The following is a 144,179-nucleotide window of genomic DNA, read 5'->3' as shown; positions in this document are numbered from 1 at the left end:
GGCCGGAATTATTTCCGGGATATCCTCATTGTTATTGTTGCTAGTGCTAGCATCATTTGTGTTGGAACCTGTAACTAACCCAGACCTAAGACCAGCCATCTTTTTGAATACTGAGATTGCAACTGAGAGAATGATCTCCCACTGTGGTCGCCAATCTGTAGATGGGGAAAAACGATTTGCTGGTTTTTACGGAATTGAGGAGATGACCGTGCGGAGGAGACTCCTTGAACCGAGCAAATGCTCAACCTCACACAGATGCACTGCAATAAGGAAGTGCTTTAAGTTCGAGAGATCAATCTGTATGACTCCGGCCTAAACCAAGACAATGGCCGTTCCAGAGTCAATTCGGTCACAAGAGAGGATAGGTTGATTTGTGATTAAAGATTTTTCGTGGGTTGTAGTAATGAGGTTCAAACTCTCGGACTTGTGAAGATTAAATTTCAAGATTTGATAAAATTATATATACAAAAATATTAACAATGGGTGCGAGAGGTAACCAAGACACTAGATTCCACTATTATGCAAAATTAAATGATAAATATTTCAAAACTCCATTCAATTTTTAAGTCCTCTTTTATCTTTAATTCACTATCAATCATACAGATTCTCAAACATTATTTGCAAACCTTAAGCATAGATTATCAAGAGATTAAACCAAGCATAACCTATCAAACTGAATAACAAATAATTAAGACAATCATTCAAACAATTTAAAACTCTGCAAAAGCAGCGATTAGGTGAATTATATAATTAAATGAAATAGTTACTCATTTATGTTGCATGAATAGCTTCCTCCATTGCCTTGGTTACGAGGGAATTAGCTCATCATAGTATAAATGCTCTCAAAATAATTTATTATGGCTCAAAAATGGTTTACAAATGATGAGAAGAAGAGAAAATGGTGTAAATTGTAATCTGCGACGCACAAAAAGCGTCACAGAATGAACGATAAATGACAAGTGCTGCTGCTGTTTAGACTGCGCTGCGACCCACGGCTGTGCGTCTTAGACACTGTTCATAAACGACTGTTCTTGCGAGTCCGTTCTTCGTGTTCTTGGTGTTCTTTATCAGCAGCAACAGAGTTTCATCAACTCTTGATTTCTGCTTCTCTGGACCTCCTCTCGACCCCAAACTCTCGACAACCCTTCCAGGACTCATGTAGATACTATTTATACATTTTAGGCGCATCAAATCTCTCCATTAATTCCTCAAAATCTTCACAGTAAAGGAAAATTATTCTTGGGAATAATTTCCTATTTTCTTTCTATGCATGCGTTAATTGTCTTGAAAATTTCCACAATATGTTGATACGCAACCTAGGAGAATATCTGCACTTAATTTCCACAACCCATGCAGCATCTTCATGTAATTTTCTTTCCAAGTTTAACCGATATCTCTTCTTTCCTGTTTTAATCGAGAATCGATTATCTGGCCAAATTTGATCGATCCCAACCACCAAAATATCTTCTTATATACATATCACATATACCCATTAAGTTTCAGCGATTTAATCACCTTAAAACACCTTCAAAAATCGATTGGCAAATCTGCCAGTACATGAAAAAATTTTCCCGCCAAATATTATTTTCAAATTTTGGGAAGAAAGTGACCTCCCCCTAATCCATCCCTGGGGTCCCTTTAGCAATTGGGGTGGAAATAATAATTTTTCTGGATTCCTCGGGCACATTTCTGGGACGCTTCCGGTGCATTTCTGGGGTGCCTTTAGTACTCTATCCTGGGGTATAAAACACTACTTTTTGAGCCAATATCGCCGCAAGAGCTTATTTCTCTAAAAACATCTACAAGAACACAAAATAACACAATAAGTACTTAATCGAGTCTAACAATACAGAAAATTGAGAACAAAATAGACACATAAATGCGTCTATCAAATACCCCCAAACTTATTATTTGCTAGTCCTCGAGCAAATTTATTCTAGAAAGGAAAATCATTTGAACCCCTAGGTGGCCCTAGTGGCGGAGTGTTGGCTCCGGAGGGTTTACCAGAGGTGTACCCACAAAACCAATACTCCAGACCCTAACTATCTACGTAGAACCTTGGAAAGCACTAAAGAACCTCCTTGGTTGGCATACAATTATTGACTCTAAGAGGAAGAACCCTGATGCGAAATTCCAATTGATGTACACGAGTTTGCACTCAAGCATACTAAAATTCATATAAGTGACAGAGCTCTACTAAGATAGTTTCACGATGGACATCATACTCGGAGTCAGACTAATCACATGAAAAGATTAAGAAGATGGAAAAAGAAAAATGTAGATGGTTGAAAAGCGAACGGTGTTTCCCATATCTGTCTGAAGGCCTCTGCCAAGATGAACCTAACCTAAATGACTGAGATACCGGTATGACTAATATTAACACACTGGCATATACAAGGGAACCAGTGGTCAATAACTTAAATCTAGATCAACAAACTGGCAAATACAAGGGAACCAGCAGTTGACTACACATAACAATAACCATTTTTTTTAACTTAACGACATGAATAGATATTTTTGATCCAAGTGCATGCTTCTTGTCAGCAGATTACACGATAGTTCCCACGGGTCCTGCATTCCACGCTTGCTTAGGCGACGGAAACAGGAAGAACACACGCATATTGCTATCCAAGTGTTAATACTTATTCCGATTGGTCTAACTGGTCCGGTCTTTTATTTTATTTTATTTTATTTTTGGTAACTCAGTCACTCTAATTCACCCTAGCAGTGGTAACAACTTGAATCGTGTGCCCCACCAAATCACCTGAAATAAAAGAAAGCTTAAAATAGAAAGTGAAAAGGACTCGACGAGATATGGCGAAACTATCATGTTATTTCTAACACCTGAGCTCTGTGCTTTTATGAATAGAATCTATAGATGTTTCCATCTAGTCAGATTGGTTCCTCAACTCCTACAACCAAAATGCTTCCATCCACTTAGATTGGTTAGTTCCATCCTAAATACGCATAAATTTCTAGGCTCTGGAGTTTATTTATTCATACTGCAACTAAAAAGTTTCTCCCATACCCCCAAACTTAAATCTAACATTGTCCTCAATGTTCTAAAGATGAAATTAAAAGCATGAACAAGGAGAAACTATTACCATTTGAAGCAAAATAGATAAGGAAAGATATTACCGTGTTGCATGACATTGGGTTACCTCCCAAGAAGTGCTAAGTTTAAAGTATTCAGCCAGACATCGGAAATGATTAGTCTACTCGAACCATAAAGTAACAGTCGAAATAACTGTGGGTCTTCAAAACGAAATAGAGTTGACCAAAGGAAACTACAATAACCCAAGAAAGTGAACAAGGATAACATGCCCTTATCTAGTTTCCTGATTAAGATATTTATATCTAATTGTGGTTCAGGTTCAGGTTCTATGAAAGGGTATAAATAAAATATTTTCCTCGGATGCATTTCCTCATAGGTTGGATCCAAATTATTAGGTCCTAGAGTCTGGAAAAACTCAAATAAGAACTTAGAATCACAAAATAATAATAACCTAAATAACTGAGGATCCTCTAAGTCAATCAGGTTTGACTTACATAATTGACCACAGTGAGAGTAGTGGTCATTCTTAAGCAAATGTGTCGATTCTAATTTCCTAAAGCATTTAGGTCTAGTCTCACAACTTAATATTCGACACATTTGGAATATAAACTTTCCCACAGTTGGAAGAAAACTATTTGGTGGGAAAACAAAGTCAATCTTGGGATCATAGCCTGGGCAAACCACATCAACCAGAGGATGGGTTTCTAACGACTGAACTCCTTCATGGACATCATTAGGCTCGGGAAAACGAGTATGAATGTAATCATGTAAAATGGTCGAGGCACAGATATCAAGTCCTAAGTGTAGGGACTTTCTGAGAGTTAAAGGTAAGGAACTAGGGAAATGATAATCACCCCCAAACTTAGAGTTTTCAGTCTCTCTAGATAGACCTCTAATTATTTCTTGAATTTCCGTATCTTCAGAGTCCTTAGAATACTCAAGAGATTCTTCTAAGTTATTACCAGGTAGTGCATCTTTACTCATCTCTACGGGTCTATCTTCTTCTTCCAAGACTATTGTTTCTAAGTCGCTAGACTCTAAAACAGTATTTTCGAAATGAACCCGTTCCTCTAAACCACTATCGGCTTCGTAATCAAAAGGAAAAACTACATAGTCTAAAACGGTGGTATCCCTAATCAAATCCTCGTCCTTTTGAATAGGTGAATAATCATATAAATTATTTGGATTTGAACTAGAAATAATATAATCACTATACAGCTCAATTGGATTCCTAGACTCTTGATCACTATGCCTACATATTTCAGATTCTTCATTACTGCTATCCTCATCATCATAATACGAAGATGATTGAACCTTATCTAAATAAGTAGTGTCTTTTATTCTAACCTCGTCCTCTAAATTAGGCAAATATTCACTATTTACATCAAGGGTAAAATTGGAAACACTATTTTGGAAATTTAGATCTTTTAGAGAAGTTCTATTCTGGGTCTCTAACAAAAGCTTTTGGGCCGACTCACATGAATTCCTGACGTAATCGTGTATAGAAGGTTCACTCATGGGTGCATTTTGTTTATTCATTTCTAACACAAACCTATTTGTATTCTCAGTTAATTGTTTGAGAGACTCTTCTAGAGGAAGAACGGGTACAGAAGGATCATAATAGGGACTAGTTTTCAATAGTTTGATTGTATCCTCTAGAGACGAAGAACTAGTACTATAATCTTCTTGCTCGTAAGACTGATGCATGTGTGGATAGTAATTGGGCTCACCAGGGTATGACCCATATCCTTCCAAAGGATGGCGTTCCCAACCACTATTCCCAACATGGTCATAAAAAGGATGATATCCATATTCAAATTCAGGTCGATACTCATTGTATTGGCTTCTATCATACCAGTTCGACATTCTTAATTGCAAAGGAATTCTACACAATCACAAACAAGGATGACTCGACCAAATCAAACTTATAGAATCTAGCAAACAAAAAGCATGATGGCTCCACTTAGATTGTTTTCTAGACCAGCTTTTATTCCTTCGAAAAGGAATTCGTTACAATTTGAGCACACCCCTATGGAATCAATCCGAGCTAATGTAAGTTGAATCGAGGCGAGGGAAGCTCAGTGGAGCTTTGATACCCAAGGCCTCACCGCTATCACAAGGCGGCGCAGTCACGCATTCAACTCACATAAACCATCATGAACTTTGAGGTGTGCTTAAAGAGCAACCAATATTTTTCGAACGAGTTTCCTATTAAGCTCGTTACCCTATCGGTCTCGTTCTATTCCAAATTTTAAAGCTTAGGTTCGCGTTTGGTTTCGTTTGCCTAAGGCGGGAAAGAAGGGAGCGGTGATGAAATCTGAAACCTTATCTTATATTGGCCAGGCCTTGCCCTTTACTAGGAATTTAAAACAGTCCAAATTCGTCCTCAATCAATGAATCACCTTAAGGAACACAGTAACTCGCTTACAGGAGATTCGCGAGTGTTTCGATGGACTTACCTCCCGTACCAGACGGGGGATGAACCGTTGAAGTCCCTCGAGCCACGACTCCTATGTCATGTACGAACCCGAGGGGCCGAGACGATATAGTAATCGTCGTCCTTCCCTGCACACAGTTTATATAAATTTTTTTTTTTTTTTTAATAATACCCTTCCGTAGGGTTAAAAAAACAATAAAGTCCAATTGTCCAGAATAAAGTCCAAATAAAATGTCCAAAAAAATAAAAAAATTATGAAAAATAAAGCCTATTTATAAATTCTAAAAAAATAAATAAAAGCTATATACAAAAAAAAATAATAATAAAAATTAAATCCTAAAAAAAAAGATTATGTCTTTTTTTTTTCTTCTCCTTTAGCTTTTAGCTTTTAGCTTTAAGCTTTTTGTTCCCAAGTCCTTAGTATTCCACTTCGAACCTGTAAATCAAAGACAAAAAAAGAAACGTAAAAAGGAACAAATAAAATAATAAAAAATAATAAAAACCTAAAAATTCTACCTAAGCACAAATCCGCGTCGGCGGCGCCAAAATGATTAAAGATTTTTCGTGGGTTGTAGTAATGAGGTTCAAACTCTCGGACTTGTGAAGATTAAATTTCAAGATTTGATAAAATTATATATACAAAAATATTAACAATGGGTGCGAGAGGTAACCAAGACACTAGATTCCACTATTATGCAAAATTAAATGATAAATATTTCAAAACTCCATTCAATTCTTAAGTCCTCTTTTATCTTTAATTCACTATCAATAATACAGATTCTCAAACATTATTTGCAAACCTTAAGCATAGATTATCAAGAGATTAAACCAAGCATAACCTATCAAACTGAATAACAAATAATTAAGACAATCATTCAAACAATTTAAAACTCTGCAAAAGCAGCGATTAGGTGAATTATATAATTAAATGAAATAGTTACCCATTTATGTTGCATGAATAGCTTCCTCCATTGCCTTGGTTACGAGGGAATCAGCTCATCATAGTATAAATGCTCTCAAAATAATTTATTATTGCTCAAAAATGGTTTACAAATGATGAGAAGAAGAGAAAATGGTGTAAACTGTAATCTGCGACGCACAGAAAGCGTCACAGAATGAACGACAAATGACAAGTGCTGCTGCTGTTTAGACTGCGCTGCAACCCACGGCTGTGCGTCTTAGACACTGTTCATAAACGACTGTTCTTGCGAGTCCGTTCTTCGTGTTCTTGGTGTTCTTCATCAGCAGCAGCAGCAACAGAGTTTCATCAACTCTTGATTTCTGCTTCTCTGGACCTCCTCTCGACCCCAAACTCTCGACAACCCTTCCAGGACTCATGTAGCTACTATTTATACATTTTAGGCGCATCAAATCTCTCCATTAATTCCTCAAAATCTTCACAGTAAAGGAAAATTATTCTTGGGAATAATTTCCTATTTTCTTTCTATGCATGCGTTAATTGTCTTGAAAATTTCCACAATATGTTGATACGCAACCTAGGAGAATATCTGCACTTAATTTCCACAACCCATGCAGCATCTTCACGTAATTTTCTTTCCAAGTTTAACCGATATCTCTTCTTTCCTGTTTTAATCGAGAATCGATTATCTGGCCAAATTTGATCGATCCCAACCACCAAAATATCTTCTTATATACATATCACATATACCCATTAAGTTTCAGCGATTTAATCACCTTAAAACACCTTCAAAAATTGATTGGAAGATCTGCCAGTACATGAAGAAATTTTCCCGCCAAATATTATTTTCAAATTCTGGGAAGAAAGTGACCTCCCCCTAATCCATCCCTGGGGTCCCTTTAGCAATTGGGGTGGAAATAGTAATTTTTCTGGATTCCTCGGGCACATTTCTGGGACGCTTCCGGTGCATTTCTGGGGTGCCTTTAGTACTCTATCCTGGGGTATAAAACACCACTTTTTGAGCCAATATCGCCGCAAGAGCTTATTTCTCTAAAAACATCTACAAGAACACAAAATAACACAATAAGTACTTAATCGAGTCTAACAATACAGAAAATTGAGAACAAAATAGACACATAAATTCGTCTATCAATTTGTAGGTGGGAAGCTGAGAAATATGTGAGATCAATGGTGATCGAGATTGTAGGGGTGTTGTGTATTCTGAGTAAGAAATTTCTGGATGATTGAATTTTACTCATTTGAGAGTGATTGCTCAGACGATGAGTTCGTGTAGACGAAAGATTGTATGTATGAACTTGTCGAGAAATTTTTGTCTAGACCAATGTCCTCCTTTTCAATCATGATTCAGAGGTATTTTATATTGCTGGAATTGTAAACACCATGATCCCATGAAGTGTGACAGTTGCTGGAGTCAGAGAATGGGGAAGTGGGAAATCGTGTCAAAACCAGTTACTCATTGTGCGGATACTTGGTTGATTTTCCATCCACTATTTTGATAACTCCTCCAACTGATTGCACGACTTGCTCACATTCTCATTGTATGTATGAACACACGTGTCGTAGACCGCCAGACCAAAACCCTAATTAATATCCCCCCATGTGACATTATTGATTGATCTCTCGTGTGAGTCAGTTGCTGACTTTATGGGACGATGAGTCCTTGTATTTCTGAGTTGAACATAATTTGTAAATGTTCTGAGGATCATGATTGAACATGTCTGTTGAGACGAAGATATAATTACGTTGATTGTTAAGGTGAGCAAATATTGCTCGTACGAGCAAATGTTGCTCGTTTGATAAACTGTTGAACATTAATAGTCAGTATTCATGGACTGAGCAAGTATTGCTCATATGATGACTTATTGAATATTGATAGTCGAACCAATATTCATGGACTGGGCAAATGTTGCTCATCTGAGCAAATATTGATAGTTGAACCAATATTCATGGACTGAGCAAATGTTGCTCATCTGAGCAAATATTGATAGTTGAACCAATATTCATGGGCTGAGCAAATATTGATAGTTGAACCAATATTCTTTTAATTGAGCAAATATTGCTCGTCTGAGCAAACGTCAATTTAAGATGCTGATATTTGAGCAGAGCATAGTTATTAAAGTGTTGATCACGGGATCAACGTAAAATTATTAGTGTTTGAATCTTCTCAAAATTATGTTTTGCAGAGCTCTGGATTCGAGACCCTAATTTTGATCAATTGCCGAATTAATTTTAAATTGATGATTTATTGAAAATCATTCATGAAAATGAAGTAGGGACCGGCTACAGGGGATGATGCACCGACCATATAGCGCCCAGATGCTCAAGTGAGAAAAATACCAAAGTCTCTTGAAGATCGGTTGGTGAAAGGATGATGAAATGCCGGTGTTGATGGTGGTTTTTAGCTTAGGGTTAAAATCGTAAAACCTTACATATGACATGATGTCACTAGGACCACTAGCGCATTTATTGAATCATTCAACCCGCCTACGTAAGAATTACCAGGGTACCTTTTTTCTTTTACATATATATGTGTCATGTTCCACGGTAGAACCCTTAGTATTGACCGACATCACCTTCGTATACCAAACCCTAAATTCTTACACCACCGTGCCAATGGAAAACCATGCCATCCACGTCTCCGCGCCAAAGCATGCCAACCATGCCAGCCGCATGTGCCAATGGCATGCCGATCCAGCCACATCTCCGCACCAAGGCATGCCAACCATGTCAGCCACACCACCATGCCAATGGCAAACCATGCCAGCCACGTCTCCGCGCCAAGGCATGCCAACCATGCAGCCACGTCTCCACGTCACCTACCCGTACATGCCTACTTTGTATAATAATGATTACCCGTCACTATTCATGAGGTAGCCGACGTTACCACGGTGATATTCGAAGAGGAAATGTTTATGAAGAAATGTTTCTACAAGTTTATGAAAGGCATACCCATGGCTAGGGTTTACACCAGTTCAGAAGAACAATATTTCTACAGATTTATGGAAGGCAAACCTATGGCTAGGGTTTGCACCAACACAAGAAAACAAATTGAAAGAGAAACGCTGGAGTACATAGCTGGAATATGCTTGCCCACTTTATTGTTACCGCTAACACCAGGACATGAGAATAAAGATACGAGATAAAAATGAGAGCCAACCCCTTTCATACGCATGACACTTTTGGAATTTGAATAAGGAAATGATTTCCTATTTGAGATACGTATGGAAAGAGGCAACTGGGCCCGCAAGAGCAAGTTTGTGCCACGCCAAGCCAGAGCCGTGCCAAGCCAACAGTCCGCGCCATTCCCAGCCGACAGTCCGCACCATACCAAATCCAAGCCAGCGTCCATGCAAAGCCAGCGTCCACGCCAAGCCAGCGCCTATTCCAAGCCGATCCAGCACTAACAACTTGCATCTTTCCAGCGCCAGCAGCTTGAATCCTTCCAGCGCTAATAACTTGCATTTTTACAGCAACTTGCATCTTTCCAGCGCCAGCAGATTGCATCCTTTCCCGCGCTTACAGCTTCTATCTTTACAGCAGCTTGCATCTTCCCTGCGCCAGCAGCTTGCATCCTTCCAGCGTTGCTCTTGAACGCCCAGTAGAAGGGAATCAGCAATTTAATTTCATTACACTAAAAGATCATGAACGACTTCTCCAAAATCGAAGCAAAGAAAAATCAGCAACCCCCCTGAGTTCACAAAGACTCTTTTCCCTGTCAGAAGATGCGTGATTTCTGAGGACTTTGCCCGCAAAATCGTGCAGTCTATGATGAAACATTTATGTGAGATTCTATATTTCCCCAAGGCACAACGTCAAGGCATATTTGCATCCCTCAACCGCATTGCATCAGGGAAGCAGCTGTTTCCAACCATAGAAGTCGTTCCCAAACCCCAACCTCTCCTAGAAAGCACGATTGATAGATGGAACTGGGGACTCCTAACCATTGTTCGCTTGAAGGGTGTCCAGTTTTACAGCATATTGATTAACGCAGCCGCTCCGCTTCAACATCCTCCAGCAGCGACTCCGCTTTAATGATCACTCCGACAGCCGCTCCGCTTGAACGCTCGCTCCAGCAGTCACTGCGTTTCAGCGTTCTCTCCATAATCTTCTCCAGGATCCGAAGACGAGGCTTCAGCGTTCGGCTTCTTAAGTTTCAACATATTCTCCAAGAGCCGAACCTGCTTCAACGATGCTTATTCCTGCAAAGGGTCGTACCACCATGCTCCCCATGTCAAGGATCATGATCACAGCTAACCAATCTTCGTAGTCATGGACAGTTTGCTCGCTTACGCATCCATCCAATCCTTTTACTTCCACGGATGCCCGAACAACTCCAGCCAATCCTTTTACTTCCACGGATTCCCATACAATTCCAGCCAACCTACTTTGTTACCACGACAATGTAGTCTCTTCTGATTACATCTGCTACCAAGAATTGTTGCCGCTCATTTCTTCATACCAGCCAGAGCTTCACCACAGCAGCAATCATTACAAAGATGGAAACATGTAAACCATACTTGAGGACTGAGGATATTACACGGAATCCCTCCATTGTCAAAGCTAAGAAGACATAGTCAACCAAAAGGCCATAACCGAAACAAGGTCATCTACTCTTCAAGGGTGCAGCGCAAGAATATCATCACCTTTCTGTCTAGAAGACGCCTTCAACACTTTACGAGGCCGTGGAGGATCCCAAGCCTGCTCAGAGGAAAACAACTTCAGAAACTGAAGAAAAATGCGACTGGGAACTTCTCTTCGCAGTCCATCGACGACCATCAAAGACTCATGAGATAACTCCATAGACGCGGCTGAAACATTTTCTTGAAGAAACAGAGGGAGACATGATAAACAACATAACTCTCTCATTCCTACATCTTCGCTATCCAGAATATTTCGTCCATGCGATATCCTGAGCATCCCAGCGTCACATCCAGAAGAGTACGATAAGCTTATATCAAATCACGTGGACTCGGATTCAAGGCGATGCAATGAAAATAAGATACACATGGGGACTACCAGCATGAGACGCTTTCACTCCCCTCAACCAGGTTATTTCTGATTTCAACATCATCACTGTTGAAGTTTCACGAGCCACAAGAATTTCTCAACACGAAGCCGTACATGTACACCGAAGACTTCAAGAGCACGCCACAAAGATACATTCACATATTCATCCATGCCATCGGATCAAACCGAAGTATAACTGGGGACTTCTTACCACATCTCATTCCATACGATAGCCCAAGATTCAGAAGATGGTTCGAAGGATGTCGCTTGGAACAAAGTCCTGGAAGACTTGATAGCGGCAACGGAACGTTTCCCTATTTCATCCGGGGGCGCCAGAAGTTTTCGACCATACAAGCATTCACAGCACATCATCATCACGATCAGAAGGTCCAGGCACTGAACAACCTAGATCCGAGGATGGACCGACACCACAACCACAATCTCCAAGATCAACCCTGACATGATCGTTGTCGAGCATATATTCCATCCATCCGTTCCAAGAATGCAATGGAGTTTGGTAAATTTTGGAATCCACTGGAGAGACACTGCAGAAGAAAGCGCGGATACAAACGAGCAACAGAAAACAGAAGAATGCCAATACCTCTTTTCTTACAGACGGAGTTCTAGAGTTTTGCACAGAATAAAGTTCCCTTCTTGCTCCATTAACGGGAACAGATAACTCGGCGCGACTATGCTACCTCGGGCCCGCAATATCCCTCCTGAATTCTTCCTGAGTTTCATTGTCGTGCCGTTTTCACCTTCTAAACAAGCTCAAAACCTAAATATTCCTTCGTAAGGAGATAGGAAATTCTTTTCCGGTCAGATGGAGGGGCGGAACGTCAAAATACGAGTTCGTACGAGAATTATACAACGATTTTAGTAAGGAGCGCTAATTAGGGTTTCGGCATCCCAAACCCTGATTTCGACAAAATTTCCAGGCGCCATCACTACCATTTGATAACCGAAGTTCCAGCGTCATCACCATCGTTTGGTAGCCGAAGTTCTGAAACCAGTCTACACCATTCTGCGGACTGAAGACAGTTTCCACCATTCCGCCGACTGAAGCCAGTTTCCTCCATTCCAAACCGACCAACGCCTGCGGCTCCCATTCCAAGCTGACAATCTACATCTCACCACTTCATGGTCTAGCCAGCAACACCACAAGTAGAATCTATGCAAATCCGCCAACACGAGAATCACGAACTCTCCTTACCTCTCGAAAAAGGTTAGTCGGGTCTTCTTGACCATCTTTTCACGAATTGTCATTTCGGTTTTGTCCTCTCCTGACACCATCTTATGCTTACCTCGCAACAATGCTCCTGTTCCGAGCTAAGCAGGGGACTTAATGTTGATGGTGGCTTTTAGCTTAGGGTTAAAATCATAAAACCTTACATCTGACATGTAAAAATAGAAAACTTATTGGAAAATTGATTTCAAGATATTAAAAGTAACCAAGACACTAGATTCCATTATTACACATGAATGAATGATACCAAATATGTTTCAAAACTCTAACTATCCTTTAAGTCCTTTATTTCTTAATTCACACATAATCAAACATATTCCCAAATATTAATTGTATTCCCTAAGAATAGACTATCAATCAATTAAACAAAGTATAATCTATCAAATTGAATCACAAGTAATTAAGAAAATTATGTAAACATTTAGAACTCCACAAAAGCGGTAATTGAATGAATTATAAATTGTAAATTAGAGAAAATAAAATTGTTACCAATCATTCATGCATAGATAGCTTCATCCATTGCCTTGGTTGCGCGAGAATTAGCTCATCATCATGGAAACACGCTCAAAATTCATTTTTATTGCTCAAAGGGTGTTTACAAAGATGAAATGGGAGAAACAATGATAAAACAGTGATTTTCTTTTCTCTCCCAAAAACTCCCCCCAAATGTGCTCTCTATCTCTCTATTTATACACACAGATATACATCACTCAAATATATTCTTCCATAACTCCAAAATCTTCTTATTTTTAATCAAAAATATCTTCAAGAATTTTTCCTTCTCTTTATTCTATATATGTCTTTACTAGACCCATATCTTCTTTAATTCGCAGAATAAAATCCAAGATAAAATCTTTTAAGGATATCTTTCTTGTTTTATACAAGATAACTTCCTTTTTCTTCAAAACTTCATGTCTGTAAGGCAAGAAGATATTCTTAGCCTTAAAGATAATAAATCATTTACCGTTGAAACCAAATTTCCTGCCAATTTTTCTTTTCAAATCAAGGAAGAAGATGGAGCCCCCTTAACCAGTAATGGGGTGCGATTAGCAATTGGCTCCCTGGGGTGCCCCTTATCCAAAACTGAGAGTCCGAATAACATGTGTCCTCCGGGTGCCTATACCAAGTTTTTCGAGACGGATTTTCCAAAAATACCTACAAACACATAAAACACTATAATAAGTAGAAAATCGAGTACCAACAATACTGAAAATTGAGGACAATTCGGTCACAAAAATGTATCTATCAAATACCCCCAAACTTATTATTTGCTAGTCCTCGAGAAAATTTAATCTAGAAAAATAAAAATGACTACACTTAGCACGTGCAGCAAGCCGTTAAACCGCTAGGTGGGCCTAGCGGCGGAGTGTTGTCTCCGGAGGGTTTACCAGAGGTGTACCCACAAAACCATTACTCCAGACCCTAGCTATCTACGCAGAACCTTGGAAGGCACTAAAGAATCTCCCTGGTTGGCATACAAACATTGACTATAGGAGGAAGTACCCTGATACGAATTTCCAATTGTTGTACACGAGTTTGCACTCAGCATATTATAATTCATATATAAGTGACATAGCTCTACTCAGATAGTTTCTAGACATCATAACCGGAGTCAACCAATCATATGGAAAGATTAAGAAGATGGTTAAAGTGAACGGTATTTCCCATATCTGTCCGAAGGCCTCTGCCAAGATGATCCTATCCTAATGAACTGAGATACCGGTCTGACTAATATCAACACAACTGGCATATACAAGGGGACCAGCGGTCGATAAACCTAACTCTAGGTCAACACAACTGACATATACAAGGGCACCAGTGGTCGACTTTATTGAATTTATTCCGGTTGGTCTGATGGTCTGGTCTCAAACTTTTTCTTTTTTTTGGTATCTCAATCATCCTATTTCACCCTAGCAATGGTAACAACTTGAGTCGTGTGCCCCATCAAATCACTTAAGAAATAAAAACAGAAGGGATTAGGATTCAACGAGTTATGGCGAAACTACCATGTTTTTTTTAATTCTAACACCTGAGCTCTGTTCTTTTATGAATAGACTCTTTAGATGTTTCCATCTAATCAGATTGGTTCCTCAACTTCTACAACCAAGATGTTCCCATCCACTTAGATTGGTTAGGGCCAACCTTAATAAGCATAAATTTCTAGGTTCTGGAGTTTATTTATTGCAACTAAAAAGTTTCTCCCTTACCCCCAAACTTAAATCTAACATTGTGCTTAATGTTCTAAAGATAAAATTAAAAACATGAACAAGGATAAATTGTTACCACTTGAAGCAAAAGAGTTGAGGAAAGATATTACCGTGTTACATGAGATTGGGTTACCTCCCAAGAAGTGCTAAGTTTAGAGTCTTCAGCCAAACATTGGAAGACTTAGTCACCTCATAGGATCATATAACAGTAGACGGAATAATTGTGGGTCATCTGGATCAAAAAGTGCTAATCGCAAGAAGAGGAAACTATAACAAACCAAGAAGACATCGAACATACCCTTGTTTAAGACAACTACATCTAGTTGTGGTTCAGGTTCAGGCTCTATAAAAGGGTCTAAATAAAAAGATTTCATCGGTTGGATTTCCTCAAAGGCATTCTGAAGATCAGGCTGAAGAGTCTGGAAATACTCAACTAAGAACTTAGAAGCGCATAACAAAAGCCTGAATAATTGGGGATCCTCTAAGTCAATCAGATTTGACTCACACAGCTGACCACAATGAAAGAGGTGGTCTTCCTTAAGAAAATGTGTCGACCCTATTTTCCTAAAGTAATTAGGTTTAGTCTCAAAACTTAATAACCGACACATATGAAAGTCATAAGTTCCCACAATTGGAAGAAAAGTTTTTGGCGAGAAAAAAAAATTAATCTTGGTATCATAGCCTGGGTTAACCACATCAACCAAAGGATGGGTTTCTAACAGCTGAGCTCTCTTATGGACACAACTAGGTTCAGGAAAAAGTGTATGAAGATAATCTTGTAAGATGGTTGAGGCACAAATGTCAAGTCCTACACGAGGGAACTTTCTAAGAGTTAAAGGGTAAGGCACCATGAAAGTGATAATCACCCTCAAACTTAGAGTTTTCAGTGTCTCTAGGTAGACTAGTCATAATTTCCCTAATTTCTAAATCATTAGATTCCTGAAAATGGTCAATTGATTCTTCTAAGTTGTAATCAGGTGCATCCTCACTCATTTTTACGAGTTCACTTTCTTTGTCTAAGACTGTTGTTTCTAAATCGCTAGACTCAAAATAAACTCGTTCCTCTAAACCATCATTGGCTTCGTAATCAAAAGGAAGTACAACTTCGTTTAAAACGGTATTATCTCTAGTCAAACCCCCGTCCTTTTGAATAGGTGTATAATAATTAAAATTATCGGGATTTGAACCAGAAATATCATTATCATTATCAAGCTCAATAGGAGTAACAAATTCCTGATCACCATGCCTAAATACTTCATATTCTTCATCAACATTGTCCACATCATACTCATCATTATCACAACATGGAAATGGCTGAACCTCATCTACACAAGGAGTATCGCCAATTCTAACCTCGATATCTTGATTATGCAAATAACTATCCTCATTTTCAAGAGTATTATTGGATACACTATATTGGAAATTCAAGTCATTTCGAGCAATACTTTCGTTCGTCTCTAACTCAAGTCTACGTGTCGACTCAACTATCTTCTCAAGGGTCTCTTCTAAAGAAAGCTCCCTAAGTGTTGGATCTAAGTTTTCACTTAACCTACTGAGGATATTTTCCAAAGAAGATTCAGTCGTTGTTGCAGTTCTTTCGTCCATAACTACATTGTTCACCTCATCTAATTTGTATGTCGATTCAGATAACTTACGTGATGACTCAGCTAAATTCCTGAGAAACTCTTCTAGAGAAGGAATATGAACTGAAGGATCATAAAAAGGACTACTTTTCAATAGTTTGATTGTATCATCTAAAGACGAAGAACTAGTATCATAATCTTCTTTCCCGTATGACCGATGCGCGTGTGGATAGTAATTGGGCTCACCATGGTATGACCCAAAACCTTGAAAAGGTTTGCGTGCCCAACCACTATTCACACTATGATCATAAAAAGAGTAATGTCCATGTTGTTCAGTTGGATAATCATTGTATTGGCTATACCAGTTCGACATCCTAACTGCAAGGGAATTCTAAACAAGCACAAACAAGGCTGACTCGACCACAACAAGCCTATTTTATCTAGCGAACAAAAAGCATGATGGCTTCACTTAGATTGTTTCTAGACTAGTTTCTATTCTTTCGAAAAGGAATTCGTTACAATCTGATCAAACCTCTCTGGAATCAATCCGAGTTAAAGTAAGTTGAATAGAGACGAGGGAATCTCAGTGGAGCTTTGATACCCAAGGCCTCACCGGCGTTACAAGGAAGCGTATTCAACTCACAGTAACCATCATGAACTTCAAAGTATGCTCAAAAGAGTAACCAATATTTTTCGAACGACTTTCCTAATAAGCTCGTTACCCTATTGGTCTCGTTCTAGTCCAAATTTTAAGGCTTATGTTCGCGTAGGTTACGTGTTCCTAAGGAGGGAAAGAAGGAAACGGTGATGAAATCCGAGTCCTTATCTTGATTTGGCCAGACCTTGCCCATTACTAGAAAATTAAATCCGATTTCAGGTCCTCAACTTATATGCATACGAAATCATCCAGTAAACCCGCTGACAGGGGATTCGCGGGTGTTTAGAATTCTTACCTCTTGTTCCAGACGGGGGATGAACCGTTGAAATCTACTCGGGCCACGACTCCTATGTCATGTACGAACTCGAGGGGCCGAGGCGATATCGTAATCGTCGTCCTTCTCTGCAAACAGTTTATTTAAAACTACCCTTCCGTAGGGTTTTTCCAATGTTCAATGTCCAAAAGAAAAGAAGAAAAAAAAATGTCCAAAAATAAAATATTACAAAAATAAAAACCTTAATTACAGTTTTTAAAAAAATAAAAATCAAATTATTTACAAAATCTTCTTCTTCACTCCTTTTGGATTTCTGTTTTCTTTCCTTTTTGTGCTTTTCCTTTCTTTTCAGCACTTTCTCTTTTCCTTTAGCTTAGCTCCAAATCTGAAAGCAAACAAAACTACCAAAACGCGTAAAAAAACAAATAAAATAAAACCTAAAAACAAATCTATAAACAAATCCGCGTCGGCGGCGCCAAAAATTTGATCGAATTTTAGATAGTGGTAAATAGAGTTGTCGTTCACTCGGACTAGATGAGATTGATTTTAAGTTTTAATAAAAGAAAATACTAAAAATAAGGAAAATATATACAAAAATGGTGATAAGATGAAGAGATGACCGGGACTCGGGATTCCACTGCTTTTCATGTTCATGGGTTCATAAATTAATCCTAGACATTTATACCTCAAAACAAAAGAAACAATAACTCTATCCTTTGCCAAAGTAGATTTCGTAAAACATTAGTTGTAAGTTGTGAGCATGACGCATCAAAAGTAATTAAAACCAAGCATGCGACATCAAACAAAATAACAAATAATTAATAGAAATCATAAAACCATTAAATTCTATGCAAATAGTTATAAAAGAATTATTTTAATTACCACATGAACAAAAAACAGCCTCCTCCGTCGTCCCAGTGATGGATTTAGCACCTCATGTTGTAGACACTCTCAAAAAATTATTTTATGGCTCGAAAAGTGCTTACAATGGTGAAAATGAAGAGAAATAACAAAAACAGCGAGTTTCCATCAAAGTCCTAGAATCAATTCAGGACAAACCTACAGCACCAACTTCGTCTATCAAAGTCCAACTTCCGGCTGCATTCGCAGCTGACTACTGACCAAACCCACAACACCACTGCAGTAACCTCTTTACTGCCAACTCCAATCGCGTCTGCTCTCAAGCCTTCTGTTCCTTGACCATTATTCTTCCCTGCCATCATCGAAACAATCAACAACATCTTCCTTATCCGAGTAACCATTGCCACTGCCACTGCCTGACCACAAAACCCAGACCACCAACAGTCACCACCGGAAAGCAATCTTACAACTTTAGTTTCAGTGTTTCCGTGTTCATTTCGACCAAGAACTCACTTAAATGTTGATGGTTTTAATCACTGCAATTATCTCTACGTCTTCACGACCTGATGCTTCTAATTTTGCATGGGAAAGTAGCTTGAACTCCACTTTTGTTTTGTTAAGAAATAAGGTGGTGTTTGATACCCTTTTAGCATGACACAGACGAGATGTGGTGGGAGAATAAACCACGTCCCACTATATGCTTCCCTTGAAATGCCACGAATCATCCACTGTCACTATTCATGTAACAAATTGGACCCCTTTAGTTGCTCGTATATATACCAAAGGCAAACTCCCTTGTTTTACTGTTTCAATGAACTGGCTTCGGTGGTTCCAGTACATAAAAGAGCATGGCAGACCACATCTTAAGCCCGGTCTCTTTGGTGCAAGGAGATAACGTTGGTCATTTTGGTCGCAAACACCATTTTTACTTTCATTTAGCTGTTTTTTGAAAAGGTGATTGAATTCGCTTGTATATTATGCAAAGGTACTAAAATAGAGTTATTAGCCAAAACATCGAGTCCTAATTAATATAAATATGGGTACGAAATGTCGCACTTACGTGCTTATCAACACCCCCGCACTTATATTTTGCTAGTCCTCGAGCAAAACAAAGAATGACCCGCTACACAGCTGGTCATATCATAAGAGAGAATTAGACCCGCTACACAGCTGGTCATAAAATGAAAATTTGAAATATCATATCAAGACCCGCTACACAGCTGGTCATAGAAAATACCATACAAAAGACCCGCTACACAGCTGGTCATAGTCCTAAAAATTCTAATGATAATAACTTTTTTTAAAGACCCGCTACACAGCTGATCATCTTTTTTTTTTGACCCGCTATACAGCTGGTCATAATATTCAATTTTCTTTCTTAGACCCGCTACACAGCTAGTCATAATATTCAAATTTTCTTTTTTTCAAGATTCCTAACGAGAGTGCCACTCCCCCACACTTAAATATTACATTGTCCTCAATGTAATTGAGTCATCCAACGTAGTAATTAAAGTGGAAAACTATAAAATGCAAAAAGTAAACAAATAAAAATAAAAGATAGAGAAAAGGGAACAAATCTGATGGGTTGACTCCCATGAAGCGAAAGGTATTTGTTTCCCTGCTTTTAGTAGCACGTAATCTCAAACATGGTGAGGTTGGTACCCCAAAGTACGCTGCCAATCATATATATAAAGTCTGAAAAGTTGGGGATCAACCCAGCTAATCCGGCCAGTTGAAAATATGAACCTGCAGTAAGAATGATTAATACCCAGAGAGCAAAAACTGAATTCAATCTTATTCAATACATTATTTGAACCTGCCCAACCATATGTGGTAATGTGAAGTAAATCAGATTCACAGTTAACATATCGTTTAAGGAGTTGAACAGTTGTTGCACTCCCTAAATCCGGCTCTAAGTCCGAAGAAATAACTTGTGCAGATGATATTGGTCTGAATTCACCATTATCAATATGTTTCACATTCACAAAAGCTTTTAGAAAATCATTAGATGGATTCGAGGAGCAAGGGCTCAACGGAATAATAATATGATGACTAATTGACCCATTATCATCTACAACGATTTCATTATTAAGGTTCAAGGTCGGAGCTTTCTCAACAAATGGAATTAGTCGAGACTTGGTAAGAACTAGAGGTTCTAGTTTGGGCTTCCATTTACTAGTGTCTAGCAGCGGTGTGGAGTCTAACAAAGCATTGACTTCACAAATAACACTATCATCATCAAAACCATTCCCAAAATGAGCTAAGCGAACCTCTAATGGATCTTCCAAGTCGCTTTTGCAAAAGCTTTGCGAGTGCATACTTTATTTTTGCCCGCTCCTCTTCAGACTAAGATACCTAAAAAAAAATCAAACAAACTGCGTAAAAAGAAACTGAGGAAAATCTAAAAGAAAAATAAAAATAAATTATGTACAAAAAATAAAAATAAACTATACACAATGATATCAACTAGAAAGTATTTTGCAACCACTCCCCAGCAGCGGCGCCAAAAACTTGATGATACCTAAGGTACCTTAAGCTATCTAATCTTTTAACCGGGCTGGACTTCGGTGGTCAGTTGTAGTGGTCCATCCGAAGAGGCGTTGTTTTGTAAAGAGAGAGATGTCTTGAGGTTTGGAGGGGACATATAAGTATCGAAGAGAAACAGAGAGAAAGGGGAGGACGCCGCGGCCGCATAGCCGTTTAGAGAGAATAGGGTTTTGGTGTTTTGATTTCCCTTTCTCCATGGTTTGCTAAGTTGTTTGTTAGGGTTAATATTGAAACTAATTTATTTTATATAAAATCTATGATGATATTTCTAATAATGATTCATTGATTAGTGATTTCTCTTCATACTAGCTTGGTGTTTAAACGACTATGTGATTTTCTTGATTACTTGTGCTTTTCAATTGATATTCCGTGCTTTGGTTTAATCCCTTGACGTAATATGCTTTAGGATTGATGCGTAATGCTTTAGAATCACTACCCATGAAGCCAAGGACATTACAGTGGAGAAACAACATTTTAGAGTCTAATATACCATCTTCCGAGACATGAGATTGAGTTCGATATTTGTCTTGAGTGATAAATAGAAATTAGTAAAGTTTTATATGATTGAATTGGTGGAAATCGAAAACCCTAATAACCCATCCTCATTTACTTAGAATTATTATTAATTCATTTTGTCTCGAAATTCTGAAAATCGTCAAAACATTATCTATCTGATTATTTTATTTTTGTATTAATTGGTAGAGTATTTCACACTCCCTGTGGGAACGACCTGTACTTGTCATTGTCTACTATTTAGACACTATGCACTTTCAGTATTTTATTGTAGGTTTCCGAGCCTATCAAGTTTTTGGCGACGTTGCCGGGGATTTGTTGTAGTAATAAGTTCGTTGAGACTTGTGAAAGCAAAAGATTTTAGACTTATAAAACTTAAAAATAGAAAACTTATTGCAAAATTGATTTCAAGATATTAAAAGTAACCAAGACACTAGATTCCACTATTACACATGAATGAACGATACCAAATATGTTTCAAAACTCTAACTATCCTTTAAGTCCTTTATTTCTTAATTCACACATAATCAAACATATTCCCAAATATGAATTGTATTCCCTAAGAATAAACTATCAATCAATTAAACAAAGTATAATCTATCAAATTCAATCACAAGTAATTAAGAAAATTATGTGAACATTTAGAACTCCGCAAAAGCGGTGATTGAATGAATTATAAATTGTAAATTAGAGAAAATAAAATTGTTACCAATCATTCATGCATAGATAGCTTCATCCATTGCCTTGGTTGCGCGAGAATTAGCTCATCATCATGGAAACACCCTCAAAATTCATTTTTATTGCTCAAAGGGTGTTTGCAAAGATGAAATGGGAGAAACAATGATAAAACAATGATTTTATTTTCTCTCCCAAAAACTCCCCTGAAATGTGCTCTCTAGCTCTCTATTTATACACACAAATATACATCACTCAAATATATTCTTCCATAACTCCAAAATCTTCTTCTTTTTAATTAAAAATATCTTCAAGAATTTTTCCTTCTCTTCAAGAGTTTTATGTGTCTTTATTAAACTCATATCTTCTTTAATTCGCAGAATAAAATCCAAGATAAAATCTTCTAAGGATATCTTTCTTGTTTAATACAAGATAACTTTCTTTTTCTTGAAAACTTCATGTTTGTAAGGCAAGAAGATATTCTTATCTTAAAGATAATAAATCATTTACTGTTGAAACCAAATTTCCCGCAAATTTTTCTTTTCAAGTCAAGGAAGAAGATGGATCCCCCTTAACCAGTAATGGGGTGCGATTAGCAGTTGGCTCCCTGGGATGCCCCTTATCCAAAACTGAGAATCCGAATAACATGTGTCCTCCGGGTGCCTATACCAACTTTTCGAGCCGAATTTTCCAAAAATACTTACAAACACATAAAACACCATAATAAGTAGAAAATCGAGTACCAACAATACTGAAAATTGAGGACAATTCGGTCACAAAAATGTATCTATCAACATGACGTCACTAGGACCACTAGCGCATTTATTGAATCATTCAACACGCCTACGTAAGAATTACCAGGGTACCTTTTTTTTTACATATATATGTGTCATGTTCCCCATTAGAACGTCTAGTATTGACCGACATCACCTTCGTACACCAGACCCTAAATTCTTACACCACCGTGCCAATCGAAAATCATGCCAGCCACGTCTCCGCGCCAAGGCATGCCAACCATGCCAGCCGCACCACCGTGCCAATGGAAAACCATGCCATCCACGTCTCCGCGCCAAGGCATGCCAACCATGTCAGCCGCATGTACCAATGGCATGTCGTGCCAGCCACATTTCCGCGCCAAGGCATGCCAACCATGCCAGCCACACCACCATGCCAACCACGTCTCCGCGCCAAGGCATGCCAACCATGCCATCTGCACCACCATGCCATCAACAATTCCATGCCAAAGCCATGCCAGCCCTGTTACATGTCACTGGCTGCCAAAACGAAAGGTTGCAACAATCAACGGCCACCCTTCCATCTGAGATGCAGATCTTAGCCGTCCAAGGTCGCCAGCCAACGCATGGTAACCTTTGGCCCAACGCCAAAATCCTAGTTTTGGCCACGCTTAAACCTCGCCAAGGCATGTCGACCATGCCACATGTGCCAACGGCATGCCGTGCTATCCACCTTGTCGCGCCTAAACCATACCATGGCCTTCCCTTTACGGCTGCCAAAACGAAGGCGTGCGACAACCAACGGCCACCCTTCCATATGAGATGCAGATCTTAGCCGTCCAAGGTCTCCAGCCAACGCATGGTAACCTTTGGCCCAATGCCAAAACCCTAGTTTTGGCCACGCCTAAACCTCGCCAAGGCATGCCGACCATGCCACATGTGCCAATGGCATGCCGTGCCAGCCACCTTGCCGCGCCAAAACCATACCATGTCGGCCTTCCCCTCACGGCTTCCAAAACGAACGTGTGCGACAATCAACGACCACCCTTCCATCTTGGATGCAAATCTTAGCCATCCAAGGTCACCAACCAACGCATGGTAACCTTTGGCCCAACACCAAAACCCTAGTTTTGGCCACGCCTAAACTGCGCCAAGGCATGCCGATCATGCCACATGTGTCAATGGCATGCCGTTCCAGCCACCTTGCCACGCCTAAACCATACCATGCGGGCCTTCCCCTCACGGCTGCCAAAACTTAGGCGTGCGACAATCAATGGCCACCCTTCCATCTTAGATGCAAATCTTAACCGTTCAAGGTCACCGACCAACGCATGGTAACCTTTGTCCCAACGCCAAAACCCTAGTTTTGGCCACGCCTAAACCACGCAAAGGCTTTCCGACCATGCCACATGTGCCAATGGCATGCCGTGTCAGCCACCTTTCCGCGCCTAAACCATATTATGCCGGCCCTCCCCTCACGGCTTCCAAAACGAAGGCGTGCGACAATCAACCCTTTCATCTTAGATGTAAATCTTATCCGTCCAAGATCACCAACCAACGCATGGTAACCTTTGGCCCAATGCCAAAACCCTAGTTTTTTCCACCCTTAAACCGCGCCAAGGCATGCCGACCATGCCACATGTGCCAATGGCATGCCGTGCCAACCACCTTGCTGCGCCTAAACCATACCATGTCGGCCTTCCCTTCACGGCTTCCAAAACTAAGGCTTGCAACAATCGACGGCCACATTTCCATTTAAGACGCAGATCTTAGCCATCCTAGGTTACCATCTAAAGCAGGGAAACCTTTTGGCTCAAATCCAAGCCCTAATTTTGGTCGCGCCCAAACAATGCCAAAACCCTAGATTTTGGCCACGCCTAAACTAGGCCATATTAAAGCCATGTCGGCCATGATTTCATGCCACTGGCTATCAAACGAAGGGTTGCAATAATCAACGGCTACCCTTCCTCTCAAGATGCAAAATCTCGACCGTCGAAGGTCACCACCGAGTCGGCAAGTCTCCCAAGCTCAACTTGCCAAACAACAGCAACATGCTACATGTTTTACACGAAAACACTCGAGACATCAACACATGTCACAAACTGGGGGATGCTCATTGGGTATTGGTTTGGCGGTTTACAGCGTGCGGCGTACACTACGCCCATTACAAGACAGTGTCATAAGGATGAGGCGGTTAGTAAATACAGGGAGTAACGGTAAAACGCTTTCTTTTATGGAACATCAATTCCAGGCGTTACCAGTTACCACCTCCTCCCATTTACTCATCCGTGTTCCATTTCTTACGAGACCAGAGTACGTTTCACTTCGACTTGTATAAATAGGTCTTACCTATTTCCACCGAACAACAAGTTCTTGTCGGGAGCATACAACACTCAGAAAACATTTGCTAGCTTTCCCATCAGTTAGCTTCGCACTTTCTGATGCAAGTCACAAAACAACTACTCTTCTAGGATCAACTATTCTGGTCTCAACACTCTCTTCGCTTCCCTTCCCAAAACCAACCCTTCTCCTCCTCTTTGTGACCGAAGCAAGTCTGGAACGACCATTTCTTGGTTTAGGCCCGATTTGTACAGATTGATCTCTTGAATCTAAAGTACTCCCTTGAAGTACATTGTTTAGGGTTTAGACTCTTTTCTCACCCACACACCCGAAATTACCAAAATCAGCAGAAACCGTTTTCACCCTCAAACAACTGGTTTAATCATTTTTCAAATAGTGCTCGTGTGAGCGTCAGGTAGTAGAACCTGATTATGGAGAGATGAGGGACCGACCAAGGGATCATGAGATCGGCCCTTGGTGTTCATGGGACCAGCTGATGGTCGTTTTAACAAACTCCCAGCTGTTTGGGAAGAGTTTGGACCCAGTACGAGCAATTGAGCAAATTGGGTCAAAATTATTAAAACACGTGGGACCGGCTATTTGCAAGCCTCAGGGTCGGCCTTGGTCGGTCAAGGAGACATGCCCGTGTCACTATAATGTCCGTGTCCCAGTCCTGAGAGTTTCGATATTTTCCGGTGTGTGTTTGAGCAACATTTTGAGAAAATATGAAGAAATCAAGGATTTTGCTGAAACCGTGAAACTTCATGAGAGGAAGGAATAAAATTATAAAATAATGAAGGAATCATGAGGTGTGGGACCGGCTAGGCCAAGGCATGGCCGGCCGGCCAAGGAGCCGATCCCAAGGCATTTTTTCCTAATTTATAATATTTTCATGATTTTAGGGAAATATCATAAAAATCAAGAAGTTTGTTGAAACCAAGGAATTTGTTGAAATTAAGGAGTTTCATGAGATGAGGGAATCATAAAAAATAATAATGATAAAATAAGGGGCGTGTGGGACCGGCTAGGGCGTGACCGGCCGGCTATGGCCCGGTCCCACGGGTTTTCCTAATTTTATATTATTTTTCATGAACTTGAGTGAAATTTCATGAACCCAAGGAGTTTCCTAAAACTAGGGAATTTCCTTGAAGTGAAAGAGTTTCCATGGGATGAGGAAATAAATAATATTAAAATAATAAGACATGGGCGTGTGGGACCGGCCATGGATAGAGCATGGTCGGTCGAGAGCCCGGGTCCCGTGCGTTCTCTCCCTAATTTATAATATTACATGAATTGAGGGAAATATCATGAAATTAGGGAATTTTCATGTGATGAGGGAAATAATAAAATAATAAGGAGCCATGAGGTGTGGGACCGGCCACGGCTAGGGCATGGCCGGCCGGCTAGTGGACCTGGTCCCGCGACACCTTTCGTAGATTTTATTATTTCTTTGATACGAGGAAACACCATGAGACTGGGTAGTTTCCTTGAGACGAAGGATATTTGGTCAAATGAAGGGATTTTTATGAGGTCAGGGAAGATAATAAAAATATGATAAAATATAAAATTAGACATAGGACTGGCTACAGCACGGCCGGCCGGCCGGTGGGCCTAGTCCCCAGCGCTTTGATTACTATTTTATTATTTATTATTTTCTTCCTACTTTGTATAGGTTCATCGTTCCTTCATGTTTTGGAATGCTCGTTTGCGCATTCAGGTGCTCGTTCGTGCATTATTGCTGAGTACACTAACACCATTTTGGTCAGGGCTTACTCGATAGCTGCTCAGATGCCTGCACGTTGAATATTTATCACTAACCCGTGGAATTCTGCTGGGAAGAACCACAAATTGAAGTGACGAAATATTACTAAGAATCGTAGAATATTGTTGAATATTCAGTTAACGATTATAGATAATTAACTGACGGCTTTATACTAGCAGGCATGCTGTCTAGGAGCATTAATTATCTGAGAGTTGAGAGATATGAGCTTGTTGAAACGTCATATCTCTTTCATATAGTCAGGGAAAACCTTGTTGCATCCTGAAGGCGTTATTGCTCTATACTAGCAGGCAAGCTGTCTAGGAGTCGTCCAATCATTAAGATTTTATACACATATCTTTCATATAGTCAGGGAAAACATTGTTACATCCTGAAGACGTTATCGCTCTATACTAGCAGGCAAGTTGTCTAGGAGATATCCAATCGTTCGATTCTATATAAAAGTGATTACTGATATTGATCAGTATTTATGAGATGTGTCGTTGCCTCAGCTGAGAGACTACACATCTACATATACTCTGAGAGACAGCCTTCTCAATCAGATATTTCATGGCATGAGCTTTCATGCTTCAATGAGAGACATGAGCCTCAATACTCATCTGATTTCCTGATCAGGAGCATGTATAATTATGGTTTTACGATTTTAACCCTTGTCGAAAATCCACCATCTACAATACCTAAAACGCCGTGCTACCTTCACCTCCAGCGTTCCCCTTTCAGCATTTTCTTCGGCATTTTCCCTTTTCATGCAATATTTGTAACTTCTCTAAAATGATTGCGTTGCTTGCATTCATGAGTAGAGTTTTCGATTTCAATTAAAGGACGTCTTTCCTTAAAAGGTTTTCCCAAACCATCTTATAGGAAAAATACCAATTAAACCCAAACTCTCACAGAGTCATTACCCGTCTATTGAAAGCCAGAGAAACCAAACCACCACATAAAAAAAATATCTATTCAAAAATACTGAAAAAGGGAATATGCAAGGAAGATGATCATCAGGCGGCAGAACAGATATCTTCTTCAAAAATATCCGGCTTCAAATCTCACCTAACGCTCCTCTGGTTTTCAGGATGCGTGACAACGATGCTGCTACAAGGGAGAGCCAAGAAACAGTATGAGGGTCTTATTGATTCATTTAGAGATGTGAAACCATAAGATATGAACAATGGAATGTTACTTGGTGAAGCCCTAACTCCGCCATGAAAACAAGATAGCGAAAGTAAATCTTTGAAATATCAGAAGCGGCTACACGCCGAGAAGAAATAGCAAAGGTGAAAAAAAATTAGTCGTCAATGGCAGACGCTTGGATCAATAATGCCTCCATCAGAGGTTTTTCAAGCACTTTCCCCAGCATCCTCTCTGTAAGTAAACGTTCCATCCAGACGCCGCCTCGGCAGCAGCAATTTCAGCATCCCATCCGGAAGCCGCCTCAGCATCTCAGCATCCCTTCCAGAAATCGTTCCGGCAGCAATAGCTTCCACATCATGTCCGGCATTTGTTTCAACATCAGTCCCAGCGTACGTTTCCATGACTTCTCCAATGGATCCAACATATGTTGCCTCTGCATCCTCATTCGCCTCGACAACATCCTCAGCAGTCGCTTCAATGTCCCTGACAGCAGTTTCGGCGTCCACTCCAGAAGCTGCTCCAGTTTCGCAAACCGTGTCGACATCTTCCTCAGGAGCTTTTCCAGCAGCTTCTTGAGGATGTCCCGGTTCGTCCGCATCAAAGTCAAGGATTACGATGCCATCATAGACAGGGTAATTAAACTGGCTCTCACCTAAAAGTTTCATGAACTCAGTCTTCCGCCGTTTCAACCGAGAGGCTAATCGTCCAGCCCTAACACTGGGTTGTAGAGAAACTTCATTATTCTGAGATCCCCCGACACGCTGAAATGCTTCATCATGTCTCCACTTTTCCTCCATATCCATCGAAGCCATGAGAGTCTGAACACACTTCCGCACTCTGCATAGAAGGGAGAGAGACATGCCTTGTATAATCTCGTCAGCCTCACGGAACAGAGAATCAATTATGTCTAATGCCTCCTCATGAGAAGAAAACTGGTTTTTTTCGACTTCAAAATTTCTCTCCGAAGGGTCAGATGTATGATCGTCACTGGAAGATCCCATTATATGCTACAAAAAAGAAGAGGGTTTTACCATGTCTGCACCGGCAACCTACAAGATGAAGAAGACAAAATGGGAACTAGGAGAACAAACACAATATAGTACATGCGAATAGGGTGGACGCGATTTTGCGATGATCTGTATGGACGAAGGGTTCAAGATCACCTCTTATATTCAGCGGATCGATGAAGCCTGAGAAGGAAAACCCTTTTACCAGCCGTGAATTAAGGCTTCAAACGCGTGATACCAGCTGGATTAGATATTTTCTTATACGGGATAATTAGGGTTTGGCATCCAAGTCAGCAGCCGTCCCTACCGTTCTATGACTTATCCCATGCCATCCTTCCATCCCAAGCGCGCGTCCTGAGCAATGCCAATGGATCCACGTCCTAGCCAGCGCCATCTTCTCTGCATCCCAGCCAACACTAAACCAGCGCCAGCTTCTCCGCTCCACAGCCAGAGCCATTAGTCCACGTCCCAACCAATGCTAAACCAGCACCATCTTCTCTGCTCCACAGCCAGCGCCATCAGTCTGCGTCCAAGCCAACGCTAAACTAGCGCTATCTTCTCCGCTCCACATCCAGCGCCATCAGTCTGCGTCCCAGCCAACGCTAAACTAACGCCATCGTCTCCGCTCCTAGCCAGCCAAAGCAGCGTCATTCACCTTTCCATGGCCAGCAGCGCCATTGACCTAGTCAGCCAAAGCAACGCCATCCACCTTTCTGTAGCCGACCAACGCCCGTCCCGCGGACCAAGTCGCAGTGCCACCTCTGCCAATCAGTAGCCAAAGTTGCAGCACTGACGCCAACACCCTATGGCCAAGCCGAATTTATGCAAATCCGCCTATGCAAGGAGCACAGATTCCTCATGCCTTCCGCCAAAGGTTAGTTGAATTTCCGTGGCAATTTCTTCACGTCTTGCTCTTTCGATTTTACTCTCGTCTGTCACCATCTCATGCTTACCCCGCAACAATGCCACTGTTACGTGTTAAGCATGGGACTTAATGTTGATGGTGTTTTTTAGATTAGGGTTAAAATCGTAAAACCTTGCACCTGACGTCACTCTGCAAGGAAACGCTGACGTGAGTGCTAACCTCTCCACCAACATATATATTGATTCATTCGATATATTTACATGAAATTTATCCAGACTGGCGAATGTAGCAACCATCCCAAACACTGTGTAAATTTCGGCACCTCGCCAATACAAGACTCACTGAGTACTTTCATGTGTTATGTTCCCCGGCAGAACCCTTAATATCGGTATGACATGACGGATTTGTGTTCACTCACAGCGGAGTAGCATGAACCTCCAAGTACCAAAGTTAAGGCCATTGCACGAAATGCTCAGACGGAAAGCACACTGCATTCTGTAGATAAGGATTTTTATGGCAGCAAACAAAATCCAACCAATTATTGTGATAACTCACAAAAAACTCATAAACCCGACTAATTTGCAAAATTAGGGTTTCGCGCCCCGCGCAGTACACTTGACCCCGTTGGTCGAAAAACTATGCTTAGACGAACTAGGAGATTAAATATGCCACAACACACTGGAAGTGTGGCCACGTCCTAGCTTTCCGACCCCACTTCCCATCGAATAATTAGGTCGTTTTAAATCCTCCACACTCACATAGAAGTGTAGACACGCCCATGCTTGGCCGACCCTCTTACATTAACCAATCAGGTTGCTTCAAACTCTCCACAACGTTGAAAAGGAAGAAACCACGCCAGATGGTCGCAAAGCCAGTTGGATTCCCTAAACCCGCGTCAAACACGCATTCCAGACGCACATGCCAAGCAGCATGCCAAATCCACCAAACGCGCGTGCCAGACGCACATGCCAATCGGCATGCCAAACCTTCCAAGCAGCATGCAAAACCCGCCAAACGCGCATGACAGACGCACATGCCAATCGGCATGCCAAACATGCCAAGAAGCATGCCAAACTCGCCAAACGCGCATGCCTAACTTGCCAAAAACGCGCATGCCAGGCGCACATGCCAAACAGCATGCCATATACGCTAATTAGGGTTTCGGCATACTAAACCCTAATTTAGACAAAGTTGTCAGGCGCCGACAGAAGGTAGCCATAATCAACGGCTATCCTTCCTCACGAGATGCAATCTCAGCCATCCAAGTTCGTCACCGAGCTGACAGACTTGTGGCAACTTTCAGGCGACCAGCCACCTAAAATTAATAGATATGGCTACGCCAAGCGCTACTTGCACCACCGTTCCACTGGCATGCACGAGCCATGCATCCATGGCGCATTGCTACTGGCGTGCACCAAAAACGCCATTGCGCCATCTTCAGGCGCCAACACAAGGTAGCCATAATCAACGGCTACCTCTATTTCATAAGATGCGATCTCAGCCATCGAAGTTCGCCACCAACCGGCGAGCTTGTGGCAAGTTTTAGGGGACCAGCCAAGACGATCCTAATAGCATCACAGGCTAATTACCTACGGCAAGCCTCTCAATTTCAACTTGCCACACGTAGCTGTTGATGGTGGTTTTTAGCTTAGGGTTAAAATCGTAAAACCTTAGTCAGACTGTGACGTCACACTTGAGTAATAATGTCGCCACTAGCACATTTATTGAACCATTCAACATGTCTGCCTAAATTAACCGGGGTACCTTTTTTATATGCCATGTGATAGACACATTTATGTGTCTATTTTCATCTCTTTTGTGTATTTTGTTAGTACCCATTTGTTCTTATTACGGTGTTTTTATGTTTGTTTAGGTGTTTTTGGAGAAAATACCCTTCTGTGGAAAGAGTTGCTCAAAAAGTGATGATTTACACCCCGGAGAAAAGTACTAAAGGCACCCCAGAAATGCACCGGAAACGTCCCAGAAATGTCCCGGAGGAACCCAGAAAAATTACTATTTCAGCCCAAATTGCTAAAGGGACACCCAACAGTGGTTAGGGGGACACCCTTCTTCACGGTTTGAAATAAAAATTGCCGGGAATATCTTTTTCACGTCTGCATGAATTTGCAGAATTGAATTCTATCGATTTTCTCGGATTTGATCAGCTTATTTAGATTGGGAATGATCCAGCACATCGAAACAGGGAAGGAAATAGATTCATGCACGCGAAAGATGGAAGATTTTGTGGATATCATCGAAACAGGGGAAGAAAATATTTCGAATATCCTGTTTGATTATCTAGCGTCTTTTCTGGGATTTTACGAGTGTTGGGAAGATATCTTTCCTGATATTTAATTATATCTAATATGGAAAAGCTTTACAGCTCATCAAACGCGTGAAACAGAGAATAAAGAAGAAAATTTCGGAGATGAATATGTGAACAGCGAGAATATTTGGGAGTTATTGCAAAGGATTTCGTCCACCTGTTGAGTATAAAAAGACTTCTGGGGTAGAGTAGAAGGGAGGTCGAGAGTTGGGAGGAGAGAAGGAACGCTGCAGAGACGAGAACCATGATTTCTCTCTGCTGCTGCTGCTGCCATTGATGAAGACCAAGAACACGAAGAACGGACTCTCGAGGGCAGTCGTTTATCACCAGTGTCTAAGACGCAAACTGTGGGTCGCAGCGCTGTCTAAATATCAGCACCACCTGTCTCTTATCGTTCTTTTTGTGACGCCTCCTGTGGGTCGTACATTCACTGTTTTACTCATTTTTATCATTTTAATCAACTTTTGAGCAACATACATGTATTTTGAGATTATGATTAATATGAGAAGCTAAATCCCAACACTGGGGCAATGGAGGAATCCTTATTTCACACTTGGGTAATTATATTTAATTCTTTTCATGACTTTTGCATTAATTTTAATTGAAATTATGATTTAAATTAATTAGTTGTGATTTGATTTGATGGGTCATGCTTAGCTTAGATGATTTGATGTCCCATGCTTAACATTTACACCTAATATTTTGAGAATCAATCTTGGCAATAAATTAGAGTCGATATATTTAATATATTTTTTGAGCTATTATTGATAAAAGAATTATTATTTGAACCTTAAGAAATGAAATTGGCGGAATCCTAGTCCCAGTACCTCTCGCCCATTGTGACAAATATTGTGTATATTTTTTTATTTTTAAATCTTTACAAGTCCGAGCAACGAACTTTTACTACCACTTTCAAAACTAAAACAAAATGGCGCCGCCGATGCGGACTTGTATATAGATTGATTTTTTTTTTTAGGTTTATTATTTTTTTTTTTAGAATTGTTTGTTCCTTTTTACGTTTCTTTTTGTCTTTATTTTGCAGGTTCAAAGTGAAAACTAAGGACTTGGAGAGGAAAAAGCTTAAAGCGAAAAGAGATGAAATAAAGGACAATTTTAGGATTTAATTTTTAATTTTTAATTTTTTTTTTGAGTGTGTGAGGAAAACTGTAAAAAAAAAATTATTTATTTTGGACTTTGGACTTTAAACAATTGGACTTTATTTTTTTTTAACCCTACGGAAGGGTATTATTATTAAAAAAAAAATTATTATATAAACGGTGTGCAGGGAAGGACGACGATTACTATATCGTCTCGGCCCCTCGGGTTCGCACACGGCATAGGAGTCGTGGCCCGAGTCGACGACAACGGTTCATCCCCCGTCTGGTACGGGAGGTAAGTCCATCGAAACACTCGCGAATCTCCTGTAAGCGAGTTACTGTATTCCTTAAGGTGATTCATTGATTGAGGACGAATTTGGACTGTTTTTAAATTCCTAGTAAAGGGCAAGGCCTGGCCAATACAAGATAAGGGTTCGGATTTCATCACCGCTCCCTTCTTGCCCGCCTTAGGAAAACGAAACCTAACGCGAACCCAAGCTTAAAATTTGGAATAGAACGAGACCGATAGGGTAACGAGCTTAATAGGAAACTCGTTCGAAAAATATTGGTTGCTCTTTAAGCACACTCCAAAGTTCATGATGGTTTCTGTGAGTTGAATGCGTGACTGCGCCGCCTTGTGATAGCGGTGAGGCCTTGGGTATCAAAGATCCACTGAGCTTCCCTCGCCTCAATTCAACTTACTTTGACTCGGATTGATTCCAGAGGGGTTTTCTCAAATTGCAACGAATTCCCTTTCGAAAGATAGAAGCTGGTCTAGAAACAATCTAAGTGGAGCCATCATGCTTTTTGTTTGCTAGAAATCTTTAGGTTTGCTTTGGTGGAGTCGAGTCGTCCTTGTTTGTGATTGTATATAATCCCTCTGTAGTTTATATTTCTTCGGTGATGAATCCTTTTGAGGAGACGCCACCTGCGATGACGTTGCGAGAATATATGTCTAGAAATTCTCGTTATCAAGAGACGTCTTCGGAAATGACTCTTGGTGAATATATGCGTGGGCAGCGATATATGGATACTCCAACTTTTATTGAGGAATCACCTCTAACGATCTATGAGAAATATTATAAACATAGACCATGTAGTTTGGAACAAAGATTGAGAATTCTTGAATTTCAAAAATTGTATCATGATGATGAGGATAGTGATGATCAAGAATCTGAAATATGTGGGAATAGTGATCAGGAATTTGTTACCCCAATTGAGCCTTATAATGATAATGTTATTTCTAGTTCAAATCCAAATAATTTTAATAATTATTCACATATTCAAAAGGACGAGGATTTGACTAGAGATACCACAGTTTTAGACGAGGATTACGAAGCCGATAATGGTCTAGAGGAACGAGTTTATTCTGAGAATATTGTTTTAGAGTCTAGCGATTTAGAAACATTAGTCTTAGACGAAGAACATGAACTCGTAGAGATTTTAAATATGAGTAAAGATGCACCACCTAATAATAACTTAGAAGAATCAATTGACCATTTTCAAGAATCTAATGATCTAGAAATTAGGGAGATTGTGACTAGTCTAGCTAGAGACACTGAAAACTCTAAGTTTGGGGGTGATTATCACCTTCCTAGTGCCTTACCTTTAACTCTTAGAAAGGTCCCTCACTTGGGACTTGACATATGTGCCTCAACCATTTTACAAGATTACCTTCATACTCGTTTTCCCGAACCTAATGATGTCCAGGAAGAAGTTCAGTCGTTAGAAACCCATCCTCTGGTTGATGTGGTTTGCCCAGGCTATGATCCCCAGATTGACTTTGTTTTCCCACCAAATAGTTTTCTTCCAACTGTGGGAACGTTTATATTCCAAATGTGTCGAATATTAAGTTGTGAGACTAAACCTAAATGCCTTAGGAAATTAGAATCGATACATTTGCTTAAGAATGACCACTATTCTCACTGTGGTCAATTTTGTAAGTCATATCTGATTGACTTAGAGGATCCGCAATTATTTAGGTTATTACTTTGTGATTAAGTTCTTATTTGAGTTTTTCCAGACTCTAGGACCTAATAATTTGGATCCAACCTATGAAGAAACGCAACCAATGAAAATATTCTATTTAGACCCTTTCATAGAACCTGAACCTGAACCACAATTAGCGATAGTTATCAGGAAACTAGGTAAGGGCATGCTATGTTGTTCATTTCGTTGGTTCACTGTAGTTTCCTTTTGTCAGCTCTTTTTGGTTTTAAAGACCCACAGTTATTCCGCTACTGTTATACGGTTCGAGTTGACTAAACCTTTTCTAAGTCTGGTTGAAGACTTTAAACTTAGCACTTTTTGGGAGGTAACCCAATCTCATGCAACACGGTAATATCCTTCCTTAACTCTTTTGCTTCAAATAGTAACCGTTTCTCCTTGTTCATGCTTTTAGTTTCATCTTTAGAACATTGAGGACAATGTTAGATTTAAGTTTGGGGGTATGGGAGAAACTTTTTAGTTGCAATAAATAAACTCCAGAGCCTAGAAATTTACGCCTATTAAGGATAGCACTAACCAATCTAAGTGGATGGAAACATTTTTGTTTTAGGAGCTGAGGAACCAATCTGACTAGATGGAAACATCTATAGAGTCTATTCATAAAAGCACAGAGCTCAGGTGTTAGAATTAACATGATAGTTTCGCCATATCTCGTCGAGTCCTTTTCACTTTCTATTTTTAGTTTTCTTTTATTTCAAGTGATTTGGTGGGGGCACACGATTCAAGTTGTTACCTTTGCTAGGGTGAAATAGAGTGACTGAGTTACCTTTTCAAAAAAAAAAAAAAAAAAATTAGACCGGACCAGTTAGACCAATCGGAATAAGTATTAACACTTGGATAGCAATATGCGTGTGTTCTCCCTGTTTCTGTCACCTAAGCAAGCGTGGAATGCAGGACCCGTGGGAACTATCATGTAATCTGCTGACAAGAAGCATGCGCTTGGATCAAAAAGATCTATTCATGCCGTTAAGTTAAAAAAAAAAATGGTTGTTGTTATGTGTAGTCAACTGCTGGTTCCCTTGTATTTCCAGTTTGTTGATCTAGATTTAAGTTATTGACCACTGGTTCCCTTGTATATGCCAGTGTGTTAATATTAGTCAGACCGGTATCTCAGTCATTTAGGTTAGGTTCATCTTGGCAGAGGCCTTCAGACAGATATGGGAAACATCGTTCGTTTTTCAACCATCTACATTTTTCTTTTTCCAACTTCTTAATCTTTTCATGTGATTAGTCTGACTCCGAGTATGATGTCCATCGTGAAACTATCTTAGTAGAGCTCTGTCACTTATATGAATTTTAGTATGCTTGAGTACAAACTCGTATACAGCAATTGGAATTTCGCGTCAGGGTACTTCCTCCTGTAATTAATAAGTATGCCAACCAAGGAGGTTCTTTAGTGCTTTCCAAGATTTTTCGTAGATAGCTAGGGTCTGGAGTATTGGTTTTTGTGGGTACACCTCTGATAAACCCACCCGAGATTAACTCGGTCACTTTTCAAGATTAAAATTTGCTCGAGGACTAGCAAATAATAAGTTTGGGGGTATTTGATAGACACATTTATGTGTCTATTTTCATCTCTTTTGTGTATTTTGTTAGTACCCATTTGTTCTTATTACGGTGTTTTTATGTTTGTTTAGGTGTTTTTGGAGAAAATACCCTTCTGTGGAAAGAGTTGCTCAAAAAGTGATGATTTACACCCCGGAGAAAAGTACTAAAGGCACCCCAGAAATGCACCGGAAACGTCCCAGAAATGTCCCGGAGGAACCCAGAAAAATTACTATTTCAGCCCAAATTGCTAAAGGGACACCCAACAGTGGTTAGGGGGACACCCTTCTTCACGGTTTGAAATAAAAATTGCCGGGAATATCTTTTTCACGTCTGCATGAATTTGCAGAATTGAATTCTATCGATTTTCTCGGATTTGATCAGCTTATTTAGATTGGGAATGATCCAGCACATCGAAACAGGGAAGGAAATAGATTCATGCACGCGAAAGATGGAAGATTTTGTGGATATCATCGAAACAGGGGAAGAAAATATTTCGAATATCCTGTTTGATTATCTAGCGTCTTTTCTGGGATTTTACGAGTGTTGGGAAGATATCTTTCCTGATATTTGATTATATCTAATATGGAAAAGCTTTACAGCTCATCAAACGCGTGAAACAGAGAATAAAGAAGAAAATTTCGGAGATGAATATGTGAACAGCGAGAATATTTGGGAGTTATTGCAAAGGATTTCGTCCACCTGTTGAGTATAAAAAGACTTCTGGGGTAGAGTAGAAGGGAGGTCGAGAGTTGGGAGGAGAGAAGGAACGCTGCAGAGACGAGAACCATGATTTCTCTCTGCTGCTGCTGCTGCCATTGATGAAGACCAAGAACACGAAGAACGGACTCTCGAGGGCAGTCGTTTATCACCAGTGTCTAAGACGCAAACTGTGGGTCGCAGCGCTGTCTAAATATCAGCACCACCTGTCTCTTATCGTTCTTTTTGTGACGCCTCCTGTGGGTCGTACATTCACTGTTTTACTCATTTTTATCATTTTAATCAACTTTTGAGCAACATACATGTATGTTGAGATTATGATTAATATGAGAAGCTAAATCCCAACACTGGGGCAATGGAGGAATCCTTATTTCACACTTGGGTAATTATATTTAATTCTTTTCATGACTTTTGCATTAATTTTAATTGAAATTATGATTTAAATTAATTAGTTGTGATTTGATTTGATGGGTCATGCTTAGCTTAGATGATTTGATGTCCCATGCTTAACATTTACACCTAATATTTTGAGAATCAATCTTGGCAATAAATTAGAGTCGATATATTTAATATATTTTTTGAGCTATTATTGATAAAAGAATTATTATTTGAACCTTAAGAAATGAAATTGGCGGAATCCTAGTCCCAGTACCTCTCGCCCATTGTGACAAATATTGTGTATATTTTTTTATTTTTAAATTTTTGCAAGTCCGAGCAACGAACTTTTACTACCACTTTCAAAACTATAACACCATGCTCCACGGCAGAGCCCTCGGTACTGACTGGCATCATCTCTGCACATGCCAGTCGAGCATGCTAGCCAACCGTTCCAATGGCATGCCATGCCAGACACATCTCCGCACCAAAGGCATGCCAACCATGCCAGCCGCACCACCGTGCCAATGGCATGCCATGCCAGCCACATCTCCGCGCCAAAGGCATGCCAACCGTGCCAGCCGCACCACCGTGCCAATGGCATGCCATTCCAACCACATCTCCGTGCCAAAGGCACACCAACCATGCCAGCCACACCTCCGCACCAAATCCATGTTGTCCATGCCTCCATGCCGCTGGCTGCCAAACGAAGGGTTGCAACAATCAACAACCACCCTTCCTTCTGAGAGGCAAATCTCAGTCGTCCAAGTTCGCCACCAAATGTACGGAAACTTTTGGCCCAATGCCAAGCCCTAATTTTGGTCGCGCCTAAACTATGCCATAACCCTAATTTTGGCCGCGCCTAAAACTAAACCAAAATCCTAGCTTGGCCGCGCCTAATCCACGCCAAAGCCATGCCGTCCATGCCTCCATGTCGTTGGCTGCCAAACGAAGGGTTGCAACAATCAACGTCCACCCTTCCTTCTGAGATGCAAATTTCAGCCGTCGAAGTTCGCCACCAAACGCGTGGCAACTTTTGGCCCAATTCCAAGCCATAATTTTGGCCGCGCCTAAACTATGCCAAAACCTTATTTTTGGCCGAGCCTAAAACTATGCCAAAATCCTAGCTTGGTCGCGCCTAAACCATGTCAAATCCACGCCGGCCATGCCTCCATGTTGTTGGCTTCCAAACGGAGGGTTGCAACAATCAAAGGCTACCCTTCCCTCTGAGATGCAGATCTCAGCCGTACAAACTTGCCACCAAACGACTTGTGGCAATCTCTTGGCTACGGTTCCAATCCTTGGCCACGGTACCAAATCCCTAATTTGGCCACGCAAAAGCCATGCCGGCCATGCCTCCATGCCGCTGGTTGCCAAACGGAAGGTTGCAACAATCAACGACTATCCTTCCTTCTGAGATGCAAATCTCATCCGTACAAGCTCGCCACTAAACCAAACGACTTGTGGAAACCTTTGGCTACGCTGCCAACTCTTTGGCCAAGACGCACACTTAGCTATGTCAATTTTATGGTCACGGCACCAAACCCTAATTAGCCACGCCAAGAGCATGCGCAAGCCATGCCAGCACCGTGGCCACACCACTGGCTACCAACGGAAGGTAACCACAATAAACGGCTAACCTTCCTCTCAAGATGCAAAATCTCGACCGTCGAAGGTCACCACCGAGCCGGCAAGCCTCCCAAGCTCAACTTTCCAAACAATAGCAACATGCTACATAAAACACTCGAGACATCAAAACATGTCACAAACTGGGGGACGCTCATCAGGGTATTGTTCTGGCGGTTTACAGCGTGCGGCGTACACTACGCCCATTACAAGAAAGTGTCATAAGAGTGAGGAGGTTAGTAAATACAAGAAGTAATGGTGAAACGTTTCCTTCATTATGGAAACATCAATTCCAGATGTTTACCCGTTACCGCTTTCTTCCATTTACTCAACCGTTTCCACTTCTTACGAGACCAGGGTACGTTTCGTTGCGACTTGTATAAATAGGTCTCACCTATTTCCACCAAAGGACAAGTTTTGGTCAGGAGAATACAACACTCAGAAATCACTTGTTAGCTTTACCATCCGTTAGATTTCCACTTTCTGATACAAGTCGTCAAACAACTACTCTTCCCGAATCAACTATTCTGGTCTCAACACTCTCTTCGTTTCCCTCCCTAGACCAACCCTTCTCCTTCACTTTGTGACCGAAGCAAGTCTGGAACGGCCATTTCTTGGTTTAGGCCGTATTTTTACAGATTGATCTCTCGAATCAAAGTACTCCATTGCAGTACATTGTTTAGGGTTTAGACTCGTTTCTCACCCATACACTCGAAATTACCGAAATCAGCAGAAACTGTTTTCACCCTCAAATAGTAGCAAAAGGCTACATGTTTTCCACGAAAACACTCAAGACATCAACCATGTCTCAATGGTGAAGCATTCACCTAACGCACACAATGTGTTGGGTTTGAATCACACCACCCTCAACAGGGAACAACAAGTTTTTGGTCAGGAGAACAATACAACATTCAGAAATCACCTGATAGCTTTTTCATTCAACTAGGCAGCCCAATTTTCTGATACAAGTCGCAAAACACCCACACTTCCAGAACGGCGATTCTGGTCTCAGCACTTTCTTCGCTTCCCTCCCTAAGACCAACCCTTCTCCTTCACTTTGTGACCGAAGCAAGTCTGGAACGACCATTCTCGGTTTAGGCCAGATTTGTACAGATTGATCTCTTGAATCAAAAGTACTCCCGTGCAGTACATTGTTTAAGGTTTAGACTCGTTTCTCATTCACACACACGAATTTACCAATATCAGCAGAAACCGTTTTCACCCACAAACAGTTGCGTTCACTATTAATCCTACGCCCTTCATTCTTCTTGATCTCGCCCTTTTATTCGTTACGCTATTCGGGGGTGTAGGTCGGAATCCGGTTCGAGAAAGAGATCTTCTTAAATACAAGTCATTGCCAACAATATGTTATTATCCTTGGTGTAAAAGGCGAGTTCCTTTCTGGTCTTGCCCAAAGTCTTGATTCTCATTTGAGATCTCCCGCGACAAAAGTGAAAGCGGCTGCTTTTTTTATCTCGCTTGTCGTTAGTCCGTCTAGCGCCTTGTGGTTGGGGTCCGTTAGACCGCTTGGATAATATTTGATAGTTTCGAAGGAAGCCAAGGTGTCCGCATTCTTTTCCCATTAGACTTATTTGTAAATCCCTTGCTCTTTTTCCTTCTCTCTTCCAGTTCTCTCCATCTACTTTAATTGAAAGGGGCGGAGAAGACTACTATATCAATAATAATAAATAGCAATTAAGTTTCAAAGGGTTTGAGCTCAGAAGCAACCTTCTATCTATCAATAGGCGAGAAAAGACTGTTATTGGCTGTTTCGCCTATATATTTTATTATAGCCAGCTTGGAGACATCAGAGGTCCATAGCTTCATTCATTCGTTGAACCTTGGGGGATAACCATTAGCATTAAGATCAATTACCACACCACCTCTATCATACATACGACATTACACGACGCGAGAGTGGATGGACAACACATCGCCTACGTTCCGCTTGCATCCAATACAACCACTTGCATGAGATTCAACAACCGAAGCTACTGGTAGTCCCGAGGGGACGGCATCCTCCTAACAAAGTTAGCAGTACTGTACAACTGAGTCATCGATTGTTCAGAACTCGGAGATGACCTTATAGACTTTTTTATGAGAGGAGTATTATATTGCTAGCCATGACACCAACATCAAAATAATAAATTTCCTTTTCTATAGAATAGGGTTATTCATTCAAAAGGCGGTCGGTGCCCAGCTAGTGGACAGACTCCCGGTAAACTTCTTGTAAATTTTTATTTTTTTTGTTAACTAAAAATAAAAATATTAATTTCTAAAAATAAAAATTCAAGACTTACATGCGTCTAAAAAAAATATCAAATCCATCAATATCTCTAGTCAATGCTTTGTTTTGAAACCAAATGAATCAAAGGAGAAAAAACCGAAGTAAATTGATTAAACCAGCGGATATTCACATGGATGCATATGGAGGAGTTTTACTTAATTAAATCAATGAAAACAAACCAAGATTAGTATTTTTCTTATCAATTAAACGAAGATAACTCACTTTAGAAATGATAAAACAATCCACGAAAATATAACAAGTAATAATGTATGTTATGAAAATCAATCAGTAGATATAAAATCAGTTTTTAATAAGAGAAGAAAAAACCCCTACCTTAATCGCAACTAGTATTCCAAGAATGGATCAGCAAAAGCAAAAAGGGGCGTATGAAATTGTTGTTCTTTTCTTGCGATAGTCTTGATAATCATTAGTATAAGTTGGATGGAAAAAGAAGGAATGTCGGAAACAACAAGGAAAAGAGTAGGTCTATCTGTTAAACTTTGTTTAGAATGAAAAAGGACTAAAAGACCCTTGGCTGCTCTCATGTTAGACTCGTGGCAACCATGCTCAAAATCTCTAGATTTTTCCATAGATCATACTAACCAAGCACCCTAATTTTACTAAGGGACATTTTATTTATTTAAAACATTCAAGTTAGATTAAAGGCACTCATCAAGGCTATATGCATCGAATACTCGTACACTACAAAATTCTAGCTTTTCGACCCATAGGAGTCGGGCTAAAAAACGAACAAAAATTTAGTGGTGTTTTCAACCCCTAAAAAAACTAATTTCTTCCAAAATTCCAATACAAACAAAAGAGCAATGAAGATTACCATCGATCATAGCGTCCTTCATTTCTTTTTTAGCCTCGATGAAGTGGTTCAACTTCCCTTGCACAATCCCTTGTGTATTATATTGACGTTGTCCTGGCACGAATGGTATAACATTTCCTCGTGGATGATGTTGCTGCTTCCCATCGAGGTTCTTCCTTTGAGCATGTTGGTTGTGAAATTGGTTCACATTTTGCGGCTTTGAATCTGTTGATAGAGGGAAATCTCTAACATAATGACCACATGCTCTGCAAAGATAACATTAAGTCCTTGTGCCTCTCCTAGAAGCGTAGTAACTTCATAGGCATTTCCTTTATCATGACGAATTTATATCTTGCTCCTTCATCTTCTACGGATCAAGCTAGCCTCAACCTCTAACGCATAATCAAGAACCTACGCACATATCCTGTGTCGAAGTACGACAACTCTATCAAAAATCATAGCCTTCAAAGCACCCCTCGGGTTTTCGAGCCTTTAACTCTTCCTTTTCGAATAAATTCCTCGTACCATTCTAACTGACAACTCTAATCGTCACATTACCTTTCTCCAACATTGCAGCCTTGGCAGACTTCAGGGATCTTGTTATAGGCGGAAAATACTTATTAAGAAACAACGTTTCAGATTATTTCAATGACATACCGGCCACGTTTCCCATTCATTTGACTGAATTCCACTAATAGCTCACATTATCAGACATTTCGTTATAGCAGTAAGATTCTTCGGTCGTTTTCACAAACAGGTGATAGGGTAGTTTAATAGAAATCAATTCAAGACTTACATGCGTTTTCTAAAAAAAAAATGCAAATCCATCAGTATCTCTAATCAATGCTTTGTTTTGAAACCAAATGAATCGAAGGAAAAAAAAGACGAAGTAAAACTTATTAAACCAGCGGATATTCACATGGATGCATATGGAGGAATTTTACTTAATCAAATCAATGAAAAGAAACCAAAAGTAGTATTTTTATTAGCAATTAAACAAAGATAACTCACTGAAGAAATAATAAAACAATCCACAGAAATTTAACAAGTAACAACGTATTATATGAAAATCAATCAGGAAACACAAAATCAGTTTTTAATAAGAGAAGAAAAAGCCCCTACCTCAATCGCAGCTAGTATTCCAATAATGGATCAGCAAAAGCAAAAATGGGCGTATGAAATTGTTCTTCTTTTCTTTCGATGGTCTTGATAATAATAGTATAAGTTGGATGGGAAAATAAGGAATGCCAGAAACAACAAGGAAAAGAGTTGGTCTCTCTGTTAAATTTGGCTTAGAATGAAAGCGGACTAAAACATCCTTGGCTGCTTTCATGTTAGACTCGTGGAAACCATGCTCAAAGTCTCTAGACTTTACCATAGATCATACTAACCAAGCACCCTAATTCTACTAAGGGATATTTTATTTATTTAAAAACACCCACATTGGATTAAAGATACTCATCATGGCTATACGCATCGAATACTCGTATACTACAAAATTCTAGCTTTTCAACCCATATGAGTCGAATTCGGGCTAAAAACCGAATATAAATTTAGTGGTGTTTTCAACCCCTAAAAAAAAATCTTCTGAAATTTCAATACAAACAAAAGAGAAATGAATATTACCATCGATCACAGCGTCCTTAGTTTCTTATTTAGTTTCGATGAAATGGTTCAACTTCCCTTGCACAATCCATTGTGTATTAGATTGACGTTGTCCTGGTTGGAATGGTGTAGCATTTCCTCGTGGATGATGTTGCTGCTTCCCATCGAGGTTCTGCCTTTGAGCATATTGGTTGTGAAATTGGTTCACATTTTGCGGCTTTGAATCTGCTGACAAAGGGCAATCTCTAACAATATGACCATGTACTCTGCAACGATAACTTTCAGTCCCCTTGTCTCTCCTGGAAACGTTGTAATTTCATAGGGATTTCCTTTATCGTGACGAATTCATATCTTGCTTCTTCGTCTTCTACATATCAATCTAGCCTCAACCTCTAACGCAGAATCAAGAACCTATGCACATGTCCTATGTCGAAGTGCGACAACTCTATAAAAAATCATAGCCTTTAACGAACCCCTTTGGTTTTCGAGCCTTTAACTCTTCCGTTTCGAATTAATGCCTCGTAACGTTCTAACTGACAACTCAAATTGTCACATTACCTTTCTCCAATGTTGCAACCTCGACACACTTCATGGGTCTTGATGCAGGCGGAAAATACTTATTAAGAAACAACGTTTCAAACTGTCAATGATATACCGGCCACGTTTCCCATCCACTTGACTAAATTCCACCAATACCTCACAACTGGATTCCCAGACGTTTCGTTATAGCAGTAAGATTCTCGGCTTTATAGTTTCTCACTAAAGTAACATTTTTTAGTTTCTTAATCATCAGAGGTATCTTCACAATAAAAAAACACTTACAAAAGTTAGAAATTACTAGTGACGCTCATTACTAACAAATACATTAATATGTATATCACGATTTCTGGCTAGTTTTCCCCAATCCACAAAACAAAATAACTCGCACAAACAACAAATGTGAAAAACTCTTCATAAAATTGCCTTGGGAAAAATCATTATGGTACATAAATTAAATAAAAGTTTCATAACAAGGGTATGCTTACACAAACAAAAAGAAATATTTATCGAAATCAAACACTCAAATACAAAATCAAGTGCGACATATCAGAAATGTAATTAAATCATTGGGAACACCGATAATTTAAGAAAATAAGAAAACCACACAGTCCCGGTAAGTCGGAACATGTGCTCTGATACCCATTGTAACCGACTAGAAAATTTCCCTTCTAATAGGTTAGATTCCAACCCAAATAGCAAGGCGAAACCTGAAAATGCCGGGGTACTAAAATACACCACCAACTTTTTCTTAGGCAATTTGTATGGACAAACTCAACACAGAGTAAAAACTCAATCAAGGAAAGTGCCTAGAGTTATATCTCTCACTCTCTTGTTGTTAGAATGTTTACAGAATTGAATCCGTGAACCTAACTACAAAGAGAGTTCTTGGACGGTACCAAAGACCAATATACAAGGATCAATCAAGTCTTATCCAACTAACAAGGTTGGACCTAGATACTGTGATTGATCAACGCACAATACGTGATATTTCAATTATAAAGATAAACAATATAATGCGGAAAAAGAAATAACACATACACCAGAAATTTTGTTAACGAGGAAACCGCGAATGCAGAAAACCCCGGGACCTAGTCCAGATTAAACACAAAGCTGTATTAAGACGCTACAGACACTAGTTTACTATTAGTTAACTTCGGTCTGGAATGTGGTTATCCCGGACTCAGTCTCCCACTGATTCGGGTACAGTCACGCTCCTTACGCCTCTTGAATCCCAACAGAACTCCGCGCAATTGATTCCATTAAACGGTCTCACACCAAGTAAGAGTTGCTTCAACTCAATTAAAGACTTTAAACCAAATCTTCCTCCCGCAGATTAAGCATATTATTGGTTTCCTGATTTACGATCTAAACGGATGATCTGATCAAACGATAGATCCAGGTGATGGAAATCGATAGCAACTAAGACAAAAATCTGGCTATCCTCATAATCCGAACTTATGCAATCCGAAGTGCAACCTAGATTATTATTCACCTCACAAGTATAAAACTTGCGGGATCAACAAAGTATGAGACGAATAGACTTTGTTGATTGACGGAGCAAAGATCTACAAACAATCAAGATCAGGATACTCAAGTTATAAATATAAAAGATAACTGGACCTGGCTTCATGAATTCCAATGAAGTCTTTGTAGTCGTTGAACCCTAAAAGAGTTTCTAGAGAGGACGCCTCTAGATACAACTAGGACACACAAAAAGTAGTGTCGGGATTTAAAGATCCCAGTTGCCAAGAGTTCCCCTTATATATACTTCAAAGCCTAGGTTGCTTTAGGTTAAAGATAATATAACTTTGGAACCAAGCAATCAATATTCACCGTTAGATGAAAGCTTTGAATCTTATTCACATATAAACTATGGTTAGGTAAACCTTAACTGTACCGTGTATAATTAAAGACTATGTTCAATATGGTTAGCCGAAACTAGATGATTTGAACTTAAAAGCTTAACACTCATTTTCATGTTCACTAAGACATTAATATTGATTCACAATCATGTGATGGAATGAGTCTAGTGTTAATTATAGAATTGATCGAATGCAAATTACTTCAAGAAAATAAGTTAATCGCAACTGAATCATAGTAGACGTAGTTTGTAAATGTACAAAGTACAATTACTTGAACCGTTAGTTAATCGATTGAGTCATAGTACGCAGACCGGTTTGCAAACTTATATGCAACAACCGAGTTCCGGAGTCTACAGAACTTCTCAGTTCATAAACCGGTTTGGAAACTTATGCAATTACCGAGTTCCGGACTCTACACAACTTTTCAGTTCATGTACCGGTTTGCAAACTTTGAACCAACTCAAAGTTCCGGAGTATACAGAACTTTTTAGTTCACGTACCATTTTGCGAACTCAAGACCTTTGCCGGTTCCAGAGTTCACAAAACATTCAGCTCACATACTGGTTTGGGTACTGTTATAGAACATGGAACTGTTTTTGCTCACATACCAGTGTGATTATTTTAACCCGATTCCCTTAGAACAGTTCCACAATGGTTTGTATACGAATATACATACCTATCTGGATCACGAAACAAATAGATTTTCCCATGATGTACATACGAGTATGCAAGTCACACGAATCTGAAAGTCGATATATAACTACTCTGCTACGTGTACGAATACATGTATTACGGCTTCAGACATATAAAAGTTTTCTCAGTTTGTAAGATTGATAACACTGTCTTGCATTCCGAATATAGTAGTTCTATATTTCTCTAAATTGATTCGAAACATTCCTGAATAACATCAATGACACATATCACTATTTCATGCTATTTTCGAATGATAAATTTGTATCATGATTTGGTTCCGAACAATAAATTGTTCTCCACCGAATTTGATCAAGTATGAACATATGTACATTAATCTTAGTCATTATATTTCGAAAAAATCGTCAACTTAATAATTAGTTCTCGACTCGAAATTATTGTCTATGCAAGCTAGTCTAATTAGTTATGCGACAATCGTCTCAAGGATAGAAAAGTGAATACAACTTGAGAAATAGGTGGTTCAGTCTTCACTTATCTTTTGTTGATGAAGTTCTCCAAAATCTTCGATTGATATTCGCCTTCAAACTGTAGAACGCAAATGATGAATGGTTCGTTTCTCAACTCCACTATCCTAGACCGAGACTTAACTAATTGTAGACTAGAAATCAAAATATAGTTTTGACAACAAGCTTGATATAACAACACTTGTGAGTTCGACCGAGCAATGCTCTAACAATCCCCCCCCCCCCCTTTGTCAATTTTAGTGACAAAACTATTTAATACATATGAATAACAAAAATAAAGTTTTGAAATAACTCCTCGATCCACCATGTCTTCTTGATTTCCTTGGTTTCTCCAACTCTCTTTCACCTCTTCGTTATTTCAAGTTGCAATGACTCTAAACTTGTTCAACTCAGCATCGTCGTTGTTGAAGAACCAATTCCATAGGATAACAACATTTTGGAAATAAATATTCTCAATAAACATAGTATTATTATATTCTCTCCAAAGTTCAATTGTATCTCATAGGAATATTTGAAGGCAAAGAAGAAGATAAAGCAAAGGAAACTCCGTTCATGAGGCATTGGTTGGAAGTTACACTACAAGAAAAGTCGTTTTTAGTGGCAAAATATTGTGTCACGAAAACCAATTTCTTCGCTGCAAAAAGAGTTCAGCGGCACAAAAAATTTCATCACCTATAGCGAGTCGTTGAAAGTGTTTCGTGATGTCCTTAAGAAATCGTCACCGAATTTTTTAAATTAGCGACGTAAGTCTTTTTCCCACCAAAACTATCTTTTCGTGAGCAAATAAAATTGACACTGTTCACTAATTGGTGATGAAGGATTTTGTCACTCTAGGTATTTTTGGTGAGGAAAATGTTTTATCACTTAAAACAGTTTTAGCCGCGAAATTTGTTCGTCTCGAAATATACTTATAGTAAGGAAACAAATTCGTCACATAAAATAGTTTTAGCCTCGAAATTTATTCGTCTCAAAATACACTTATAATGAAGAAACAAATTCGTCACCTAAATAGTTTTAGCCGCGAAATTTGTTTATCTCAGAAAAAATAATAGTTTAGCAGCGAACCAACTTTCATCTCAAAATAAAAAATCAATAACAAAATTAAGACGTCTCTAAAAGTATTTATTACACAAAAAATAAATATATACAAATAAATATTTAAATAAACAATATTTGTTGAATGAAAAATAATTAGTCATTAGAATAAATTATTGAACACTGTCCAAACTGAAAAACAAGTTTGCTTTCATGCGCGGGATTTATATCATCTTGGGATTTACATCATCTTGAAATTGAATTATGTATAGCAATATGTGCTTCATCATAAGAATCATCAATAGTTGTAGGGTCTTCGCTTATGCTTCAAATCTACAACACATATTTCAGCGTTACTGGGTGGTGTAGCTCCCTCTTCGAAGCTTTTCTGCAACAGCTCATTGTCTTTATCCTATACAGTTAATGTAATAGAATTAGTATAAGCAAGGAGTGAAACTAGTGATTACAATAGTATTGAAGGTACTGAGTAAAAAAAATTCATGTATGGTAAGCAAGAGTGAAAACTAGTGATCACAGCATCACATGAAGGTGCAACAGTCATGGTTGTTGCAACACTACATAACTCACATGAGAAACCACATAAATAACAGGAGAAAATAGCTCCCTAATAAGTTAAAGAATGGGTTCTGATTAGTGATTAGCAAAACTAGCATAACCTTAGAATTGTTCGTACAGAGTGAGAGACAAAATAGTTCGAATAGGTTACCAAATACTGTCCTCTATGAATACACTAGAAATAAAAATATCCCACGGATAATTGATTAATAAAGTAGAACCTGGAAACACCAAAGATTAGTCATACAAAACAGGTTAGTGGAGAGAAAACTCAAACCCCCTTTAACCCAGAATCAAATAAGCATTTGACAAACCAAAGAGTACACCAGAATTATGTATATTTGAATATGTTGGTAAAGCTCTTCTTCCTACATAACATTTTGTATCTATACTTCTTCGATGGTTGGACTTTACTTTACTTGTTCCCTTGTTGGGAGATGAATTCTAATCTATAAAAAAATAAATTAATAATAAAAAAAAACTCAGAAATGTATAGATTTTCTTAACAAACTAAGTAAATGAACCTTCATTTTCTTTACAAGAATCTCTTTCTCCGCAATTTACCATTTAAACGAAAGTGGGTTCTTGTTGGAGGGAGCCTAGACACCAAACAAGAATAAACACCCAAAAGAAATCAATTTCCAAACATTATACAGACAAAATCTTTATCTTAAGGTGGGTTTAAGAAATTTACCTCATACTATTTCGGGATTTCCAGGAAAGAATTCCCCCTTCCATTCACCATCACTGGAAAATTCATTTCCAGATCAGCAAGACAAGTAGGGGGACTACTGTCAATCTAGAATAACCCATTAAAACAAGCATCAAAAATGCAAGCTGGCTAGCTATGACCTACAACTGCAAGTGTGATTAATCGCAACAACATGGAAACAAAGAGAGGGTAGATACCTATTAATTGGAGAAATGGAGAACAAAAGGAGTCCTGTTTCATGAATCTGGACAAACAACAAAGGATTAAATCGATTTTATCCTTAGGTAAAGAACGACCAATGAGATATGATTGAATGGGGTAGAGAAGGAATATGGGAGTAATCGAGTATTGTTGTTAAAGAGAAGACAGTGAAGCTCTTGATTGTCAGAAAAGTAGGGTTAAGAGTATTAGATATTTGGTTTTAGACAGGGATCGAAGCATTATAGAGGTGGTGGTGTAAGAAATCTTTGATGAGAAATTTCAGAGAGTCATAGATGAATCCCTTTGGAAAGGAACAAATTAAAAGGATTTAACTCAATCACTCAAAATTTTGTCCCCGAGAAATATTGTTTGAAAATCCAAAAAAAATGGAGAATTGAATTGGTTTGTGATTATGTTTTAGTTTTGATTACCATGGAAATTGAAAAAAAAATTATGTTTTGGTTAAAGATTGTTAGTAGAAATGATTTAGCATATCGAATGAGAATAAGCTCGGAAGACGAATGATATGAGAATAAGTTCGCAAGACGAATCATTTTGTCATAGAGGAATGATATCGATCTTCGACATGACAAAAATCCAAAAAATTAATATATAAGAATGTGACTGAATCCGAAAATGATACTGAATCAAAAGAACGAGAAATGAAATTTAAAATTTGATCGACCTCCATCATAAAATTGAATAAAAATGCACGAAAGATAATCAACCAGAATTTGCCCATAATGTACAATATTCTTTCATCGTGAAAAGTAGTGTAGTAACCTAAATGAATCCAAAGAAAGAAGATGAAATCGACAAATGTTACCCACTTTAGGTAGGTAAAAGGGGATCCACAAAACATGTTATTGAATGATTACGTAATTTTCGAATTGAGTTCAAGATATTTTCAGTAAAAATCAATTTTTCTAAATCGAAAGAGTAATCTTTTCAAGAAATTAGTTGATTAAATATGAGATTTGAATAAAGATATAATTTTCGTGTAAATCTCGCTCGAATTTTGAGACTGAACGCGCAACTGATAAGTTTTCCGGTAACAATTTCATCGATATCATTCGAACTAGTTTCTCATCGACATTATTCGTTAAAAAATTAATATAATAGAGTTGGGTTGCAAATCGCAACATGTTAGTACTCGCAACTCACACTACTTGATCGAGATAATTGTTAATTCCTTACCGAGGGTGCAGAACTGCAGATCAACAAATAAATTAAAACTGAATAATTTGAAGGGCAGTTTTATTCAAAAAAATAAATAAAATTGAAGGGCAATAATTTTAATTTTTACAGGGTTTTGTTAACTTGTGCACTACAAGGGTATAAATGGTGTTTTTTTTTTTTTTTTTTTTACCAATTTTCATTAATATACGAAATATCTCGTAAAATCTGTTTAGCTTTGGAAATAAAAATCAATTTTCCATAAACACATAAAGGCATACGTCTTATCCAACGGTGGAACAGAATTGCCGGCAAAACATTTTGGGGGCAATTTAGTGGAGGGAATTTTCGCGCCTTGGTTTATTGTGCCGCCCAAATATTTTCGGGCAATCTAAAATTCATAAACCCTGAAACTCACGCCTACTCTCTCGTTTGAAAACCTAAAGTCTGTGTCGATTTCCACAGCTTCTATCTCGCCTCTCTCTCTCTCTCTCTCGGTCTCAATTCTTCTGAAAAAAACTCTCATCCCTCACCTCTCTCTCTTACAAACTTCATCAATAACCAAAACTTATTCGGACTGCTTAACCAACACTGATCCAAACCCATATCTGAAATCAATGCTAAAGGGAAAGGGAATCAATCTCAAACCTATTAATGTTTTCTTTATGAGTTCGTTGAAACGATTTAATTTTGATACTTGGTGTTGCTTTCAAATCTCTGTTAAAATTAGAGATTTCTGTAATCTTCTTCTTCTTTTTTTACATATATTTGTGGGTTTGTACAAATACATTAATTTGTTATGAAATTTGGGTGTTTGTACCAAAGTTAGCATTTGTTAGGGTCCATGTTTTTTCTTCTTGTTCATTCTATCTCTATAATTTCACCTGTGATGATGATTATGAGTTCAAAACTCATTCAACCTGAGCTGAATATTTTTTGGATAACACTTTTATTTGTGAAAAGCTCTCATCTCCGACTTCTGATTTCTTTCTTTTGGAAATCGAAGATCCAAAAGAGAGAGATTAGGGATTTTGAATTTCTCTCAGGTTGATAAAGTGGGTTTTCAATTTGTTTGAATTAGGGCTTTCAGTTTCGCTGTGGATTTTGATTTAATAGGGGAAATCGAAGCCACTGAGGATTCATTGTAATGGGTTCTCTTTGATTTGGTAGTTAACTTTTGGGCGTTTTTAAAATCAGTTTTATGGTTCTGGTAGTTTGGATAATGACAAAGCCATTGAGACGTTGAAGGCAAACATGATCGAGGTTGTCATCTGTGTGCGGAGGTAGCAAAAAACACTGTAGTGAAGATGGCTAAAACTAGATTTTCATTTTCCTATTTAAACCAATTTTTTCATCGTTTTTTAATGAAGGGGTTTCTTGTTTGAGTGGCTAGTGTTAATTACTTACAGTGACCTAGAGAACAAATTTACTCCTAGGCTTGCCTTATGCTCTTAGCCAGGTACGTAAAGAAAATAATTCATAGTGAAGGAAAGAGAAAAGAAATAGTGAGGATGGTTGCCTAGCTCATTTTATGACTGATGTTGCAGCAGGTGGTGTCAGTGGTGGTGCTGTAGCTTTCGTTCATGGAACCTATAAGGTTGAACGATATAAGGTGCCTGGAATATTGAAGTTGGCACATTTGCAAACAATGTTGGGGAATGCAACTATTTTTTCAGCTTCTTCGTAGGAGTCTTTTCATGTCCTACCCTGTGGAGACTTACTTCTTACTGGAGGGGATCTTGGTAAGCTGGACCTTTCTCAATGTTTTTCAAATATATTATTTCAGATACTGCGTGCATGTCTGTAATTTCTTGGTTTAGTATACATATGTCACTCGTCTTTGTAAGTATTTTTCTTATGTCTATCCTGTAGTTTACCTTGAAATGAAAACTCACGCTGTTGCACTCCACCATTCCCTCTATGTATATATACTAGATGTGTGCATAGAAATTGTAGGTTTCTTAGCATCTACAGTAATTAAAAGAGTGAAGAATTTTAAATCCAGGATTGGTTTGATCTGAGACTTTTTTAGTGTCTTGACTGGATAACACGTAATTTAATCGTGGATGGTAGTCTAAACTTGGGATTAGGATGAGAAGGTACTAACTTGGAGTCTGATTAACCTGTCCAGGATAAAACTCTGTTACCGTTGACATTTTAGGTGCTTCCTGTTGGCTATATACACCTTTTCACAAGTTTGTGAGAACTAGAACTTTCTAGTGGTGATACTATAGTATGTTACCTTCCACGGAAAGTAATCACTCTATTTGTTACAGAGTTATTTTCTGTTCGACTTACCTTGTGGGAGAAATCACTATCAAAGACCTCACTCATTGTTGAGTCTATCTAGACAAAGCAAAAATATCCTTAGCAGCTGAAATCTAAAAGATTTTGTAAAATTTACGTAAAGAACCTACAAAAAAACGAACAGAGATCCCTAGAAATGTAACTGCTGGTATGCTTCCATTACAAAACTGTACAAGATTACCTAAAAAAGTTGTTGAACGGGCGTATAACATGTGGTGTTTGCTTCTCTTGTTCCTAACAGCGCAGATAAGCTATTACAAGAGCTGGTTGAAGAGGTTATCGGGGACCATGAAATGATGGTAAGCTACTAAGCTCTTACTTCATTCTCCAATCTCCATAATGCTATTGCTGCCTGTCAAAGTGTCCTATCTCCATAATGATATTCCTGCCTGTCAAAGTGTTAATTACCTCTGTAACAAACTTCTTTGTTTCCTTCAATGCAGATTGCACAACAATCACACTCAACATAGGCACATTCAGTTAGAAGGGGTAAAGATAGCCAATGCATACCTTCGAATTTTGTATTCCTACAGGTGAATCGAGTTGACCAATTAGGCCCATGCCAGTTCACATCACTTCTCTGTTGGTCGAGGTCCCAAATGTGACTAGTGTTATCTATAGAAGCATCTACTGTTACATGAGGAGACACTTGCATGTTGTGGCTTGAGAAATTAAATCTGCTTGACCTGGGATTTCTCAGTCGGCACCTATACATTTTACGATCTTTCTTTTGATATTTGCTCTCTCTTTGCTGAAATCATCTTATGTAGTACGAGAACTAGTACCTCTAAGGAACTTACTGTCCTCGCGAATAATAAATATGTCCTTTTAAACGTATATGGATTACAACTGTGTGTTATTGTGAATGAGCTTGGTAAATCAAGCATATATATATATATCATAAACGTGTAGTGGGATAAAGGAAGCTTCGGTCGAGATTTCTTGTTCTACCACTTGATAGATTTTCTCTTCTGTAAATTAATCCGTGCGTGTTTCACAAAGAAGTTAAAAGCTATTGTACAAGTAGATGCTCGCAATAGAGTATTTTTTGCTGGTGCCGCAAAATTCTCATATTGTAATTTGTAGATTGTAAAGAAAAGTACATGCTGTATGCTTTCTGTTAGTGCAATGTCTTCCAATGATTAAAAAATATATCATTTTGCGTTGTTGCTGTCCACGATTGAGATAACATACTTGGCAAAGGAAATTTTTTTACCATTCCACAACATCTTGAAGAAAGTTTTATTGAATTTTATAGCAAAATTGTGTTTTTCAGTTGTTTGTTTTTCCTTTTTGAATTTAATATCATCTCTCGTTTGTGTTTCATTTATGAAAAATTACTTCGATGAATAATTTGATTTCTGCAAAGTTATTAAATACATTATGTATCCTTTTCGTCGCTGCAAAGAATTCTTTGTTACGACATTTCAGTAATCACTGAAATCACGAACTTCGGTGAAGTTATAGTGTCACTGAAAGTGAATAAAGCGACAAAATTTAGTTCGTTGCAGATGTTCTTTCTTGTGATGATTGAAAGTTATTACTACATAAATATTTGCAACCAAACAAGTTGATGGTCACTAAAAATATATATAGTGTCAAACTTTTAGTTTCCTAGCTATAAAATTAGTTAGTGACGAATTAATTTTGTCAATATAAACTTTTCTTTTGTAACGAAATTTATAGATTATTACCAAAAAGATTTTATGTCAATTTTTTAGCATCATCATAATAGACTTAAATGGTGACAAATACATATAATCACAAAAAAATTATTAGCGACTAAACATTATTTCGTCTCTAAATGAAGTCACTAAAAACTTATAAGTGACAAAACCCGCGTCCCATCGCGGAAAACCTAACAACAATGACAAAAGTTATTTTGGTCGCAATAACTAAGCTTCAACAATGAAATATTCTTCGCCGCAAAAACTATCGTCACTAAAGCCATGTTTTCTTGTAGTGTTAGGTAAAATGAAGAAGATAAACAAGATGAAGAGCATTGTCCTTGATTTTTATTTTTAAAGTCTTTATTGTAAGTTATGAATGTCTAGTTTATATATTATTATCTAGATTTATGAAAGAGGCACTAATGTAGATTAATTCGAAAATTAGATTATGAAACTTAATGAAAGATGCACTAGTTTATATCTTAATAATTTTTTTAAATTAAACTTAACTTAATTAAGATTCTATAATAACTTTAAATCTTGATTAAATGCATCATACAAATATTAATCTAAATGCATCATACTTGGGCAACACTCTCAAGGTTTAATATCAACTATCGAATTGAAAATATTTTCCCGCTCTGTTGCGCCATTCAGCCTGACACATTCGCTCCACATCAAATTCGTTTGGACTATTTACTCGGTTTCGATTGCCTTGAATAAACGCAACAACAAATAAGTTCACATCCTTGTTGATTACTTGGAAGCGACAACACAAAGAATGTGCATCTCGATTATTAAGGTTCAACGTTTCTTCTTGAATTGAGGTTCAATGTTTCTTCTTGAAATCTCTAAAATATGTTTTTCCATACAATAAGTTGTTGTTGTGCACCATTGATTTGATCTTGTGTAACAAGAACATAATTCCTGCAAATGCATTCATCTTCAGCTAAGCTAAATTTGCAACCGTGAACTGCCATATTGAATTCGTAGAGCAAAAGAATGAAAAATTGAAGCGATATTAGAATTGGGTACTTATAGGGTGATGGATTTATGGCTGTTAGATCAGAGATACTGGTCGATGTAGTCTTCACCGATAACGTAAACTTGACTGTTTGGCCTAATGTCAACCAAGCGTCGAGACTCCACTACTCGGCAAAGACTACACCTCGCATGGCTAAGCCCGGTCAGTTTGCTGGATTTCCAACTCCACCATGGCAATGGTGAGCATGGGCCGGTATGGACCGGTTTCTACCTCATCCGCATCCAATCCAATTCACTATGGATTTCAAGTTTGGCATCTGCGTCCAATCCAACATCCAATGGATGCACGGATGAACGGATTGGGTGCGGATAATCCAATGGATTTGTGTTAGTCAAAATTTATAATGAAAAGATAAAACCAATATAGATAACTTCTTATAGAACCTACACATTTTATATATGTATATTTATATTATAAGGGACGATGGTGTTTTCCTACATCGACGGTTATCTACAGTTTAGACATATAAAAGACGGTCTGGATGGACTCGACAAAAACAGACAAGTGCTTTTTACCCAATGGATTGAGGTCTACAATTTAAGTGCATAAAGGACGGTCAGATTGAGCTACCCATCTTACCATTCCAACAGATCGGGTAATAAATCTTAGTCAACCAATTTCGTCTTTACTCTTTTGACTCATACGCTTCTTCAAGCGTTTTTCTTCTCCATAGAAATTAATGTAAATCAAGAGTCAAGACATGATTCAGGGACACGCGTTTCTCTTCTCCTTCCTCTTTAGACCATCTCATAGACTTTCTTCTCCAATTTCATATAATATTCCTACTGTACCACTAGGATTTCACTAAAGCTCAGGTTGTTCAGACCTGCCAATTGCGATTCTATTCTCAAGGTTGTTTTTGCAGGAGGGCAAGCCATATGTCCTCGAGGTGAAGAATTTCCTTTCCTTTTTTTTTCTTTTTTTTTTTTGCTCAAGTTCAATTTATTGATTGATCATTAGATGAATGAATTTTGATTGTATAGAAGAAGGTCTGGCGTTCGTCGATTTGAGATCTATTTTCATCTCCAGGATTGTCAATTGTTATGAGGGTTTCAGATAAGGTATTCAATACATAATTTTTGTTATCTCTTTATGGAGATTTATATAAAATGGTTGGTTTTTATTTGTTCGTTCTTCATTATGTGTTTTCCATTACGTGTTTACGTTAGTTTGGATCTCATTTTGATATTTAACCATAAATTTGACAAACAGTGGTAATAAAATCTTAAGAGTGTATTAAGATATTGTATTTTGTCAAAATAAAATCGCAGTTTTGTGTATAATTCTTTTATCCCGTGGATGAATAATAACTAATCATTATATGGCAATTCACTTCTTTCAACCTTTTTGCAGGTAAACGGGACGAACCGAACCTTTTGCCTCTGGAACACTAGATTCTTTTTAGGTTGACCTGTATGAACCGGCCAACTATCTTGATCCATGATTTAGATTGGTGATATAACATTGAGAATTTCTTTATGTGGATTATGAAATTTTTGGGTTAGATTCGAAATTTGTTGAATTTTCAAAAATGCTTGCTGATTCTTCATGACCATGTTTTCCAGTTTTTTCTTATTTAATTCCCAATGAAGTGTTCTTTTGTTTCGTTTGAAAGTGAAGTAGGATTCTTTAGTTCCTTGCTGTTCATAATAGTGATTATGGTGTGTTTTGAAGGTTCAAAACAACTCAATAGATCACTAAAAAGAGAGCATCTTATACATAAGAATAAAAATGCTTTACGGAACCATCTCACGGTATGTCCTGGTGAAAATTGATTTGCATATTTTTTCCCAAATTTTTTTCCTTCAAATTACTATTTGTAGTGATCTTTAGCAGAAACAGTCACATGCCTTTTGGTTTATCTACGGGCATTGTTTTATTCTAACTGACTTGGTAGCTTCTTTCTCGAGTAAAGTAAGTTTTTGTGGGTTCTGTGCGGGTTTTAGGATATCTAATTACTTTTGTGAACGTTCTTGAGCTTTGACCTTTTACCCTCGATGAGTTTATCCAAGATTTTCATGATTATGTAAGGTTTAGTGGGATAGTTTCATTGCTTGGTTGTGTTTTGCATTCATGATTATGAGTCTTTTATGTGCTTTCGTGTATCATTTATTACTCTATGTTGTCTAACTCCCTTCCCTTGCAATTTGTGGATCTTAAGTTAGGGTGAGAAACACGTTTTTGTATATCACTGAAGATATTGAAGATGTTGCCAAAACTCCCTCTATGGGATTGGCCACAAATCCAAATGATAATACGAATCCTGGTGGTGGACACCTACAAATTGTCAACTGTAAGTTATTATCCATGTCAATGTTCTGACATGTATACTTTTTGTGACAGGATGATGCTTGGCGATTTGATACACTGAGGTGAGGATACGAATGCAAAGACTGAAAATATGGACCAAGATCCTGTTGAAATGAAACCCAAGAAAAAAGCAGTCAGACGACAAGTGAGACCCGATCTGTTCAAATTAAGATTTTAAATTTACTTTTACGTCATCATTAACATGTCCTGACACGTTTTTGTCTTCAGCGATATTTTTGTAATCTCTTTGTTGTTGCATATGGTAGTACTCCTATTTTTGAACTCTTTGTACCTACTGAAAATACTTAGGCTGACGGAGTATTTATGTGCAGGGTTACCCTGTTGATCGAGATAATGGTGAGGTGAAGCAAAAGACAGGAAAGAAAAGAGGCCAAAAGAGTGCTGAGAGTGAAAATTATGAGGAAGAAAATGGCTGACAAACTGTGGTAAAAGAAGAAAAAGAGAACGCAAACAAGTAAGTGACACTCAGTAAATGGTTTATCACAATAGTAATAGATTTTATTGTACCTGCAATTTTGCTAGAAATGTCCTCCTATAGTAGTTTTTCGTATACGCCCATTGGGGAATAAATACTCGACCTCCACTTTAAAATTTCGAATAATATATCAGTCTCTCACTAAGATGACTGTTATTATTCACTGTAAATGGTCTCTTTGAAATTTTATCACGCAATTATGGTTTTTATTGCTTCCCTTCCATTTTGCATTGTCTTCTGGGTTTGAACCACAATTGAGGCAAATGAGTCTAGAACAGTTTTTTTTTGTTTTATTGGTTTTTATGATTCAATTCGTCTTCATCTTCAAAGAGACAAGTGATAGTTCTGCCATGGATTGATATGTGACTGGCATGGTTAAATTACTTTCTGGTGATTATCCATAGCTTCTTTTTGTTTCTCTATTCATTTACTGCGTGGAAACAGAATAGAAATGGATCTTCTCATATAAAATATTGCTTAAGCTATATTTTCACATTTCCTTATCTCTATCACAACCACCACAACCCCCAAAATATTGACGTGAAATGAATATAAATTTCAAGCCCAAACCTAAACCTCTTTCTCTTATTGTATTCAAGATTAGAAGAATTGAACTAATTCAATATCTCTCTTGATTCTTTCTAGGCAATCTCGCAGATGTTGTACTCAGATTCTATTCCTTTGAACGGGTGAGCCATACTTGGTGAGTTATGGATCTACTTCTAGGTTGTTGATCTAGCTGGAACTTCAAAGTACTTTATGACATTATCCAGTATGCATTCAGGCTTTCTTCAAGCTGACTTTAACTACATAAAATGGGTATGTCCTCTTATAGAAAACTGATAAGCATTCATGATTTGACAGGTGATGTTGTAAGAACAAACATCATATTCCAATAACAAGAAAATACGGGGTTATTGCATGTGCATTGGAAAAAATGGAAATTTTCGAGTATGTAATGGAGATTTTGGATTCACACAATATCAGCCTCCGTGACTTGGATATTTAGGATATGAGATGAGGATTATGATGAGACTCCTGCTCTTATTATGGACGGGCCCTAAGGAAAGCGGTACATGACTACATATATACATGGATGTATACCCTTTCAAAAAAAGGTACAATTCTCGAGGGTGTACAAAGTATGTTGAACTCCTATATATTGTAAACAATTGCTCAGACATGTATCTTAGCTTTGGGAATAATCTCTTAGACGTATAGCGTAGCTTTGAAATTTGTTTTCTTAATCACATGTAAGCCATGATGTGCATGTAAAGAGAATTATGTTGATGCGAATATATTATGTTCTCTCTTAACGTATGTTTTCTCTAAAAGAGGCCTCAACAAGAATTATTTGCAAAATTTTGTTGACACATCAGCTATGTCTTTTAGTACGTTGACAAGCTTATCATTTTCAAGGGAATTGGGTATAGAATGGTGAAACCCTTAGCGGTTACATCTTACATTATGTTGCACAAAGTTCTGATATAGTATCGAGCATAATTGAAGATGATAAGTTTACTCCATGGAATTGAGTGAGCCAGTGAGGTTTAGGTGTTTCTATTGTTCGTAACAACACGTCACATTTGAAAACTCACGTATTCGGTGTTTCAAATTTTACAATCTTAAGAAGGCCCTTTTTATTGGGGAATGACATAAATTGTGCAATTAAAACCAAGGAAAAAAGAGAGATGACAGACTACTTTGGTGGCTGATATGAGCTAGGATTAGTTAGGATAATTCTTTTTGTTTAGCCAAGTTTTTACACTTCCAGGTAGATGTCACAAAGACGCCATAACAAATAAATGAGTGATGCATTTTTGTGTTGCACTTTTTTTTCTCGACACCATTGCGATTTGCAGGTCTTCCAAAAGATCGAATAATCCTCTATCTTCCACGCTAAAATCAACGTAATGACTGATAGTCTAACGCCACTTCCTCCTATTCTATTAACTATGTCCAGATACCAATTTTGACGCCAGAGAGGAGGTAACTGAAGAAAAGACGGGGACGATAACAGTTTGGCGATCAAGAATTTAACGACCTCTTTTACAAACAAACAAAAAAAAAGTTCAGTAGTTGGATATGTTATCTTCACTAAAAATTGTCAACCACCCCTACAAAAAATCTAAAAACAAATACATTTCACATGAAATATCGTAGGAGAAAACATCAAATGAGTTAATAACATCACATTAACCGGTAATAATCATGACGACAATTAACCAATGCCCGTGCAGTTACGGCACGGGTTATATCCTAGTAAATATAGAAGTGCCATGTACAACACTCTAAGCAAACACCTTAAAAATTCCAAACTATCTATATATTTTCTATAAACTATATAAATGCCCTTAATCTAACAGATATGGATGTCCAACGGATTTTCAAGGTTGCATCCGGATCCAATCTTTAATCCGCTAGATTTCAAAAATCTCATTCGTGTCCAACCCATTAGCGGACGGTCCGGACATCCACCCGCAAAAATACGGTTGGTCCCGGTTAAGTACACAAATTACGGGTAAAATGCTCATCCCTAAGCCCATGAAGGCTGTTTTTAGGCATACGTAAAACTTTCAGGGCATACTGAATAAAGACAAAAAAGGGTTGTGAATAGCAAAATCAGAAGCCCCTTAACCAAATTTTTTTTTTAATAGCAAATCTGCCCTTTTAGGATTAGTGTTAATACTAATGATTAGTTAAAATAATTCTGATTAGTGATTAGTGATTAGTTTTAAGATTATTTAGTTATAAATTTGTGTTGATGAAAATTTTTGAGTAAGAAAAAAAAGTTAGATTTTTTTGGAGAAGGAATGAGAAAAAAGCTTGTATTTGATTCAATGGATGAGGAGGGTACACTTCTATTTTATGTTTAATCTCACTTTTATAGCTTAAAATCATAAAAAGTTTGTGTTTTTTCACTAAGGTTCGGCGAGTCTGGAATATGTTCCGCTTAATATATCAGTCGAACCCACCTGGATATTGACAACTAATGAAGAGTTCGGCAAACTGAAAGTGTTATTATTATGAGACGAACCCACTTGGTAGCCCATAGTTCGGCTTGTTTAAAAATGTCATAATGAGCTGAACCTAATCCTATATGATCTGGAAGAAAAATTATGTGAGGTTCGACTTATATTGAGAAAATCGTAAGCGCCGAACCTTTTGGTAGTACATGGTTCGGCTATTTACATAAGTATTATATAAGCCGAACCTGATCATTTATATTCCTGATAATTGTTGGGGTAAGAATTTTATATTGGTTCGGCACATAATGCGAATATCGTAATAGCCGAACCTCGTAAATGTGCTAGGTTCGACACATATTATGATTATCGAATACGCCGAACCCCTATGCATCTCTATCTGTGACTAGGTTCGTCTTGAAATTTCATGCCGAACTGTTCATATACACTTACAAGAAGCTTTTGTGAAGAACAGTTCAGCTAAAAACGCAACTCAATTTTGAGTCGAACCCAACACCGTAACAGTCATTTAATCGATGAAAAACAACAAATAGGAAATTGGGTTTGTAAAACTTACTTTCTTATCCTCATTTCCGGAGTTGGAGATGCAGTTGGTTCAATTTCTGGTTCAATTGGTGGTTGATTTTCAGTTTCTAACCTTCATTTTCAATTGGTTCTTCTTCTTCTTCTTCTTCAATTAATGGATTAGAAGATGATTTGGTTTGCCTAGTCCCTGCTTTTCTTTGTACGAATCATTATGTAGTTGAGTTTAATCGACGATCAAATTTTTACGAATCGACAATTAATCACGGTGATGAATATTTTTTTTTCGCGGGAGGGGAAGAGTTCGGCTAGAGGAGGAAGAAGAAAAGATGTTAAGGGAAACTGATTTTGAATTTTTAGAAAATTGATTTTAGATTTTTGTATTAAGAGTATATAGGTAATTGAACTACCCATATGGTACCCCTTATAAGATCACCCAAGACGAGACTATTGATTTGTATGCCTAGAAAGATTTACCTATGCGGATATGCCTAAAAACAGCCTTCAAGTCCATGGGTGCAAAACTGGCAAACTAACCAGTTTGCTATCTTCACAGGGACCGGCCCAATAACGATAGTTTCCTTTATTTTCAGCATTTTAGGTTTAAAGACTGTGATGATGAATTAATCAGTGCTGGAACGAAAATGGATGATAATGAAGAAGTTAGTTCAGCATCGACATCATCAAATATGAAGAGATGCGGCGAAGAAGAAACTACTTCCTTTCCAGAGCTTCTAAACTTCACTTGTACAGTTGAAACCCTCATTTCACAATTCTTACTCTTATCTACTCGCATTCCTCCTCATTTCCTCGATGCTCGATATGATCCGATACTGTTTGATCTCAGGTTAATCACTAAGTTTCTAGGGTTTCGCCTATTTATTTCGTTTTTCTTTCTTGAAATTTTACTTACTATTTTTCTGATAATCAGGTACTTTGATTCACCTAGTGAATTTGAAGCAAAAATTGATGGGAATAAGAAATTGGAAGAACTCGAAGACGAGCTTCGAGAATCTTGTTCCGAGTACATGCAAAGATTCTTTCTATTGGTGAATGGAATTGTAGTTTACCATCAACAACTCTTTGAATACTTACAAGAAGGTAATGATACTTTACTAAATGTTGCATTGGAGGATGAGTTAGGACGACAGTTGATTACAGAATCATTAGCATTGTTTGGATGTTTGTTATTACTTATGGAACATCATATGAGTGGATATTTAAGAGAGAAATTGCTTGTTGCTTATCTGCGCCATAAACGTTCTTTCAGTGTTGGTAATTTAGAAGTCATTTGTTCACTTTGTCGTGTTCATACGGTGACTGCATTTCGTCCAGTTGAATCTTCTGTGATGGTGTCAGTTCAGAAGCCTGAAGAGTTTTTTATCAGATTTGCTTTTCCGAAACAAGTTGTGGGTCGTGTTATTAGTTGCTTAAAGTACTGTGATTTGTACAACCGTGTAAGGTACTACCCTGATAGCGAACACCGCTCTGTGGCATTGGCATCTCAGGCTGGATATATGTATGTTATGTTGTTTTATTCGGTAGAGACGCTTCATGATGGGGTTGCAATGCGAGAAATTGTAGATCGATTCTTTAAAGATTCACTGGTAGTTCCAATATTTATGCATTTTACTGTGGATTTGTCATTGTCTTGGGATGTGTATGAAGGAGCAAAATCATCACTTTCATCGTTTCTTCTGCCGTCGTATATTGGGGATCAGAGCCAGCTTCATTATGTGAAGGTTTGTTTTATTACTGGAGGATAGTTCTCGTTTGTTTCTATTTAGTCTGCCTTACATAGCTGTATATCGCCATTCATTTTAGGCTTAAACAATTCCAAAATTGCCAAATAACCACTAAACAACAATATGGAACATGATTAGACATTTTTGTAAAATAACTGAGTTACAGGAACAACCCTATAGAGTTTTGAGGAAGTAACTAAGCATAATTATTAAATGCCAACATATACCAAACTTCCCAAAATCTTATGAAAATGAAATGTGCATTTAAAAGTTTCTGCGCTAGATAATAAACAAGTTCAAAATCAGATTCTGTTCCCAAATAACTTCACCAAGCTTAATATTTTTTATTCTTCATTTAGAATTCTTCATTTAGAAAAATCTTATTCATGATGGTGATGTATCGTGGATATACGTTAGTATTGCAGGTTAAAGACCTCATGTCCGAGCTATGTTCAGTTCACTTAAGTGGTATGAAAAGCTCAGATGCCTTGTTAAGTGACTCCCAGTTGCTTTTCTCTTTGCTTAGAAACTGCAACGTTTCCCTGAGGTGGCTTTTGCTCCATAGATCTGTAAGCTTCCTGAAACTAAATAATTGTCATCTTCTTTTGATCCACTCATTTAATTTGCTTTTCTTACCTCTTTAGTTTGCTGAGAGAAATTGAAATATTAGGCGTTGAATTTATCCACTTCTCCTGAATGTGCTGTATATGGTTATCAGTAAGTGTTTCCTATTTCTACTACTTGTAGTCGGCTGACAAGAAAACAAAGGAGATAGCAGTGTCTGCTGGAACTTCTCATCAGATCGAGGAAGACGCTCTTTTATCATTTCTACTGAAGACGTCCCAAGTAATTGTTGTCACTTGTAAGTATAGCACCTTGTATTTTTGTTTGTCCAATGTATTCATATCACAGAAATGCATGTTTCAGGTTGAATTTGAGTTAAAACAACTGTATACCGAGCTTATTGAGAGCAGAAGAACTCTGTGGGAAGAGAACAAAGGACGCACTTCCGATTCTATCCGACAGTTATCTGAGTATCTCTTTGGAACTCAAGTACGTATGAGCTTACATTCGTTATCTTATTCGCCAGTCTCATTTTCTTCCCTCCTGTGAATCATATTTTACCTGTGAGCATACTTGAGTTTCTTTCTTAATTTTGACCATTTCTAGGCTTTTTTTTTTTTCAAAGTTATTAGTCTCGATGATTTTCTTGGCAGCACATATGCCGATAGAGGTTGAGTTGTAAATACATGTATTTTCATTGTTGAAGCGACAACCATATCTTTGTGGGATTTTGTCTGTTTATTAATTCACTATCTGACCTTCTTATCAACTATCTTGCAGACTTTGTCGCGAAAGATAGAAGATGGAAAGTTGATGGATGTGTTTAAGAATCTCTCAAAACAAGTAAGTGGTCTGGCATGTACCTACTAAGTATTCACCAGGTAGAGATATACAGTTCTGTTTACGTGAATTGTTGTTTTCGTTTTCTCCCTTTTCTGGTCATTTCCTCGTCACCAGATTGCACATATATTAGTTTTCTTTTCTGCCTGACGACTGTCTAAATTTCGTACTAGATTGATTTTCTGATGATGGGAACTTTGTATTACAAAAAATGAAAATAAAAATTATGGGTTCAAAAGAGAAAATTTCACTTTGGCATGTGATTATGTTAATTGCTTATTTGCTTCATCCAGATTAGCAGATGTCATCCAGTGCCGCACATATTGTAGTATCTATCTAACTTGGGATATTACGACTTCTGTGATCTCTGACTAAGTTTTTTCGATCTGGGCAGGTTTATTCATTGGACTATAAGGACATTGTTAATTCTGGCAAGAAATTGTATCACATGATATCTTCTGTAAGAGAAATCGAACAACTTGACGAGGTATTTTTTTTATAGTGGAGGTTTCTAATAGCAGATCCTTGTAATTTTATAAATTAAACTCTGCTAAAAACATACCCTGTTTTCCTTTTCTCTTTTTGTATGTGTGTACGTGCCTATTCTAACCATTCAGTTTTTTTTTTCCTTCAAATTCTTCAGCTTAAAGAATGTTTGCAAATCAAGGAGCGGATATCTGTCGTACAGAAGTACTTGCAGAATATGCTCCAAGCTCTCAATTTACAAGATGAAACAGTCACGACCTTATCCGTGGTATTGTAAAGCTTTTAAATAATTATTTTTCATATACGACTTCAAAACTGTGTGGAAACTTGTCACCAGAACTTCAATCCTGTAGTTGTCCAAGTTTGTAACCATAGGAGGATGTTGCTCTAGGCAGAATTGAATGGTGAAATAGGATTATCTGTCAAATGAACTTGGTAAAAACTAAAAAGTTATTTATTATATGGATGATGGTGATCAAGTTTTAGAACATCTTCTATTTATGCAGTTTGCAATTCTTTTAATTCTCGGCTGTTAATTACGTCTTTCAAATTATACTCGACATATCTCTTTTAAGAAATGATTTAACTATGCATGCAGATTACAGATGCTGTCTACTTGTGGGGGTTTCTGGACAAATTTACTCGTAGATTGCACAAGAAAATCAAACAAGATTCATCCTTGGTTCTCAATTTGCGTTGTTTATTTCTCAAATTTCGACCAATGGTGGATGCACCCATTATCCGACTTTCACAAAACCAAAGGTTGAGTTTGCTGGTTCTAACACTCATTGTTACTATTTTGTAGTTATTTAGTGTATTGTTTCCTTTCGCTCTTTCTAAATATTAAGGTTTGGGTTACGCGAAGTGGATAGTGGGGTGTGCTAAGAGTTTAAAATGAAACTCAGTTCTGTTAGATTAAAATTCATCTGTAGTTACTTCGTAGTCGGCTCTCTTGTAGCCTGTTGTGAACTTCAGAGAATGGTGAATTGTGTAGAACAAAGCTTGTAACCGTTTTTTAACTTTTCATTTGTGCTAGTACTGTGATAAAAAGTTTTCTCTAATTTTCTATTTCTATTTTTTTGTACTTGTTACCTAATTTGCATGGTGCACGTCCTATCTTCCTGACTGTTTAATCTTTTCATGCTTATATGCAGTCCTGACCTTCCATTTGTCTCTGCTTACTACTCCTCTGAGTATGTGGCGCATATAACTGCTATATTAGAGATCATACCGGTGAGTAATCTACTAATCTTTAACGCCAAGCACTAACAAGTATAATGTTTTTTTTTTCTTTTTTCTCCCAATCGGTGTTATTTTCTTGTTGTTTCATTTAGTATAATTTCGGTAAATGGTTTTGTGGAAAACTTCCACAGTGGTTTCGGAATAAAAGGATTATTTTTTTCAAGTATTAGGAAAGAATTTTTAAAGGATTACATGTGTAAAATAATGTTACTGAATTCAACTATGAATACTTTGTATTTTCTATTCAGTTTCTCCTGTGGCATGAGCATCTTGTTGTCTTACTGTTTTTCTCCTTGTAGGTAATGCTGTTTACAATACTTAGTGATGATGTAGTTTCTACGCTACGTCCGAACTGCCTAGAAAGACGAATAGGAACAGATAATGTTCAGAATTTTCAAAAGGTAAGAAGTAAGAACTTGTAAAAAATGTGAGATGTGCTTTTATCCCAACAGATTACTACTGTCAAATTGGTTACAAATGTAGAATTGTAGTTCCAATGAGATTGTGATGCTTGTACCCAGAATATGCTGGTTAATGGCAATAGAGAATGTTAGATCTAATGGATAGTCCATTTTGTTGATTTTGTGGCAAGTCTTTATCATTATGATTTTTTATATCCTATTAATTACCCTCAGAAAGCTTATATATATTTCTGGTGCTGTAGCCAGGTTCGCAGTATCATTTAACAAAGGCACTTGCTCAAATATCCATAATCTCTCAGGTCTGGGTTGACATATGGTTTATGTGGAAAATTCTATCGACAAAAAACGACACAAACACACATATTCCATTGATTCTTCTTTATCTGAACTCTGCTAATGTCGATGCAGGGAATAAAAAGAATCTCTGGAGCTCCCTTTGGGCTCATGGACCTGGTATATTCCTCTGAGGCGTCTTCGTTCTGCTTTTGTCCTCTGACCACTGTTTCTTAATCTATATCCTAGTTTCTTCCTTATTACTTTTCTCTGTAATTCATTTTGTTCCTCTTACATGTCTTCCCGTTATTATTTTGCAATCCAGAGTGTGAAAAACTGGATAGAGGACAAACTCCGGAAGGAGCTTTTCAAAAGATTTAAGGAGGCGTCAAAGTCCTTCCTTGTGTATCGTAATGGTATTGCATTTCTTCTTCAGCTAGATAGAGTACTTACTTGGACTCATGCTTATATTTGGTACCTCTACAGGATTGTGATATCATGATTCTTTCCCATATTCCAATTGATTTTGTTAACTTGAAAGCCAAGCATTTAAAAAAATTGGTTATAAATTGTTATTCTTATAATCTATCTGATATTTGTTGAAGTGAAGAGATTTTGGCGTCCTTATCCTTACTTAAGCTTTAAGTGTTGCCATGACTTTCTACAGGTGGACTGGAAGAATTGGAAAAGAACTTGCAGAAATTAACAACATATTTTCTTTCACAATTGCATGTCATGGAGTGCCTTCAGGTCATAATTTTTCTTAAACTGTGTTTCTAATGTTCCTCAACTCTTGATATAATGTTTGAATTTTTCTATCTGTACATTCTGTTAGTAGGAACCACTTCCCTTTTATGGTTATCACGCTTCATGAGTCTCAAGTGCTAATCGGATTAAGTATTGTGTTCTATTATCTTTAGGATCTAATGGATATACAAGGAACTCGTCTTTGGGAGGAAGAGTTTTCCTGCTTTTTGAAGCACTCTGCTCAGAAAGTGAGTTGGGACTTATTATAAATTTGTAGTTTATTCCTTGGTTTGACGTTTCTAATTGAAAAATGACTACTTATTGAAGTTTATTTTCGCTTTTTATTACTCAAGGAATATGATGATTTTGTAAGTCGACGAGAGAAAAATTCAGCTGTCATTGTGCCTGTAGAAATGAACGAGTTCTCAAATGCACAGACATTTTTAGGTAAAAATTCTGTTTGATGCAGCCGTTTAAAGCTTAAATGTTGGACTGAATTCAAATGATCTGAGTCTGCAACATTAAAAGTGGGCATATTTTTGTTGTCCATGTAAAAAGTCTAACTAACTTTGTCTTGTCGACTTGGAACCCTTCTTAATGTTTGCAGGCGATCTACTGAGCCAAATCCTGAAGCTAACAAAGCCTTCTCTATCGATGTATATAGAGCCTATGAGTGGTTGGTGAGTTTCCATCTCTATTTTTGGAGACAGCATACCTTCAATAAACTTTTTTTTTTTTTTTGGTGAATTTCCCTAACAGCTTATTTGTTAGAAAGTCTGAGTATGCTCCTGTCAATAAAAAATTGAAAAATGCCAGTGTGCTGTAATACCTCTGTTACATTCGGGTCCAGCTAACTTTCCAGAGAGTTCTTGGATTTCCCTGTAGGCTTGTTAAATTTGTAGCTACAGGGTTGCTGGATGCCTGAAAAGAATTGTACCTTGTTACCATACTAAAGAAATTTTGGCCAGTTGATTCACTTTGTTGTGGATATTTGAAGAAATTTTTGCTTGTTGATTCACTTTATTATGGATCTTTGACTTCAGGTTTGATGCAGAAGGATGTGAATTACTGGGCTTGCGTTTCTTTGAGCTATTGGAATCATGGTATAACTGCAATTTTTCTCTAGCTTTCAACTTTGATGTTTGATATATAAGGTCAAAATCTGGGAATCTTAGATCACCATAGTTTAGTAGCCATCACGACTAGTGATCATGGTATGCTGAGCTGACATGAGTTCCATTTGAACTAATTTGATTTGTTGTTTCACTTGTATTATATCAACACCAAAGACGAAAAGGTTCAACCCTTCTGACAAAGTGCAATCTTGTTAGGACTTCTTTTTATGGTCGAGGAGATTTCCCTTCTTGGTCTTCTCTAGTTTGTGGTCAGTGTTGACACTTAGGCTTAAATATACTTCTGTTCAGAAGATAAATTAGCACTCATTTATTTTAACAAATCCAGAAAAATATGTTTCTCTTTGAGAAAAGATTGTGTTTCTTCAGTGTAGGACCTGTTGGAATGGCCAGCTTGGATTCTTTATTAGTTAAAATTATCACGGAGAACTTGAAGCTTGCATTCAAGGGTTTGAAAATTCTGGTGAGAATTATAAGAATTAACTTGAAATGTCCTCAAATCTTATGTGAATAAAGTGAGAGTCAATTTATCTGGAACCGCTAGTAATAGTGATGAGAATGTGGAAGATAATTGTTTCAATATTTTGAAGAGATTGAAACATATTATTGTTCTGCACATTGCCAACTAAACATAAACAAGAAGATCAGCACAATTATGATACCGTATAGAACTCTTCTCTTCTGAGTCCTCAAGTTAGTGAATGATTGCATGCAGATGGATGCAAGATGCTTGGAACAGATAGAAATGTTGAATACTGCTTTAGGTCCTCCATCATCTCTACCTTTATTGAGATGGTCTTCTTATCAGTTAATGGTATGAAATTGCTGATTTTTGATTCCTGCATAAAGTTATTCATTGTATTTTTTTCTTTTAATTTGATATATCTACTATTAGTGAAAATCCTCTGATTTTGTAACAATGCTTTAATGAAATTTTTATAGCTGATATAGGAAGTCTTTCTGTGGTTTAGGCTAAGTTGCCGGGCATGTCATGGGAGCCATGGGTTGAATCTTTGGCTTGTATTGGCCAACTGCAAATACTGCGATGTCTGATCAACTTAAAGCTTAACTCTGCATGTAAGGTAATTAAGTAGAAACATATGCTAATATTCAGTGGACTGTGTGTTAGATTAGTTTGTAGGCAGTAATTATTGTAGGAAGTACCAGAGTTTGTGACGAAGACCTCTGAGTTCCCTCTTCTGCAATATCCATTTTTGCTGATAATCCAATTTTCTTTTAAAAGGTTAAAGCACGGGCTGTGTGTCCAGCTCTTGATGGTATATTTACTGTAGTTTCCTCTCAAAGGGACAAGATGTTGATGGTAAGTTGGTGAAAAAGCTAGAGTGGACAAATCTACGTATATGAGCATTTCCAGTTCATTGACTTTAATTGCAAGTAAAACAGGGCAATGACAAGGAGAATTGTGCAACAACAGAACATTTTCTTCACGAGTTGAGCAAGCAGGGAGCCCTTTGTGGCTTTTGCGTCCCTCTTCGGACAACGTACCTTATCGAAGACCCCCCTCATTTTCTGGGTAGATGTGCGTCCATGGTAACAATCTCACAGGTAACCTCATTATCTTCCCTTCTGGCATGAATTCAGTTATCTGAATATGGTAGACACATAGTAGTACAACATAGTCATTCGCAATTTGGACCTTACTAGTATTGGAATCTGGGTAAACCAGTCTGGCATTTATGATAGTAGTATTGTGAACGTGTGCTGGTGGACCACCTCTTGGAAGCAAATTGATGGTTATTCTTTATAAATCCGTAATGGAATACTGTCAACTTAAGATATCTGCTTGAAATGTACTTTTGAAGCTGAAATTTTCAACATGTGTGATGTCAGTTTTTTTAAAATTTTTATTTATGACCTGGTTACTGGTCCTAGATAATATTTTCTATATGCATTATCTTTCAACTTCTCACCATCAATTCCACTTATTTTCTCTGTTTGCAGTTGCCGCGGTACGTGCTGAATACTCACTTGGGTACTCTAACAAGTCATTTGAAGACGGTCTCACTCGATTTTTCTCCTGTAGTAAGTTTAATATTATATTGATGATTCTCTTTTCTGGTTGTTCAACCTATAAACTTTATCGACTAAAGTGTACATGGCAGTGTTGCTAACACATTCAAGTCACCGTGCAATATTTGAATTTTTCTTATATCGAGTGTGTGATGGATTCTGCATTTTGGTTTGTCGTCAACATTGGAAATGTGGTCCTTGGCTTAGATAAAAATGCTCACTTGACTAAATTACCCTGATTCAATTTACACAAGCCACTTTTAGGTTGTTACGTTTGCCCCTTCGATAGGTAGGAACTAGTTCATCAAGGTCCTGTGCGCGATGTCAGGTTCTCATATTTATTCTTAAATTGCCTTCTTATTAGTTGTTTTGCTCAGGCAAAGTTAATGATACTCGTGATTAAGAGTTTTTTGTGGATTCTATTGCTTATGAGTACTTGCTTCGCTTTTAGGTCATCGGTCTCGGAACGTTCCTCAGGCAGTTTCATCCCTCCTATCTGATGGAGTATGTTCAGGTATGTTTCTTCTTCTGCTAGACAAGTCACCTTCCTCAATATTTTATCACAGGTATAGGTTCAGCTAATAAAAAATATTATCTTTGAGACTAGAAAGTAATGGTTCATATTATGTGCAGTACATGGGTCAATATGTGCGGATAACCACGGAAACATGTGGGGAGAATCATGAACATCTGAAAGGAGCTCCTGACCCGACATCAGAGGTTCGTATATTTAGAATCACATGAACCCAATTTCAGGGCAAATTATATGAATCATGGAAGTACCTCTTGGTTTCCTGGGTTTTATTACTTTGGTCAGAATGGCCCAGTCACATGTCCTTTACTAGAAAACGACTTAGAAAAAAGAGCAATCTCTTAAGATTTTTTCCGTTTGTTCATGGTGATATATCCTCATAGCCATATTTGAGTTCTTTGGATGCACTTCATTTCCATGATTATTGATTAATAATGTTAGCACCGATTTTTTCAGGCCTTGAAATCAATATTATGGATGATGTTTTTCTGTAAGCATATGGAGATACCCAAGGACGTGGTAGATTCATGTATACCTCCATCGCTGATTGCCGTTCTTCAAGTTTAAGCATACCTGTGAGTAGTTACATCCTTTTCTTGATTAAATTGTTCTATTTTATTGTGTACAGAATTGGAAAAAAGAAAACCAGGTCTAATGAACCATAGTTTGTGGTCTAACCACTGTTTCAAAGGAGTGTTCTATAGTTAGACCATAAATATTCAAACAGCAGAACGGTAGTAAACATTGTTTATTATTGGTTTTAACTTTACATGAAAAGGGAATCATTTTAACTGTAAGTCACAAATATCTATCGTACAACAGGAGAAGCATCAAATCAAAGAAACAAATGCTTTGTGACTTCGGCGGGTACACCTTATGTACCTGGTATTCATTAATATTACAGAAGTTATGTATAATTTCTATAAATAAACAAAACATAGGAGTACACACTATCATTTAAGAGTTGGGACCAGCTCATCTGGTGCTGTTATTTCTGGTGCTTTGTTATCAAATGAACCTTTATCTTCTGCGTGTATCATTTAGTATACCTGCAAAAAGAAGAAACAATATTTGGTAGAATGTAAATATGATGATCTATCAACCAAATAAACAACTAAAACTCTAAAAAAAATAGTGTATGCATGAATTTCTTATAAGGAGTGAACGATATTTACCTTGAATAGGGGTTGTAGGCGAGCCTTCAAACTTTTATCGTTATCTTCGTCCCATTGGAGCTCTTCATCAAACCATCCTTGACTATCTCCAAGAATCACTTTCAGTTTAGGTGGGATATTGTTGTGATTACTCAATGGGAGTCTTTTAAGATTCTTACACCTGTCAACTTTCAGAACTTCTAAAGTTGGCCAAACCAAAATCCTTGACTTCTCCTCTGGCTGCTGAAAAGTTGAAAGCTTTGGTAGCCGAACTAGATGAAGCTGCGTTAAGTGAGATAGTGGCACATCTGCATTTGTTATGCCACCTGTCTTCTTATAGCCATCTTCATAAAATATAACCTCCATTTGGTTGCAATAGCTCACACAAAAAAAAATTAGTTTTGGTAGACCTCCATGAACCAGTAACAGTCTGATAGTTAAGAGATGCTCCATGCTGTGGCACCTATCCACAATGAGTTCCCTGAGGTTAGGGAAGACTGTTTCATCAGGTGTCTGACAAGTATCACGGAGGTAGTGAGGAGGGATCTGACTTGAATCTTTGTCTATATCCAGTAACGCCAAGTCTTGTTCATCATGCTTTAATGATTCTACAATTGTCACCATGCCACTGCATCTAGAAATCTTGAGCTTCTCCAACTTTCGAAGTGAAAGTAACATTGCTGCAGAGAAGAGATGTTTCAGCTCATAACATGCCTCCACTTCCAATACTTTTAGCATTTGGAGGCTTTCAGCTGGACATACCCCTTTCCATATAGTCGTGAGCTCTGGAAGTTCTATCAAATACATTTCTTCTAACCTAGGATAAGTGACAACATGTGCATCCTCGTCAAGGCTTCTTCTATCAACAACTTCCAAGCAGAATACTTCTTTCAACTTGCGACATTCTTCCACTCGGAGTACTCTTAGATTCTTTAGCTTCACAAATACATCAGAGTGAAAGATGCTATCCAACTCTTTGCATTTCTGCAGTTGCAATAGGTTTAACTTGTTGAAGAATCCTGATGGCGTTGAGCCATGAAGAATCGATTTCAAATTACTCAGCGAATGCAAATATAGTTTTTCTAGTGCACTGAACATAATTACTGGGTTCTTCTCCATGCTCACTAGGTATTCCATTTGATGACATTCTCCCACAAAAAGAGACGCCATATGAGGAAAGCCAACATCTGTAACAAGTTGCCCCATACTACTTGGGCCAGTACAACTTACCAGCATTAGATTATCTAATCTTGCCAACAGTACTTTGATTGAGTTGTAAAACAGTTTTGATGTCGAAAGATAACAATCGAAGTGCAATGAAATATTGCAATAATATGGTACATAGTCCCTGTTGCTAGGCCAGCTACATCCCATGGATATGGACAAGCTTACCATTTTGTTGTTACGTGCATCCAGGTGGAGAGTGTTCAAGCAAGTCAAGGATGTGATCTCATCTAGACTAGCATTACTTCCATTTCGTGTTTGCCCAACTTCCCACTGACACGAGCTTCCTTTCATGTACAGTTCCTCCAAGTGAGATAATCTTGGTATCACATTTGGTGGAATGGTAAGCTCGTGATTCTCTGATAGATTTAATGACTTCAGATTTGACAAGCCCCCTATTTCTTCAGGCAATCTTATTATATAGCAGTTTACGGAACTTAGTATTTCAAGTTTCTTCAGTTTTCCAATTACAGATAAACTTGTGTGATTATTGTAAAAGTTGCAACAATCTAAATGAAGCGACAGGAGGTTCACAAGGAAAGAAAGTGATGAAGGTAACGAAGAAATACCGGTATGGCTTAAGTCAAGAGCGACGAGAGCTATCATGCTTTGGAAAAAATTATCTGGGATCTTCTGCAATGAGCGATTCTTTTCCAGTGACAAGCTTAAGAGATGAGGGAGGTCAGGGTTGTCTGGTAGGGCACTGATTTTATTCTCCATAAGTGACAGTCGCAAGCATTTAGCAGCAGACAACAGTCTCCTTTCTGGCCAGTCTTTCAAACCCACATCTGCCAGTACGAAAAATCCATTGTCCTCTTCTGATGCAATTTTTATGGTCACACTTCGAACAATGTCATGCATCTTCACAGTATATATAGTACCATCATGTTTCTTTGCATCTAATAGCAACAAACATGAAGCTATAAGTTTGTCCAGCACTGTTTGCAGTCTACCCCTCACCTGCTTTATAGTCTCAAGATCTTCCATTATAGTCTGATCGCTCATAACATATATCATCAATTTATCAACGTTTATTTGGCAGTCTTCATGAAATAAGCTACAAAATAGGAAGCATCTTTTTATTATTTCGTTTCCCAGGTGATCATAACTCAGCCTTATCGAGGAAAAAACTTTGGAATTCATTCCATTTATATAAGTGAAGTTCGAACTTCTTAGTTGAAGAACGGTATCATCCCACACAAGCTTGTCCTTGTTCCTCAATGCCCTACCAAGTGTAACAAGTGCTAAAGGCAAACCACCACATTCTTTAACAATCTCTTCAGCCACTCTTTGTAGAGCGGAAGAATCGTCCATGTTACCAGCGCTTTTCTTGAACAGAAGCCATGAGTCTTCTTCTGTTAAGACTCCGACTTCGATATTTTTTGGACTTAACAGCGAATTACATACTTCAAGGCTTCTTGTGGTGATTACAACTTTGCATACTTTGTGGTGGTTTTTCCCATAAGGGATACCCACATCAGCCAATATATCTAGATCGTTAGTCCAGACATCATCAAAAATCACGAGAATCCTTTTCTCTTGCTTCAGTCGCTCTGATAGTAGTGCGGCTCTGGTGGATGTATCATCCAATTGTCGAAGTCGTAGCAAACCCAGTTTCTGTGCAATTTCATCTTGAATCCTTTTCAAGTCAGGGTTGTGTGTAACGGTTGTCATTATAACTATATTAAAAAGTTTCTGTTTCTTCACTTCTTTGCGTATGTGATTCACTAGCGTCGTCTTGCCCACTCCGCCCATTCCGTATATCCCGACTGAGTAGGTTCCTTCATCCTTCAGTGCTGTCATGACTTGGTTCATGGTAGACTCTCTTGATGCGAGATCAGCAATATCTTCAGTACCTTTTGGCGTAAATGGCTTAACATCTGGAGGAGAATGATGTGAAACATCATAGGAGAAGCTTTTTGCTTCATTTAAGAACTCATCAATTGTTTCTATCTTCTTTTCGGCTGCTCTGCCAATTTTACGGCGACTGTGACTAGAACAGCAACACTGATTGTGATTGAAAATTTCTGCATCCTCACCATTAAGTAATTTCATTAATCCTATTGTTGTCTCATCCTGGATAATTTCCTTGTCCACCCTTCTCAGCCAGGCTTTAATGACTTTTCTGATTGATTCTAGATTCTTCTCAGCTGCAATGACTCTAGTTTGTATATCTGTTTTCATGTTGTTCAGGTCTTCCATTTTTATCTTAAACTTTTCCATGTTCTTCTTGTGATGAATGCAGTAGCCAATTTGACGTATGCTTGGAGTAATCGCCAGTGACGTAAAAACTTCCACCACAGGTCCAATCAGACTCTCCATTTGCAGTTTTAGATTAGATGAAATAATAAATGAATATACTGTAGTTCTGTAAATAATCTCTAGATATTTTGTTCTTTGAGTGCTTGGATGGTCTTAAAAGGCGGATGAATTTAAGAAATAACGCTTTTGATCTACTGCTGTGTGCTTTCTCAGATTCGAAAAAGATCAAGAACTAGCAAAAGACTGGGTGATGTGCAATTTAGTCTGTGCTGCATCAAGGACGAGCAGAAGACTGAGGCTGTTTTGGTTAGCTAGATGGTTTAAATGAATATATGAATACACCCTTGATCAATTTTGGATAATGGTTCAGTTGCTTGCTGTTTGTACTTTGTTTGGTTTTCTTCGCGGTGTTGTTTTGATTTTTCTTCCAAAGTTTACTCGATTAGGTTAACAATCTTCAGGTTTTTTTGATAGTTTGACAAGTGGTGCTACTTCAGAATTTCCTGCTACTATCATGCAGTTAGTATTTCGAATTAAGAATTCGGTGTTGACAATTTTGACATCTTTTGAAGTTTCATACAAAAAAACACTACCTTGTGGGATCTACCAACATAGAGATGGCCCTACTGCTGATTTATTTTTCATTCAGTCAGATCACTATCCTTGTCGTCATCACCGTTCTACGGTTGCAAATGGATTCTACTGCTATACTTGCACTATTCTTATTTGCTTGGGAAGTTCCTAGCGCTGCAGATAAAAATAATCTCACTGATCAACAATCAAATTCTGATTCCTTTGACTTAATCAAAGCCTCAGAGCTGAAGAAGGGGAAATGAATCAATAATCTTGCCGGTTAAGCAAATGATTTGAGAAAAGTCTTTAGGTACATGACATTGAGAGGATGATGGTGGTACGAAAATGATGTGTAGTCTGACATCAAGGAAAAATTATATGGCAGAAAATACTAGGAAGAGTCCAAGAAATGTCCGATTGAGGAAAAACTAGGACCCTTTTTACGTTTTTCTACACTATATGGCTAGGGGTGTAAATAATACCCGAAAATACTCAGCCACCCGCTTGAGCATGCCTGTACCCGAAGTAGCCCAAAGCCTGTTATGTCCCGTCACGAGCCGCCTGGCCTGGTTTGGATTAATTTATTGGGCGGGCTTTGCAATTAATTATGATGCCCGACCTGATACCCGGCCTGAAAGCCTTCTTTATGTCATCAATCATTTACTATCCTCTTAAAAAGACTTAAAAGTTACCATTTTATAATTGTCAATTGTGTATCTAGAAAAATAAAATATATAGTTGTTTTTATTTATAATTAACCTTTTGAAAACATTAATGGTAATATATTTTCTTATTTAAAAAGTTTATTGTACTCTAGTTAATTATTTATTATAGGCTAAAATAAGAATTTGTCATTGTAATTTAAATATAAGATAATACTATCACTTATGATATGCAATGTTAGAAAGAAAAGAATATTGTATTAAAAATAAATAAATTTAATACCATCCATTTGAAAATTTAAACTTTTTTAACAAAAATATATTTTCAAAATAATGGCTTGTCCGGTCCAATCTGGCCTGCCCGTATAAAAAGCGGGTTTTGGACAAACTTTGGATAACAAGTTATCTACTTTTACCCGATCTGTCCGGCCTAAATTTTTTTACGGGCTCACAAATATTAAGCCTGACCTGCCCGACCTGTCTTAGTTTTTGGACCGGGCGGCATGGCCTGCCCGAATTTACACCCCTAACTATGGCATCGGTTTGATCAGAAACACCTAATCGATACATACAACGGATGTGATCAATTATAGATTGGTTAATAAGCCGGTCGCCGGCCAGATAAATATAATCGACAGATATATCTACGATTAATCCTAGCCGTTGATGCAGGATTAATCCTCCTCCGTTGGTAATATGAAAACATCCTCTTTTCTTTCAGGGGAACACCAGCAGCCACCACCACCCTTCTCTTCTTCTTCTTTCTTACCCCACGCCACTGACGCGGCCATCCCCACTACCAGCAGTATCTTCTTCATCTTCTTCTGGAAAGTCACAATCACAACAACCACAGGAGACTTATGATGGAAGGATCTTCATCAAATTTGGGCAAAATCAGGGAACTTTTCGCTCCAATTAGGTATATTTTATGTCCCTCCCCATCTTCTTCTTCAATTTTTGGTCTGTTTTATTAGAATATATATAAAGCTTTCATAAATTGGGGAAATTTTTTGGGGGTTTTCATGATTGGGTGCGAGTTTTGTTAGTTTCAATTGTTTAATTTTGGTTAACTAGGCTTAATTGTGAAATTTGTTTTTTTTTGTTTTTAGTTTTCACGGAACTTGTCTGAACATTGAATGTCTCCTGTTTTCACCAACATTAGAAACATAAATAAATTGACATTTAGATACTCTGTGCGTTTTTTGCGTCTGTAATTTTCTGGGTATGATTCAAGTGTGGTGGGTTAATACAAATTTTGAACCAAACTACTTGATTTCTGTATTTTGCAGGTAGTACAAGAGATAAGGTCCAAAGCTCAATACCAGAGTGATTGATTTGTCAACCGGTAATCTTCTTCGTTTCTATCATTTGTTTCTTTCAGAATTTGAGTTACTGGAATCTCAGCTTAGAATGTTGATGATGATTCAGAATTTCAACCACTGGAATGCCCAGCAGAGTTTTAAGTTTCTTCTTTCAATTTTATGGGTTTGTGTGTAAGAGTTTTATGAGTAGGTTTAATTTTTATCAAGTATTGTGCTAACATAATTGCTTCGTGGGTTGAGGGTAGTATGGAATTGCTTAGTGTGCAGAGGGTAGTATGGAAGTCATATCAGTGTTAAATATATAAAGATTTGATCGTTTGACCTACTTGATCAGTGTCAAAATACTGCTAGTTCTATCTGGACGTAGATTAGTATATAGTGTACTTTGATGTAAGATAACTTGGAGGATTGAGAGTATTCTTGATAGTTGAATTTTCTTTTGAAAATAACACGACTGCGGTGAAACTCTTTTACCTTCTTGACACTTAATGGTACTTTAAAAGTAAAATCTATATGCTTTGTTTATTTGAATTGAGTTCTGTTATGTACTCATGTATGTATCAAGTCAATTTAGTTGTTTCATGATTTGATATGGATATCATCATCATCATCATCATCTATTTTGTGCTTTGTTTATTTGAAATGCATTTATCAATTCCTCATGTTTCGTATTTGTTGGCATATGATTCTTTTATCGATAAAAGAATTCAGATCTTGGATGAGTCAGCTCGTATTTCGGTAAGCATAATATGATGAGTATTTGTTGGCATTAGAGACATTAGTTTCCCCCTTATAAATCAAATTCGCTAAGGCAGCTAGCTGTGTCAATCTCATTCTTTATCCCAATTATGTTTTTGCCCTAGTGCATTTTGTTTAATTTCTTTCTTTCAATCCTTGCATTTTGTTAGTGTTTGTCTATTGGGTTTCTGCCTACTCTATACTAGTAGACTACCTTACAAGAGAAACATGGATATCTAGCATTGTGATCTCCGTTCTTTTCATTTTGATCCGATTACCAAATATTGGTGTTTTCATTACAAGAGAAAAATGGATATCTAGCATTGTGATCTCCGTTCTTTTCATTTTGATCCGGTTACCAAATATTGGTGTTTTTAATACGAGGGAATTGAAAAAATACCCTTCATTTTTCAGGATTATCAAATTTCAAGGGAGTTCTCAAACTCTTGGTAGAGACAGAGAGACGCACATTCAATTGTCATAACCCATGATCGTGAGGAGCACCCGGTGTACTGTAGATACACATGATTGCATTATTCTGTAGAAGGAGTATGTCGATGCAGACGGATTGTTTCGCGAGGAAGCTCTTTTGTTCGTCATCATCACCTTTGGTTTCGGTACCACTTCCTTCTCGAAGGGAAACCCATCTTTGGTACGTTATACCTGATGAAGTAAAGGATGCATCCCTCCAAAATCAGTATATGAAGCTATTATCACCATGTGAAAAGAAAACTGTTTTACAGATGCAAGGAGACAGACTTCAGAAAGGATCCTTGCTAGCTCGTGCTCTGGTGCGCACTACTCTTGCAAGATATACAGATACACAAGTCAGTCCGAATTTATTGAAGTTCCAGAAGAACAATTTTGGGAAGCCAGAGGTAGAATGGGAGCATGATGAACAGTGGAACCCACCATCCTTGCATTTTAACATCTCACATTCATCATCTTTGATAGCCTGTGGTGTAACTGTAGATATGCCTATAGGAATTGATGTCGAAGAGAAGCAAAGGAAGACAAAAAATAGTACCATGTCTTTTGCTCGACGTTATTTCTCACCTCATGAAGTGGAACGCTTGCATGCAATTGTGGATCCCGAGGTTCAACGGCATGAGTTTATCAAATTGTGGACACTTAAGGAAGCATATGTCAAAGCACTGGGCAGGGGTTTCTCGGCTTCACCTTTCAAGACTTTTGCCATCCAATTCAGACAGAAACCTAAATCCGGCTTACATGTTACCCTGGATTCTCACTCCGAGGATTTTAAAATAGTTGTTGAACCTCTCAACGCTTCGGAGGACGTCAAAACTAATTGGCAGTTTGGACTATTTGAACTGGCAAGATCACACTATGCAGCCATTTGCGTAGGAAACAACAAGACGACTGAAGGCGAAGAGAATCACCCACTGAAATTGAAGGTCTGGAGGACCATCCCGTTCGTAGAAGATGAATGTGTTTCTGGATCTGATTCGGTTGTAGCTCTCAGTGGACTGACCTAGAGCTGGAGGTTTAGAAACATCGAAAAACATTTACCCAGCTTCATATGGCCCTAGATCCCCACTGTCTGACAAGATCGTGCAGCTTGTTAAACCTATGGCTGTCTTACCTCCTGAAGAACTCGACAGGTTGATCCAGCTCTACTGAGAGACGAGCTACAATGTCCTAAGATGCAACAAATTGAGTCGGAAGGTACAGTGCCCTGGTTGTTTGGGCGGGGCTTCTGCTGGTTCGTCTAAAGCAGAGAACAACATTTGATGTGAAGCTTGAGAAATTTGATGCGGCCTCCAAGATCAAGGTTTTGGATGAGGCTAAAGCATTTACTGGTCTAGGATCGAAGGAGGTTGAGGAACTAGGGGAAAAGTCGCTGGTTATAATGAAGCAAGGAGCAGGCAGGCGTAATTCTAGGGAAACTGAAAGCAATTGGTGGTGGAACTCAGTGATGGAGTGAAGTGATTGATTGTTGCGACTTACGTGAGTTTTTTTATGGGTTTTGTGCAGGCATGACTTACGTGAGTTCTTTATGGGTTTTGTGCAGGCATGATGCACAAATTTTAGGAAATTTTAGGGAATTGAGAAATTCCATAATGCACAGACAGACGTGGAAGAAGAACTTGGTGCAGCTGATTCAGGCATACAGTTTATACACTTTTAGTTTTTTTAATGTTCTCTTGATTATGATGTCAAATAATAGCTTGGGGAGTTCAGCTTGATATCTAGTTATTCTTTCTCTGTGCCAGATCGTTTTACAGTTCGTTTTTGATTTCTCTGGTTGACAACAAAAACCTTTAGATCACAGGATCAAATCAAAGCAACAGATATATATAGATATATATATATATATAATTATATAACTTGAAATTCAGATACATAATCAAGCTCATTGATCTAAAGACTCCAAAGCATCTCGGTCGAAACAGTTCTTGGTTTCATACAAGCTGATGACCAACTAACACCTTGTTGGGGATAGTGCATATGTTTGTGCCTTTGGAACCATTAACATTTGGTTGGTTAGAAACTTGAAAAGATTTTATCTTGAGCACCAAATTCCATTCGAGGAGAAGAAAAAGAAAACATTTTACTGCACATGAAGTCGAACTTTTGACCTGCTCAACCGCAGTATATTAACTAGTGTCCTTATTTCCCTCCCGCCAAATCATGTTCTTACTTTCAAATTCCGCGCTACTCAGAAACTCACCGCCCCCACCATGTATTTCCCAAGCAGAAATAAAATCATGCAAAACCATGAGAGAGATGATTCAAATCCACGCCAAAAAGATCAAAACTGGTCGTATAAGAGACCCCTTCGCTGCTGCTGAGATCTTACAGTTTTGTGCTTTAACAAATCATGGAGATTTACAGTATGCTCGTTTAGTTTTTGATCGTATGGAGGAACCTAATTGTTTCTCTTTTAACACTATTATCAGAGCTTTTTCTGAAACAAACAATCAATCCATAGAGTCTCTTATCATTTTCGGTCAAATGCTGTATAATGAATTCGTCGAACCAAATCGATTTACGTTTCCATCAGTTTTAAAAGCATGTGCGAAGATGAGAAGAATTGAAGAAGGAAAACAAGTTCATTGTCAGATTATTAAACGGGGGTTGGGTTTAGACATAGATGAGTTTATTGTTAGTAATCTTGTTCGAATGTATGCGATTTGTGGGCTCATGAAGGATGCAAGGAAACTGTTTGATAAAAGTGGTGTAACAACAAAGGAGTCCATTAGTGATGGAAATGTAGTTCTTTGGAATGTAATGATTGATGGGTACATAAGAATTGGGGATTTTGATTCAGCGAGGCAGTTATTTGATTTAATGCCTCAAAGAAGCGTGGTTTCGTGGAATGGAATGATTGCAGGTTATGCACAAAATGGTTACTTCAAAGAGGCTTTGGAGATATTCCAAAAGATGCAGTTGGAAAATGGTTGTCCGAATTATGTGACGCTGGTTAGTGTTCTCCCTGCAATTTCTCGTCTTGGTGCACTTGAGTTGGGGAAATGGGTTCATTTGTATTGCGGGAGGAACAAGATTGAGGTAGATGATGTACTCGGGTCTGCTTTGATTGATATGTACTCGAAATGTGGGAGCATAGAAAAGGCTATTCAGGTATTTGAGAGACTTCCACGAAGAAATCCTGTTACTTGGAATGCCATCATTGGAGGGTTATCTGTGCATGGCCGAGCAGTTGATGCGCTTGATTATTTCGATAAGATGGAAATGGAAGGAGTGAAGCCGACTGATGTTTGTTATATTAGCGTGCTGAGTGCGTGCAGTCATGCAGGGTTGGTTGATGAAGGAAGATTGTATTTTGACCAAATGGTAAGGATAGATGGGTTAGATCCTAGGATTGAACATTATGGATGTATGGTAGATTTGTTAGGTCGTGCAGGATTATTTGAAGAAGCCGAGGAGTTTATATCGAAAATGCCGATCAAGCCAGACGGTGTAATCTGGAAAGCCTTGTTAGGTGCTTGCAAGATGCATGGTAATATTGAGATGGGACAACGTGTGGCGAAAAAACTTATGGATTTAGCTCCAAGTGATAGTGGTTCATATGTAGCTCTTTCAAATATTTATGCGTCTTTGGGAGATTGGGAAGGTGTTTCAGCAGTGAGACTGATGATGAAAGAGAAGGATATAAGGAAAAACCCAGGTTGTAGCTGGATCGAACTCGATGGAACAATTCATGAATTCCTAGTGGAAGATGAATCTCATCCTAGAGCACGAGAGATACGTTTAATGTTGGAGGAGATGAGTGAGAAATTGAGATTAAATGGGTATAAACCTGATACTAAGCAAGTGCTGCTAAACATGGATGAGGAAGAGAGGGAAAGTCTGGTTTTTCACCACAGTGAAAAGATTGCAGTGGCGTTTGGGTTAATCAGTACCAAGAGAAATGCACCATTACAGATAGTCAAGAACTTGAGGATCTGTGGGGATTGCCATTCGTCGATGAAATTCATATCAAGAATTTATAATCGAAGGATAATCGTAAGGGATAGAAATCGATTCCACCATTTTGAGAACGGAGTGTGTTCATGTATGGATTATTGGTGACTGTTAAAAATTCATGTAGACAGTACTTTGTCTATAAATTAGCAAATCTAAGACAACAATGATCATGTAGACTGCCAACATTCATTAAAGGCGCGCGATCTCGGGACAAGCCTGTAGAAGTTCATATATTAAAGTAAGATTGTGAGGAGAATTCATTTTATGCCAAATCTGACCTGTTACACAAGATAGGTTGTAATTTTAGGCTGTCCAAAAAAAAAAAAAAAATTAGGCCCGTTTGACCAAAAAATTTCCCTATAAACCGAATTGAGACCAAAATTTTAGGTCGTGGTCCAAATATTCCAAACTTTGCCTAGGACGAAATGACCTGATAGCGGTATCCCAATATTTGCTCGACACCGACCCATCCACCCCCAACACGTTTGCTTTGTAACTCAGAATCTGTCCGTGACGGAAAATTTTACCCGTGACTCAATGGTTAATGATCTTGGCTCCTTGTTTAGGCCGGGAATGTCCACAGGTTTCTTTATGTATTGGAGAATCAGCTTCTTAACAACAACTGAGACAGTTTGGCCGAGTGGTCTAAGGCGCCAGAATCAGGCTCTGGTCCGAAAGGGCGTGGGTTCAAATCCCACAGCTGTCACAAACTTTGTTTTTCTTTTCATTCCGGAAGGGCATGGGTTCCAATCCCACAGCTTTCAATTTAACTTTCTTTATTTTTTAGTCGGTTTAGTATTCGGTCAGGTCAACTGTCACACTGGTCTTTCTTTTTTACCAAAGCATTATCCAGTGGGTCACTGGCATTGCCACCACCATTTCACACACTCTTGAGGTCTTACCCTTACCTCCTTACATAAGAATGCACACTCCAATAGGGGCAATGTTGGATACTGATATCCAGTGGACATAAGTTCCTGAACAACTTAAAATTGAAAATGGACATTGTACTCAAACAAATCCAAACAAATTCCTTGCCTAAAATACTTCCAAATAGATAAGACTTTTGAGGATTTTTTACATGAAAACAAAATAACTTCATCACTAGCAACCCAATGATCTAACATGCACATTGGGGAAAAACACAAAAAAAAGATCAAAATCTGTCTTGCAGTAGTATCTTAAATCCTAAACATCCAAGGAAAACCCCTAAGCAAATATGTTCAGAGACATCATTTGCATAAGAGGAAAAAAAAAAAAAATAGGATACAATTTCAATCAACTACAAAAGCAATTAGGAAGCAGGGTGGCCTAACATGATGTTGATGATACAATTCGTCCAGGATCTAATTGGTATGGTTGAGTACTGTGGTTGTCGGAAGCATGGGAATTAGACAATCGTGGTAGGTTACAGTGTAATAAACATCAGTTACTTAACCTTCTTGACAAGTTCTGAAGTCCTGAACTCCGCATCATCCTTGATGAAGCTCCACCAAAGGTAGGTGAGGGGTATTGTGGTTAAGTGCCAGAGAGCATGGGCGTCAACAAATCCCATGTATGGAGGGAAATCATAGATCTCCAAAAGCATTGCAAGTCCACCTCCCACAACAACCACCCACAACTTCCACCTTGAAGGGTGACGAGTTACGCCTGCCCAGACAGCCCATAAGAGAAGCTGCGTCACTCCCATTACAACACACACTTTCATGTTCCAACCTGCATCCCCATGTTTTCAGAATTTGCATTAGCCCATCAACTCATTACATACTCCACAGGAAATAAAGATGACATCTATCTAGATTACTACTTTAGAAATTATGACCTTACCACTTGGAAAAAAAACACACACCCTAGAACAAGTCATATATGATGCTCTTACATTAAGTAATAAATACCCGCAAACAAGTTTATCTTTTGTCTTTCCCTCTAAAATGCTTTTAAATACAACGAGCAACCACCACCCATGTCTTGTTTTCTTTTCTGAAATTGTGGAGAATACAATGCCTCGGCATATTTTATTTGTGTCTAATTGCCATAGACTCATAAGAGAAAAGCAAGGTGTGCGTCATGAACACACATGTTGGGAAGTAGTCACTCACACTCAGGCCTCAGCTAACTATGTGCAGATTAAACATTCCTGGAGTAATGAGATATAAACCAGATAGGAGTGGGGAACTTATCGCCATGGAACAAGATGCCACTGCTATCATATGGAAATGTTAATGGTACTTGAACTTGTAATATGAAAACGTTAAGCGAAAAGATGAAGACTTACCATAATCAAGTTGGTAAAAGTTGAGGTATAAAATATGGGTGGTAATAAATGCCAGTAATGGAGCAGAAATCATGACTCTAGATGCTTCATGCCTCACATTGAAAGTACGTAAAAATGCCAGAATGAGGCTGAATCCAAGTAATGCTACAGCCGAGGAGTAGTCAATCTTTTCTGTAAGATCCACGTCTCTGAAAGGAAAACAAATTCAGATGATGACTACTGCAGAAACAAAATGTTTAGGCAATAGACATTATATAAGACATATGGAGCAGCTTATTTTGACAAGATTGATTATAACATCGGTGAGGCGCGTAGAAAGCACCAAGTGACTAAATACCAATCTCCGAGGATGCAATCGATTTTCGAATAGGCACTCAAATAAAAGCACAATCATTAAGCAACCAGCTACAAGTCTGCCTCGAAGCATAAGTGGTAGGATAAACCATATTTGTTAAATGCTTCTTTTCTTTCACTAAAAAATAACACAATCATTTAGGAAGAAGAAAAAGTTAATCAGCTTACCGACTGTGAAAAACAGCACTCCAGAACCAGGAATTCATCGCTAGGAGGCCATAAATATGCCATAAGCCACTGAATTCGTAGTAAGGTTTTCTAGTTTCAGGTCGTAGAGGCAACTTGTAGCACAGAAGAAGGAAGAAAGATAACCATCCATGGAATTGCATGGCTAGGTTAAAAGCAGAAAATGCCACAGATACGGGCTCCTGAGTACACGGAGGAAAGTTTTATTGTTTCTGAGTTTTCTCTTAGGAGCAAGAATGCCTGATAAGAAATCAAGAACCACAGGTAGCCCATAAGATGACAAATGTTACAAACCTGAATCCCGAAGACTCGCTTGAAGGGCCATTTACCATGGTACTTGACTGGAGCTTTGCCAAGATTCTCTCTCTCTTGCTCTCTATCAAGCATGCAGTGGTAGCGGCAGTCACTCTGGCAGTCCCATTGCTTCCACCTTAGATAAAGTGGTTCCTGCATGTACCACTTACCATCGGCAGACACGCCATCAGAGGAGAATCTACAGTGTTGAAAACAGTTTTCTCCTACACACCCTGTATTCTTGCACTGCTCTACACAAGTCCTGTGATCGAAATAAATAACATAAGATCGAATCAAAAAATTGTCCTTTTAAATACTCATGCATCATAACACGCGAAGTTAAAAAAAAAATCATATTAATGATACAATGTATTAATTTATTTGCTAGCAGTGTCTCATTAGATGTGTACATGAAATTAATTACATATCTTAGTAGCTGACATGCTTGGCCAATAGCAAAACTGCTGTTCCTATCTTTGTCCATCTGTTTTCTGATGTAAGATTTCGGTTAAACAGTACTTGGATGGTGTGACGTATATAGTCAGCTTTGAACTTTAAACATCAGGAGGTGAGCAGAAATGTAGAATGACTGATGAAACAAGACATTCTAGGGAGTCGGTGTTTAATGGTGTTCTTTGAACATATCCATGTCAGTTCATTCCACTGTCATAGTATCTCGGAGCTTCCAAAACAGTAGTAGTTTAAGTTGGTCCAAACACTATGGGCCAGTAAAACCAGCTTTTAACACCAAACAGAAACATTACATACATAAAGCTGCAATGTATCACTTAAAGAACAAGGAAAATTAATGAATAGTCCATTTAGCATCATTTTCTGTCTAAATTATGTCATTATACATTGTACAAAAAGTTTGAACCTACTTGGATACCAAGTTACCAACCACCTATATATATATTTTTTACGAAAGTGAGAGCAGACTGTATCTAATAATGCATCTCTGATTCAAAATCAAATTCTCCACTTGATCTTATATGCTTCTGCCATAGGTCCTGAAATTGCCAGTAGAAGAGTGACTTTGTATCTAGTTTCAGCTCTAGGGTTCTCGAGCTAGATGAAAATATGACTTGTGACAGCTGAATAGTGAATAAACCAAAAAGAGACATCAAGTATCTGATATATATATATATATATAACTTTTTCATGAACAAGTAAAAGTAAACATCTCTACAATCAAAGACCAGCCAGAATCATATCCTAAAGGAGTGTAAACGTGACTATCAAGCTCCCCCAGCAACAGTACAATCTATTGAAGCAATCGAACCTTTCAACATCTTCACTGGAATGTCATTTCTTTGGTTAGACTCCGGTTTCAGCAGACCATGAAATGCTTGGCTCAATCACAATTAAATCTCTTAATTGCGCCAATGTAGATCTACATCACTAGCATCAACTTAAAATCACTTACCTTTTAAATTCTCCCCAATTAAACAAGAAGCTAAACCAATTTTATTTCCAACTTCCCTCTTGCTAAGCACATTTATCACCAACTATAGTTTCCTTAATTCATACATTCAATTTAGCTCCATTCATATATTTCTACTCTCAGTTCCCATAAAACAATAACTACAGAACTAAATTTTAAATAAAATACTAGATGAACAAGAGAGATGAACACTATATGCTCATAAATTTCAGCCAAACAGATCCAAGGAGACAAAATAAAATTCTTACTAATAAACAGATCAAAATAGATAGAGAAAGAGAGGAGACATACTTGTAGAGAGGATCAGAATCACCAGGGCTGGAATCAACAACTTGAATGAAACAACACGAAACTCCCAATAAAACAACAGAAACAACCCAGTAACTGTTCTTCATATCGATCCAGCAATCAGGAAAACAATCTCTAGCTAGGAGGAAGTGAAATCAACGAGATCTTATCAACTACATATAAACAATAAATTCATTCAATTTGACTGAATTTCTTTTATTTAAATAATATTTTCTCCTGTTGTGCTCCAATAAGCTGCAGTTCCAGCTGTGGACAAGGTTTAGGGCTGAAACAAAATAGTGAAATGAATGAAGTGAGAGCTTGAAGTTTCTAGAAAGAGAGAGAGACTAATGAGCTTTCAGAAGTTTTTCTTTGTTTTTCAGCCAATAACTAGTAACCACGTGGAAAGACTACATCTAGGTGAGTGAAGATTGGCATCTATCATTTTTTTTTTATTTTTTTTTCTATTTCCATCCAACGAAAACACCATGTAAACGTAGCTGTTCATCTTTAAGGTCTGTACTTTGGACTTCGGATTCTAAAATTTGAAAACTCTTCACGGGACTCTGGGAGTGCGGTAGAAATTAACAAAAATTCTTAATCAACTGCTTGAACAAATTTACCTGGTTGAATTGGAGTACACCCTGGTTTATGGGAGTATATAGACAAAACCTGGGTCATTTTGAAGTAAACAGGATACCCTTAACCACGTATATTGTAAATGATTAATATATCCTTGTTTAATTAACACTAAAAAATCTGATTAGCTTAACTAATTGAGTTTGGATTGATTAATTGAGTAGATTAAACTTCTCAAATTATGAATTTAAGTTATGAAAATTTGTTTTTGATTGATTTGGGAAGATTTTTGATAAAAAAAATTTGTTTTGAGAAAATCTTTTGCAACGGAAATGAAAGCACACTACCCAAACACTTCTAAAAAGGGGCTTGCAAAGCTGTTGTATGAAACCATGTTCAAAATTAAAGAAGAAATCAACACTTTCATTTCTGAAAGTATCAAAAGTCGGCAAGATCGACGAATGAAGAATATGCCGACTAACATTGGTCGGCATGCTTGACAATGCCGACTTTTTTATTTTGGCACACAGGAGACGGTGGTTAATGCTTCACTAGTCGGCATCTTATTGATTTCTTACTATGCCGACTAACTTATAGTCGACATGTATTTAATTTCACACCTTGCCGGCTATCCTATAGTCGACATCTAATTAGTTTCTCACCTTGCCGGCCAATGTATAGTCGGCATTGTAATAGTCTTACTACCTTGCCGATATTTGGCTATACCCAAAAGAAAACAAATTCTTTAAAGTTGTAATTCACTTTATTCATGCAATTTTTGTCATTATGTTGATTGAAACATAAAATCTAACTCCTTGTCGCAGGAATAACAGATGCACTTAGCACATGCATCAAGCCTTTGAACCCCTAGGCGACCCTAGTGGACGAGTTATAGTCTCGTGAGGATTTACATAGAGATCTACCGACAAAACCTACATAAAAACTTCTAACATCATCAATCTTCGTCGGAGGAATCCGAGGCCGATTAACCCACCATCATCTCCGGGGAACACTCCGAAATTTTAGAAACCATGAAGTGATAGCTTGCATCGAATGCGAATGCTTCCCCCTTTTCCTCCAAGTAGCGCGCTTTCACGACTTCATGCTACAAAAACACAACACAAACTTAATTAGTTAGTGGTGTTTCATTGGGAGATAAAACAACATGGATCACGTAAAATAAACCACAAAAACACTTACAAATTGTTCAATGGACAAACTACAGTAGCTAGTGTTCAAAATCCGATGTTGGATAGATAAATAAGAAAGCATCGCACTTTTGATGACTTGGTGCCTATCATGGATTTGTTGAACACTTCTTCCATTCGGATTCCCAAAATCTTGCATATATTTGTTGTATACCTTTGCCCAAAAGGTTTCGGCATCTACCCTTACAGAGGATTGATTTCTAACTCTAGTTTTCGCGTACCATGCTTTGGTGATGGATAGATCTTCATTTGAATCAAATGATGTCATTGTTGTGTGTAGAGGTATTGCGAGAGTTAGAAAGATTAGATTATGATATGAGCTTTGTAGAGTATATGCAAATAGGTGTGTGTTGTTTAATAGAGAGAACTAGTGTATTTATAGGATGGTGCCCAAATTTTTCCGTTAGGGTAGTCAATCAATGCAGTTGTACTTGCAAAATTTGAATTTTGAAATCGCTGGCTAGGTCATTGTTTTCACAGTATGCCGACTAACACACCGTCCGCAGTGTCATAACTTTCTTACCCTGCCGGTTATAACAAATTTCATACATAGGAAAGGTCATATTCTGCTGCATATGGTCGGCAAGGTATTTGTTTAAAACAATGCCGGCAGGGAAATAATTGTATTACCCTGCCGACGTTATGATTTTTGAACCACAAGAGAATGTCATTTTCTGGTGTTTAAGCCGACACAGAATTTTTTCATTACATTGCTGACTAACACACCGTCGGCAGTGTCTTAACTTCTTACCCTGTCGGCTATAAAAATTTTCATACACAGGAGAAGGTCATTTTCTGCTGTTTTAAGCCGGTACGGAATTTTTTCATTACATTGCCGACTAACACACCGTCGGCAGTGTCGTAACTTTCTTACCCTGCCGGGTACAACAATTTTCATACACAGGAGAAGGTCATTTTCTGTTGTTTTAAGCCGACACGAAATTTGTTCATTACATTGCCGACTAACAAATAGTCGGCAGTGTATTTATTTTATTACCTTGCCGAACCTGGTAACTGCACCATTTCTGTTATCAGGGCCGGCAGTCTGCCAGTCCACAAACTTGCTGGCCCTTGTTTAGTCGGCATAGTAACTTAACAAAACATTCACTCAATACCATGCCGGCGGAATGACATATCTAAGCAAACCATTCATTCAACAACTAGAAATCCAACATTTATCCAAAATAAGAAAACATGTGTCCCATAAACCCTAAAAAAACATTTGTCCAACCATTAACCTTAACATTTTTCTAACACATAAATATATAAACTAGAAATGCATTCATTCACGACCACGACCACGGCCCTGTTTAGCATTTTCACGACCACTACCACCACCACGGGTACGAGCCCTTTTTTGTTCAGCATTCCTCTTGGCTTGTGCTTCCCTCTTTAGTTCAGCATTAGCTTGCTGGAACATTTCGGTGGCATCTTCATTGTCAACATTGCTAGCGTAGTCAATGTGCTTATTTTGCTCTTCAATCGACAAAGGTTTCCCTCTTTCTCTCGCGCAACACATCATCTTCACAAGGGTCCTCAAATGCTCCTTTTATTTTCAATTAAACATCAAACAATTAATAGAATGATTCGATAATGTAATCTTAAAGCAACTCTAAAATACTTACAAAGTTCTTAAGACTTGTTGATGGGTCTTTCGGTGGCATCCTCCTCTTACGACCCGGTTGTTCAACATTCTCTTCCCTAATCACAGTAGGACGAGCAAAACCCAAGTACCACGACATGTAATTCTCATGAGCTTCATGACCTTTAGTCACCTCGTCCAAAAGACTCGTATCGATTTTATGGTCACGTCTTTCGTTCCAACGAGAAATCTCTGATGCTGGAGCGTAATGGACGCCAATAATTTTTTGGGATGTGTTGCACTCCTTCCATACCACTTTAAAGTGAGGTTTATCACCGGGATGGGGTTCTTCTTGGACGTAACCCACTTGTCGCATTACCCGGTTTGGATCGTACATTGAAAATCGTTGGGGGTAAAACAAGGGACCGCGGTACAATGCAACATCATCTCTCCTTACGATATTTTTTTAATCTTTTTTATCATCTCGGTATGGATAAAATATTACCTCATCCGTAGTCATTTTGTCCAAGGAGACTCGCATGTTGATAAGCTGTTGTGGCATATCCTTATCCTGAGCACCAGTAAAATTGTATCGCTGTCCTCTTGACAGGTGGCTCGCAAGCTTAGTGTTTACTTTGACGTGGGGATTGGCTTTCACCGAAGAAGGGAAGTGCCCATATATCCAAACCTATGCAAACACAAAGTTTAGTAAGAATCTTATCATATAAGCATTTTGCAAGTACAAATTATGTATACAATTGAATTACCTGGAAGAGACATAGATAGTGCCCTTGAACCCTTTGTCAACTCTGCATTCAAGAAGGCAACCACCGCGGTACCCCAAGAATACTTATGCATCTCATGAAAGGGATGCAATAGTTTAAGATACTTGGCGTCGACCAAGCTTCCGGAACTGTCAGGGAAGATACAATTGCCCAAGATGTATAGCAAATAAGCTGACGCAGTGGCATTGATTTGCACTATAGACACACTTCCTTCCTTATTAAAGGTTTTTTGGGTTTCGGAGTATGTGTCCCTCAACATCTTCATACTTAACTTCTTGCATAAATAACCATCCTTCATCACAAACAAAGACTCCGACTGCTTCTCATCCAAACCGAAAAAGATCTTGGTCAATTTGAAGATCTTCATCCAAGAAATGTCATTTTCGTAGCCATCATTGATTGCTTTTCCCTCAACCTCGAGGCCTAGAATTTGATGAGCATCATCGGGAGTTAACGCCATCTCACCGAATAAGTATAACATTGTGAAAAACGGGGGTCTAACAACACCACCCAATATTTCGCTTAGCAATTTGTATGGACAAGCTCGAATATACTTTTAAGAGAATCAACAAGACTCAATCAATTAAAAGTATATCAACGAGTTTATATCTCTCTTCTTGATTTTATTTACTCAAGCAAGAACTGCGAGTTCTAATCAAATACGAGGAATAACTTGGATGGTACCAAAGACCAATATCCAAGGATCAATCAACGACAATCAACAACCAAAGGTTGGATTACTCTAATTGATGATCTAACACACAACCTGTATTATTTCAATTATAAAGATAAACAATATAATGTGGAAATAGAAATAACATAGCCACCAGAATTTTGTTAACGAGGAAACCGCAAATGCAGAAAAACCCCGGGACCTAGTCCAGATTGAACACACACTGTATTAAGCCGCTACAGACACTAGCCTACTCCAAGATAACTTCAGACTTGACTGTATTTGAACCCCAATCAATCTCCCACTGATCCAAGGTACATTTATGCTCCTATGCCTCTGATCCCAGCAGGATAATTAGCTGATCTCACTCACAACTAAGAGTAGCTACGACCCAAAATCGCAGGCTTTGACAATAAACAAATTTGTCTCCCACAGAAAAGTCTATCAAATGATCAACCTGTCTCCCACTGATAAACCCTAAAGGTTTTGCTCCGTCTTTTGATAATAATCAAGGTGAACAGGAACCAATCGATAATCCGGTCTTACATTCCCGAAGAACAGCCTAAAGTTATCAATCACCTCACAACAATCTTAATCGTATGGTAGCGAAACAAGATGTTGCGGAATCGCAAACAATGAGACGAAGATGTTTGTGATTACTTTTTATATCTTGCCTATCGGAGATATTAATCTCAATCCAATCAATCTGATTGTACTCGTACAATAGAAGATGCAAGATCAGATCACACAACTAATATAAAAGTAATATCGGTCTGGCTTCACAATCCCAATGAAGTCTTTAAGTCGTTAACCTGGTTTTAGAAGAAGAAAACCAAAGGTTAAAGGAGAATCGACTCTAGCACACGAACTAGTATCACACTTAAGGTGTGGGGATTAGTTTTGCACAATACTAGATGTCTCCTTTATATAGTCTTTCAAATCAGGGTTTGCAATCAATGTTAGCTTAGTAACAAAGCATTCAATATTCACCGTAGATGAAAACCTGATTTAGATTCAAGTTAATATTTCTCAACCGTTAGATCGAAAACTTAGCTTGTTATACACACTTGACAATGCACGCTTCTAGGTTTGTTATCGTACCCAAACGTATGCACTTGTTGGTTCAACAATAGTTAACCAAATGGTTATCCATATGAGAATTTCATATCAACCATGTTCTTCTTCACCATAACTAGTTCAAATGACTTCAAATGAACTAGTTAGAGAGTTGTTCAATTGCAAGGAAATCTCATGTACTACACAAGACACAATTGAAGCAAAGATGATTTGATTCACTTGAATTGGTTCATGAACTTTTATAGCCACGGTTTGCAAACTGCATTCCTTAGTCTTTTTAAGTTTAAGTTCATAAATCATCTTCAGATATATAACCTTCTCAAGTTCGCATACTAGGTTCGCGGACAAGTTACCGGGCAGAGTTTACAAACTCCAGCAGAAATTCTCGGGTTTGAGAACTTCACCGGTTCGCGGACTGAGTTTGCGGACTTAGCTTCACGCAAGTAGTTTGTCAACTCCAGCAGAAATTCTCGGGTTTGAGAACTTTGGCGGTTCGTGGATTGAGTTCGCGGACTTGGATCACGCCATTCTTCCGGTTCTCTTGATCAACAAAGTTCGCAAACTTTGGCTCAAGGAATATGACTTATACATAAATGTGTTTCCACAACAATGCTTATGTCCACCATTGGCTATGTAATCTAAACTCTCATTTCAATCACTGAAACATTCTCAGAGGACGTTATATAGTTGTTATTCACAAACCATTTTTCGTCAGAGCAATTTTCAAAGTGATTGAAACATAAAATGACTTTCGTCACTAGGTAAAGATAAACTTGATCGAAGCGAAAAGCTTACCAACACATATTTCGAGATATAGATAGGCGAGGTATACTCGGCTCGAAATACCAAATGTGTATAATCCAAGTCTATATATATATATATATAGCATACGACTTCTTGTCTCAAAGAGTATGAGATAGAGTAGATAGACTTTTGAGTGACAGATAAGTTCAAGTCTTCACATACCTTTTTGTCGAGAAGTTCCACCGGTTCCTTGAATAGTTCTTCTTCTTGTATGATGAATCGCCATGAAGTCCTTGAGCTCAACTACACTTTTTATCCTAGTCCGAGACTTGGCTATAACAGACTAGAAATCAAGACTTATAGTTTTGATCACTAACATTGACAAACATGCTTGAGATATCAACGCATGCGAGTTCGACCAAGCAATGCTCTAACACATTGTATCAATCTCTCCGTAGAACCTCTCAAAGAATGCAGATACAATAACTCTGTCATACGCAACAGTCGAACTCTCCACCGCAGGCCACAGCCCGGAGTTCTCGACATATTCCCATTCAAGTGGCCATTTCTTCATCATAGTGTTTGAAGCTTGGCGCCTCAAAATACGGATGGCACGCTTGTGATCCTAAATACCAAAAACACAAAATTAAAAGAAATACAAACACTTGAAGGAAATTTAAGATAAATAGATGCACTTAAATAAAAACAGAGTTTCATTAAGATTACTTACTATAGCATTATGGATTTCACATGCCCATGTGTCTTGTTTAAGTGTGACCTTCAAGTGAGAGGGAAGCATATGGGAATCAGCCGGTTTAGTGATAACCCTCTTCGGTCTTCCGGTAGCGGTTGTAGTTGCAGTTGCAGCTTCAGTTTGTTGATCATCACTTTCTTCTTCTCCACCTTCTTCTTCTTCCTCTTCTTTATCCTCTTCCTCTTCAACAATTTCACCTTGTCTATCTTTATATCCATCATTGTTATCATCATCACCATTACCTCCTCCAACAGGTGGCATGTCTTGATCATCATCATCATGATCATCATCTCCGCCAGCAGCCGGAGTTCTTTCAATACCATCATGATCATTACCTATTCTACGAGATGGATTTGATTGGTCTTCATCTGGAGTTTCATCTGAATTACTGGGTTTCGGTGGTGGTTGAGAATCATTTTTTTCACGGATCTTGAGCGTTCCCGGCTCAACTAACGTCCCTCGATATGTTGCAGTCAAGAGTTTGTCACCAACACGAGGAGGTCTTGAAGGAGGAGTAACATTTTTCTTCTTTACCTTTTGCAACCTAAACAAGAACAATTTAAAAAAAACAGTCGGCAGGATCGAAAACTATAATGCATGCCGGCTAAACAATAGTCGGCAGGGTCGATAACTATTATTCATGCCGACTAAACAATAGTCGGCATGGTCATATTAAACTAACGTGCCGACTTATAACAACTCTGAACACAATCGATACAAGAATTTTCCACACAATTAATCGGCAGGGTCTATAAACCATACAATGCCGGCTAAAATGCAGCTGGCAGGGTAGTATTCAAATACCATGTCGACCTTATGACTTTAGGCATCAGGAGACACCAATATTTTTCAAAACACACCGTCGGCAGGGTAAAAGTTATAACCCAATGATTATAAAAAACATATATTGCCTAAAAGTTATTAAGGTTGAATACCTTGCCGACCCTGTAAAAAACAGTTACAGATATTAAACAGACGGCATGATATTCAACCTAAGAGCTTGCCGACTAACCTTAACTATGAAAAGTCAGCAGGGTTGTGAATCAGAGACCTTACCGGCTGAATAACTGCAGATTCACAATTTTGATTTTTCTAACCTAATTTGACATGCAACCATAAAATTGAAGTACTGGAGTAAGTTTAAGTAGGCCATTACTTTCTCAATCGCGTCGTTTCTTAGGTTTGAGCGGCGTTGATTTCTTCTTCTTCAACGGTTTTTTTACTCAGTTTTTGTTGAACTAAATTTCCAGTTCTAGGGTTATATTGAGGAGGAGAAGAAGAGAAGAAGATGAAATGAAAAAATAAAATTTGATTAGGGTAATAAGAATTATAATTCATAAGGGTATTTTTGTAACTTTGTCCATTTTAATACCCCCCTTGCCCTTGAATGAGTCCCTTTAAAATTGGGTATATCCAATTAATCTGGGTATACCCCAATATAGCTAGGAAAATTTACCCGTTTTTTTTTTTTAATGTTTATTTGAAATTATTACATATTTAACTAATTGGAAGCCTAACAAGCTAAGCTCCAAGCAGCGTACTAATACAATAATTGAACAGGTTGTCGTGCTAGCCTACCAGCGAGCCTCATGAGGAACCAAGCCGAGGGAGCCGAAGCGAATAGTGTGGCTATGGTCGTCGCAAGGAGGGCAAGCTCTACCGTCCATGCCAAACTCTGTAATATTGCGCCATCTAAGACTCGAACCTGGGACCTCCTGGAGCGCATGAAACCTCTGTGAAGCGCATGAAGGTTACTGCTTTTATTTTGAGTATGTAATTTTTTGATGAGTGAATTAAAATTTTCATAGATGCAAGATTGAAGTACCCGAAGTATATTCTCTAAACTAAAAGAATCAAGAAAGAAAAGGGAGAAACATGATGTAACCCCCAAACACAAACTAAAGCTTGAAAGCTAATGGTTGCAAGAAAAAACACCAAAAAACAAACATCACAGCACACACAAAAAAACAACCCGACACTACAAAAACACTTACAAAGCTTCCCCTGCTTCACTGAAAAGAACAAATCAAGGAGGTTGAAAAATCACTTCTTCCCGGATAATTGTAAATTGGATGGTGGTACTAGTGAAGACACCCCGGCTATGCAACCATTTAGCCACTGTTATCGTCACTTGCTTGATAATCCCCTTCACCTCCTTACTCTTATCTTGAAAGGCTCTCAAGTTCCGCTCCTTCCAAATAGACCAAGCAATTGCAGCTGGAAAAACTTTAAGAACAAGAGATTTACGAGAAGAATTTTAATCATACGCCAAGAACTCACCAAAATAATTAGATCTAAAGGCGCTGCCCATATCAGTGAATTGTAACTAACTAGAAAGGTTGTTGATATATGCAACAATAATGGCAAAATGGTGCATGTCCTAGAATCCAGAGTTGGCCCAACTCAAGCAATGAATTAAGGATGCAAGATAAGTCATGAGATGGCCAATGCATTGGTCAAAAGCTCTGACCACATCCGGGAAAATTCGTGCAAGCTAGTCATACAGGTTGTACATCATTATTGTCTATTCATCGGCTAAGTAAAGTTTGTGATACATGGAGCATATGATGCATTAAGAAGTATTGGCATCAATAGAAAATCATTTTTTCATGAGTTTGTTGTATCTTAAGTGTCCAAGAAAGTGCAGCTCAATTCCAAGGCGTGAAGGTGCACAATGATGCAACATTTGCTCAAGAATTGTGGTTACCAGGTCATCATTGGCTTTACACGTATGCCAGAGTTGGGATACAAGAGAGAACGAACATAAAGTGAGTTTATAACCTAATTAGAGTGTCCAAAAACATTTGGTACAGATGTGGCATGATTTGGACGAATTAGAAAAAGCTGGTCAGTTTTACATCGCTTTATTTGATTCGAAATTACCCGTTGGCCACTTGGATACACAAGGATTGTGCATCTAGTTGTGCACGGTTTTGTTCATGTAACTACTATACAAAAAGTATAACAGATATTGTAAATAGGTAGGCTAAGTTAGGATAGCATATGCTAGGCCTTGAGAGAGTTGGGCATCACTAAGAGAGTGATGGCATGTGTTCTGTTTATCTTCCTTTGATGTAGTAAATGAGAATGTTGAATTATTCGTTATGTTGTTGTTTTTGTGGGATTGATGCATTGCAAGCCTCTAATGCGGTATGAGATGTATTGAGAGATTGAAAGGAATGAAAGAAAGACTTTTGTTGCTAAAGGCCTAAGGATGTAAGCATATGTAAGGGCTGAATACTTGTAGGTGAAGATAATTCACTAAACTACAATATTTTCGGTCATGACCCATGCAAATGAAAACCGTAAACTGGTGGTGTGAAACATAGTATGGTGATTGATTCGGTAAAGTATAACCGTCCAACAAATCAGGATTAAATCAGTTCGGCTTCTAAATTATGTGGAAACATACTTTTTAGTTGAAACCAGTATTATTTGTTTTATGTCAAACCTCTTGAGTTTTACGCTACTGCAATTTGAAAAAAATATCAGTTTGTCACTATAATATAACAGACATAACATAATTTAAATACCAATTGAAAAAATTCAACTACATTTTGCATACCTAATTGTTCATGTCTTTCTTGATTGCACTAAAATCGCTTGACAACTCTAAAGTATTAAGAAATTTAGTATCGAGAGTTTTCTGCCTAACATGTTATTGTTGAATACCGTTGATGGGAGCATTTATAAAGCTACATAGTTTTTCGCACATAGTAGAATCTTCTTCCGGTCTAAACTTAGAACCACGAACTCTTGTTCAAACATATTTTTGGTGAACCTGTCATTTTTTCTGTTTTCTTTTCTTTAGATTTTGGCTAACAGAAAAAGTTTCGATATAGCGATTTTTTTTGAAATTAGAAGAAATTTGATGGAAATTATGGGAGTAAAAGGTATGATTTTGAAAAGGGGAAGAATGGTATATACAGGGGCGAGTCTATGGTCATTGGATCAACTACTCGTTAGCGGCATAGGCTCGAAAGAACAACAAAGCATTAGACGCTCAGCGCCTAAAGCTTGCTCGGCCAAGTTTGATCGCACAGATGCGATGCGCAATTGCTTGTCCATTGTGGAGAGGGAATGGATAAATTTTCCCATTTGCCCTCTCCCGGTCTATCTTAACCATTAGCATGTTCCTTCTAAAGGAAAATGGCCACTACCGGTTCTCCAAAATTGGGCTTGTAAAAATCGGCTACTGTAGTCTTTTAGCCCATCCAAAAGAAGGTGGATTCGCTACTGCATGCAATTTCTAGCATCATTTGATATTCTTGCCTCCCATACATTCTTGTGATGTATTTATAAAATATTTGATTCACGTCTCATCACCTGAAATCAAATCCCCCTGTTATGATATGATATCTATTGTAAAATACAATGACACAGCCTTCCTTCCACAAACTAAAATGACTCAGCTGAGCACTTGGCGAATGAGCACTCAGCTGATTTTCCAAATCAATCTGCCTTTCTTCCGAGAGGGCAAATCACAGATAATATCATAATCGCACATGAACTTATCCACTCTATGAAAACTTCTAAAGCGAAAAGAAAAGGATATATGATGCTTAAATTAGATCTTTCTAAGGCGTTTGACAGAGTGGAGTGGACCTTCATTACAAAAGCCCTTCTTAGTTTTGGATTTATTGAAAAATGGGTAAACCTCATCTTGCAATGCATATCCACAACATACTTTTCTATTCTCCTTAATGGTTCTCCCGGTCCAAAATTCCATACCTCGAGAGGTTTAAGACAAGAAGATCCCCTCTCCCCTTATCTTTTCCTCATCTGCATGGAAATCCTATCCAGGCTCCTTGACAAAGCGATTGTTGATAGGAAAATTTCTGGTCTCAAAATCAACAAAAACGCGCCAAACATTTCCCACCTTTTCTTTGCGGATGACTGTTTTCTATTCACAAGAGCTAATTTAGGAGAGGCAAAAAATCTGCTAGATATTTTATCCTTATTTGGAGATTTCACCGGTCAAATGACAAACCTCCAAAAATCCAGTGTCTATTTTAGTCCTCGGATACATCCCAAACATGGAAAAATCATAGCCAAAATTCTTAAAGTCCCTTTGATGACTAAAATTGATAGATATCTCGATACCCTCTGTTTTTCGACAAAAATAGAAAAGCAAACTTTGACCCGCTTCTTCAAAAATACTACTCCACTCTGCAAGGTTGGAAATCGAAACTCCTTTCCCAAGCAGGTAGGACAGTCTTAATAAAATCTATTCTGCAAGCTTTCCCAACGTATCAAATTCAAGTGATTGCTCTTCCAAAATATACCTTAGATAAAATGGATCGGATCCAGAGAAACTTCTGGTGGAAAAAAGAAGGGCAAAAAAGACAGGGAGGGTTCATCAGAGCTTGGGCCAGCATATGCAAGCCTATCTCGCAATGAGGGCTAGGAATAAAAAAAACCCCACAAATTCAACGTAGCTCTCCTCACCAAACTTGCCAGTCGCCTTATCTAAGATCAAGATCAATTATTGGTCAAACTCCTCAAAGCGAAATACTTTCCAAATTCTCACCCTTTAGAAGCCTCTAGAACCTCAAATTTATCGTGGATCTGGACAAGCATACAGAAAGGCTTAGACCTAATTAAAGGCAATTTCATTTGGCAAGTTAAAGACGATAAATATGCAAAAATATGGGAAGACATGTGGATTCCAAATGAGGAAATAATCTCTCAGCCAACCAACCTTCAAGAACAGGCCCCAAAAATGGTTCAAGAGCTAATAACGGAAGAAAATAAATGGTATCAGGAAAAACTGAACAAATTCTTCAACCCATAAAACAGAAGAAAAATACAAGCCATAACTCCAAGGATACAGGAACATGACAAAATGAGATGTAAACATCATCATTCTAGAAATTTCTCTGCCAAAAACATCTATAATTTCTTAATCAATCAAGTTCAAGATAACAATACCCCAATTGATTTCCCATGGAAAAAATTTGGAAAGTGCAGGCGATTCCAAGATTCAAATTATTTACTTGGAAATTAATTCAGAATGCTCTACCTACCTCTGCGCGACTTGGAGCCCATAACACAGATATTGATCCTCACTGTCAGATGTGTGATGCACAAGTTCATGAAACAGACAATCATTTGTTTAGATCTTGCCTATTCGCTAGAGCTATCTGGTTTGGGTTCTCTCTTGATAGGCTCAATTTGACAGAAAACACTGACGAGATGGATCATTGGATTAAAGGGTGGATTTCAGAGAAAGATTCAACTAACCTAGTGGAAAAAACAACCACCATTCTTTGGTTCATATGGAAATACAGATGCTCGGTAGTCTTCGGGAAAATATCGCCTGACCCAATTAAACTGATCGGCCAAATAAACAGATTTCTGCACTCTATTCCCTCAAAAACAATTCAAAAGGGATTTAAAAACCAAAAGGTGAAGCCGGTCAATTATAAATGGTCTGATTTAAATATAGGTTGGATAATATTTATAGATGCTTCTTTTAAGAAAGAAGACCTGGCTATGGGTTATGCCTTTATTCTTTACTCAGTGGACCAAGAGTCATTTATGCACATTTCAGCGGGTTCAGAGAAGGCGTCATCGGCTCTTCATGCGGAATCGATAGCCTTGTTAAAGGCAGTTACTTGGCTAAAAGAATTATATTGTCAAGCGTTTCAATAATCTCCGATTGCAAAGCTCTAGTTGAAACTATAAACAAGGTGAGCACATGCTTTTCTTGGCCAGCCGAAAACACTTTGCAGGAGACCAAGGTAATTTTGAAAGACCTCCCTCAAGCGCAGGTGAAGTTTATAATATGGAAGCACAACTCAACAGCGGACTACTTAGCTAAAGAAGCAAGGATAAAAAACCTCCAACATATGTCTTCCAAATTGCAACAAAAAATCCAGAAAACTAACATTCTCTCTAATGTTTTTGATAACAATGAAATTGTAAATCTCTTGTACTATATTTGCTAGTTAATAAAATTACTTTTGCCATAACAAGAAAAGGAAAAAAAAAAATGCAGTACACGACTTCCCATGAAATCAAGGAAATTGAGCTAGTTTTATTTCACATTACCCGCAAAAATAGAAATACTTAGAAATAGAAAATGAAGGGAAAAAGAAAAGGAGTAGATGAAAAGAGATGACTGCGGGCAAGAGATTGAAGGATAAATGTGAATACGATTAGGTCATGTTGACAAAAATGAATCAGTAGAGAGAATTGTAGGTGTAAAGGGTGGCAACAATGGAACCGCAACATATAATAAGTGATGGAAGCAGGGTTACATTCAAGAGACTACTCTGACCCAAGTACCCAGCTAGTGTTATTGTCACATCTGCAATCACCCTAGCCAAAGTTCCAGCTTCTGTTGACAGCAATCCACCATTGTAGGTTCCACGAGCTAGCCTTGATGACATCACTCGAGATAGAAGTGCTAGATTGACACCTGCATGAGCGCACAACAAGCAGAAACATTGAGAAGCCAATCGACAGCAGAAAGTATCACTTTTCCTAAAAAGATAGCAGGAATATGACTTACCTTCAAGAACTTCAGCAAATACGAATGTGATAAATGCTGAGCAGATGTATTGAGGCGCAGAATATGGGCTTATGATATGGAAGCTTGAGAGTATTCCAATGCATACCATAATTTCAGATGCCAATAAAATCTGCCTGAAAGAATACATTGATAGGCAGCGGTGGTAACCATTGTCAAGCCATATTAAACCTCTAACAGAGAATGATGTTAAAAACCAGATTAAGAAAATAAAGGAGATTTTATGAGTTTTAAAGGCACACCTGTCCTCAAACATGTTGCTGACGTAGCTTCCAACGAAAATGTTTACGGGAAGAACTGTTATCCCCAGGCAAGCAAGAAAAATTGCTACTGAACTAGTGGACCAACTGAAGTAGTATGTAGTGACTACACTAGATTCAGAAAGTAAAATTTCCATTGCATATTTGAGCATAAAATAAATCAACAACTGGACCTGAAAGTTTGACAAAAAAAAAGTGAGGAACCACAATCATATCCAAATTCAATAATGTTGATATGATGGCGGTACTATGAACCTATATGTTAATCAGCAAGAAATATGAAGAAACATAATAAATGTGCAGAAACTCATATGGCATTTTTAATAAATTAAAGCAATCTTGATAGGATTTGGAAAACTAGATTAGAAATTGTTTCCTTGTTAAAGTTATATAAAAGTTGAGCCAATCGGGAAAGTTCTGCTAGTATGTAAATATAAGCCACCAGGTTTCAACTAAACGCTCTAACTGCGGAAAGAAGGAGACATCCCAAAAGAAGCATCCAGAATTCCCGACAGAAGCAATATAACCTGTGTTCGACCATTCTAACACGACAAAAGGAAACTGGGAGCACAACATGGTTTCTTACATGAGAATGGGTGTTTGAATCGGCCAATGGTTAGGTCGACTTGACAGCTTAGAAAAAGCAAAACCAAATATTTATCCTACTGGAACTAACCATCTAAAAGCTATCATTTACTCTTTTTTTTTTTCGGAGAGTAGATATTTGACTGCTAACGCTTATGTAAATAAAAATCAAACCTTGACAGACGGTGTAAGCAATCTATAGGCTTCTCGAATTGAACTAGCTGGCTTCCGAGATTCCTCAGAAGCTTCTTCACTATCATCATCATCTTCATCTTGTTGCTTATCTTCTGAAGTTAAGAGTAAGCGTTCTGTCAGTCGGCTTTCTAGCTCGCCATTTCCTACTCCTGCAAATGAACAAAACTATTTAACAGCCTCTATTTTAAAATAATGCTGTTTTACTTTACAAATTACAAAATCCCCCCAAATTCAGTAATAAAAAAACAGGATGCAAGAATACGAATATTAGCATCTCTTTAACAACTTTGTTTTAACTTTTTCTGAATCATTTCCTTTGAGAACGACATTCTAATCTCACTCTTGCCGGAAGTACAACATTATTTTGCTAGATTCTGCTCTTCGGTTTTTTTAGAAAGAACAAAACAAAATTTAATAAAATAAAAAAACTGCTTCTGAAATCTTAGGCATATAACCAATATGTGTAATAATCGGAAGAAACTTTACCAGGATTAACTTCCTCAGCAGTATCATTTTCTTCATTTTGACGAATAGGCTCCTTAAACGAAATCCACAACCACACAAGATAGACTAGCCACGCCAGAGCCATAACCCAGCCTGGTAATGTGTTTGCATTAAATGTGATCCTGTAAATCTTGAAGTTTGCCTGAAGTAAGCCAGCAAGAGCAGGACCGCATGCCATCCCTAAAGCACTAGCACTAACAAAACCTGCAGAAGCTTGCATTCTTATCTTTAGAGGCACACAATCACTGATATAACGCCTGTTAACAGCTCTTGCAGATCCAAATCTGAAACATTGATAAACTTCCTCAAGTCAGAAGAAATAAAGTAACATAGTTACGATTTACGATCTCTCAATGAAAAGGTCTGTATGTGCAAATGAGCAGTCTTTTAGAAGAATTCTAAGACAAACTAAGAACTCTGCCAATAGTTAATTAACTTCAATTAATTGTGGTAATTCAACTAATTATATAGCTCCGTAATATTATATTCACACTGGATAAGACTAGTCTGAACAACTCATAGCTAGTTCCTTGTCCAGTGTCAAAAAGGTATTGAGGCTATGTATCCCAAAATGGGGAAGACAATTAGAAGTCTGAGTCTAACTCGTGGATGCAAAAGTCAAATTACTAACCCACATAATAGACGACCGATTAGAAGGACTGCTATGGAGTCGAGATCAAATGCCAACGCATACATGGCATTCCCGAAAAACAGAACAATACTGCTAAATATAAGAGGTCTGAAGTATGATTTGTTTGACCATGCACTAAAGTAAACGGAAGAAAACACTTGAGCAACAGCCATCGCCCCAATCACAACCCCACAGACTGTTGGTGCGGCTCCAAGGCTTGTAGAGTAGTCGTCTGCTGTCGGTACAATGATATAGGTGTTGACCATATAGAGAAATGTGTTCACCAAGTTCAATAGAAGTGACATAAAAGCATAGTTCTCGTCATCAACTTGATCATCAACTGCAGATGGTAACTCTTCTTCTTGCACAATCAGTGCATGCTGACCTAGAAAGTTGAGAAAGTTTGTTGAGCGAGATAACCTGTCTATAGCTGTTTTAATTGAATCGATAACAGGCTCCTGCACAAGAAACCATTTTTTACACCGAATCCCTTGACATAAAACCAAATGATCGAAAAATCATAGACCTTATTAAGTAGCAAGAAGGAGCAAGAAATTAAAAAGTGAACATAGCTAAAATTCACAAATCAGTATAACCATAACAGAAATAAATGTAAACCTGTATTGGAAGAGATGGCTGATCATAAATGGACAAGTAGCTCCCCTGGCGATCCTGAAGATCCGCAAGATTGCGAGAAATGGCTCCTACTACGGCCCAGATCCCCTGAAGGTGTCAAATGGTCAGCCACAACATCCATCAACATATTATGCAGGACCTTCTCAGAAACATACAACTTATGTTCTAGCACTGTAGAGTTTTTATTCTTTAGCCAAACTAGGATATTAGAAAAGGAACTGCCAGATCCCTAACATTTTCTATGATAAATTTCTTTAAAGACTCAATGTTGGTTTGGAAATATTACCACATGCTTGAATACTTGTTGCAGCTGGGAATATGGGTGATTTGCACGTGTTGTGACATAGTAATCGGTGAATTTGTAGTGAAAGCGCTTATCAAACTTCTTCAGTATCTTCCGCAGGCCAATTGCATTAACCTCAACAAAAAAGAGCAGCTTCAAGAGATCTTGTCCTGCTGCTCTATACGCCTCGCGTAGTGCAGATATTTCGGATATCTCTTGCTGATGTACAAGATATTCGTGCTGCTCTCCAAGCTTCGCTATCCTGCTAGCAAGTAAGCCTTGTTGTTCCAAAAGAAACAAGACAATTTTTTCAATCTGAAAATAAACAGGAAAACGAGGCCATTCATTTTGTAATCAATACAACGAAGTAACAGACCACTGTGGCAACACTTAATAACATATTGGTGCATTAACAAACCTACTTTCCAGAAAAGGCAGAGACATTATTTTCTTGATCAATAAATAAAGAGCGCAAACGACCTACATATTCACAAATACATTCATGTGTCATTTTATCGTCAATTATCTTGTTTTCTGCTATGCTCACCATGGTAAAACTCCAATTATCCTCAACTAAATGAAGAATGGTAACAGACATCAAAATCAACCTGCTAAAAACACTGCATCAGACTCTTCTTTTTTCTTCAAAACTTTTTGACGAACAATTCCATGAGATTATTATCTCTACTCTCACATACTTGTACCATGGTGCGTGTAGTATACAGTCACAATCTAATATGATGGCTTTGAATTTACATTAAGCATTACGGACAGCTGTTCACTATTAGTGGAATTCCTGATATCCTTTGATACATCATACATAGATCTGACGAACCCAATCTCAAAATGTGAAAATGTTCAGCAATTAGGTTGGGGTGCATATGTGCAGAAAGCCACAGAAATATTTTATATACCTGTTTATCTAGCATCCTTGAAAATTCTTTGAGAACATGACGACGATCTTGCGCTCCAACCTCCATTTGTTGAGCATACTGTCTAACTTTCTTTTTCATTAACTTATAGTTAATGTAATATCTAAAGACGTCAAAACAACAACCATTTATATAAGTTTAGATAAGATATATACAAAGAAGTAAGAACTTGTAAAAACTGAAATAACAGATTCTCGCCAAAGTCTAACAATTGAAAATTGCTCACGAAGATCTATCCAAATTAATACTTAAATCATTGCACCAGTAAGTAGCCTAAGTATAGCTTCCCATAACACAAACTTGACATACCCCTGCCATTCTTGAATTTGTCTGTCCTTTAACTTCTTCCCAAACGCAACCATCCTTCCCTGAACTCGGTGAGCCTAATACGAAAGACAGAAAAAACAAAATTGAAGGGCAGTCAGCTACTGAGAGATAGGCTACGGAAAAAAAGAAAAAACAGAATGTTGAAGACACATCACAAAATGAATTCAAGAGAAATTGTAACACTAATAAAACACAGGTGATAGTCATGCAGTGGTGAAATCGTGCACAATTAGAATCAAAGGTTTTATCCAAGCTCATGAATGAAGTATTTGCACTAGATAATACTAGTGATCTTAGCGTGATTTCAGTCAGAGCCCATATCTATTAAACTCAGCTCAGTCAATTCTCAAGGGAATTCCATCCAGAATGTCTGGGGTAGTACATTTGCAAGAGCTAGGTATTTAGTGAAAGTTTCTCCCAACTTCCAAGTACTCCTGAATTCATAATCTGTTAGTTCATTTCCACGTTTATGAATTTGTGTAACCACGAGGTTCTTAGCTATGAATTTTGGATTTACAAAACACACAGTAAATTATAACCCTATGAAACTTGATAATACATAAACATGAATTCAAATATCATATTTGAACCCTAAACTCTCTTCTTTTTCACTTTATAAGTAACAGAAATTCAAAATTTTGAGATTACAACAAGGAATAAGCAATTCTGTATACGAACAACAATTGGCAATTTCTCAAGCAAATAGTAGTTGATTCAGAAACTAACCTTTGATAATTATGAAGATAATTCAGACCAATGAAACAGAAATGATTCTGAAAAAAAAAACACTTTCTGAGATGTTTATGTATTGTTGTGACTTGTGAGTATCTTGAGTAGGAAATAAGTTGACTGGAGTGAAAAGTCAGAGGAATCTTTAACTGAAAATGATGTTATTTTTCTTAATTAAGGGAAGCAAAACTTATCAACAGGTCTACTTAGACTAGAGTCGTATAAAAGTAGGATTAACCTTCTTTGCACCCAATTAGAGAAAGCCAGATTGCAACACTCCACTACTACTGTGCGAAAGTGAAATATCAAAATAATTTGTGTGGTGATTCATGGGTACATGACAAAAAAGCAAGTTAACATATAGTCGGAAAGTGCATGTGAAAGAACTTTATCAACAATGATCCTACTTATTAACGAGTTTAACGCATTATTGCGTTTTGGGTCTACTGAGAATTTGACAACAAGATGCTACTAACGTCTACTGAAGAAATGGATAGCTCGGATCAGTATATGTAAACCATGGAAGGGAAAATGGGGAACTTTAAATATCAGAAGATAATAATCCCCACGGTGAAAGCTGTGAGTATCTTTGATTTGTTTGTCCGTTTTACAACCATTACTATTAGATTCGTAAATCAACCAACAATTCATCAGATTTCGGTCGGACTCGACAAGATATGACAGCACAAAGTAATCCAAAAAATAGTTGAAGAAAGAAACAGGTGGCCTATTTGATTCTCAATCTTTTTCAGCATACTGCTGCAGAAATATCTCTGTCGGCAGACAGAGGGTGACATCGCAACCAACAAAAAACACTAGTAATAAACTGAGAAAGAAAACAAGTTTTTTGGCTGCAAATTTATCATGCTTTCCAATTGCAAAAGTTTGTTGCAACCCCATTGTTCTCATCGAGGCCCTTGGAAAAGAGAAGCAGATTACAAGAATTTCATGGAGCCAAAACAGACGCCAGTTTACAAGAATTCAATCAACTACAGCATGAAATTCAGAAGATGGACTTCACAGTTCACAAGAGAGTTCTGAACAAAACAGTAACTACTGTCACTTCTCCATCAAATAAAGTACATATATCAAACATCTATCAGAACTGAAGCATAATTGTTATTATTTACGACCTCATACGCATTGATTTCTTATTATTATTATTTACCACAAATAGTACATTATACAACCTGAATAAAGTTCTATACAGCAGCATGCCTCCATAGACAACTAAGACAAAGAGTGCTCAATATCAACTTCTCTTTTCAGCCATGAAGTGCTATAGCTAGATATGGATGCAGATACAACCTAATGGTTTGAATTATGATGTATCAACTATCAAGTAAAGGAATGCAATTTAGGAACAATAAGCTTCTTAAATGCATGATTGCCTTCACAAAGTTGACAGTACCTATCTTGTGATTCAAAACAGACGACGTTTAAGTCAGAAACGTAGAATCTATTTGCCACGAATTGATGAATGGTGTCCATAGTTGGCGCAGAACTGCTTCTTCGTCATGCACCAAGCCTCACTAAAAGTACTCACCTGTACAAACATAAACATACTTGGACAAACACAATCAGATGGTGTGGGAGTTTTCCACTCTTAGCGCGTACAACAAACCCACAAAAAATATTGCTTGTTCCGAATTGTTTTCTTCAAATGAACTGGGGAACAACTACCAAAGAAAAAGTGAATTCGAGACTCAGGCGTCTAGTGTTATTATCGCATCAGTTTCCAGTGTTTATCTTAATAAGACTTCAATAGAACAGAAAATAGGTTTAGCGTATGGTTAATAATATTTTGTAGGTATTAAATTCATGTTAACTAGCGAATTACAGATTTGTTATTGAAGTTGAGGCAGGGAAGTAAAAGCAAAGTCAAGATAAAAAAGATAATAGCATCAGAATCCATATGATTAATAATCCAGAAGAAAAACTTTTCATATCAATAGGTACCTATTTGATATAAAAATAGAGCACTTGCATCTTTGTTTATTACTAATTACTAATTAGCCTCGCATAACAATTTGTTTGGATCATAAATGAATTAATTTCTGATGTAGAAAGAAAAAAGTCAAAAACAGGTAACAAAACCACTAGGGTCAACAACAAAAATAAGTGTACGATTAAAATAATGGATTATCAGCCCAAAATCCATTGTGCAGATTATAATGGATTCTATATGTGTTTGGTAACTATTATAATACTCCCTCCGTCCCACTCCTAAGTGACCTATTTGATTTTAGATTTTGTCCCAATGATAAGTGACCTATATCATTAAACAATGAGATATTCCGGAATTATCCTTTTAGTTAATTATAAAGAATATACGAAATATGCATAATTTGATAGGCATGTTTATATTCGTTACGTAGGTGTTTTAAAATGCTTCTCAATGGTACGAAGTTTGCGAACATCCGTGGAGTATTTTGAGAGGTAAACCATTTCTAAATTTCGATAGTTATTATTCATAAGGGTATAATTGTAAAAAATACTTAAAAGTAATATTTTCCTTGCTTGCCTTAAAAATTGTGCAAATTTCAAATAGGTCACTTAGGAGTGGGACGGAGGGAGTAATTGATTAATAATTGAAAAAATCCATTATTTCCATAAACAGAAAAAAGTTGTTTTAAAAATTTATTATAATCAATTATTTTTTCTAATAAACTCAAATTGAATTTTTCTTCTTATTTTCTCTAAACTATCAAGAGAGAGACAAAAAAACAACATATGACTAAAAAAATTCCTAGATCACTTTTCTTTCCTCTCCTTTTCGAGATCATCATTCTAAAATAATCAATTATTTGAAAAAAAGTGTTTGGGAAAATTTATTTTAAAAATGATTATATCAAAATCATTTATCAATTTATGATTACCTATAATCATAAATTTTACCAAACAAGGCCGATATGAAACAAAAACATGTTGTTTTTCGGTCTTTTGCATCTAAATATAAGCAACTTATGAGAAGTGCATCAACTTACATTACTGACAAGCTTTGCCCCAAACCAAGCAGAGTTTGCACCATGAGGAGGGGGTAAAACTTCGACATCATTGAACATCGATGCAGAAACAAGTCCACTTAGCTCCTTCGCTAATCTCTCTATAGATGAAATTCATATTAAAGTCAGGTCTTCTACCAAAAATAAATGCTTTTTCATTGTACTCCCCTTATTTACTTTTGACAAGGACTAAATCATGCGACTAATCCCACCCTACTTACTTTTATCTCTTCCTTCTCATTTTTCGATTGACGATGATCCTTAATTAAAATTCTAACCATTCTCTATGGTCTACCCTCCCACTTGTAAAGTAATGGACGTGCAGGAAAAAAATAAACAATACGAGTAAAATGTTAGTAACACGGATGAGAAGTTTTCATGTACGAGAAGTACCTGGTAGGCCAGGTAAGCTTGCAGTCCCACCAGCCAAAACTATAGTCTTGAACCATCTGTCATTTTCTTCTGTTTCTTTTGCAGCTTGACAATGGTCCATGCAAAGTGCGACGGCCTGATGCAAACCCATCATGCGCCTGTACAAATTAAACTAAATTAAATGATATATTCATCCATCTATCTGTACACGGCATTATAGAGAAGCAACCAGTGGTGGAAGGCCTGACCTAAAATGAATATCTTAAGCATGTTGAATTAATAATTATGTGGGTAGGATTTCATCATTTCTCTGACGCACTATGTCAAACTAGCTTTTACTGATAGGTTATCAGTCGCAGCATGCATCTTCTCTGGCCAATAGATTTGTACTGAACTAATTGACAAGTCCAATCTTGATTGCGACCTTGAATAACGGTTTCTCACTTTCTAATGATAGCATGGATTGGATAACAGAGAACCATAAAGAAACATGTGACAGCATAAAGACGACAGAACGTACAGGATATCTATATTGATGAAAAAAAGCATATCCTCTTGTAGATAAGAAGAGATTAAGTGTGCAACTATAATATCCTAGCAAAGATTGTGCAAGACCAGGGACAGGGATGCTCGATTTGGAGGATCAGTATGGAATTCTGAGTGGTTTAAGTTTTGGCAGGATGTAACGGACTATCACTGCTGAAGCAGAGATGAACAGATGCACATAGGAGGACTTTAGCATGGTTTACCATTAACAGGATAATGTTAAAGACAACCTTGAAAAGATACAGAAAAACTGCATTAAAATAAAATAACGCATTTAGTCAACAGAAAATGAGAGGATAAGGAATTACAATCCACCCATTCGTGGTTGGAATAGGATCTCTCCTGTCTGAAACCGCTCTTCCGAGAGAGTAAACTGACCTTCTCCAGTAACTTCATATGATGCATTTGTATCTTTAGATAGCTCACTTCCATAATCAGAAGCAACATAGCAGAGATTCTGTAAAACAAATAGGCTGTGATTATGTTAGGCAATCCGGGAGAAGGATAGGGCAAGTGATGGTCACTCATGATGCTTAGTGGTGTTTGTGTATGGTAGGAAGATATGAGTTATAACCTAACCAATGTGTACCATAATCGGAACTATGCTAACCTCTTTTAGTGTGCGGATCGTGTAGAGCGACCCAACGGGCATATTCTTCCTTTCCATCAGCTCTTTTAGAAACATGGTAAGTGTTAGAGCTTCCTGGCCAACAACTTCAATACCTACTTGGTGCATCACTTTACCTTGTAAAACTATCAACAGAACAAAAGAAAGCCTGAGTGAATTTTTACAACGGGGCATTGTAATTATCTGTCCTAGTTTGCAAGAAAATTAAAATCAGTAATGATAAATTGTCACATCTGCCAAAAGGATAAAATATGGCAGCACTTGAGTGTATTTTGTTGTTCTTCACTTTGAAGGGAGATGGATAGTAGTGATATATAGGTAAAATATATTATCAGAAATATCATTAATAGGGTCCATCTCTACCTTGAGCTTGGATCTAGACTCATGACATGCATAATATTGAAGCCGGAAAATGTAAAAACTAAACCTAAATGTTCACATAAAATCAATCAGTACTAAAATCACCAATTGAGAAAAAAAATAGAAAGAAACCAGATGACTTACTGGGCACAATGGAAGTGACACGAAAGCCAATATTTACAGCAATCCCAGAAGTTCTCCTTGCTGCATATAAAGCTAAAATTGCCTACATTATTTTTCAGTGAACTATATTAGTAGGATATGGGAAAACAAAATTATTTCATGTACTAGAGAAACTGGTCAAGTTCATTCAGGTCTAAAACTCGTTGCTCTACTTCTACTCAATGAGTACCAACAGAAGCTTTGCCAGTATAGAGAGGCTTGCCAGAGCCACCCACGAATTTAGCAGTGAATCATTGTGTAAAAGAAGACCCTAAACTCATTTAATGGTGTAATCTTTTAAGAAACACAAAAATCAACTAACTCAAATCTGCTGAAGACCAAGCCTAAGTGCCTATTTTTGAAAGAATATGGTGTTCAAACTTTTAATAGTATAGTTAACCAAGAAATTCTAAGGGGTGACTTATCATACTTGATTAATGGAACAAACAGCAGGAACATTCATGTCAAACAAGACTCTGTAGATGGCCTCTTCCAATTGTCTCCTTGCTGCTCTAGAAGATTCGGTATCTGAAATTAAGTAACATCAGTTTAATTGAGATCCATAGGACTTGCTACCCAGGCTGTCTTCATAACTTACATTAAAATTTAAAGAAATAAAGCAAACAAAGACATTCAAGTCAACCTTAACTTTCCCCTAATTATAGTCAAAAGTCAGGGTGTGCCTCCTACTACAGTGAAGCACTAGAGACAACTATGTCACATGGTGATATTGTTATTTGATAAGGACACGGTAGTTTTCTGTACATGATGAACTACACACACTTTCACTCAGGTGGTCCAAAAAAAATGTGACAAACTCGTATTTTATAAACATGATCTCATTTCTTACTATTCTATAACCCTATTTCCCAGGTAATGAGTGGATCATATGAAACAGCTGGGAACCCAATCTTGTTAGTTCTGATTTTTTATAATACATCGCAAAAAATATTGACTATATGTTCATAAACAAAGTAACTCTAGGGAAAAACTTGCTAACCAAATGTAAGCATTCTTTTAAAAGCACTGATAAATGAAATAGAAAGCTAACCATAATAATGGCAAATCGGAAAGGCCACAACAACTGGCTGAGTAGAGGGTTTCCTCTTCATCCTGCAAGGACGTTTGCAGTAAGTGTCTTGAATCAAAAATGTACGCCAACAACAACAAAAATGCCTATAATCACAGTTCCATCATCTATTTATCTGCCGGAACAAATCACTCAATGAATTAAGTCAATTAAGCATACACGTAAAAGAAAAACAAAAACAGACAAACCTGTCATATATTGTTACAAAAAAATGTCGAAGCCTGGAGTACATAGGAGACTCCAAGTCCCCAAATTCCTGCATCCTCAAGTATACATAATAAGAAACTACGCATACTATTTCAAAAACACAAGATGTCATTCAAGACCAAATAGAAGCTGCCAACAAATAAAGCAGCTCACCATAAATGTTGCTGAATACCCAGATGGACTAGAATCTTTGCTCCATCCAAACTTGGAATAGCCCGAGCCCCCTTTGAACATTATAAACATATGTGTAGGTGAGCACAAGGTTCATAGTTAATTATGGATCATTTGATCGTTTGCTCCAGCTTCAGTTAGATAAATAGCATGTTTTGGTTCAACTAACTATTATGCGGAATTATGTGGAATTCAGTTACTTGAACAAACATGCTATAAAGTAAATTGAAATGAAGTTGCAAACCCTAACCGTCAATAAGGACAGCACCCCTGTGCTGTGCACGCTGGCCATAGATAAGCATGTAACGTAATGAGGTTGATTGATCAGATAGTGAGCTGCAATCACAATTCATTCAAACTATATAAATAAACATAAGAAAATAAAAAATTACAATTGAAAATCAATATTATTCTTTTAGACTAAGAACAAACCGAAGAAGAGGGTGGCCTATTCCTGATCTTAAACAAGACTCAGAAAAATCAATATTTTCCCAAGATTCCTCCTGTAAGTTATGAAGGAACAGTATCCATAGTCGATTATCAGAAACCACAAATTTCCACGACTTACAAACCACGCTTAACCTAGCAGCTTCTTTAGGTCCAAGAAATATCAGAATTTGGAAAAACACATCAAATGGTATTCTATCAAATGCTCCTGTTGATGATGATAATTGATCAAAATTTTGACTTTTCAATTTTGATTTTGATTTAGTTAAACCTAATCCTAATACCCTTCTCCATATCATCGCCATTCACGAAAACTGTTCGTAATATGAAACCAGGGTTTGTTTTTTTTCTTCTTTTTAAAGGGATGAATTAGTGAGGTTTCTGTGTGTCATCATCAAGTGAAGTGACGAGGAAAATGAAGAACTGGTGGAATACGCTAACGCGTGTATCACGAAGATAGCTACTACATCAATAAAAAGATCAGTGAAGCCGGTTATTTTGCGGTAGAGGGCTTGATGGATACTGTCTGTCAATTTCATTGACCGTGGGTTGGACCGAATAATTGAGACTTGAGAAGTCTAGGATACGATAAAGATGACAATAATTCTGATCAAAAAAAAAAGAAAAGACAATAATATCTTTGTTTCTCTAATAGAGGTACTCACGCTTTTTCATTCTAGCACTTTTCCAGAAACATAGGAAATAGAATACTAATTGCTATCATGTTTTTGTAGGAAATTCCGCTGAAATGGATGTTATACCAGCGAACAAATAGATCGAGGCGTGAAAAAACTCATTGTCCTTAAGAATGGATTTCGCTCCTGTGATGCAAACAGTTTAATGACGCATATTCCTCATGATTCAACAATCATAATCCGGTAAGAGTGCACTCTTAATGTTGGACTTTTATGAACAATATGAAATCAGATTACAGCGAAGCACAATATTTTTTCACGATAAGCATAAATATAAGACACCTCAGTATTGATAGAGAAGAAGATTACTAAGAATAAGAGAGAGAGAGATTTCATATATCTTAACAATGAATTACTCTATGTATATATAGAGAATGAACAGACATAAGTATCGTTTCATACTTCTTTGTATAGTTGTGTCTATTGCTTTTACAACCCAGTTAAAAATCTGTTCATTTTTAAGCACATGTTAACTATTAGTGTTAACCAATTAACACTACTCTTCATCAAGTGGTGCAATTTACACCTTTCTCTGTAATCCACCAGTTCCACCTGTTGGGATCGGTATATCTTTGTAACTACTAGAAGCCAGATACTGAAACTAATTCAATAGTTATAAATACGCCTTTTGTCAATGTATTTTGAAACACTACCAAGAATTCCCTACATTTCAAAATACTGAAAAATTTGCCAGTAAACATATTATAAACAAGTGCATCAGAATTGGTGCCTTTTAGGCTATGAACCAACTCTAGGATGATAAACCATAAATTTACCAAAAGAATATGGTGAAACCGAAATTTCTATGAACCAAGTTTCATTTGTGTAAAGTAGAGGATTTATAATCACACTTAAGTCTAAATATCATTCTTGTTTTGAGGTTTGGCACTTTTCGGTCATGCGCCCTCTTGGTTTCATGAGTTTATATAGAAACATGCCTTGGTTTCTATTGGATTCGACCTTACTCCAAACTCCAATATGTGAACTTTCATCGAATATGTACTGCAGTTATACACACCCAAAAAATGGTATACAATTCATTAAGAGTATATGTGAAAACACAAGGGTACCCAAATATACCTCAATCTAAAACTTTTCCACCTATAAGTCCTTCTACTAAAGTGATTGTCTATGGACTGAGTCGAGACAATACAACTAATCAGTTCACACTTCGTGTGATCGTCTATGGATACGAGATCGAGACAATACGACAACAAGATAACTTGCGTGATTGACTATGGATACAAGATAGAGACAATAGAACAACAAAGTGTGTTTACTTGATAAAAGGTTCGGACTTAACCAAACACAATAGGATTACTATCAAGTAAATAGGAATTAACGTTTGTGTATTTTACTTCTAATTATAATAAAAAAAATTATAATTGCGAAACTAAAAAAGTAAAAGACGCAACAAGATTTTGTTAACGAGGAAACCGCAAATGCAAAAAAACCTCGGGACCTTGTCCAGAATTGGATACTCTCAGGATTAAGCCGTTATACAAAATCTAAACCAACTTCGTATAGTTGAGACCAAGCAACTAAACCTATAGTTCACCTAGTTCCGTATGTATCCCTGCGCCTCCAACTTGAAATAAGTCACGCACTTGGAACAATTCATTTGGTTCCTATTCCAAACATTAAAGGAACAACAAATCTGTTTGGTAACAACTCTTTTCAATCAAGTGATATGAGTTCGACAAAAGGCTCTTCCGTTTATCCCAATAAACTCCTTTGTCGGGTCCTTAGATCTATCTTATCAACAACTACCAAAGTAATTGTTAAGATTTTGCAATCAATACTTTGAATCACAAAGAATTGGATTGATGTTGATCTATTCAACTAATCAATCAAATCTGTCACAAAGATAAACTGATTATAGTTGGATCCTTTTCAATCGAAACAAGTATTGTGCACACCAAAGATTATAAACCCAAATCAGAAATCTTCTTCGTCTTCAAATCTTCTTAGATCTTCAATAAACACCTGCAGACAATCAACTTGAATCTCTTGTGATCAATCACACAGAACGGAGTCTGTTAACAATGGATTATCACAAGACGTCTTTAGATCTACAAACAGTCTAAAGATCCCCGTCGAAAATTCAATCTAGTTTGAGTGAATCTTATATCAGAAGAGAAGATTCTCAAGCATAAACAAACTAGGTGTAATCAAAGTTCAACAATCGTTAGTCAATCGAATTAATCGGAAACTAATAATAAACCGAAATTATCTAGTTTCCCACCAACGGTATTAATAGAGCTTCTCAATCCCAAAGAAGTCTTTAAACCGAGCGATCGTAAGAGATTTCGCTAATTAGGTTACTTTCCTCTCTGAATAGGCGGCTCCACCAGTAACAACACAACTAGGTAGTTTTGCTGGCTCTAAGGATTAGTTTGCTCGAAATGCAAACTTTGATATTTATAGACCAAGGAATTTCCAAAACAGAAAATATTCTCAAGATATGCAATATATTTACAAATTCGGTTTCCATAATTCCTGGAAATGCTATGTCCAAATATTGCCGAAATCTCTAAGAAAATCTCCAATTAGTAAATGCACATTACTAATTTTTATTTTCCAAATATAAAATTAAAAACCTTAATCAAAAGATTCTCAATTTATTTTCGATCCGGGATTCTCCTTTAGTTATTAAGGAATATCTTTGAACAATAAAAGATAAGCGTTACTGCACTTGTTCAAAGTATGTCGACATCTTTACTTTGTAAGTCCTCTTTCATACTTACAATCTTGGAGTTCATCTGACTTCCAAGAACTATGTGATTGATTATCCTATCAAATCACCAAACATGGATTTCACGGTTCTACCAAAACAAGTTTCGGTTATACCTTCACGTGGGTTGTAATATCCATCCCAATATAAAGGGTTTTCTCGTTATTTACGATTTTAGTAATTTTGCTATGTTATTTTTGTTACTCTGTTATTTACTTTGATTACCACGATCAAGAAATTGCTAATGAATTAAATTAGGCCACGTGGGATTTCTTCCCCCTTAACAAATTTGATAAGGTGACAAAAACCATTGTAGCTACTTAAACAAGTGTTAGTGGATCTTGGATGAAAACCAGTTAGCATATAGGCACTATTGCCACACATAGCTCGTTAGAAAGGGTAGGAGTTAAATAGCTAAGACATGTGCTAGGTTAATTCAGAGAGGGGGAGAATGATTTCTAAGTTAAGTAATAAACCTAGGTTTGACCGAGATGATAACATAATTGGCTTAGGTGTATTCTTATTGCTAGGTGTCGTTACATCATTAGTTAATAATTATTAGGGTTTAATAAAAATTGACTATATATCAAACAAGCGGAAGTCCGGCAGTGGGTGGAAGTTTTAAAAAAGAAAAGTTTAAGCCTTCGTTCAATGCCTAGGTTTCCATATTCGTAGAAGAAAAGGAAAATGAAACAGATTTGGCTACTTTAAAATTATTTTTTATCATATCATATAAATAATCAAGGATGGGAGATTCTTTAGCACAATCCAGATTCGTGATCATATTACTGGCGTTTGAGGTAGGCGCAACACTAACTAAATCTTATTTTTATTTGAGTTAAAATTATTTAAATTCATATTTATTGGTTTTAATTATTCTGGTGATGTGATTAATGGTGTTGTATTTATTGATTTTTATGATGATGTTGAAGTTGTGTGATGTATGTACATGTTTGATAAATTACGGTCCTTGAGAATTGATGGTTGCTTCCCAAAAGACTTACATTTTGACGGGTACGAGATATCCTTGGGAGTTGAAGGTTGCCTCCCTAAAAACAACATGGGGCTCATTAGGAGTTGATGGTTGCCTCCTATTTGATAGCTAAAACCATGGGCTCCCTGGGGCGAGCAGATTGATTGAATTTATTGTTGTTTATGGATGTGGTGTTTCGATGTGTTTGCGGTGTTGTTAATCATGCTAGTTGTTTTTAAAAAGAAATTGAAAAATATTGCATAAAATATTGTGTTGCTTTGCCTACTGGGTGTCACAACCCACGTCGTATTATGACAAAAAATTCCAGATGTGACGCATGATAAGGAGTTGATCAACGTGGAGCCTAGAGAGTAATTTGAAGTCCTTAAGATTATTGTTTATGCGTAAAATTCTAGTTCAAAGATGTAATTAGTCTTAGATTTAAAGCAGTAAAATATTGTTGCCTTCGGGTTGTGCAAGGCGTAGGCAGGCTGACGTAAAATCCATGTCTTACTTTCGGGAATTAACATTGTCTCCTACTCACCCGACACGGTACTTGTTACTGGAAAAGGGTTTTGGTCTTTGGTTGAGTTGACTGATTGTAATTTTGATTTCCTAATAGTTTTTGGTATGATTGTTTTTGTAGTTGACGTAAAACATCTTAAGAGATATTTGATAAAAATTGTATAATTTTCTGAGTTGTATACATATTTTTAAAATAATTATTTGTACCCGTATTAAATCCAGAAAATAATTAACAGTTGTAAATGTCTCTTAATTATCCTATTTTAAGATTATGATCCTCTGATTTTTAGACCGTAGTGTCTCTGAAGAAGTCGACATCTATCTTTTATCTTTCCAAAATGGCAAACTTTATTTGATTTAGAGTTGTGTGGTATTTTATATAATTTTTATAAAACAGACTATCACAGTTTTGATTTTCTGCAGTGCTGGTCAACTTCGTGTTTGACCGTGGTCATAGGTTATTAAACTTCATTTAAAAATCCTGAAAAATTTATAACTAATAGTATTTACATATTGGACCAATCCCTGTAAATATCATGAATTTTCAGTTTTACAATTTAGTATTGAAATCATTGCTTATTAATTAAATCTTAAGACTTGAACGGTGTTGATATTTTTTATATGAGAATAAAAATGTGTTTTGTTTCCGGTGGCTTTAAAGTTAGGTTAAATCAACGGTCAGATCTTTCCAAATAAATTTTCTAAGTTTTTCGCTGCGTTTGAAATGATAACATGAACAAAAATTAATTAGGCCCAAATGACTTAACGAGCTCGGGCTTAATAGCCGGACTTCGACTATGGTATCGAAGTAGCACTTCGGTTTTTCGGGCATGAGATCCGGGCAGGATTCGGTCCCGAAAATCGGGGTGCTACATGCGTACTAGAATTAGTCACGCTAGTTACCAAAACTTGGTTGACTAGGTACTAGGATTGGTTTCCACATATATATGGTATCTAACTTGTATTTGTTGCACATGTCCATAAGATCAGTTCCCAATAACTAAAAACGTGTTGCACATGTTCATAGGATCGGTTCCCAATAACTAGAAACTTGTTGCACCTCTTACAAGGATCGATTCCCATTTGGTGATCGGTTGCACCTCTTACTAGGATCGGTTCCCCTTTTCCTAGAGTTGGTCATACCAATTATAATAAATCGATCATACCATCTCAGGTGATTACTTAACATCGGTTTCACTAATAAAAGTCATACCAATACAAAAGTCAGGCCTTGTGAGTAGTTTTACCAAGAACATAAGCAAGTCATGAGCGATTATACTAAACACACATATTGTAATTCAAAAGATTTGCAATGAATAACAATACCAATAAGCCTAGCGATTTCCCTTTCGATTCACAAAACAAATTCATGAATTTACTTCCTTTAAACGAATGTAAAACATTGTTTCCTAGGATGAAATCTTCACCTCATACCCATACATAATCACAATAGCATTCAAACGATTATGTCGATGTCTTATATACGAAGTTCAAAAGATAAGCGTTATAGTTCGTATTGTATTCCTTAATACTACGTCTAACTAGAGTATAATCATTCATAGCTTCGCAGTTATGTTTTCAATATGCACGATTTGAAAGATACGTTAGGGAATGAAACAATTCAATTAAAATATTACTAACCTTAAGTGGAAGGATGATGTCGTCGTTGTAGCTCCGTACTTCTTCACATTCTTCAAGTCTTCACGTAATACTTGTAATGTCTCATATCATAATACTTTCAAGCTAACCTGTACGAAGTTGACTCTAGCAGTGTAGTCAAATTCCCTCTCCAAGACCGATTACTCGCCGGGTAATCGCTATAGGCTATATGACCGAGGCAATTTATGATTCCTAGCCATTGCCGATTTTTAGTGATTAAGGCGGACGATTTGGACCAATTTTTGAGAAAAACGAGTTAACGATTTTTCCGAGTTGTCTTTTCATGGACTAAAATAAAAATAAAAAAACTTCATAACCTCTCAGATGGGAGTTATCAAATAGAAAAATCTCTAAATACATGATAAATATGTTCAATATAACATCATTATAAACTTAATTACATGATAATGTTAAAACTTTAATTTTAGTCAGGTACAAATCATGACTTATGAAAAACAATATATAAGTCTCTAATACATAGATTCCGATTATTAGACCGAGTTTTGGCGATTTCCAAGTCCGAACTTATTGCTTCTCGCTCCAAGCTCCCAAACCGAGTAGAAACGAGGAATGATTCTGACTACTTTGGACTCTAGTATATAATCAAGTGACTCTCTAAATGAGTTTTGGCTCACTAAAATATGACAACCAAACTTGGCATACCAACGCTTCGTGGGTTCAACCAAGCTATTCTCTAACAATCTCCCCTTTTGTCAATTTTAGCGACAAAACTCTTACATCATATGGATAAGCAAATTACAAGAATTCATTACACACACGCTTGATTCCCAAATTCAACAACACAATAACCTGACATTCAATCCATAAATGTCATTGTTGACATTATAATAACAAAGCTAATACTCTCCCTAAAGGTAAGATAAGTAGATTTTCAATCCTTATGTCTTCGTTATTCCCTTAATATGATATGTTACTCCCCCTTAGTCTATGCTTTACTCTTTCGTTAGATATAACGTTTAAGCACCATTGTCCTTTCCTTTAGTGATACCAATAAATATAAATCAATTCTAATATCACTTGTTTACTCCATATATTTCTCCCCATTTTTGTCACAAAATGACAAAGGTACGAGCAAATAAAAGACAAACCGAAAGGATCTTACAAATCTCACAAGACTTGCAACCTATAAGAGCTAAGCACGAGGGTTCCACACACCATTTTTGATAACCAATATCAAAACCGAAACTACAAAGTAATTTTGTTTTGATATGTTACCAAGGAAACAATTGACGCAACAATTTTCCCTAATAGTTTAGCAAACCAAAAATCGACTAAACACCTTAGTTCCTTTGCTAAACCGATTGCACAAATACAATCGCTTGTTTGATAAGACCAAAATAAAGATAACTCTATTTTTCTCATCGGGCTCTAATTATCCATATTGAAAAAGCGGGGGTACAACAACCACACCCAATATTTTGATTAGTAATCTGTATGGACTATGTAATACTCCGATATTCGGCAGTGGTTGGCTGAATGGAATATAGGTAATGGTTTGTCCTTCCCTAACACCGAGGCCTTTTCAGCACAATTGGCTCCAGAGTTGGCAGAAAACTCCGCAATTAAGCATGCTCGGGAAGGAGTAATCCAGGGATGGGTGACCATCCTATAAGTTTCTGCTGGATTACCGCAGTGATGCCCGTTGAAAACCCCACACTGTCGGATGACCGCAGTGGCTAAGTGGGGACGTATCGGTTGAGGGACGGGTCATTACAAATGGTATCAGAGCCGACGATGGTTCACCTGCCTACGGTGGGAAGGCACGCTGGACGGGGTTGTTCCAGGTGCTTCTCATGAGGGGCAGGGAACGTCGGATATCTGGGCTTGTGAATATTCTGGAGCCGAGAACGGCTCCATTTTAAGGTGGTGGTATTGTAATACCCCGATATTCGGCAGTGGTTGGCCGAATGAAATATAAGTAATGGTTTGTCCTTCCCTAACACCGAGGCCTTTTCAGCACAATTGGCTCCAGAGTTGGCAGAAAACTCTGCAGTTAAGCGTGCTCGGGCGGGAGTAATCCAGGGATGGTGACCATCCGGGAAGTTTCTGCTGGATTACCGCAGCGATGCCCGTTGAAAACCCCACACTGTCGGATGACCGCAGTGGCTAAGTGGGGACAGTATCGGTGGAGGGACGGATCATTACAGACTAACTCCAATATACTTTCAAGAGAATCAACTAGACTCAATCTTAATAAAGTATATCAAAGAGTTATATCTCTCTTTCTCGATTCAATACTTACTCAAGCAAATAGAAATCTGCGAGTCTGATTGAATACAAGAGAAATCACTTGAACGGTACCAAAGACCAATGTTCAAGTATCAATCAACAACCAAGGTTGGATTTCTCAATTGATTGATTCAAACGCACAACCTGTGATATTTCAATTATATAACAAAATATAATGTGGAAAATAAATAACACATACACCAGAAGTTTTGTTAACGAGGAAACCGCAAATGCAGAAAACCCCGGGACCTAGTCCATATTGAACACACGTTATATTAATCCGCTACAGACACTAGCCTATTACAAACTAACTTCGGTTTGGACTGTAATTGAACCCCAATCAATCTTACACTGATCCAAGGTACAGTTGCGCTCCTTACGTCTCTGATCCCAGCAGGATACTACGCACTTGATTCCATTAGTTAATCTCACCCACAACTAAGAGTTTCTATAACCCAAAGTCGAAGACTTTAATAAACAAATTTGTATCACACAGAAAAGTCTACGGTAATAGATAAATCTGTCTCCCACAAAAAATACCTACGAGTTTTGTTCCGTCTTTTGATAAATCAAGGTGAACAGGAACCAATGAACTTATATTCCCGAAGAACAACCTAGTATTATCAATCACTCATAATAATCTTAATCGAAGCGGCGAAAGAAGATATTATGGAATCACAAATTATGAGGCGAAGATGTTTGTGACTACTTTTATATCTCGACCATCGTAGATATCAATCTCAAACCTATCGTTACGATTGTACTCAATACGATAGGATCAGCAAGATCAGATCACACAACTACAAGAAAGTAGTATCGGTATGGATTCACAATATCAATGAAGTATTCAAGTCGTTAACCTACAGGGTCTCGAGAAAAAACCTAAAGTTAAAGGAGAATCGACTCTAGCTTATACAACTAGTATCATACAGGAGGTGTGGGGATTAGGTTTCTCAGTTGCTAGAGTTCTCCTTTATATAGTCTTTCAAATCAAGGTTTGCAGTCAATGTTAGCTTAGTAACAAATCATTCAATATTCACCGTTAGATGAAAACCTGATTAGATTCAAGCTAATATCTTTCAACCGTTAGATCGAAAACTTAGCTTGTTACACACAAATGAAATGCACGATTTTAGGTTTGTGTAACCGTACCCAAACATGTACATTTGTTGGTTCAACAATAGTTAACTAAATGGTTAGCCATATGAGCACTTTCATATCAACCATATTCTTCTTTACCATAACTAGTTTAAATGACTCAAATGAACTAGTTATAGAGTTGTTCAATTGCTTAGATATTATAGAAGTATACAAGACACAATCGAAGCAAAAACGATTTGATTCACTCGAATAGATACATGAACTTTATAGCCACGGTTTGCAAACTTGCATTCCTTAGTTTATATAAGTAAAAGTTCACGAATAATCGTTTTTAAAAATAACCAACCTAAGTACGCGGACTAGGTACGCGGACTTAAGTACCCGGAATAAGTTTGTAAAAGTTCACAAACTCCAGCAGATTTTCTCGGGAAGAGAACCTCCGACGGTACGTGGACTGGGTACGCGAACTCTGTTCCGGTTTTCCTGATCAGCAAAGTACGCATACTTTGGTTCAAGGAATAAGGACTTATACATATATGTGTTACCACACAATGGTTATATAATCTAAACTCTCATTTCAATCATTGAAACATTCTTAGAGGACGTTATATAGTTGTTATTCACAAACCATTTTTCGTCAAAGCCATTTTCAAGTGATTGAAACTTAACATGACTTTCGTCACTAGGTAAAGATGAACTTGGCCAAAGCGAAAGCTTACCAACACATATTTCGAGAAAAAGATAAGCGAGACAAATTCGGCTCGAAATAGCAAATTGTATAATCAAATTCTATATAGAAAAACGACTTTTGTCTCAAGATAGAAGATAGAGTAGGTAGACTTTTGAGTGATAGATAAGTTCAAGTGTCCACATACCTTTTAGTCGATGAAGTTCCACCAGTTCCTTGAGTAGTTCTTCTATGATGATCGTCATGGAGTTCTTGAGCTCAACTACACTTTATATCCTAGTCCGAGACTTAGATATAGTAGACTAGAAATCAAGACTTATAGTTTTGATCACTAACATTGACAAACATGCTTGAGATAACATCGCATGCGAGTTCGACCGAGCAGTGCTCTAACAATCTCCCTCTTTATTAATTTTAGTGACAAAACTATCAATACATATAGAATACAAAAATAGATAAATAAACTTTTATAGCTATTCTTCCACATGCCTAATCTTCAACATTACTCAAAATCTTCGTCACTTCCAAGTACTCCAATGATTCCAAAGGTTATAAGTTTAACATCATCGTTGTTGAAAATCCGTAGCTATAACAATGAGGAAACAAGAATTCTCAATCATTGTTATACAATGTCATAGTATTATTATACAGCATCAAAGTTCAATTGTATCACAACTTCGACAACAATACTATGGTGATACGTGTTAGAGCATTGCTCGGTCGAACTCGCGTGCGTTGTTAAGTCAAGCATGTTTTTCAATGTTAGTGATCAAAATTATAAGTCTTGATTTCTAGTCTACTATAGCTAAGTTTTGGAGTAGGATAGAAAGTGTAGTTGAGATCAAGAACTCCATGGCGGATCATCATACAAGACGAAGAACTACTCAAGGAACTGGTGAAACTTCATCGACAAAAAGGTATGTGGAGACTTGAATTTATCTATCACTCAAAAGTATATCTACGATATCTCCTATCTTGAGACAAAATTCGTTTTGCTATATAGAATTTGATTATACACATTTAGTATTTCGAGCCGAGTATAACTCGCCTATCTATTTCTCGAAATATGTGTTGGTAAGCTTTCGCTTTAACCAAGTTCATCTTTACCTAGTGACGAAAGTCATGTTATGTTTCAATCACTTTGAAAATTGCTCTGATGAAAAATGGTTTGTGAATAACAACTATATAACGTCCTCTGAGAATGTTTCAATGATTGAAATGAGAGTTTATATTATATAACCAGTGATGGATATAATCATTGTTGTGGAAACACATATATGTATAAGTCCTTATTCCTTGAACCGAAGTTTGTGAACTTTGTTGATCAAGAGAACCGGAAAAAGAGCCGTGAACGAAGTCCGCGAACTGGCGGAAGTTCTCGACCCGAGAAAATCTGCTGGAGTTTGAGAACTCCTTCCGGGAACTTAAGTACGTGAACCCAGTCCGTGAACTTGAGTTAGGTTATATCTAAAGACGATTGTTTGTGAACTCATGTTTATATAAACTAAGGACTGTTAATTGCAAACCGTGGCTATATATAAAGTTCATGAACCGATTCAAGTGAATCAAATCATTTTGCTTCGATTGTGTCTTGTGTGGTTACATAAGATTTCCTTGCAATTGAGAAAACCTCTAACTAGTTCATTTGAGTCACTTGAACTAGTTATGGTGAAGAAGAATATGGTTGATATGAATGCTCATATGGCTAACCATTTGGTTAACTATTGTTGAACCAACAAATGTACATGTTTGGGTACGGTTACACAAACCTAGAAACGTGCATTTCATTTGTGTGTAACAAGCTAAGTTTTCGATCTAACGGTAGGAAGATATTAGCTTGAATCTAATCAGGTTTTCATCTAACAGTGAATATTGAATTCTTTGTTACCAAGCTAACATTGATTTCAAACCATGATTTGAAAGACTATATAAGGGAGAACTCTAGCAACTGCGAAACTTAATCCCCACACCTTATGTGTGATACTAGTTGTGTAAGCTAGAGTCGATTCTCCTTTAACCTTTGGTTTCTTCTTCTAAACCAGGTTAACGACTTAAAGACTTCATTGGGATTGTGAAGACAGACCGATACTACTTTCTCGTAGTTGTGTGATCTGATCTTGCATATTCTATCGTACGAGTACAATTGTAAGGATTGGCTTGAGATTGATATCTCCGATAGGCAAGATATAAAAGTAGTCACAAACATCTTCGTCTCATAGTTTGTGATTCCACAATATCTTATTTCGCCGCGTCGATTAAGATTATTGTGTGGTGATTGATAATACCAGGCTGTTCTTCGGGAATATAAGTCCGGGTTATTAATTGGTTCATATTCACCTTGATTTATCAAAATATGGAACAAAAACTCTTGGGTTTCTGTTGGAGACAGATTTATTCAATCCATAGACTTTTCTGTGTGATACAAATTTGTTTATTAAAGTCTTTGACTCTGGGTCGTAGCAAATCTTAGTTGTGGGTGAGATCAGCTAAAGGAATCAAGTGTGTAGCATCATGCTGGGATCAGAGACGTAGGAGCATAATTGTACCTTGGATCAGTGTGGGATTGGTTGGGGTTCAACTACAGTCCAGACCGAAGTTAGTTTCTAGTGGGCTAGTGTCTGTAGCGGCTTAATACAGTGTGTGTTGAATCTGGACTAGGTCTCGGGGGTTTTCTGCATTTGTGGTTTCCTCATTAACAAAATTCTGGTGTCCGTGTTATTTCTATTCTGCATTATATTTTGTTATATAATTGAAATATCACAAGTTGTGCGTTGTTCAATCAATTAGAATATCCGACCTTTTGGTTGTTGATTTAAATTGATTGACACTTGGATATTGGTCTTTGGTACCATCCAAGTTATCTCTCTAGTATTTGATAAAGACTCGCAGATTTCTATTTGCTTGAGTATATACCAAATCGAGAGATTGAGATATAAACTCTTTGATATACTTTTTATTTAGATTGAGTTTGACTGTCTAGTTGATTCTCTAGAAAGTATATTGGAGTTTGTCCGTACAGATTGCTAATCTAAATATTGGGTGTGGTTGTTGTACCCCTGCTTTTTCAATTGGTATCAGAGCAGGCAAACACGTTCAAGACCTCAAAAGTCTGTGTTTGTGGCGATCTGACTAGATGGACAGTAAAATCTCTATGAGCGCCTCACCAGGAATAAACCACAATCTCAGGGAATGTTCTAAAACCCCTGTTATTTTCAAAAGGAATATTGATGGAACTCTTAGCGACCTCTTATGGGAAAATGCAATGCGTGAAGAGTTAACTCAATTCCAAAGACAAGAAGTATGGAAGCTTGTATCTTGTCCTCCAAATGGAAAGGTAAAAATTCTTGATCAAAATTTTGTTCAAACCTTTGCATTCAATGCTGTTTCCGACACAAATGAAACCTCTAGCTTGTCCTGGGCTGATGAATGTTATTCAAATGGTGATTGGTTTGATAAACCATTGATAACTGAAAGGATCAAAGAATTTGTAAAAAGGAGCCTTAGATGTGATATACATCTTTTGTCAACATTTACTGCTAATGATTATGTGAAAGAAAAATCTTTAAGTGTCAACGGTTTGAATACGTCTGATGGATGTGATGAACCCTCAGCTCATACAACAGAAAAATCCTCATACTCAACTTCTGATCCAGAATTTGATTCTAACACAAAGATTTTTGAATTCTTGAGTAGAGACATTCTTCAAAAAAATCTTCAATTAAAAGCTTCATTGAAGAAACTAGAATCATTAATCCAGGTGAAAACTCTTGAGATAGACTGTCTCAATGATGAACTCACCAAAACCATTGCTCTAAAGGAAAAAGAGATTAACACTCTTAAGGATGATCTACAAATATTATCTGGAAGCTCTGACAAAATTTCATCAATGCTATTTGGTCAGAAGTCCTTTGGAAACACAAATGGTTTAGGATTTAAAGGCAAAACTGATGGCATTGTCAACCCTGTTGTTTCTATTGATCATGGAATAAAGGTTCACAGCTGTGATAAACAGAAGGCATATCAACAAGACAAAGAAAAGATGAATCTGGATAATCAACATGGGTCTCATAAAACCAGTGCTTCCAGAATCAGAAGACGTGGGAAATCTGTTTATACAACAAACCTTGGTAAACCACTATGTGGTAAACAAGGGGAGCGTTTGTCTCACACCGTCTCTATCTAATACCAGAGACGTTCACATCCTCATCTTTAACTTGAGAAAATGGGGTTTTACGTCTTTGTGGCTCAAGTATTGTATTTATTTTTGTTAAGAAAATATTCTCTTAACAATATAGATAATGGATCACTAAACTACAGAAGACTCGTTCTTCTAGGGTTTAGACGTTCATAAGTCTATTTATAAAATTGTTTGTAGACCTCCTCTTTCCCTAAAAAGATACAGTCTCATGGCTCCTGTAACTAGAAGCACCACAAGCAGGGATGCATTCGAAACAGTAAACGTGTATCCGTGTAAAGGAATTTCTTCCTCAAAAGTGAAGAAAGTGAAGGCTACAAATAGTGGAGAAGGTTCTTCCTCTAATTGGTTCTTGTATTTTTATCAGCTTGATGATAACTTCAGGGACTTGGTGAAAGAATCCATCAACAAAAGAAAAAATTTAAAATCTCAAATTGTTTCGTCTTTAGAAAAGTTAATTCACTATGAACGAATGTTGTCTCAAACAACAAACACCGTGAGTGAACTAAAAAGAGAGCTTAGTGAGTTAACAGATATTTATGAAGATTTGGAGGAATTGAACGATCCCATAATCAATGGGGTTTTCAATAATGAGAAGGAATTCTCAGTAGATGCTCTGAGAAAGATCTACAATGACTAGTAAGTCTTCGGATGAGAATTTTATTTTCTTGTTTTATTGAGAAGAATAACTAGAGTTTGGAATAACAATTATTGTGATTACACATAGCTATGTCCAACGTTTTCATCTTCATGTTTTTAGATTTATTGGTTTAAATTCTAAAATTGTTTGGAAGATGATTTTTGCAGTATTAATCTTTATGGTTTTATATATTGCAATTTGTTATGGATATGTATGTTTACGTCCGTGAACTACGATTGTCCATATCATTGTCGAAAGTTAAGTCTTTTATATGTCGATATGCATGTGTTGATAAAAGAAGGAATGAACTTTTGACAAATACAAAAGTTAAGCCTATTATGTCAATTATTGATGGAAGATAGGTTAAAATATTTTGTTTACAAGGATTATGTCTATTGTATTTCATTGTGAAAATAGTGATGGAAAATAGAAGGAGTCCTTGCTTATTCCACGGTATTAGGTCGATCTCCGATCCACAATTTTTGTGTATATACTGTGTTGCCCCATAAGGTGACTTATGTTGAGCACTATCGACTGAGTTGATTATTTTCTTATAATTAGCTTAGTTGTTGCTCCGTGAGATACTTTATGTCAAGCATGACCAATTAAATTGATTACTTTTTGTGGTTAATTTGGTTGTGTATTCCGATTAGATTAATTATGGGTTCTCTTGTGATTAATCTAATTGAGTATTTTTGGGTCTCCATAAGTTCACTTATGTTGAGCATTTCCGATTAAATTAATCACAGGTTCTCTTTTGGTTAATTTAATTGTGTATTTTTGGATTCGAATTCATGTTCGTATGTGATTTGTTATATCCAAAGAAATCCTTTTTTTTCTTTCGAAATTAAGGTCGTTCTTGTTGTTCTTTCGGGAATGACATTTTATGGGGGAGAGTTCTTAATTGAACTTGTGCTTCATTGCCAAATCTTTATGGGGAGTGCGGTTGTGGAATATTATAGGGGTTATCTTGTATATTTAAGCTCCTTGATGAATGCATTTAGCTTCGGCTTTATGATTGCATCTAAACAAGATGATATATGCTTACTTTTGGTCATGAAACATCTCATTCGGAAATTTCATTAGGATCCCATTCTTGTACCTTTGCCAATTTTATTGATAAAAAGGGGGAGAATTAATATGTAGTTCACACTACAAATACATATGGTTTTCGGATCATTATGTAAGGGGGAGTGGTTTCCATGTGAGATGGAGTATTGACTAAAGGGGGGCGATACATATCACCATAGTATTGTTGTTGAAGTTGTGATACAATTGAGCTTTGACGCTGTGTAATGATACTATGACACTGTATAGCAATGATTCAGAACTCTTGTTTTATCGTTGTTATAGCTACGGATTTTCAACAACGATGATGCTGAACTTACAACCTTTGGGATCATTGGAGTACTTGGAAGTGACAAAGATTTCGAGTAATGTTGAAGATTAGACATGTGGAATAGGAGCTACTTAAGTTTTTTTTATCTTTTTTGTATTCCATATGTATTGATAGTTTTGTCACTAAAATTGACAAAGGGGGAGATTGTTAGAGCATTGCTCAGTCGAACTCTCATGCGTTGCTATCTCAAGTATGTTTGTCAATGTTAGTGATCAAAACTATAAGTCTTGATTTCTAGTCTACTATAGCTAAGTCTCGGACTAGGATAGAAAGTGTAGTTGAGCTCAAGAACTCCATGGCAGATCATCATACAAGACGAAGAACTACTCAAGGAACTGGCGGAACTTCATCGACAAAAAGGTATGTGGAGACTTGAACTTATCTATCACTCAAAAGTCTATCTACTCTATCTCTTATCTTGATACAAAATTCATTTTGCTATATAGACTTTGATTATACACATTTGGTATTTCGAGCCGAGTATAACTCGCCTATATAATGTCCTCTGAGAATGTTTCACTGATTGAAATGAGAATTTAGATTATATAACCAATGATGGATATAAGCATTGTTGTGGAAACAAATATATGTATAAGTCCTTATTCCTTGAACCGAAATTTGCAAAATTTGTTGATTAAGAGAACCGGAACAAGAGCCGTGAACTAAGTCCACGAACGGCGGAAGTTCTCGACCCGAGAAAATCTGCTGGAGTTTGAGAACTCCTTCTGGGAACTTAAGTCCGCGAACTTGAGTTAGGTTATATCTAAAGACGATTGTTTGTGAACTCATGTTTATATAAACTAAGGAATGCTAATTGCAAACGGTGGCTATAAACTTCACGAACCGATTCGAGTGAATCAAATCGTTTTTGCTTCGATTGTGTCTTGTGTAGTTACATAAGATTTCCTTGCAATTGAACAACTCTCTAACTATATAGTTATGGTGAAGAAGAATATGGTTGATATGAATGCTCCTATGGCTAACCATTTGGTTAACTATTGTTGAACCAACAAATGTACATGTTTGGGTACGGTTATACAAACCTAAAAACGTGCATTTCATTTGTGTGTAACAAGCTAAGTTTTCGATCTAACGGTTGAAATATATTAGCTTGAATCTAATCAGGTTTTCATCTAACGGTGAATATTGAATGCTTTGTTACCAAGCTAACATTGATTGTAAATCCTGATTTGAAAGACTATATAAGGGAGAACTCTAACAACTGGGAAACCTAATCCCCACACCTTACGTGTCATACTAGTTGTGTAAGCTAGAGGCGATTCTTCTTTAACCTTTGGTTTCTTCTTTTAAACCAGGTTAATGACTTAAAGACTTCATTGAGATTGTGAAGCCAGACCGATACTACTTTCTCGTAGTTGTGTGATCTGATCTTGCATGTTCAATCGTACGAGTACAATCGTAAGGATTGGCTTGAGATTGATATATATGATAGGAAAGATATAAAAGTAGTCACAAACATCTTCTTCTCATCGTTTGTGATTCCACAATATCTTCTTTCGCTGCGTCGATTAAGATTATTGTGAGGTGATTGATAATACTAGGTTGTTCTTCGGGAATATAAGTCTGGGTTATCAATTGGTTCCTGTTCACCTTTATTTATTCAATCCATAGACTTTTCTGTGTGATACAGATTTTTTTATTAAAGTCTTCGACTCTGGGTCGTAGAAACCCTTAGTTGTGGGTGAGATCAGCTAGGGGAACCAAGTGTGTAGCATCATGCTGGGATCAGAGACGTAGGAGCATATCTGTACCTTGGATCAGTGTGAGATTGGTTGGGGTTCAACTACAGTCCAGACCGAAGTTAGTTTGTAGTAGGCTAGTGTATGTAGCGGCTTAATACAGTGTGTGTTCAATCTGGACTAGGTCCCGGGGTTTTTCTGCATTTGCGGTTTCCTCGTTAACAAAATTATGGTGTCTGTGTTGTTTCCATTCCGCATTATATTTTGTTGTATAATTGAAATATCACAGGTTGTGCGTTGTTTAATCAATTAGAATATCTGACCTTTTGGTTGTTAATTTAAATTGATTGCCACTTGGATATTGGTCTTCGGTACCATCCAAGTTATTTCTCTAGTATTTGATAAAGACTCGCATATTTCTATTTGCTTGAGTATATATCAAATCGAGAGATTGAGATATAAACTCTTTGATATACTTTTTTATCTAGATTGAGTTTGACTGTCTAGGTTATTCTCTAGAAAGTATATTGGAGTTTGTCCATACATATTGGTAAGATAAATATTGGGTGTGGTTGTTGTACCCCCGCTTTTTCAATATGTATCACTCCCCCTTTGTCGATACTCCATCTCACAACCACATGTATTTGTAGTGTGAACTACACATTAGTTCTCCCACTTTTGTCAATAAAATTGGCAAAGGTACAAAAATGGGATCCTAATGAAATTTCCAAAGAAACATTTCATGACCAAAAGAAAGCACATATCAAATTATTTAGATGCAATCATATAGCCGAAGCTAAATGCTTTCATCAAGGAGTTTATAAAGATACAAGATAAACCCTATAATATTCTACAGCTGCACTCCCCAAAAAGATTTGGCAATTAAGCACAAGTTCAATTAAGAACTCTCCCCCATAACATGTCATTCCCGGAAGAACAACAAGATCGACCTTAATTTCAATAGAAAAAAAGGATTTATTTGGACATAACAAATCACATTCGAATATGAATTTGAATCCAAATATACTCAATTAAATTAACCACAAGAGAACCCATGATTCATCTAATCTGAAGTGCTCGACATAAGAGAACTTACGGAGCCGCACAGTATATACATAAATATGGATCAAGGAAGATCAATACTGCGAAATAGACAAGGATTCATTCTATTTTCCGTCACCATTTGCACAAGGCCATACAATACACATAATCCTTGTAAACAAAAGTTTATCCCATGTTCCATCAATAATGATATAATAGGCTTCAAACTTTTATAATGTCAAAAGTTCATTCATCTTTTATCAATACATGCATATCGACATATGAAAGACTTAACTTTTGACAAGGTATCAGACAATCATAGTTCACGGACGCAAACACACATATCCCATAACAAATTGCAATATATGAAACCGTTAAGATTAATACTGCAAAAATCATCTTCCAAACAATTTTAGAATTTAAACAAATAAACCTAAAAACATGAAGATGAAAAGGTTGGACATAGATATGTGTAATCACAATAATGGCTATTCCAAACTCTAGTTATTCTTCTAAACAAAAGAAGAAAATAAGATTCTCATCCGAAGTTTTACTAAGCAATTGAAATCAAAGTTCATTGAGAACCGCATACCTTTCAATGAATCCATCAAAGAAGGTATCACTGATTTCCTTTACTTTCTTGATCGTAGACACACCATGTTCGTGAGTTAGAACACCAACTTTACGATCAACAACCCGAGCAAGTTGTTTAGCCTTGACGCAGTCCATGATGAGCTTCTTCTGATTCCGTATCAGAATGTTTTGATTAGCAAGGATTCTGGCCTGACCATCTAAGAGATGGTTTATTTACAGTTGAAGATATGCAAGCTCGACCTTCGAATCGTTCTGAGAACGAATTAAATCCTTGACAGACTCATTAATCCAAGAGTTGTGATCCTTTTTTTCAAGCGTCTTCTTTAGAATTAGCTCTTGAATTGACGCACGTCCTTGAGTGTCTTCCTCCATATCAAGATGCACACTCTCTTGAGATTTTGCAGAGTTCTCCATGTAATTTTTGTTATGTATAGAAAAACACAATATAGAGTAAATATATATGTGTTTGTAAACAGGAGAAGGAAACTCTTGTTATGGAAACCCTATGAACTCACAAGAGGATGACGCGAACGTTTGTGGACCGTAAGCACAGAAAACTCGACAGAAAAATAATATACAACATACTTGAGCATCTCTCAATAATTGTCCTTACACCTCTCAAGTTAGAAACAAAGAAAAGAATATCTGGAATCAGGTGGTAGAGTGGGAAATAATCCCACTATGATCATTGAGAAAGGAGTTGTACATATCATCTGACAGTTTGATCTTTGTGTTCTTCAGTTGACTTTCATTCCATAAGAGCAAGACACGGCTTGTTTAACATATCCGTCAGAAGGATTTCTCTGAGGGCTAAATCTAGGACCTCTTGAGATTGGTTCAAGAGGATCAGGATAGAGAGGGATCAATTTTCTAGACTTAGATTTACCAAATTCACTCTTATAAACACAGGGAATGTGTTCATTAGTGGCACAATTTATACCATTGGGATGAACTTGCACCCTGTGATGATTTCCAGAAAAGAGATCATTTTTATAAGGTTTCTGGTTTTCTGTGGGCACGAGATTCACTGCAAAAGTCGACAGACTATTTACTCCATTGATAGTATAAAGAAGCAAATTATGAAGATTATTTGTTTCCTCCTGGCAAAAAAATGAATAACATAGTGATTCTTTTTCCCACAGCATGTACAGGTCTGTGGAGGAGAAGCAACAACTGGCACATGTTTTAACTTCATAGCCATATGGGAAGATTGTAAGTCACGTAAACCTTTATTGACACAACCTTCTTCTGGAGGACATCTCTTCATGTGTTGTAATTCATGAGAATTAGTTGGTACATAAGAATTGCTCCTTAAGACAGAGTTCTCCTTTTCCAAGGATCTACACTGTTCATGGGCTAGAATAAGAGATGTACCTAGTTTCTCTTTTTCGACACGAAGTCTGTCTAGATCTGATGAATGCGTCTCGATCAAACGTCTTTATCTAATTGAGTCTTCCTTGACAATATCTTCAAGAACACTAATCCTTTCACGTTGTAGACTAGTTTCTTGGAGAAGTTTTTTAATATTGTTAGAGAAGGACTCAATGATGTTATAGAGTTCACTTTCACGATCAGTAGACTTTTCAAATTCATCAATAAGCTAAGCATGATCCTGAAAATCAATAGCCTCAGTAGAATTTTTTGAGGTTCTGGTGAGCTCCATTTCAGCTTTTGCCATAGTTTCAAATGTCTCATTGGTGGGAGATATGTCAACATTTGATGGAACACCCTTCTTACCTCGGTATTCGGAAGAATCATCTAAGGAGTAATCCTTTGAGGTATTCCCAAGACATTTGGCATTGTTAAAAGCTTTAGAAGACATCTTGGTATGCGTATATGCCAGAGAAGAGATTCTGTCCTCAGACTCAGATTGCCACAAACACAGACTTGTAAGGTCTTTAAATGCATTTGCCTGCTCTGATACCAATTGAAAAAGCGGGGGTACAACAATCACACCCAATATTTCGGTTAACAATCTGTATGGACTAAATCAAATATACTTTCAAGAGAATCAACTAGACTCAATCTTAATAAAGTATATCAAAGAGTTTTATCTCTCTTTCTCGATTCGATACTTACTCAAGCAAATAGAAATCTTCGAGTCTGATTGAATACAAGAGAAATCACTTGAACGGTACCAAAGACCAATGTTCAAGTATCAATCAATTTCAATCAACAACCAAGGTTGGATTTCCCAATTGATTGATTCAATCGCACAACCTGTAATATTTCAATTATATAACAAAATATAATGCGAAAAAGAAATAACACAGACACCTGAAGTTTTATTAACGAGGAAACCGCAAATACAGGAAAAACCCTGGTATCTAGTACAGATTGAACACACACTGTATTAAGCCGCTACAGACACTAGCCTACTAAAAACTAACTTCGGTCTGGACTGTAGTTGAACCCCAATCAATCTCACACTGATCCAAGGTACAGTTACGCTCCTTACATCTCTGATCCCAGCAGTATACTACGCACTTGATTCCCTTAGCTGATCTCACCCACAACTAAGAGTTGCTATGACCCAAAGTCGAAGACTTTAATAAACAAATTTGTATCACACAAAAAAGTCTACGGTAATAGATAAATATTTATCCCACAGAAATACCTACGAGTTTTTTTCCGTCTTTTGATAAATCAAGGTGAACGGGAACCAATTGATAACCCGAACTTATATTCCAGAAGAACAACCTAGTATTATCAATCACCTCACAATAATCTTAATCGACGCGGCGAAAGAAGATATTGTGGAATCACAAAAGATGAGACGAAGATGTTTGTGACTACTTTTATATCTTGCCTATCGTAGATATCAGTCTCAAGCCAATCGTTACGATTGTACTCAATACGATAGAATCAACAAGATCAGATCACACAACTACAAGAAAGTAGTATCGGTCTGGCTTCACAATCCCAATGAAGTCTTCAAGTAGTTAACCTACAGGGTCTCGAGAAGAAACCTAAGGTTAAAGGAGAATCGACTCTAGCTTATACAACTAGTATCACATATGAGGTATGAGGATTAGGTTTCCCGGTTGCTAGAGTTCTCCCTTATATAATCTTTCAAATCAGGGTTTGCAATCAATGTTAGATTAGTAACAAAGCATTCAATATTCACCGTTATATGAAAACCCGGTTAGATTCAAGCTAATATGTTTCAACCGTTGGATCGAAAACTTAGCTTGTTACACACAAATGAAATGCACGATTTTAGGTTTGTGTAACCGTACCCAAACATGTACATTTGCTGGTTCGACAATAGTTAGCCATATGAGTACTTTCATATAAACCATATTCTTCTTTACCATAACCAGTTAAAATGACTCAAATGAACTAGTTAGAGAGTTTTTCAATTGATTAGATCTTATAGAAGTATACAAGACACAATCGAAGCAAAAATGATTTGATTCACTCGAATCGATTTATGAACTTTATAGCCACGGTTTGCAAACTTGCATTCCTTAGTTTATATAAGTATGAGTTCAAAAATAATCGTTTTTAGAAATAACCAACCTAAGTACGTGGACTAGGTACGCGGACTTAAGTACCCGGAATAAGTTTGTAAAAGTTCACAAACTCTAGCAGATTTTCTCGGGAAGAGAACCTCCGACAGTACGCGGACTCTGTTCCGGTTTTCCTGATCAGCAAAGCATAATTTGGTTCAAGGAATAAGGACTTATACATATATGTGTTACCACACAATGCTTATATCCAACAATGGTATTATAATCTAAACTCTCATTTAAATCATTGAAACATTCTTAGAGGACTTTATATAGTTGTTATTCACAAACCATTTTTCGTCAAAGCCATTTTCAAGTGATTGAAACTTAATATGACTTTCGTCACTAGGTAAAGATGAACTTGGCCAAAGCGAAAGCTTACCAACACATATTTAGAGAAATAGATAAGCGAGATAAACTCGGCTCGAAATATCAAATGTGTATAATCAAAGTCTATATAGCAAAACGAATTTTGTCTCAAGACATGAGATAAAGTAGATAGACTTTTGAGTGATTGATAAGTTCAAGTCTCCACATACCTTTTAGTCGATGAAGTTCCACCAGTTCCTTGAGTAGTTCTTTGTCTTGTATGATGATCGCCATGGAGTTCTTGAGCTCAACTACACTTTTTATCCTAGTCTGAGACTTAGCTATAGTAGACTAGAAATCAAGACTTATAGTTTTGATCACTAACATTGACAAACATGCTTGAGATAGCAACGCATGCGAGTTCGACCGAGCATTGCTCTAATACATATAACTTATACCTTTCACTTTTAAACAAGACAAGTACTAGGTTAGTTAACTAGCATTTCTTGTTAAGGCATTCAATTAGACTTGAATAACCGAAACCTCCACTTTGATAAGTCTAACTAAGATCAGTACTAACTTAGTTCTCTTATCCGGAATCAAGTTGGACTAAACAATTCATCCCGAAAACCTTTTCTTTTGTTAAGCCATAAAAAATTCATACAAACCAAATAAATCAACTTGCATAATTATTTACCTCAACCGGAAGCAATTGAAACAACATAGACATTAAAGTACCGCAATTGCACCGAAATTTTGTAAGCCTAAACGATTGATACCAAACAATAAAGCAAGATAACAATAGTTTTTCTTAACCGGAAACAATTGAATCACACAGACATCCATACACAAACAATGGAATAAACATCAATTGTACAGAAATTTTGTTAAGCAAAAGCAATAAATATATGTAATAAAATCAGGTTTTTCTTAAACAGGAAAACGATTAACTAACAAAGTCGTTACCTCAAATTTCGCATCCTCTTCTCCAATAATGTTTACATCTTCTTTCCGGGGAGAATTGGTACCGAAATATCATTATGTTATCATCCTCTTGCAAGACAAAAGAATAACAACAACCAAACTTTACCAGAGAAAGGTTGAAAACCGGTTTTAACTATTGCAAGCAAAAGTTGAAACCCCGAAACACATATGCTTTTATGCTAAACCAAACGATTCAACATACTGTGACTTTTTCACATATTGTCTCAATCAGAACCCCTCATGATCCTTTGATAAAGCCTACCAACATGGGATAGAACTTAATCCTGCTAAACCAAATAAGTCACCCGAACCATAAGGGTTCACATCATAAGAGATCGAATATTAAGATCAAGAAAACCCAAATCAAACATCCCATAAACATACATAGCAACAAGATAAAGCATTCAAGCACAGTCTATGTAAACGAAAAACTATCACAAGAAAAATTATAAACCAATAATTTTATTCATAATAAGATAGTTTTATACATAATAGACTAAATACAATTATTGAAAGAAATCAAAAATTGATGTCTATTTTTCCTGGAATAAGTATTCGGCATATAACTTAATCTCTAGTGGTGCTCTTGTTGTTCACTGAGGTTTCTTCAGTGTTCAAACTTTTAAAGCATGTCTCAAGAGACTTGTCTGCAACCACTTCATACCATCAAGATCAGCTTTTGTCTCCTCAATTTTATCTTTGAGCCAATATTGATTTCGAACCGTCATTACTAGGTTGGTTCTTAGTTCTTCAAAACCTTGGATATAGTCAATCATACTATCAGAACGAATCCACTTGGTTTTGGTTGGATCTTGTAAATTGTAAGCCAACAGACATGACTCATCTTGTGATCCAGCGGAACTATCAGAATCATAATCAGACATGATTTTCTTCTTCCTTTCTGTATTGATTCCTTGACAATCCTCAACCTTTTGAGCTTCCCCCTTATTAGCCTTTGTGACACTACGAGTTATTAGAGGCATGCTCGGTTATTTAAATAGGGATTAACTAGGGTTTCAGAATACAAGCAAGATATAGTTTCTCTTCAAGAAGAGACAACATTTGGGCCGAAAATATCAGGAAATTCCGAAAATACTACAAGAATATATTCTTTTTCCTTTGTCCTAACTTCTCATGCTGGAAGGTTTATTAAAATTCGAAAATTCTAAATAAAACCTGTTTTTGGAAGATCATGATAAACATGAACACTTTTTAGACAAACATGGATTCGTAGTCATCCATAAAATATCACAGATTTTTCTGATAAACAATCACACAAAAATGTGCTCTTTATTTTATCGTGCTTTTCTCATCCATAATTAAGAACACGGAGGAGGATGAGAGTGCACAATTTCGATACAACTAAGTTGTATCGGAGTAAGCTTTTCTCTAGCTTACAGCGAGTATCAGACCCACAGTTCATGTTTCTCCTTGGGAATTTCTGCCCAAAATATTTTCTCCCAGAATAATGATCTTTTGAAAAGGCGAGGGTACCAAAATATACCTCAAGCTAAAACTTTTCCTACCTACAAGTCCTTTCTCCGAAAGTGATTGTCCATAGACTGAGTCGAGAGAATGCAACTAATTGGTTTACACTTCGTGTGATCGTCTATGGATACGAGATCGAGACAATACAACAACGAAGTATGTTACTTGATAAAAAGTTTCGGACTTAACCAAACACAATAGGATTCACTTATCAAGTAAATAGAAAATAACGTTTGTGTAATTTACTTTAATTATAATAAAACAATTATAATGCGGAAATATAAAGTAAATGACACAACAAGATTTTGTTAACGAGGAAACCGCAAATGCAAAAAAACCCCGGGACCTTGTCCAGAATTGAATACTCTCAGGATTAATCCGCTACACAAAATTACACCAACTTCGTATAGTTGAGACCAAGCAACTAAACCTATAGTTCACCTAGTTCCGTTTGTATTCCCACGCCTCCAACTTATAAATAACTCACGTACTTGGATCAATTCCTTTGGTTCGTATTCCAAATGGTAAAAGAACAACAAATCTGGGTGGTATCAACTCTCTTCAACCAAGTGA

At 37.4% G+C, this 144,179-nt stretch overlaps 7 protein-coding genes, 2 long non-coding RNA genes and 1 other non-coding gene across 14 annotated transcripts; 6 read left to right on the top strand and 4 right to left on the bottom strand.

The window, feature by feature from the left end:
• The first annotated feature begins 51,949 nt into the window (after positions 1 to 51,949).
• LOC113301440 lies at positions 51,950 to 54,697 on the top strand. Its single transcript, XR_003336318.1, has 4 exons — positions 51,950 to 52,995; positions 53,087 to 53,278; positions 54,085 to 54,142; positions 54,287 to 54,697. It is a non-coding gene; the product is annotated as an uncharacterized LOC113301440 (long non-coding RNA).
• A 2,852-nt stretch (positions 54,698 to 57,549) lies between these two features.
• LOC113302516 lies at positions 57,550 to 60,649 on the top strand. The gene is made up of 5 exons (XR_003336921.1): positions 57,550 to 57,619; positions 58,902 to 59,013; positions 59,201 to 59,343; positions 60,010 to 60,067; positions 60,229 to 60,649. It is a non-coding gene; the product is annotated as an uncharacterized LOC113302516 (long non-coding RNA).
• Positions 60,650 to 63,453: 2,804 nt separating this feature from the next.
• Positions 63,454 to 78,082, top strand: LOC113302326 (WASH complex subunit 5-like). 4 transcript variants are annotated; one of them, XR_003336780.1, is made up of 31 exons: positions 63,454 to 63,720; positions 63,805 to 64,615; positions 65,044 to 65,187; positions 65,366 to 65,464; positions 65,546 to 65,671; positions 65,963 to 66,025; positions 66,417 to 66,509; positions 66,666 to 66,776; positions 67,107 to 67,270; positions 67,663 to 67,741; positions 68,050 to 68,151; positions 68,415 to 68,471; positions 68,581 to 68,625; positions 68,771 to 68,861; positions 69,113 to 69,195; positions 69,366 to 69,440; positions 69,546 to 69,639; positions 69,800 to 69,872; positions 70,236 to 70,295; positions 70,524 to 70,576; positions 70,700 to 70,788; positions 71,041 to 71,139; positions 71,297 to 71,407; positions 71,569 to 71,646; positions 71,730 to 71,891; positions 72,288 to 72,368; positions 72,808 to 72,870; positions 72,990 to 73,076; positions 73,345 to 73,463; positions 77,512 to 77,569; positions 77,742 to 78,082. XR_003336780.1 is itself a non-coding variant. In XM_026551237.1 (30 exons), exons 1-29 carry the CDS (start codon positions 63,518 to 63,520, stop codon positions 73,453 to 73,455), a joined length of 3,507 nt encoding a protein of 1,168 aa, XP_026407022.1. In that variant the 5' UTR covers positions 63,454 to 63,517; the 3' UTR covers positions 73,456 to 73,463; positions 73,711 to 73,914. The 4 variants fall into 4 exon arrangements, 2 of the variants coding, with proteins under 2 accessions (XP_026407022.1, XP_026407021.1); XM_026551237.1 differs by lacking the exons at positions 77,512 to 77,569; positions 77,742 to 78,082 and adding an exon at positions 73,711 to 73,914; XR_003336782.1 differs by lacking the exon at positions 70,524 to 70,576 and having other exon boundaries at positions 63,456 to 63,720; positions 70,695 to 70,788.
• Positions 73,623 to 77,760, bottom strand: LOC113302325 (probable disease resistance protein At4g27220). The gene is made up of 2 exons (XM_026551235.1): positions 74,064 to 77,760; positions 73,623 to 73,937 (listed from the first exon to the last, which is right to left on the bottom strand). The coding sequence occupies exons 1-2, from the start codon at positions 77,586 to 77,588 to the stop codon at positions 73,929 to 73,931; spliced, it is 3,534 nt and encodes a 1,177-aa protein (XP_026407020.1). The 5' UTR covers positions 77,589 to 77,760; the 3' UTR covers positions 73,623 to 73,928.
• Positions 78,083 to 79,497: 1,415 nt separating the features above from the next.
• Positions 79,498 to 83,056, top strand: LOC113302324 (4'-phosphopantetheinyl transferase HetI-like). Its single transcript, XM_026551234.1, has 3 exons — positions 79,498 to 79,682; positions 80,053 to 80,108; positions 81,238 to 83,056. The coding sequence occupies exon 3, from the start codon at positions 81,348 to 81,350 to the stop codon at positions 82,317 to 82,319; it is 972 nt and encodes a 323-aa protein (XP_026407019.1). The 5' UTR covers positions 79,498 to 79,682; positions 80,053 to 80,108; positions 81,238 to 81,347; the 3' UTR covers positions 82,320 to 83,056.
• A 423-nt stretch (positions 83,057 to 83,479) lies between these two features.
• On the top strand, positions 83,480 to 85,428 carry LOC113302323 (pentatricopeptide repeat-containing protein At5g48910-like). The gene has a single exon (XM_026551233.1). The coding sequence runs from the start codon at positions 83,563 to 83,565 to the stop codon at positions 85,375 to 85,377; it is 1,815 nt and encodes a 604-aa protein (XP_026407018.1). The 5' UTR covers positions 83,480 to 83,562; the 3' UTR covers positions 85,378 to 85,428.
• A 470-nt stretch (positions 85,429 to 85,898) lies between these two features.
• TRNAL-CAG lies at positions 85,899 to 85,978 on the top strand. Its single transcript has one exon. It is a non-coding gene; the product is annotated as a tRNA-Leu (tRNA).
• A 314-nt stretch (positions 85,979 to 86,292) lies between these two features.
• Positions 86,293 to 90,525, bottom strand: LOC113302322 (post-GPI attachment to proteins factor 3-like). Its single transcript, XM_026551232.1, has 5 exons — positions 90,117 to 90,525; positions 88,382 to 88,643; positions 88,070 to 88,269; positions 87,548 to 87,735; positions 86,293 to 86,988 (listed from the first exon to the last, which is right to left on the bottom strand). The coding sequence occupies exons 1-5, from the start codon at positions 90,218 to 90,220 to the stop codon at positions 86,702 to 86,704; spliced, it is 1,041 nt and encodes a 346-aa protein (XP_026407017.1). The 5' UTR covers positions 90,221 to 90,525; the 3' UTR covers positions 86,293 to 86,701.
• A 13,868-nt stretch (positions 90,526 to 104,393) lies between these two features.
• LOC113302321 (SPX domain-containing membrane protein At4g22990-like) lies at positions 104,394 to 110,271 on the bottom strand. Its single transcript, XM_026551231.1, has 11 exons — positions 110,129 to 110,271; positions 109,385 to 109,458; positions 109,058 to 109,178; positions 108,147 to 108,458; positions 107,843 to 107,947; positions 107,225 to 107,682; positions 106,576 to 106,877; positions 106,069 to 106,238; positions 105,292 to 105,482; positions 105,032 to 105,165; positions 104,394 to 104,938 (listed from the first exon to the last, which is right to left on the bottom strand). Exons 2-11 carry the CDS (start codon positions 109,435 to 109,437, stop codon positions 104,700 to 104,702), a joined length of 2,085 nt encoding a protein of 694 aa, XP_026407016.1. The 5' UTR covers positions 109,438 to 109,458; positions 110,129 to 110,271; the 3' UTR covers positions 104,394 to 104,699.
• Positions 110,272 to 111,228: 957 nt separating this feature from the next.
• On the bottom strand, positions 111,229 to 117,588 carry LOC113302320 (actin-related protein 8-like). Of its 2 annotated transcripts, none has more exons than XM_026551230.1 (12): positions 117,105 to 117,588; positions 116,923 to 117,008; positions 116,655 to 116,725; positions 116,483 to 116,550; positions 116,256 to 116,317; positions 115,635 to 115,732; positions 115,187 to 115,268; positions 114,665 to 114,807; positions 114,363 to 114,511; positions 113,530 to 113,666; positions 113,119 to 113,237; positions 111,229 to 111,696 (listed from the first exon to the last, which is right to left on the bottom strand). In XM_026551230.1, exons 1-12 carry the CDS (start codon positions 117,422 to 117,424, stop codon positions 111,664 to 111,666), a joined length of 1,368 nt encoding a protein of 455 aa, XP_026407015.1. In that variant the 5' UTR covers positions 117,425 to 117,588; the 3' UTR covers positions 111,229 to 111,663. The 2 variants fall into 2 exon arrangements, with proteins under 2 accessions (XP_026407015.1, XP_026407014.1); XM_026551229.1 differs by having other exon boundaries at positions 111,229 to 111,677; positions 117,105 to 117,587.
• Between the last annotated feature and the right edge of the window lie 26,591 nt (positions 117,589 to 144,179).

This window comes from Papaver somniferum, chromosome 8 (assembly GCF_003573695.1).
Source record: "Papaver somniferum cultivar HN1 chromosome 8, ASM357369v1, whole genome shotgun sequence".
Lineage (NCBI taxonomy): Eukaryota > Viridiplantae > Streptophyta > Magnoliopsida > Ranunculales > Papaveraceae > Papaver > Papaver somniferum.
The sequence above is the reverse complement of the archived record's forward strand: the minus strand, read 5'-3'. Positions and strand labels throughout refer to the sequence as shown.

Bases quoted from the DNA above. Each gene is read 5' to 3' on its own strand.
- LOC113302326 (XM_026551237.1), top strand. From the start codon at position 63,518: ATGGATGATAATGAAGAAGTTAGTTCAGCATCGACATCATCAAATATG. The intron at 67,271-67,662 runs GTTGAGTTTGCT...GCTTATATGCAG, and splicing joins CGACTTTCACAAAACCAAAG to TCCTGACCTTCCATTTGTCT. The intron at 68,152-68,414 runs GTAAGAAGTAAG...CTGGTGCTGTAG, and splicing joins ATGTTCAGAATTTTCAAAAG to CCAGGTTCGCAGTATCATTT.
- LOC113302325 (XM_026551235.1), bottom strand. From the start codon at position 77,588: ATGGAGAGTCTGATTGGACCTGTGGTGGAAGTTTTTACGTCACTGGCG.
- LOC113302324 (XM_026551234.1), top strand. From the start codon at position 81,348: ATGATTGCATTATTCTGTAGAAGGAGTATGTCGATGCAGACGGATTGT.
- LOC113302323 (XM_026551233.1), top strand. From the start codon at position 83,563: ATGAGAGAGATGATTCAAATCCACGCCAAAAAGATCAAAACTGGTCGT.
- LOC113302322 (XM_026551232.1), bottom strand. From the start codon at position 90,220: ATGAAGAACAGTTACTGGGTTGTTTCTGTTGTTTTATTGGGAGTTTCG. The intron at 88,270-88,381 runs GTTTGTAACATT...CCGTGTACTCAG, and splicing joins AGCGAGTCTTCGGGATTCAG to GAGCCCGTATCTGTGGCATT. The intron at 86,989-87,547 runs GTAAGTCTTCAT...ATGGGGATGCAG, and splicing joins CTTTTACCAACTTGATTATG to GTTGGAACATGAAAGTGTGT.
- LOC113302321 (XM_026551231.1), bottom strand. From the start codon at position 109,437: ATGGTTGCGTTTGGGAAGAAGTTAAAGGACAGACAAATTCAAGAATGG. The intron at 109,179-109,384 runs GTATGTCAAGTT...TGACGTCTTTAG, and splicing joins CAAATTCAAGAATGGCAGGG to ATATTACATTAACTATAAGT. The intron at 104,939-105,031 runs GTAAGTCATATT...GCGCTCATGCAG, and splicing joins ATTTGCTGAAGTTCTTGAAG to GTGTCAATCTAGCACTTCTA.
- LOC113302320 (XM_026551229.1), bottom strand. From the start codon at position 117,424: ATGGCGATGATATGGAGAAGGGTATTAGGATTAGGTTTAACTAAATCA. The intron at 116,726-116,922 runs GTTAGGGTTTGC...TAATGTTCAAAG, and splicing joins GGGTGCTGTCCTTATTGACG to GGGGCTCGGGCTATTCCAAG. The intron at 115,733-116,255 runs GTTAGCTTTCTA...ACTTAATTTCAG, and splicing joins TCCGATTTGCCATTATTATG to ATACCGAATCTTCTAGAGCA.